General features: G+C 44.8%; 2 protein-coding genes across 2 annotated transcripts; both read left to right on the forward strand.

Moving 5' to 3' along the window:
* Positions 1-20,503: 20,503 nt before the first annotated feature.
* LOC128310502 (uncharacterized) lies at positions 20,504-43,490 on the forward strand. Its single transcript, XM_053047154.1, has 7 exons — positions 20,504-21,000; positions 32,371-32,530; positions 38,192-38,253; positions 38,352-39,319; positions 39,405-39,837; positions 39,916-40,073; positions 40,368-43,490. The coding sequence occupies exons 1-7, from the start codon at positions 20,956-20,958 to the stop codon at positions 42,160-42,162; spliced, it is 3,621 nt and encodes a 1,206-aa protein (XP_052903114.1). The 5' UTR covers positions 20,504-20,955; the 3' UTR covers positions 42,163-43,490.
* Positions 43,491-61,890: 18,400 nt separating this feature from the next.
* Positions 61,891-121,688, forward strand: LOC128304218 (mucin-1). Its single transcript, XM_053041383.1, has 4 exons — positions 61,891-63,184; positions 116,240-116,525; positions 116,602-116,929; positions 121,085-121,688. Exons 1-4 carry the CDS (start codon positions 62,692-62,694, stop codon positions 121,169-121,171), a joined length of 1,194 nt encoding a protein of 397 aa, XP_052897343.1. The 5' UTR covers positions 61,891-62,691; the 3' UTR covers positions 121,172-121,688.
* Positions 121,689-121,896: the final 208 nt, after the last annotated feature.

Genomic DNA, 121,896 nt, shown 5'->3' on the forward strand with positions numbered 1-121,896 from the left:
TTGTGGTAAATTGAGTGCTGGATGGTGCTGCCGGGTAGTAAATATTTTAGTTTTGCCAACATCGGTTGAGTGTCGGTTGGGACACAGAAGTTAAGTGAATTTCGGTGCAAGCACTACCCGGTCCATTTCGAGAAGGGCAAAGAAGACGTGCAATCGCAAGCAGTGGGCAAGTAAGCGAACGGCATTAAATGTGTCTCAGGAGATGGTTTTTATATTTTTCTTGGCCATGTTTGACTAATATAACCCGTTCAACAATTCATAAGCTCGAAAGAACTGCACCAACTTATTGCTCTAAATCATTCACTGGTTTTTGATGCATGGTCCAAGCGATAAGAATAGCCAATGCTTTCGACTTCTGCCAGTACGATGACCCAACATCGGGAGGGGTTTAGCAAACATCGGTCTAGAAACTATTAATCAAACTTTAAAATCTCATTCACCAACCGACGGGTCCGCCACACTCATTAAACTTTGTGTGTTTGTGCATCCGTGTCGGCACAGGGCAACGCCATGGAACGGGCCATTCGATGTAATGAGAAAATTAGAATTTGTTTTACAAGCTCAACTTTCAGCGCGATAACATTCACGCTGGTTAGTGGTTGTGGGGGGTTTTTCGCTTCGAACAATCGGCTATTCTTGGTCGAGTGTGCACTGGGAACGTAGGGAATGGAAGAGTTTTCATGTCATACGTCCCATACGCTTACGATAAGCGGCCCTGCTGACCCTTCGCTTCCAACGACCCCTCGGGGTCGATAGTTGAGAAGGTGGACCGATAGCTGTTAAGAAGAGCGTTAGTATGATCGGAGATCGAATTAACAAACTTTCACTTCGTTCGGTTGCCGGTCCCGTTGCCATTTTCTTTTGAGCTATGCTGTGTTCATATTTCCCTGTGTTTTCTTCCCAAAATGTCGAGTATGAGTCCACTCGAAAACGCATACCCCGGCCGTTGAGTATCGGCCACACGCTGGTTTAGTGGGGGGGTGTGTGGGTGGTCTATTGTTCAACCAGCTGCAACATAAAGGTGCGACACATAAAACAGCTAGTACACAATGAAGCTTTTGTTCTATGAACCACCAGCTTCTATGATGAGTTAATGGTACTCAATTGGGATAACGCTCCATAGGGACCCTAGGGTGGCATGGCAGTCTGCTGTGTGCCGTTGCGATTATTTTCCCCCCACATGTTTTTTGCGCATTTTCATTTCATTTCCACTGCCCTAACGCCGTATTACTTTCTACTTTCAGATTGATTATCGCCAGCAAAACAGGGTTGGCGAAGCTGGATTGGATTGGGGGGGGCGATGTGTGTGGGGTGAGTGTCTAATATATCTAATATCTTTTAAGGGTGAAAGGGAAATGGCTCACGTTAGCGTTATCTGATGCTGGGAAGTGGACAGTTTTCTTACCATTCTCCTTGGAGCGTTTTTTTCTTCTTCTGTCTCACACATGCTCACACAATTTGTCAAGCATTCGTTTCGATGGGTTCGATGGCTAAGGATCTCATTGTAACAAGCAGCACGTCTTTTGAATGGCTGATGGCCTTATGGTTGGAGGTTAATGGGATGGGGCTTTGATCGGGTTTGTGTCATCTTCATTGGAGAGTGGCAAACAGTGATTGCCTTCATAGTAGGTGTGATAGCTTTATACAGCATGCTCACAACAAGAGAACAGACTTTAAAGTATTTTGAGATAAAATCTGTGGAATTTATCCTTCGTCTATTTTGATCTTAGCGTTGCTTTGGAACTTATAGAAGCACGTTAGTAGTTTGCCTCGAGTATTTTGAGTAAGAAATCGTCTACGAAGCTTGCAATATTGTCCAGCTCAATGACGCATTATCGTAAACTGTGAACGGATTTCGAATAGAGCCTCCAAAAATGGTAAAATTATTTCATCGACGCTTTTTTTTAGTTCTTCTGTTGTCCCTTTAGTTCTGCAATTAATTATACCTGTCTTACGGTTGTCAGTGAATGGTCGCACTGTCAAAATGGTTTCGTCATTTCCCACCACCAAGGATGTATGGCTGGAGCGCTCGGTTTGGTAGCATGTGTCAATTTTTTTGTTGTTGCTTCGCAATGCGCCAAGAATTCCAACCTCCCGTGTCCACGTTTTGAGCGCATTGGGCGTCGCTTGGCTTTTGGCTTGGCCAATGTCTGGTTCTTTACAAACAACCCCCTTACGAAGCCGCCCGTTGGCGAACGGGTAGACGAAACACCGCACACCGTAACCCCGGTCTTACCATAACCGTACGGGCGCACCCAAGAAATCGTGTGTAGTTCCGCGCCCAGTTCCTCGATGACATTGAGCAACCGTCACCACCGGTGTGTGGCATGAAAGTAAACCTGATCGACCCGACGCAATGCAGCCACCGAGAGCCATCTGTTGGAAGGGGTGGGAGAGGTTAGATGCCCGGACCAGATACCGTGGCCGCTGACGTACGTACTGGCCCATCATGCGGATGGCCCTGTAGGGTATCTTCCCCGTTGCAACGCAAAGTAATTTTTATTGTCCCAAGCATTCGCCGAGGGACAGGCCACACCGGTATTGATTATCGCCGACCTATCACACGATCTATATGACGCGGTGGGTTAGCTTGACCCAGATATTGGACGGGGTGGCATCGCAGGGAATCGGTGGTCACACAGAATGTCTCACGAATTCCTCACGGTGAGCAATGGTTATTAAAACCTCAATCTAACTCCATCGCCAGCCCTTTGAGTCTTCTGCTTCTCATGCGATGACATCCAATTTTCCAAACCAAGCACCTGCATAATGACCCCGTGTCTACTGTGTGGCGGTGCCGATGGGTTTGGTGGTAGGGAAGGCACCGGTCACGACGCAACCTTGACTCGCGTCTAACAGATGATTGAAGTGAAACAGTAAGCAGCGAAGGTGTTTTCTTAAGCCGTTAAGAGTTCCTAAGTGTCAGATCAAACGCCAAGTATTGTGACTGGTGTTGTGACTTGGCTTCAATGATTGCGGCCAGTGTGTCCATGCGGTCTGCTGTTGAGTCTTATGTCACCTTCGATGCAAAAAGATGTCTAACATTAATTTCCTGTTGATGTGATCGAATATTGAGTTACTTTTGGTACTGTTTAGAGTCTTTCTGTTTGTCATGAAACAATATTTTTATATAAAAAAAAAAACCAGTATTCAATCATTAGATGGGATCAATCAAGCGCTAGTTCATGTTGCGTAAGTCGTAGGCATCCACTTTTAATTCGAATTCTCACGTAATTTTAGCTCCATCTGTGAGCGATTCTTTCAAGCTAGTTCACACTCCATTAATCTGCTTGCTATCTGATGAATTGTGGATGTGGATTGTTTAGCAGTTTCCAAGAAGAAATCCACTTACCACGTTGGCTTTATTTATTGTTTTACTTTCAGCGTTGGCTACCGTCAAGGTTTTTGATGTTTGTGATGACGCACACATAATGCAGCATTAATGGTTTACCTATTAAGTTGAGGTGATCAATTGGAAGTTGGATTAACGATGGTAAACTTTGTTCGCTGTGTCTCATCGTATAAAGCTGCCTGTCATGCAAAATGAATCAAATATGGAATGAAAATAATCTACTGAAAAATGTCTCTTAGACAGAATAATCTGTCGCCCTCAATATTCGTCTAATATCGTGCTAATTACTGTTAATCTTCGCTCCCGATCTTCCGACCGCGGATAACGTTTCGCAAATCGTGTTAATTAAGTTATCATTTGCCGTTTTTGGGGTGCATGAACTTATCGATAATTTGTGCATCAATATGCTGTGAGTCACGAGCTTGTAGAAGGGAGTCTCACCATATCGTAAACAGTAAAACTGTTCGTGTTTAGTGGTCATAATTTTCGCTATTCGAAATTGCCGCTTCAGCGTTAATTGCTGAGTCGACAGCACACATGCGTATGGAATCGTTTTTATTGTCATTTAAATTTTAGTACAACTCTTGGACATCTCTCTTGAACATTTGTTGAAAGTTTTTAAAATCATTAATTCCGCTCTGCGGCCTGCCGCTTTCCATCAGAAGTTGATATTCGAATTCGATTAATAGGAACGATAAGCATTCCGTGGTGAGTCGAAAAAGTTAGCCACGGTTGCCCACCTGTGTCGTTTGCAATTACAGCCTCTTGCACCGCACCGACCGCATGCGAAACAGGTTATGATGGATCGCAATCGGCGACAGAAAGCGAGCATAAATGCGTTGACCGCATTCTTGTGAAGGCAACCTCCGCAAAACGATCAAGCCATTAACCCTTCGCGGTCGCGGACTGTAAAGTTTCAACGGATTGCATAATTGGCCGACGTTTTCAATTCGACTCTGCGCGATGTTTTTTCGCTCCAGTGCCCACCTTCTGGCAGGCAGTTTGTAGCTTAATTTAACCGTGATTCTTTTTCGTTACCAGAGTCTCCTTCGGGTCATCTGTATTCTGATCTCCAAGTAGAGCTATCTTGTGCTTTTTTTAATCAAACGAAAGCGTATCCGTTAAAATTGTAGAAGTAAATCTTACCTGGTCCGGAGTGGGTGACAGCGGACGTGCTTTACAAAATCCTCGGTCACGGTAGAAGAGCAAGCAAATGATGCGAAATAAAATCACAATTCTTCCAAAACCTCTCCACCGTGCCTGTTGTAACATCTCCATTGCGAGGGACAAAATTAGAAGCAAGAGATCTAATTTTCAGCAGACCTCGTAGGACCGGCAGTCCCGAATTTGCGGAGGTCCTTTTCACGAACGGATTTTAATGAACCATTACACCGGGGGATTTATGGCTACCGGCAAATGTCAACCTCTTTATTAATAACATCTGCATTTTTGCGGTCGTTGTAGAGCTGTTTCCACTGTTTCGGCGGATACTACCCGATTTTGCGTTGAAACATTAATGAAGGTGTGCTTGGCTCATGGAAGCACGCTACACCCCCCACCACCTTCCTGTCCCATGGGGTAGGTGAAAATCTGTCGGAAAATTGACACAGACACGTGCTTTTTAATTGCCAGCCGGTACAACAGCTACCATTACGGTTCCCTGTTTAGGGTTTGGGGAGCATCCATCCAGTTTAGCGAAGGTTGAAACCCTTTTTACGCTTCCTCGATGGGCTATGTTAACGGTGCCCGTAATCAAAGACCAAGCAAGGGATTGGCTTCCGGTTAATGGCTGACGGGACGTATCAAAAGCCGTGGTAAATGACGATTTATGTTCGGGTGATGGTGTAACCTCAGGCAGGTAAGCTATCGCCGAAGCATATCTTTTATACATAGCCAAAGAAGCTTCTTGGCGGGTGGTTCAAAGTTTGCACAAGCCGCGTCACTTGCCGGTAGGGTATACATTTACCGATCTGTTGACGCTTGTCTACGTGATTCGGAGTTCGTACCACCACTTGCCACTAGGCAAGCAAGATGGCGACGGATGAAAAATCCTAAACTCTACACCATGGTTAAAAAGGGCGGAAAGCAAGCAAGTGCTCCCGTCGGGTGGTTTAAAAGAGGGATTGATTGGCACTAGTTGGAATGGGGACCCAGTTTTACACGGGAGGATAAAATTATTGATATTGAGAAGGGTGACCGCAATCTGAGTTTTGTCGGGCAAAACATACTGCGGTTGTATGCTGATATTTGCCTTTTCCTTATCCTTTCTCTGTCCCGTGCCATCATACATTCACCGCCAGGACATGCCAGAACGAAGCTGACCGCCCAGACATCACCCAGGATGTGAAGCGAATTCTAATACATGTTTAATGGACACCGTTGTTCCGCGTCTCTGCTGGAGAGCAGGTTTGGTGTTGGGTTGGATTGCAATCGTAAACATAAAGCAAACAGATGTTACATCAAACGAACGTTCAATCCACTTAAGAGGCAAATCGTTCAGACACGTTTAAGGACACGCTTCGATGGTGGAAAGAAATGAGATGGAGTGTGAGTTCTGCTCTAGATGGTTTGCGATCTGTTTGAGAATTGAAATGTGTATGATTTGTAGCTATTTTATAATTTTTACTTAGCATTTTTGTTGATTTGCTTCGAATTATTTTTTACATGCAAGTGTTGTTACGAAATTTGTATAATTATTCTTTAATATTTTCCTAATCGTTAATCACTCAAACACATATTTTCCTAATTTTAATTGCACCATTCACGAATAATCTTCACTTTCATTCAGTCCCTTTCTTCAACAATCAATTAAACGTCGTGTCGTTTATGCTTGAACAATTAATTTTCCTCCCAACGTAGCTTATTAGCTAAGCTGCAATTAAAGCGCATTGAAACGATTTCACGGCTAATTAAACGATGAATGGCGGTGTGTTTTATTTTACTATTCCCCATCGCCACATTAAACTGGCCGAACATTATCATTTCGGTCGGTGACGCTTGTGACGTGCACCGTACACACGCAAAGATGATTGTTTTGCTGTGCGCTTTTAAATCACAATCACAAATCTGGCCGGTGTAACTTCTTAGCAAAAGTGTTTTTTCGTTTCTCCCGCCGTTAAAGTATGGCCGGAAAAAATAATCCCTTGGTGTAAAATTTATGTTTTCCGTTTGTTCGTTTGTTCGCCCCGAAGAGAGAGGCCTACCCGACGGTGGGCAGCAAGTACTTTCTGAAGTATCCACGCCAGGACATAAATTTGTTTGCGTTTTCTTCCCTTTTTTTGCCACTGCGCGGTAGTAACTTTTGTACCGCGTGTTATGCTTCTCCTCCCGAGGGTAAATAGGCTTGCTTGGATGTTTTTTGCAATTTTCATCATTTCTCAACACTCCCTTTTCAATGTGGTGGTATGGGTGGTGGCAAAAGTTAGGGCCGGCATAAAGTACGGATAGGATAACCTGTGTGGTGTATTAAAATCTCTACCATCGGTTGCCCATCCATCGAAGGAGGCGGAAGGTGTTAAACCCGTGTTATCTCGACGGTGGAAAAGCTGCTGAAATGCATTCGCGGGAAATTTAAGAGCCAGCTTGTGCGCCATCGGGATTAAATAGCAGCAGCAGCAGCAGCAGAACCACGAATCCAACGAAATTCGCCGATTTGAAGGGTGTTTGTTACGATTAGTGCGAAATTTATGGGTTCCTGTACATACGTGGCTCAGCAAAACCTCATAATCCTTGAAATAGTACATTTAAAGCAACTTTAAGAGGCATCCAGGCGCGGTCGCAGAATATCGTTTGGGATGCGAAAAGCATACACCCAACCACGTATGGCGCGATTTTGTGGCGAAGAGCTCCTTAAATTCTTGTTATGGTAGGATTAGTGGAAAATTTATTGTAGCAATTTAAAGTGGCTTCCTATTCGCTTTGCTTGCTGTTTGATAATTTAAACAGGACGTTAAAGTAATTCAATTATTGCTAGGTCCTCCGGGTTTAATATACTGTTATTTCCAAAAACAAAATTAAGAGCCCAAGCTATTTTGTAAAAGAAAAACTTAAGGTCTTAAGTTTGATCGGTTTGATCATCACTTGAGTGATCAGGGAATGAAAAGCTTGAATTGATGCTTTGGAAGGAGCGCTGTTTGATAGGCCTATGAAACTCTTACAACTGGTGGCTTTAGTATTTGATCTCCTCTGACATCTCAGAAGATCTTGCGTTCTTTCGAATGATGCCTAGACTTAGGGCTATCCATTTTGCGCTTCAGGTTGACTTCCAAAATGTTGAAGAATTTAATTCCGCGATTTAAACATTCTACTACGGTTTTCCATGGAGTGTAAATCAAGAAGACCCTCACAATATCCCGATCAGATGGGTTCAGATTTAACCTAGCTCAGGATGATTGTTGCGTCTTACAGAGTGAATGGTTGTCAGGAACGGCCCCCTTTTCCCCCTCAATTCAATTTGTGCCGTAAGTTGCAGTACGACCAGTGCTGCAGGAAATTAAAAACAAAAGTTTTAACAACCGTTTAATTTTGACGCAAAGCAAAAAACGTCCATCAAATTATCCATTAGCAATGTACAATATCCATCCACGACACATTTAACGCACTTTCGTTATCGTGAAGGGTGCAAAATGGCTTTTGTTTTTTGTTGTTGTTGTTGTTGTTGCTGCATTGTCCAATTTTCCAATTTAGCTCAGTATTAGCGCCACTCGTATCCCCCATTCGTACGCAGAAGAAAGGCAGTAAAAATCGCAACCGTTGCAGGACAACAACGGCAAAAACCCATCATCGATCCATTAGATCGAAAAGAAAAGTGGCATAAAAAAGTGAAAATCAAATCAGAGTAAAACCAATCGAAGTCGACGTCCACACACCCCTCGCGATCAGACGATCTTGTTGCTCGTGTGTTTTTTTTTCTCCCACCCTCTCGCGGTTACCAGCACTACAATCTGTAGGAAAGCTTCTCCACGACGTAACGCAAGAAACCTTCTTCGGTGAAATCGAAACCCCCATGCGTCCTGGGTCGCTAGCGATGGTCGTAAAATAATTGAGCATGTAATTTCATTAGCGAAAAAATGGTGTTTCCCTTTTTCTTTCGCCGCGTACCGGTGGCGTTCGTTTGTGCGGCGGTAGTCCCTTTTTCCGTGCATGATGCCGGTGGTTTTCTGTGTGGGTTTACGATCGCTTGGCTTTTTGGGTGGAGGCTGCTACCGAGCGTTAGCTTTCGTTTTCGTACGATTGGTTTTCAAGCTGTTTGGTTTTCTGGTCGCGCACTGTATTTGTTCGATTTGCGTTGAAGGTGTCTTGCATCTTAAAATCCAGCTGCTGCACCATGATGATGTTCATGTAGCGCACTAGCCCACAATACATTATAGGCAATCGACATCGTTCTTTCGGTTTCCTTTGGGGCACAATAGTTATTTTTCTTTTCGTTTGCAGCAGCAAGGAAGCTCAACCCATTTTCTGCCGTGCAAACCAGCAAGGTTCGTGACAACAATTCCGATCGGGTTTTTGCACATACCCAGGACACACCCTAATTAATTTTAACCGCTACAAATTGGTGGTACAGCAATTGGTACCACCCGACTGCACGGACGGCATAAGGCGCATGGAAATTAGACCAAATTTGGGCTCGTTACCGACACTGTGGCGGTGATGTTTCGTGACCGTCGTGAATGTGTTGTTTGCGATTTGGCGATGGAAACGGAAAGAGTTACGCAAAAAGTGATAGTAGAGGACTCAATTACGGCTGGTATTGTGGGTTCGATCGGATTGAAGCTACCCAGTAAGAGAGGCTGATGAGATGTTTATGGCAGTCACCATATTTTGCTAATGCTTCATGATGATTTGCTGAAAACGTTTTGTGTTAAAAACAATGATGATGATTGTGCTTATTGTTGTGTGTATAAATGAGTGTCACAACTGTGATGTTTTTTCATAAAAAAATACACGAGAAAATTGGTAAACTTTTTGATGAAAGATCATGAACTGAATTCTCTATTTCATATAGTTCAATAAAGTTGTGTCGACCGTACCTGACTGCGATTAAAAACGTTGGTAAACTGGTAGATCGTTGTACTTAAGCATTCTGGAAGATATGTATGTTCCTACTTTGTGAAATTACCTGTTGCTCAGATGTTCAACTGAAACTTTTAAATAGCAAGGTCTATCGCATCCAGGAAATTCTTCAATATTTGACCGCTTACTCCGAATGACCGGAGGAGCATTGAAGTGTTCTTAGTTGAAAGGGCTCTCTCTTTACAGTTGGTAAAATATGGAGCAGGGTGACCGAAATTAGACTTCCGTACAACGCTTTAACTTTTCGTCAGTTTAAGGATATAATAAATGAAGTTCTGGCTTTATCCAACGATCACGAAATATCACAATGTAAAACTTCGACGCACTCGTGTAATACCTGCAGACCGAAGAAAATTTCCAAAAATAATGCCTGGTTGTTTTCCTAAATGTCGGTTTGCTATCAACATGCAACAAACGAAGAAACTGTGCTGAAATCATGGCAAGGCAGTGAGGAATTCTTACGATTGATCTCTATATTGAATCTATTTTCGAATGCATTTGTTACCGCGGCATCACCGTCTAGAAATGATTTGATTTCAAGATGAGTTTATCATGTGCCATCGATCGGACTGTATGACTAGCTGGCATAAACTCCTATAATTTGTTTATTCAAACTTAATGGCACAATGTATGCCACCATGAGTTGTTCTTTAGGAAAACAGGATACGAAGAAGTAATCCTTCCGCGTACATGCCAACCATGTGTGGCTTCGGAAGTCATTAATTTTCTATCCGCAAGGCATTCATAGAAGATGACAAAACTTTCCCGCCGATCCGATTTGCGATTTCTTCGCAACATCCCTGTGAATCGTGCTCGTACTTTCGTATTTCCATTCGTTGTAGTGCATTTCATCATCATAACTACACTATTTGCCCGAGATGCAATCCATCCCCGAGATCCCCTCAACAAGTGGCTCTCACCGGTTGTTTGGAAAAGGTGATGCGCGAGGGTTATATGCACATCTGCCAGCGTTCATGGCGAATGGGTAAATATTTTCTTAAATATATCCACTCCGCTCTACTATTTCCACCGACTTAATGCACCGACAAAAAAAAAACACATCATCAGGGAATAAACTTTGCATCCAACATCCGCGTGTTATCTCACGGTTGCGCTGGAAAGGAACCGTTCTGACACCTGCGGTTCACACACGGTAAAGCGGAGCAGCTGTACCTTCTTGGAACCAGGGAAAAGTTTTCCAACTTGCTGCTCGTCACCGTCTAGCATGGTGCTTAAGGTATTGTGAGTGCATTTGGCTGACAGCTACACACTATACAGGATATTGTACACTTGTGCATTCGCACAGTGAATGTGAAATCAACAAAAAATGCTTCGAAGAGGAAAATGTTGGTAAACTTGTCTGATTAAATTTTGCAAACACTTGAAATGGATAATGTAGCCCATTGTTTGCGGTATTTAAAATAGAGAGGTGTTAAACAATTGAAAATAAGCTCACGTATTAACCATTTTCAATTTCTTATTTTAACAATGAGATTTTTAGATTTTATCTATAAAGTCAGCCTGTTCATGAAAACAAAGAAAAAACAAAACAAATGTAATTAATAACGTTGATGCTGCTCACGCTTGAAAAGCAAGGACAAGCTCAACCCCTACTGCATGATTGTACACAGCAAAATTAACATCCTTCATCGGCGCTACTTGTGAATGGAGTCATCCATCTGGCCAGCATAATTCGTACGGCGCATGCCGCAAGTACATCTCAAAACATTCGGCTCCGGCACGTCGTCCGAACGACGTTGCGGTGATGAAAGATCCGGCACGACCATCCAGGGACACACACACACGAAAGGTCCTAACACATAACCCTCACTCGGTGGTTCACGGACCACGGAGACGTACGACTGCGTAGAAGCCAACGAGAATGTGTGCCACACGATGAACATAAAGCATGTTGCACGTGCTACGTTCACAGCCGGTGCTGATTGCGCAACGACAAGTGCATATCGCGTGCAGCAAAAGCTCCGAAAGGTTTCCCGTTGAGCCGTCTTAAACTTAAGAAGACGGCATTGCCGGCGTGTACATCTTCCCATTGTCGAGGTGAAGGTGGAGTAGTTGCCGGGCGAAAGTTTAGATCCGTGGCCCATGGTTGGTGTCTATGTTTGCTTTAATTAAGCACCACCAGCTAGATGATGTTGTGACAGATTTAATTAGTTCCTACAGGGGAAACTTTCGCAACCCATAGGCAGATAGAAGACGGAATTTTGCTTATCGTGCACTTGATCCGAAACACCGGTTGGTTCCAATGGTGCCATTGCTACGACGATGTACCACTGTGACGCGACGTCTATTAATTATTGTAGTAAACAATCTAATCCAAAATTGCATAATAGAGTTGTTAATTAGTTTGAACTGATAACCATTTCCAGTAGTAATGTTAATAGGATGAGATATTTATGATATCATCGAGAATGTTGATGGCATTACTACTTTTTTATGTTTTGAACTTAAAGTGATGAGCTTTGTTATGCTTTTCTCTTTCAGTGCAATTTTTAAGGTGCATCCTTTTTTTCGTTACCTCCGTGTCCAAATGGATGCATTTCATATTCCTTCTTCAATGGTTCAATCAATGTGAGATCGCTTCCGACGTCGAACTACATGAAGCGCCCCCTAGTGGTGACCGATCTTCCAATTAGTGCATTAGTTGGGTAACTCTCGTACTATTACCAATGATGTTCCAGTCTCACCAATAGGCCGTACACATCCTTACAGCAATACTCAGCCTAGCATTCCGGTGGAGAAATCGATAATAATTGGATTTATGTCGTTTGATCTACGCAAAGGGAAGGCAGCTTCCTATCAGATATTGAAGGAGTTGGGAAACTTACGGTGTATGCCTCGTACATGGCAGGAAGTACATTTTGCCATTAACGAAACCTACCCGGGCAAACCAATACAGCCAGCCAGGTTTAGAGACCAGGGCGCAGGAGGGATACATTTGGAGAAGATTTAATTTTCTCGTATCAATATTTGCTGCCGATGGCTCGTTCCGTGATTTAATGAAGTGGTTAAGCGGAAGGCTCGATTGATGAGATTGATTTCGGCACGAATCTTCCTCGGCGAAAAGTGAAAATTAAAAATTTCATCTCTGATCACGGTTTGGTCCGCGGGTGGCAACCGCCGGTGTCGTAATGAAGTTGGTATTAATCGATCAAACAGTCAATTTCCGGCTCAAGTGGATGAATGGCGGTGCCAAAATGATGATTTAATTTCTGGCCGCCCATGTTGGTCCACACGGACGTGTGCTCACTTGGACATTTGTCACCCCCCTTTAGGAACGGTTCTAAAGCACCCCTTAAATATCCTTCGGCCGGGTAGCATTAAGAGCTTACCAAGCTTATCACGGTGGCCACCTTTGACCCGGGTCCGTTACGCAATGGAAAGTAAAGCTGTGCGTCACCATATTTATTACCTCCTGGAGAAAGTACTCGGGGTATCACCGGAACACCTTTGTGAGAGGCCATAAAAATATGTGTGAGTGTTATTTTTTTGTATCATTACTCTTGGATGGTCGAGCAATGGTGTGTGGTGCATGTACGCCTGTTTCGTAACCGGTTCAATGCGCAGTCCTCATAAATCGTCAGGTAAAACAGGATTAAAATCATACCACGACTAATTTATTGTGTGTGGTTGTAAAGATCTTCTTCCTTTGCTCGTCTGCAAACGACGGTTCCAGCACTGTCTCGACGATTGTAAACTCGATTGAATTTGCACTTGAACTCGAACAAGCCGCCACAGTGGAGACATTGTTACCGACACAAACCGACGCAATGATGCACCGCTTTAGAGCATGACAATTTGCATGATAAAAAATGACACTTTTACACTGCGCAGATCATCATCCACGGCCAATTCCGGTAGCGCTGGAAGTGTGTGGCACAAAATTTATGATCCCATTGTTGGCAACATGAGCGTTCGCTTCTTTCGCGCGCGGATCGTCTTCGGCCGGCGCGGTATGCATTCAGCACGCGTGCAATTTGTGCAACTTGGCGAGGTAAAAAAATAAGCAATAAAATGATACCAACAGACAACAGGGTCTGGTAGCTAGTGTTGCCTTTTTGAGGCAAACGATCATCCCGTAGGGCCATTTCCATGAGAAGTTGTATATGTGTTGAGTGTGTGTGGTTTTTTTTTATCACGATTACAATTCAGATAAAGCCACAGCTTTTGTAGGTACACAGTTGGCTGTGTGGCTGTTGTTTCTGCACATCGTAATCGGCAAACATACGGCCGCGCAAACGAAACCTCGCAAGAAAGCAAACAAATGTGGAGACAAAACGTAGAAAAAGGTTGATACAAACAGCTTCCCAGTGGGCAAAGACAAATGAAAACGGCAAGGAAGTGAAGAGCAAAATGCACACAACACAAAACTACGATACACCGTCCAAATTGTGTGCGGTGAGACGAATGATGTGATATGTACAATGAGTGGAATAAAAATTATCATGAGCCAAATTAGTGTCCGCTTCCCAAGGATTGTCTGGGGGTTTGGCAGGCAAAACAACAAAACATCCACTTGTGTGCCACTTGATGTGGGGAAACTGTGCAGCCGTCGAAATAAAACCAAATTTATGGCACGAACCAGGTGGCCAGCGAGTGACGAATGGGCCCGCGAGAGAAAGCCGTGCCGTTTGGCGCGAAATCTACCGGAAATAGGAGTAATCAAAATTAAAGACGTGATAAAACACGGGTGCAACAGTAAGTTCTTTTGCATTTTCTAGCTAGTAAGTGGAGGGGAAAAACAAACTCCCGTATGGAAGCTACATTGGAAGTTAAATAACACTAGCAGAAGTTTGGCTGCACCGGTTTGTGGTAGTACCAAACCCCGCGATGATGCTTACCGGATTATTATTTTTTATTACACTTTTGTCATTTCAAACGAGTGTGTGCTGTTTTCCCTACTGCACGATCTTAAGCGAACGCACTTTATCGCACAGTGCCAAGGCTAAAAATCTGGCAACAGCCGCAAGGGTCTGTGCGCCCACATCCGGTGGCACTTCAAATGGGAGAAACTGTTTCTTCCTTTCTTACAAATAATTTTGCAAAATATGCGTATTTTTTTAAGCCCGTGGGGATAAAATGGGGATGAAAACAGGGAAAACAAAACCGTTTACCCAGGCTGGTGTGTTTATCACCGCTTTATCTGATTATACACGCAGCAGAAAAGGTAAGACAAGCAAAGATTTACCTTTCTATTGCTACTGTGTCGCACGGTTGTGCAGAAAAATATCTCTGCCAAGAAGTGAGTTAGGAGCCTTTATGGCTTCCCATTAAATGAAAACGAATGCCAAGGATGTTTTACCACTTTATGCTCTTGCTTTCTTGTGGCATTTTTCTTATTCCTTGTAGCCATGAAAGAGACATCATAAAGAAGGGGAAAATAATGGAAACATAAACATTATTAGCTTGCTTCATTGACAATTGGTAGAAGTTGTTGCTCTAGCTTTTAATATGTTTGTGTTTGTTTCATTTTATTAACTATTTTTTATGAAAATAGTTAATGCTTTTATATTTATATTTTATGTTTTGTTTAGTTTTGTTTATTTTTCATATAGTGTTATGTTATTGTTCATTACTAAACTTATAACTCTTGTTATCCAACACACTCGCTATAACTTTAATGTTTTCTATTTCCTTTTTAACTTTAAATAGCTACTTTTTCCGAAAATTAGGGCTAATAGAATCATCTTCCAAATAGATCCAATAAAAAGAGCTTGGCTACGCAGCATGTAACGAATTGGAAGGAAAATGCATTACGTACACTACACTTACCTTCCGTGCTGCTAATACGCGCTGCTTAATGCAATCGTCCCGTTTATACGTCTTGTAATTTTCCCATTCAGATAAAAGCTCGAGCAAGAAAAGAAGCTGATTGAAGCCACTTTGCGTCCTTTTTTTTCATTCCGAAAAAAAAAAACGTACACCACGCGAAAAAATTATCATTCTGTTAGGAGGTGGAAAAACATGGCAAAACAAGCGAGGGAAAAAAAACAGAAATGCACGATTTTCCCTACCACTTTATCCAGAACGCGCCCATCAATCCGCGATAGCGTTTTGGCAGGGAAAAACAAGAAATCTCTGCCACTAAATTTAGCCCATTTGTATTCGAAGCACATCGACGTACAACCTCCGAACCGTTGGCGCGTTTCCCTGTCCGCTGTCTGTTCCCCCACCCGTCCCGCTCTCACCGTCACTGTCCGTGTTTTCCTACCTCTCGGTGGTAGAAATGGATGCTGCAATATGCCGCTTTATGTGGCCGCATAATACGCCGTATCTGGTTCTGGATGGCGCCTCACTGCGAGACGATATGAATCGAAACGAATCAACGCAATTTGTGCTGGCGCATCATCATCATCATCATCATCATTGCCGAGCTCGTCGTCAGTTGCAGTGCAGAAACCAACAGCATTGAAACAGTTTGGTGCGTTTCTAGGGAGGTTTGGGTGCATAAGGAAAAACTACAATATTGTGGGCAATATTCCCCACGGGAACGGTTGATAAAAACTGAAAGTAAAACATTTTCCCTGTTTTTCCGTTCTGCGTTGGAATGGGGCATTTTCTTGTTTTGGGTATAGTAGGTTTTATCACAGATATACTTCGCTCCCAAAACGAGCATCCATAAACATTTCCTGCGCTTTAAATTGAAGTTTTGTACGCTGAAATAGTCTTCCAGACAGTGGAACACCTTGGGACAGAGCTGGGGTATTTTGGGAAAAATGGAAGGCTTTTTATTGTAAAGTATGATATATTAGATGAAAGTCGATTACTTCGAATCGAGTCGAATAATTCATCCCATTTGATTGAAAATTAAATTATTGCTACTAGATGTTCCAGTTGCAGAGCTCAAAAAGTTGTTTATTTTTATTTTCTTGTCATGCTTTGCAGAGTAATTTCCTTCAACACACGGAATGAATCAAATTTCATTACATGGCGAGAACATGATTTTAATTATCGTCATATTTTATTTGGTTTTAAATTCTTCCTTGAATTCCAAACGGTGCAAGTAATTGAAATATGCTACAGTGGCGCCATCTAGACGTCCATGGGTCAAGGATTAGACATTTGAAAATATTTCACCGAAATCGCAGTAGCCGTTTATTTGTTCTGCGCTATCCCACCGTGTATGCGAATGGAAGCATGGTTGGAAGTTTAAAGTGGCATAAAAGTTTGTCTGCTTTTAAAAGGTAAATTATCTCTTTACTTTTATTCTTATTCCACACGGTATGAAGTTGGCCCGTGCTGGTGTGGTTTATGTAATAAAGCTAAATAAGAAAGTCTTACGCCACAATGCTGGCTCCATCTTTTTAAGCGTTTGATTAAGGGTGCACTCTCAAAATCATCTAAGATGAAAACTTGTTCCACCAGTTGATGAACTTTTAGCTAGTTTAAGTGGCTTGGTTGATAATAATCACTTACCGTTACGATGCAACTTATTTGAAAGAATATAAGGATCACGGACGATCTGAGCAAATTTACTACCACAAGAGTTAATCAAATATGTTTTACCTTCGTTCGTCAAATAATTTACTTTCAACCATTTTATTTCAATTATACCAAGTGTTACATCTAGCGCCAACTAGTGTTAAATTACGAATAACATTTTTGCAACACTGTGGACAAAATCCTTCTTAAGTCATTTGATAGCTTGGTCATGCTGGAATGGAATCTAACGCGCGCCCCCTCCCATAGGAAGCCATCGAGTGTCATTCGAAAAGGCAAGTCCACTGGTTCGTATCAAATCCCACCTCCCCAATGCTCGATAAGCTAGATGTATACGGTCGTCATCCATCCAGACGGATCGCTCTATTCTACACTGCCGTCTCGCACTCTCGTTTGGGGTTTGCGCATGGAGTTGACATCCCCGACATCCGGACGTGCAACGCTCGAACGATGCGTCTGTGGATGCTCCATTATGCTGCTCCAAAAACAAAATCGACACGCTACGACACCAGCACTTCAAATCCGATTAAAAGTAACGCTTCGATTGATTTAATTAAAGTATTACACCAGTGAATAAATCTTCGCACCGCTTCGTTTGACTGGGGCGGGCGATGATGGCGGGCGGTGGGGTTAATTAATTTCGCCTACCGGTATAAGCCTCATAATAATAGGATGGCACACGGCGCATCCGGAGCAAGCGATGGGAGGATCGGGGGAGGTTTATTTTCAGCTGCGGGTGTCGAAAAGGCGGTACGATCGGTCTGAAACGATACCCACCATAATGTCTCTGTTGAATGTCTTCTGGATGTTGACGGAGTGGGTAGTCAACACGGCTACAATGAAGTGCTACAAAGTATTTCTGGGACGCGTGCTAGTTACATCTCAATAAATGCATAAATAGAAAAATTCTTTCCTCTATTATGCAGCCTACCGCCGCATGATACAAAGCTTGGGCGCGATTCTTTTCATTCTTCAGCACGCTTTGTTGGGTGCTCCTTGAAGCGAACGTAATTTCAGCGCTACCGACCGACTGATTCATTCTGGCTAACTTCATCCGTCGTTCGTGGTGGCTTGGTGGGAAAATATCTCATTAGACTGAAAGCAGGAGACTGGTTTTTTTTCTGATGGCGAGCTATTTTTCGCGGAGTAACAGCTCATCCATAAGCACACCCGTCCTTCAAGCGATATTATTTGCGTCAGGAGGGGGTGGAAAAAGCTGTGGACACGGACACGGACATTAGTCAACGGTTGACAGTGCCCATCATTGCACATCGTCACCACTATTCATCACTTTAATCATAGAGGAGATTGGAGTGGAGAAAACTTATCATTCAACATGGAGTGAGGAATCTCACACCTTCGCGTAGCGGAGGACCTATCGAGTCAGGATGGTTGTTTTTTTTTTCAAACTTCCAGGGTGGTTTGACATATCGAAGGCTATTTTACTAACCAGGAAATCATTGTATAAGGTGGTAGACAATATTGAACATCTGATACTGATTTTGATGATACATAGATTCTCATATAAGCGAAATATAGCGCCGATAATATTATCAAACCTTTAAATAAATCTGCAAATCAATCCACTCATTTGATGCTTTTCGTTCTACAAAAAAAAAACAAGCGATCACCGAACTGGATCGATTTATTGAGCTTCGATTGCAAGTCCTTGAGTTTGAAGGTTTTGTTTTGCATCCAAATTAGTGGGTCAGTTGCTTTGAAGTTCAACCTCCCTTTTCACAAAACCGGTAGACGGAAAGGTTCTCGCCGCAGGTTCCCGGGGTATGCAAATGGGAACGACAGTAAGAGCAACAACAAAAAAAACGCATTAAAACCATTTCAACCACAATTCTATGGTACTCGAACCAGCAGAACTCGCAGCGTTGAGACTCAATAAAGTATCGGAACCGCAAGCATAATCCGTCTCGTTTTACCCTTTTTTCGATTCAACCCATTTGAAAGGATTTCCGTCTGTTTCTATCTCATTGCCCCACACACACACACACAGTCGATTGATTCGTCCATTCGCTTGGATGTGGTTAATTGCAAAATATTTGCATTTTAAATTGCACCCAGGGTGTCGCACGTCGGGAGAAGAGTGGGGTGTCGGAACCGGCGTGGTGTGTAGATTAAAAAAAAGGGAACGGGTTTACACCGATCGCCCCCTTGATCGGCGGGGTTCGGTACGGTTGGGTGGAGAAGAAGAATCGGTGCGCACAATATTAGCGACGATTGGGCTTGCACGAATGGGTCGCAATCGCGCATGAAGGCTCATCGATGGACCAACAGTAAATCAACATGGCGTGCAATAAAATCACCATCACTCGGTTAAGGAGAGGGAGGGTTGGATGGTTCATAAATTTAATTAAATCTAAATTCCACTTTTTGGTGTTTGTCAAACGGGCAACAATTTCGAATATCAATTTGAAGCCTGTTTGATTGAGCTTTTAAGTGTAGCTGCTAATGGGGGAAAAAAAACATTGCAAATTGGGAATAAAAATAATAATTGTTGATTTTGTGGCTTAATAAAGAGATGTATGAGGATTTGGCAATATTTTCTAATAAAATAGGTTGACATTTTTGTACAATAGACCTGTAATAAAAATTAAATAACAATCCATCTATAATTTCCTTTCCGAAACGTTGATAGATTTAGGAATATCATTAGAAAAGTACGATGTTGCATAATAAATTATAATTTATTATTTTGTTTTCATTGCTTCCAAATTTCCCCACGTTTAAGACCACTCTGAGTAACATATTTGAATTTTCTTTTCTCTTTACAGTCTTGGTGACATCGCTTGTTGAGCTTTTTTCTCCTAAACGACCCTATCCTTAAGAGGAACCGTCAACAACGCAAAGGACATCGGCAATTTCATCTCCGGATAGCTCCACAACCCGAAATCCGAAAGTTGCCCTCTCATAAAGATAAATTATTGGCTACGCATTCCCGGCATGTGGATTCCGTGTGTGCAAGAGAAGAAAAAAAACAACAACAGTCGAACGCTGAGGGACCATAAATACATGCCGGAACGTGTGCCATGATTTATGACCGGTTGTGCCCCATCGACGTTTGTGGCCGGCCGTCATCTTGAAGGAACGCGTGAAGGAAGAATTTGTTACGGCTGGCAAATTCTTCCCTTGGACGGTTGGGGAGGGAGTGGGGGGAGGAACCAAGACGCTTCCGGGTTTTTGTGCCGATGCGTGACGGTGAAGGGAAAGTCAGTCCGTTCTACTTTTATCGGCTGACGAATCCATTACTGGTGGTCGAGTGGTGTACGCGCAGGACCATTGTGCATTGTATTAGAATTGTGCAACAATTTATTACTTTTAATGTGAAAGTATTTTGCGTCGTTTTGGGTCAGTGGAAAATAAGTTTAAAGGTGAATCATGTTCTAATGAATTGCTTTTTAGCGTTCATTTATTTATGAGATTGGAATTGGATTCAGTGGTTACTGAATGGGGGTTTTGTTTATTAAATATCATCTAGGATCATCCCAATAGATTAAATGTTCGTTCAGTTTTATTTAAAAAAAATATTTCCTTTGTGTATTAAGTTTTCATTATCTATCCCTTACCTTTCTCCAAAAGTAAACCAAGGTTCTGCTGGGTTCGCCGGCATAAGCAGTGAATGTAGTTGTGTGTGTGTGTGAGTATGTGCGTGTGTGTATGAAAAAAGTGCAATTCTGTGCAACAACGTAACGAAAAGAAGAGCGAAAATCTGCATCGAAAGTGAAATCAATCGGTTACACCGGTCAAGCGGTCGGGCCGCATGTTCGAAACGTACCGGAAGTGAATCGAACGTTGGCGCTAGTGCAGGAAACGGGCGCTTCACCCCACAGGGGCTGTGTGGGAAAAAGTTAATTAATCCAACTATTGGTTCGCTGGTTCGTCCCGCATTCCCGAACCGGAGCAGCACTGGCGGTGCAGTGGTCGAAGATTTGGCACGTACGAAATCGATCCGTCCGAGTTCCGGCAAGGGTTTCGTAACGGAGGACGATCAAAGTTTGACCGATCGGTCAGTCGGCATCTCAACGGCTCAGCAGCAGCAGCAGCAGCACACCGGCAGCAAAATGGAAACGGAGGAAATTATCAAACTGGTTGACGGGATCTACAAGGTAAGGTTTGGGATGTTGAAGGAAAAACCAACCCCAGCGTGGGATGGAAAATGCAAAATTTGCCTTTTAAAATGTCTCCTTTTTGCTGTTTTGAACACTTTTTTGAAAACTTTCGTCAAAAAATTCACCCAACAGTGAACCAATTTTTGTGGTTTTTTATTTTATTCAGGGGATACGGGTTAAACCACAGAGCTTGTATGAAACCTTTTGTGATGAGTTAGTAAAAAAAACGACGACATACAATGTTTCTACATGAAGTCCTTCCTCTGCGGTTTGTAATTACTGAGCAACTCATATCGATGCGAATAGAATGAAAATTATTTTCTTCATAGAGTAATTGCAAACATGCGAATGACGTCACGTTTGCGAGACGATTGTGTTTCACAGGTTGTTTCATTCTTCCTGCATTCCTGGTGAAACGTTATGGGCTTGGTCGGTAAACGTTTTGGAATCCACGTGGAGAAGACTATTCCCGTCTAACTCGTCCACCCAACTGGGTGGCACATACGAGCGAGAGAGAACAAAACCAGTTAACCGGTTATGCTCCACGCTGCTCCACGTACCAGAACGCCAAGCGCCGAGACGAACGTACGGAATGTGGGTTAAAGTGGATCAAAACCCCCGTCCCGTTTGCCCCGATCCGACACGCCAAGATAGCGTGTCGAGGGCAATTGTATCGCTGCTGCCCGGTTTCTGTGCCCTACCAAAAGGGTGAAGGGTAGAGATCAGCCACGTCAGCGAACCTGACCTGCAGGATTACAGGTGTGGCTCGGTCACTATTTACGGTGCACCAGTCTCGTGAACCGAGGTTCCAGGGATTGATGAAAGACTGGACACGACTGGGGTGATGCTGTGGCGAGCGTAGCGTCGTACATGCCTCTGCTGAAGACTTATCAAACAAATCCCGTAGTAGGTAATGGTTCCGAGTTTTTGACGTACAATCAGCACCAACCAGTGCAACCTGCTGGAAAGCTCTCAAGTACCTGGAACAGACCTGCGGACAATCTAAACATTCTGATTTCACCTAGCACGGGCTGTTGCAGATGAGTAAGCCAGCACTGGGATGGCAACCACGGACGACTGTTTGGAGCTTTGAAGCTTTTGCATGGTTCCGTGCACCTTACTGGTACACCCCATTGGGATAGGAGTGCACGGGGGGACTTTTGGGACTGATGAATTGTGTCCGATTTGTTGTAACCGGCGTTACACTCTGTGGGCAGTTTGTTCTGCTCACACCAACCGTTGCCCCGCGTTCTGTGCGAACGAATGCGGTCAGCTTTTAGGGTACCCAGACCAGTTGCCCCTGGGAGAGACAATGTTGGGCAACATTTTCTACATGCAGCGTACACGCAGGATAACGCACACGGGACAGGTGCATGTTTGCGTGGTGATTGCAGTTTTACGGGCAGCTTATGCAAACGGTCCGGACCCATGCCGATCGAGATAAAACGGCATGTCTGATGAGAGGCATAAACAAAAAACGCTTGGGAGGAATTTATGTTGTACGATGCAGCTTACGCTTAAAGGCAGACGTTCTGGCGAAACATAGCCGTTTTGTTGGGCACAATGGAATTTACGGACTGTGGCGGCTTTGTGCGTGGATTTGGCTATAGATTGATCAGTTTTGTAGCAGAAATAATCTAGCTGTGATTTCGTTCGCTTATTACTTTTATTAGAGAATTATTAATGAGTAGAAAACTTAGAGGAATTTACCTTTCTTCCTTCTTTGAAAAGATTCTTCTGCATTCTGTGTTGCTATTCTTCGGAAGAAAAGTGACATAGTTGTCTTCAGCAAACACATTTCTTAAAAAAAAGAAATGTCTACTTTCTTATCAGACTGCAGGTTCTCTGTCAAGTGCTTTCTTCTACCAAAATAATAATCTCTTCCTTTCAGATGAATGCCTCTACGTACTCTTCAAGATTCGTCTAAAAAGACTAGAGCCTTTCTATTGACGTGTCCCATCATCTTAAGTTTAGCTAGTTCATTTCTTTCGTAGCCAAAAACCTTGAATCTTCGGCCCAGTCACGCTCCAATCAAGGTGAGTGTGTGTATCTTCGCAGAACGTAAACTGACATGATGCGATTTGTGCACATTAAGGGTGCTTTTTTGCTTCCACTTTCTTTGCACATTCCAAACGAGACAAACGAAGTGTAAAAAACAACAGCTTACACTTTGCAAACTCCGAAACAATCGTTTAGCATGATTGCTGTTTAACTTTCGCTTGAAAAGTGATGAAGAAAGTTGATGTTTTTTTTTCGTCTTCCAACAACTCCTTGGTTGATTTTGTATTACCTTTTCCTGTTCTGTGGGTGCGTTATGTCACGAGCGCTATTTGGACAGCATCAGTTGGATATAGCGCAATGGATGGAAAAAGAGCAGAAATCACAGTCGTCATTTTGGGTGACGATAGGAAGAAAGTCTTATCTTTCCATTTGTTGTTTCACTCGCAGGAACTCGCGCAAAAGCTTAGGTATGTTCCCAAAAAATCCCACTCTCCAGTTTTTGTTCTTTCCAACATCGGGATTTAGTCTAACGCGAACGGTGGTTAACATTTTGGACCGGAGTTTCGACAGAGCAGATGATTTTTTTTCTATCCTCCGAGATGCTTTATTATCATCTGTTGGGAGTGCAAAAAAAAAGAATCCGCAATATAAAACAGTGAAACTTAAAAAAAAAAACGATTCAGTTGTCCTTGCACAAAACTACGAGCTGCTTGATTGGGTAGATTATGCAACACGGCGAGTTGGGAATTATGTCGTTGCTATCTTCATAAAACCGTTTTCTACTTGACCCAGATTTGGTAAGAAAATGGATTAGAAAGGACAATAAAGTATGCGTCCCGGCGCTATGTCTTTGCCCGTAACCTTACCAAGACTGATTCACTTTTGCGTTAATTTAAGTTTGTTTTAAAGGTGAAAGTGAGTTTGATACTGTTGGAATTTCAAGGTTAAAGTTCATAATCCGCTGTAGAATTATGTTTAAACTGTGTGAATTCCACGACCTTCGGTGTACTAGCTAATGGAACTATGAATAATGGGATTAATTTTATTTTATAAAACAACTGTGGTGTATGGTATGTCAAAACAATCTATTACCGTTTGACTCAATCCATTTCCCATACGGCCAAATTGAGCCCAATAAGCGCTCCCTGAACATCTTCGTACCATCAGCGCTTTATCGTGCCTCTCCATCATCACATCACTTACACACTGCTCCTGCTAGTGCGAATGAATGATGATGACTGCATCTGGCAGTATCGATTCACACATTCCTCCAAACTGTCTGACCTGCCTGCCTGCGTTGCCTCGTTGCGTGAAATTTTCCCAGCTCCCCCCGGTGCCGGAGAGTGCACATGTCACCTGCACAGCACCCAGGCTCTCGTTCATTTACTCTTGCGCTGATGGTTCTGATGGTGTGAACTTATTCACATCACACTGCGCCAGCATGACACCACCGCACCGTCGTGGCGCCAGACGCGAATGGGAAAGTTTTCCGAGTTCTTCATCGCGGATGCGAGATGCGTGTAACGTTGGCCTACTCATACATTTACTGTTTGAATGTTTTTTTCTTCGTTCCTCGATGTGACTGAACGGAACGCTGAAGAAGCTGACACACCAAGTCACAGCTAGACAGCTGCAAATTATGAAGGCTGCGAACCCGATCGGGATGGCGGTGAGGTTGAAAGATAAACTAGCATACTTCAGACATCAGGACGCGGCCATTTTGCAAAGTTTGTCGTTCGCTGTGTCGTGTGATTTACCGTGAAGCGTTACTGTAAGGCTGCCAAGATGCCAGCGCGCCGGGGTCGCATATTTGCGATAAATATCTTTCCGTAGGAAATTAGCATATTCTTCATAAGAATGTTTGGCAAGTTGGAACGTGCCTACGGGGGTGGCCGGTGTCGGGGGTGGAATTTGTTGATGCACGAAGCCGCATGCATGGTGCACCGTAAAGTTTCAGAAGACATCTTTGTTTCTGCAAAATAAATCAGGTGTAAAATGTTCATGTCATGCTCACCGTTCCGGAACTCCTTTTCCCGCGGAATCCAGTTACGTTTTTCTTCCCTTGCGCCGTAATGTGATTATAGTAGTTCCAGTCCTTAGAATCGCCAGAAGAGAACCGTCTTGCTGAATCGATTCTATTTTCGCTTACTTCCGGTGGAGGCTATCGATTTGACACGGAACTGAAGCAAATGGAAACAGCAAACATGCTGTTTGCCAAATCGTATTGTCACAATTTTCCTCCCGTCCCGTGGATCGGTAGCGCCTGAAGGGAAGCTTAGGAAACAACAAGACACAACCGTAAATTCAACATGACCGAAATGGGACGTTAGCGTGTCGTCGGATGTTGGAAGCGCAAGTGTACGTATGTGCGATGTTATGCGACATGACAGAGGTCCGGAAGGAAAGATCCTATTTACTACACACTCGGAGTGAGCTACCCCACGAGACGTTGGGCTCACGTTTGACACTGCCGGAAAAGCGGGCCGGGAACCGTCGACGGGTCACAGAAGCCAGACGTACGAGAAACGGCTTCCTGGTTGGTTTCATTCGTTTCCTGCTGGGTTTTCGTTTCGGCATTAGAATGTTTGCTACAGGATATACGCGGCCGGCACGTAACAGTCAATTGGAAGAATGTAGATAAAATTGTCAATAAAATTGACAAGCATACACACTCCTTCTTGTTGGCAGTTTACTCCATCCTGTTGTCACCTTTCGGTTGACAATAATCAGCACTCGGTGATATCGTTCAAGCAGTTCCCGGTGGAAACTCTTCCCGGGTGTAGAAAGGACATCTTAACGCAGAAGTTGTAAATTCGGCATGTTTCGGTCCGGTAGGTTTAAGGATTGCATGAAAGGATTGATGACGATCTAGAAGTACGTATCTTTTAGCAGTTTGTTCTATAGTGGTAGCTTGTCCAAAATGAAGTTGATGGAAATACTTGAAAGTGTTAATGCTCTTGGATGTTAATTTTGAGGCTCTTTTTTACTCGCTATTTTTATTATACTTCTTTAACAAAAGTATTTCAGGTTTTTTGCTTTAAATGAATAAAAAAAATACAGTAAAATACAGAATTGTAATCAATTAAAGCATTTCCATCAGCACCCATCCACTAGACTTGTGAGAATGAATTTTCCCGACAAACACACGCTCACCGCCATGAAATCCCTGCGCAATGCGATAATGCCCAATCACAATGGGGCAGGGAAAAAAAGCAGGAACTAATCCTCGAGTTATCGAGAGCAACAGCAAAAAATAAAACAAACGGAAAGCCTTTCCACCGATGGTCAACCGGTCGCGTAATCCGCTTTCGATCCCCGGCGATGTCCAAAGCGTTCTCACAGGGGGGGCACAGCTGGAAAATCCCAACCAATGTCGCCGGCGTGCAGGATTGAGGAGAGCATATTATGGTCGGTCGGTTGAACCGATTCGAAATGGTTTTATTTGCACCCCGGGCGCTGAAGCTGTGCGATAGTCCTTTTGGCCAAATCGGTCACACAAACAGCCTCCACTGGCTGGCTGGCTGGCTGGGGGCCTCTTCTCGTTTCTTTTGGCGTGAAAAGGAATGACCGCCTTTACGCCCCATCGCACCGTTTCGGTCTAGTTCCGGGTGTAACATAAAAAAAATCCGACCATTGTCGTCCGGCATGTGTTTCCTTTTGGTTTTGAGATTTATAGTTCTTGCGTGAGTTCGTATGTGTGTGTGTGGGCTGTTTGGGCTTGCGGCATGCTTGATAGGGCCGACACCTGACACTGTTTCCGCTCGACAACCCGCAGCGACATAGCAGTAATCCTGGCCTTCTTTTCCGTTGGCCCCTCTCGTACGTAGGATGGGGATTAAACGCTCTTCATCTTACGTTGTCCCCCTTTTCGTGTAACGTTGGTCGGTCATTCACGTTTTGGCATGGGTACGGACGTATGATATGGCCGGTGCACCACAACACCATCGTACTGGCAAGCCTGGCAGGATACACAGCTTTTCAAACCATTCCTATAACCACCATTCGTGGCATTTTTGTACAGTTTTTTGTTTACGTCACCTTACACCAAGTTAAGCGCCTAGATGCTGGTTGCCAGTCAATGACTGCATCTGGTTGTAGAAGGTAAGTTTCCGACACCGAGTGTGAAGTTGCAACTTTATCCGACACCTGCTGGTTGAACACGGAACACGTATATCCCGGTGACGTACGTACGACGTTCAAGCTCAGCCATGTGCCATACATGTGTGACTGAGGGGGGTTGGGGGGTCTCTACACAGTTTCGGACGATCTGGACGTTAGAATTACATGTACGGCAGGCAAGTACAACCGGCGATGATTTAATGCTCAATGTGTTACGGTCACAGCGCTGGAGAGTTGCTGTGGGATTATGTGTGAAAAATGAATAGAGCTTAGCTAAAATTAATGAAGTTTGCCCTTTTTTTGTGTGGCAGAAAAGTTTAAAGGCATTTTGAAAAGGTTTATGAAGTTGTTGTTCCAACTTGCTGTTTATTGTTACGATCGCACATACCCAGCTCGTTTCGTTCACTGTGTTGTTATTTGAAAGGAACGGGTTATTTTCCGGTTGCTCATTAATTTTTACATCATTTTAAAGATAATGCGACAGATTCAGATTATTTTCATAGAAACGTCCTTAAATATTAGCTTCTAATTACTATTTTCTCCCCAAAATAAAATGATATTCCTGAGGTGATATTCTAATGGATGAAAGATATGATATTTCCTTTATATGTTATATGATAACATATTTCCACTGATTAATGGCTAACCTTCGCCTTCGCGGAATGACGATGTTCAACCACGTTCATTATAACTTAAATCATTATAATTATTTTTGTTTAATACATGATGTGTATTAATTACAGCAAGAAATACAGCTTTCTTGACCTCGGTCTGTTGTTAAGCTTGAAAAAGCTTGAATCAATTCCATCCAACGTCATCTCTTGTTTTTTTTTATTTATGTCTACCACGCCTACTCTGTCTATGTGGAAAATCTGGAAAAAAAATATGCTTGCTAGATCGTCCGGAGTCATTTTGATGACATGATGAATCCATTGGAAAGTTTAATTTGATTCATTTTTAGCACATCATACAGCTCTTGGAGCTCGGAAATCTGACGACTTCGTCAATGCTATTCCGTGTGTTATTGCGTGTATTTCAACCTCAAATTTACTGTCATTGTAGATTGTTACATCAAGCCACTTGGTCGTGAAAACGTCTCCAAGGGCTCCAAGGCTTCCAACATTTAAACACCGTGGCAATTGTTATAACATCGAAAAGCCGTTTAAACGTTATTTAATTAAAGTGTCACAAGCAGTGTCAAAACAAATGGTTTGTGAAGCTTTCGAATCATAATAAGCTTTCCACAACAGTTCTGAACGATTCCACAAGTGTGGTACGGGATTATTCTATTTCGGGTTTTAAACCCAGGTTACAGAAAAAAGTGACAACTTTATTTATATACTACCGTCATATTCACGCGGCAGTTGCTAAAAAGGGGCTTCCCTCCAGGAATTGAACCGAATGGGAAAGTTGATGTAACTTTTGTTTCATTCTGCGATGCGCACAACAAGAATCACCAACCATGGTCATAACTCTTAATGCTATTAGAAGGTAGCGATTGCTCACGGACTTTACTGCCATCGGATTCTAGCTACCGGTCAGTTTGTAATCCGTACAACTGAACTAAGAAAGGTGTATGTTTGCTGTCGTACTCACCACATCGTAAAGTACTATTCGCGCACGTTTGCCTATAACCGTGGTCAGCTCAATTTCTCAGAAAAGCGCACGTTTTGGATGTTTCCCTTCAATGGCTTCTGATTTGCTTTTTTTCTACACATGATGGACACCTTATACCGGGCTCCGGGAGAGGGTTTATTCGATACACCCGGCCGGTAGTTTGACCGTGTCCCCCAGGGATAGCACGTGTGTCAAGTTTGACACTGTCCGCCTAGCCTCCTGTAACCCTTCAGAAAAAAAGTAACTCGTTTTGGGGGTGGATGAGATTTTCCTGCATTTGTCGCTGTCACAATGTCATGGCAAGGCCCTGGATACTTTCTACTTCCACAATTTACATTGTATGGTTGAGCGGGAATGATAATTGCGTGCGGGTTGTGTGGAAAAAAACGAATCTTTTTGTGTTAACTGTTCAGTCGTGTTTTCCACGCTTTTTTTTTTTTGCGATGTCCACCACATTTTCCGCCCACATGCTGCAGGTTTGGATGATTTGCACTGGGAATACGCAACGGCTCAAAAGCAATTTCTGATGACGAATTTAAATATTGTTTGCATAAAGAGTTACACGCTCCGAATGGGACAAATGCAGTGGGATGGTTTTTTTTTCTCATGACATCGCACATAATCTAATGCATTGGATTTGCAAGGAAAGGAAACCCCTTTTTTATATTCTTTTTATCAATTATTTTTTACGAAAACACAATACATTAAACACCTCAAGGGCGTAAACCTAGTTTTAGCAAACGGAAAACATATTCATTGGATTTGTTTGCAAAACTATGTTTTCCCATTTTTTTGTTGTTGTCCTCAATCCCTTCTCGACCCTATTAGCATAACAGGCTCACCCTCTTATCTTTGACACCCACCCACCCCTTCGGCCATTCGATGTTGCCTTTTTATGGGAATTTTTATCATAACGATCATTACTACCGTCCCATTCCCCAAATGGAGGCCGGCAACCCAAGGGTAGGAAAAAGTTTTGTCCTAACGCTAATTACAATAATTTAGACAACTTGTAGCTCACGTTCCGCATCATCCAAAGCCCGAAACCGAACCCATCATCCGCTTATCATCTCTTCGATAAATAAGCATTATCAGCCCTAACGACGGTGGGGGGTATTGATGGCTTTTCCCGTTTCCACGATTGGGAGAGCGGGCGGGAGGACCGATTTTTGTGAGGCTTCTTGAAAGGTTTCCGCGTCTCTGCCGCTTCCCTTTGCTCACTTTGATGGCCTCCCCAAAAGGGGGATATTTTGTGTTCCCTTCTATCCACACGCGTCTCCTTCTGTCGTCGACTGGGGTCGGGTTAAGTTTTAACATTCGGCGGCAGTTCCGGTCGTCGTCGCTTTTCCTCACAAAACTCTATATGGATGTTGTCTTTTCTTTCCCAATTTTTCTTTCGGCAATCGATTGCAACCATTCGTTCCGCTTCCATTCCATTCGGTGGGGCAAACGATGGCCAAAAGTGGTTAAAAAAATATGGCAACAAAATAAGTAAACACAAACACATCCCCCCCCGGGGTGGCCTGCAGGCTACTTTTTCTACAGTCGAAAGGGAGGGCACAATCGGATTACTTTTGAGCTCAGCCGTCTTGCGCTTGCCGGTAGTATCCTCCCGAGGGTGGCATAAAGCAAGGGGTTGCGTTGGTTGGTTTTTTTCCCCACCGGCTGGGACATCATTGCCGGTGCGGTTGTGGATGCGTCGCTGGATGAGCCTTTTTCTTGGTGGAAATTCTCGCCAACACTTTTCACCGTGCGCTGGTATGCAGGGTGCTGTGTGTGGCGTTGAAATAGAAATATAGCACCTAAGGGGGATCTAGATTTTTTTTTCTTGTTCGACTTTTTTGTGTGTGTCTCTCCTCATTCTCAGTATTGTTTCGTACTGTGGCAAGAGCGAACGGTTCGACAGGTTTAAAATTACATTACAAAAGTTATCCCATTAAAAGTTGTTTGCAGTGTGCTGGAATGAGTGTTTCTAGCAGCAGATGAGCTTTCTATGAGATTTCAATGTATGGAAATCAAGGAACAAAAAAATTTATTTCGAGAGGCTCATTGTGGAAGGAAAAAGTCAACATAATAATCCAAAAGATCTCAGTATTAAAACACCTATTATAAAGTGTATCTGCTAATGTCCGACTGAAAAGACAGGTTACTATTGAAAAGTGTTTTATCGAATAGGTGCAGCATATCAATTAATTTTTGAACAAAATAATATAAAGAATACCAAATGTTCTTCCTGGTATCTATTAAGAGAGTAGAAATTTGTTATTCTTTTTTAGGCAATTTAAGATTTCGAGATACATTTATGAATACATATTTAACATTTAAAATAATTATACAATATTGATTTTTTTTTCTGGTCTTCTAAAAATTTTTGGATAGCTTTCAACAATTTTATAAAAAAAGCCAACAGAAGAACCACAACTCAAATGCACGTTGTTGCATACGACAATGCTTTATGTTAAATATATTCTTGCTCCATTCCACACGATATTGTCCTGTGGAATATTTATTCCCTAACCGATAAGAGCAAACACAACTTGATTCCCCTTCAACAGCATTGCATTCCCCCAAACACGCTCTAGCCATTCGAGCTACTTTGCATCTCGACCAAATGCTAGGCAAAATGTCGTGAATGCCGGAAGAAGGACGACCATAAACGCTTGACACGAACGGTGAGACCGGTGAGATGCTTGTTGTCGTCGACGTTGGTGGCGTTTGATTGATCGCGAAATCGTGCATTATGACAATTTCCATAAATTGCTCATGCCCACAGTACCGCGACCAAAAGCGCAGATCCCATGAAGCCAACGATGTGCAGTGACGCACGTGACTGATAGCATCGCATCTCAGTATGGTAAAGTAGCTAACGTTGATAAAATAAAAACCCTTTGCAGTCGACTACAGTTTTGGAGTTTGGAATTGGCTTATTTTGAATATAAAATTGAATAAAACGCGACACTGCCCTTAAGGTGCTGCTTCATAGAAAACGATCACGACTCTTACAATCTGTTTACGTATAAAGTTATCAAGCTTATCGAAATGACTACTTAGCAAAAGTTTATTGCGCCTCCGACACAGAGCCCGCTTGTTTCGAGTCACGATTCCGATCTGAAGATTACTTCACACGACCTCTAAGCTTCGATCTTCGAAGATCCGGCAGCCGTGCTGTGAGTCATCGAGCCATAGATGATCTCCTCAGGCGCAAAGATGCCGCCCATTAGTATCGATATGAATGTCAGCGGTAATTGCAACTGACATCGGCACTGTACACCGTTCGATTCGGTAACTTTGGCAAACTTTCCTATCGACTTGTGGGAGTTTGTGGGCACCCGGGGACTTCAGGGTGCACACAATCATTAGTGGATGTTCATTACCGCGATTGGAAGTTTTGTGCTGTACGACGAGGCATGATTTTCGACGAACGATTCAACTGAGACGAAGTGGAGACTCTTCACGAAGAGTTTTGTTTGTAATGCTTGCTCAACAAACCTCCCGAGCCACATGCATTTCGCAAAACCCGTCGTCGTAATAGCAACATAATCATATTTATTTACGATACATACTAAACTGCCTTTCATCGATGATGATGATGCGTTTAACGTTTGCTAATTCTTGTCCGTTTCTTTACAGAACATACTGGAAAAGTTCAATCCCGGAGCACGACAGTTGATCAGCGCTGGCAAGGCGTACCTGAAGGCACTGCATGGAGCGTCCACCGCGTCGAACGTGTTCAACGAAGCGCTCGCCAAGATCGCCGTCAATGCACAACAGGGAGGAACCATCGACATTGGTAAGTGCACACGGCAGCATCTTACCATCGTCACCCATTCAAATGTCCTGGTTGTGATTTGTTCACGCAATAAGATTTTATTGTACCGGCGCTGATCCTCCACCAACAGACTTATTTGCCGATCATTAACGCATTGGTAACACTTTGATTCGTAGTTGCCGGAACATGCAACGCAACTGCCCGGTTCGTATCGTTCCGACAAGAGTCACATCATCCGGTTCCATTGAGTGAGGCTAAACTTGTGCCAATAGTGCCAGACTCAACCTTTGATATTACCCCTTACTGCTTAATGTGCTCGCTAATGTGTAGATCTCGTTTGTGTGTCCTTGTCCACACGGAGGACCCGTTTATGCAAACATGTTCTCGCATCCCCGATTACCGCGAGCTTCGAACAAGTTGTGGGAAGGTTAGTTTTACACGTTCTCTCTTACTTTGCTCATAAAACCAACCTGAACGACACATGGAAGTGGAAACAGATTATGCACCACTGATGACACGTTTCCGGTAATACATTTTGGTTGATCGAAAAGCCTTTTGGCTTCTTTAGTTCTTGCATAAGATACAAATTAAATTTCAAATCTGCAAAGTGGTTAAAACCATTTAAGATAATTCGAGGAATTCAAGAAGCTCGAATTCTGCATACGAACGATCAGAAGTACTCAGAATTTGAGAATCATAGCGATTTATATTCAAAAGAAAAATAAATTCCTAGCAAACTTTTTAAAATTGGCCCACTTATAGATCAAACAAATTAACGTTATTAGCAATTCATTAAAGAGATACATGCATTTGCATATTTGCATTCCAATCATGCAGCTTTCAAAGATCACCTTGAGAGAGCATCTGGCAATTGAATTCTAAGAAATGAATTCCATTTCAACACTGCAAATGGGATCGCAGCCCGACTGGCAGCTTCCAATTCAGTACGGTAGAAATTAAATTCATTTTGAATTGAAAAAAAGCAACATAAACCATCTTCCAACATCCCGTTTGACGTCTAATCTCATTTCAACCAATATCACGAATGTTGAGACGTTCCCCATCCTTATCTTCCTGTGTGTCCAGCCGTCGATGGAAAAGAAATCCACTTTCCACGTTATCGCGCTATCCTCGGTAGCAAATGAAAAGTCACCTGGCAAGATGATAAGAATGGCAAGCAAAAAAAAAAAAAAAACTCACACACATGTCTGTTCTAAGAGGACTGCAAATCCCGGTCTCTTAGGCTTCACCGATTCAGGCGCCTTAAATTGAAAATGAAAAATCAACAATACTCCTTCCATCGTTATGCACTCAGCATCCTGGCGATACCTGTAGAACTGAACTGTGTTTGGGGTAGCTTCTTTGGCTTCGAACCGAGAACGTACCGAAACATCGTACGAGCGCTGGTACGATTTGCCGTCGATTTCTTTCCTACTCCGATCTATGTTTTCCTTCCATTTCGAGCTACGTATCCCTTCAGCCACCGGTTATACAGCCGTACTGACTTCTTTTCCCATTCAATTTCCCATCAGTATATCAGATTGTGTGGTGCTGATGAGGTGGAAAATTCAATGAATCCTCACCTCACATATGGCTGCCAGCTTGCTCCTCGACCTCGAACCGAGAGGAAAAACGAAATAGGCAAAGAAAAAAGCACACCCAGGAGCACAAAAAAAAAAACACAAACGTACGATAACCAAATATCACCTCGTACGATCTCGAGTCGATTCGGTAAGGTGTGTGTGCTTGCTTTGGCGATTTCGGTACACGATAGCGAGCGAGGGAAGAAAAATGGAGTGCAAATGAATGTTCGCTAGCGTTGGATGGGTTGCAAAATAGGAATCGTTCCGTGTTTTTTTTTGTGTTTTTGGTGAATGAACGATTTAAGCATTATGCAGCTCGATTTGCTTTACGGTGCATTTGGTACGAGATTTTATCGTCGATAGCCGTGGTGTGGTGTTGCGCTGACTATGCTACCATGCTGAGATGCAGTGAGTGGTTAAATTTATGCTTATGCAGTAGTCTGAAGTCAATGATGCAAAGAAGGAAAGAGTTTTTAGCATGGAAAATGGATTAAAGGGGTTTCCTTTTTTCAAATCTTATTCCTTAGGTGTAAGGATACGTGAGGCAAATTAGAATATTTGCCAGGAAGTTAATTAAAATTGTTAACGGAAGCGGGAATAGATTACATGTATTAGTGTAATTAATATAATTTTCTTTCCGTTCATCGACATTATCAGCTCTCTTAGACCCATCACGGAAGAGCCTCATCCCATCTGTTTAATTGCCATGCCATTGCCAACAAATAATCCACAAGTCCTCTCCGCTCCACAAACCCGCCCGGTTATGATTTCATCAATTAGCTGCATCTGCTGCAATCGCTTGCATTGATATCATTTGCGCGCATATTATCGGACATCATACACCGATTATCTCACCACCATCTTTATTTATTTACCCGCTTATCACATTGTGCCCGGAGTTGGTGCATCAAAAAGCTGCTCCCAAGTGGACTGGCGATAATTTGTAGCCTGTCATTAATGGGACAGCCTTGTACGGTGAGGTGTGGCTGTTTTTCTTCAGGAAGCGCACGCTGGCTGGTGTTTGATAACCATCGCTCAACTGGACTGGTGTTTGCCTTGCGAGAAGTTATCCGCGATCGGTGCAAAGTTTTCCCTTTTCACTTCGCTCGCGCAGTGGGCAACATTCCCGCCGACCACCACCTGATCCGATGCTAATCCAACCGAACGACGGTTCCGCGTACCGATGTGCGTGACAGCATCTGCTGGCCGGATTCTACAACCGGACGAACGCACGTGGCTAATGGTGGCAAGCCTCCTTCAATCAGTGTCCAATTACTGTCAACGGCCTAACAAACCCTTAGCAGTAAATACCGAACGAGCGAAAGTGCAGCGTGATGTAGTGTTGCAGAAGAAGAATGCATCAAACCACTCTCACTTGGACTGCTGATAGCCTCCTGATAGCGTGATTCCTGCCGGGGTTAACGCTTTTCGCTCCTTCGCCCTGAATCATCCCAGCAGCGTGCGCTTCGAGCTGCGAGCTTTATTTGTGCTGACAGTGTTTGCAAACCGATTCACGTACCATCTACGATCGGTGGATTTTGATTGATTGGCCAGTAAGCGTCTCGGCAGGCAACGGAACCAATCGGTAGGATTCAGCTCTCAACCGAATCGAATGCAAATCGACGGTGGTATGCAGGGATGGAATCGGAATTTTAGATTTGTTGTGTGTGCGAGCGCGCGATGCGGTGAAGATCGCTGTATTTTTTATTACTATTATGTGTGCACTTGCACATTTGCATTCGCGAGGGATAAAAATGCACACCGCAAGCTCTTCCGATGGCGACAGTGTCACGGCAAGCGCTAGGCGACGGTTTTGCATCCAATTGCATAGAGGAAAGTGATGGTGTCTTTTTTTTCTGTCCTATCCGTTTGCGATCCCGTCGCTACGTGCGCCCTGGTGGTGTTCGATGAATCGAACCACACCGTCACAAACGGCGGGTAAAAGGATGCAAAAATTTCACATTCATTTCCCGTACGTGCTCGATTGGTAACCCTTTGCCACAGAGAGAGAGAAGGAGAAAGAGTGGGAAAAAAAGGAGACTGTAAAGCAAAAATAACACCCGGTGCTGCTTCGTCAGCTGTGCTTTTATAACGCGAAAATAAAGAACAGTATTTACGGTGGCATAACCTCACCGGGGGGCTAGCGAAATATAGTGAGCTTATTTTTCAACCTGCTTCATTATTAAAAACCACACTTTTTATCATTGAATAAACACACAGAGCCCGTTGGTGATGGGGGAAGTTTGTCCCAAAAAAAAAATAGGGGATGCTTGCTCATCGATTGTGTTTCGTACCGGTTGGTAGTATTTTTTGTTTGTTTGTTGATTTATTTATACACCTTTTCGGTACTTTGTTAACAAGTGCAGTGTTTTGTGTTATTAAACGCAGGTGGTTCTTCGTTGATTGAATTTTTGCACAAGGTGTGAAACGTACTCCTCTCGAATGTTAAGCTACTCTACTACTCTACTCTATTGTTAGCTACGTAAGCTGAGAATATGTAAAATATAATGCATCGGACTGATGTTATATAAGCTTTAACAATATCCTAATATATTTGATTGATTTTGATATCTTCCGAACATTTCTTCTTATTCGCTATTGTCCTTACTAGCTGAGATATTGACTAATAGTTTAATAATTCTATTAAAGTAATACAAATTGATTTAACTTTGTGTCCATAATGTGAGTAATTTTTTTTATGGATAGTTTTTTCCCGAAGATACTCCAACTTTCATAACATCTTTTTCTATGGAATTTTCCCCGAAGATACTCCAACTTGCATGGCATATCAACGTTGTACCTCAATGCACTTAAAAATTAAAATTAAATAATGTTTTTTTTTGATGAATTTTTTTACGAACCACCCACCAGTATCGTGCACTTTGATGTCCCGTACATGTGTTATTTCACTTGCGAGATAAAATGAAATGTGATAATTTCGAAAAACTGTCTTTCAAAGCATGGACAACTCCTTCACATGACTGTCCCTGTGACGGTTCGATCGAAAAGCAATGTCTGCTATTGACAGCAACCTCCGACAGCAATGAAAAAAAAAATAGATGTCCCAAAAAATACATTCCGGTAATAATGTTAATGATGATGCAAATTGGTGCATATTTGCATGTTGCTGTTTTATTTTCCATCCTCCATCACATGGGACAAACAAACAAAAAAGCACACACGGCAAGCGAATGTACCGAACACATCATCAATCAATTTTGGAGTTTTCCTTCCCTCTCTCAGAAAATGGGAACTCAGCCGACCTGAGTCATTAATTTTATTTATCCCGATTCCCAAATGCGTGTGTGTCATCGGTTCTGTATAATGGTGAGTTGGGTTGAAAAAATAATCAACCAGCCTCCCGCACACACAACCCAACCCAGCCAGGATGGAACGCGTGTGGATGGAATATTTAAAATTTCTCCAACCAATATTTATCCGAGCAGGCTGTCTGGCAGGGCGACAACTGCGATGAATGGCGGGAGTAAATTGAAAATCCAAATAAATAATCAATTGTTGCACGTGGTTACATTTTACGATAAGTGGAGCGGACGATACAAGTTGGTTACAAAGTAAATGTAAAGTGTTGTGTGTTTTGTTTTGCTCATTAATGTGGGGGTATAATATGTTACACATTTCAACAATGCACCTCTAAGGCAACTTTGGCAAAATGTATGCTACTGTAATCGAGTTGCACTACATGTGATTACAAAATAGGTGGAGTGTAATAGAAAGGAAAGCTTTTTTACCTTTCTACTACCATTATCCTTGAGGCTTTTCCTATATCTCCAACCGATTTAAGTAAAAGCAAACCCGGAAGCTATGGCCAGCGAACCATACTTACACTCAGAATAGATTCACGAGAATCAACCATTTCGCCCGCTAGTCCAAAAGACCAACTCACGGAACACACGAACGTAACCTTCCATTTTCATAAATCAACATTCCGCCCGGCACGGCACTACGATTAATGAGCAAACGGCAAACTGTGTCGGTGCCAGTGGCAGTTGTTGTTAACCTTCCATTTAATTTCCCACCCTACACCGACCGCGGTTGTGTGTTTCAGGATACTAAGCCCTTTCCTTTACGCTGATTACAGGTTCCGCCTTGATGAACATTGTCGGTGTGTACAAAGAGATCCAGGATCAGCACATGAACATCGTAAGTTTCGCAACCGATGTAGATTAGAAATGTCACGTGTGTTAACACCTTCGGTTGTTGTTTTTCCTTTTATTTTTTTTGTTCCTTCCCGCGCCCAGCTGAAAGCATTCTACGTCGATCTGCTGGTGCCGCTGGAAACGAATCTCGAGAAAGACACGAAGGTGGTACAGTTCGAGCAAAAGAAGTTTCTCCAGCAGCACAAGATGCGCTCGGACAGCTACAGCAAGGCGGCCGCTACGATGAAGAAGTACCGTAAGAAGAACTCGAAAAACACCCCCAAGGAGGCGGAGAAGGAAATCAAGAGCATCCAGGCGTTCGAGGAGGAAAAGCATAAGCTGGACCAGTTCTGCGAGCAGAGCCTGAAGAACGCAATGACACAGGAACGGCGCCGGTACGGGTTCGTGCTCGAGCGCCAGTGCTCGCTGGCGAAGCACTGGATGGCGTACCATCACTCCGGCCACATGATCATCGAGAAGTCGCTGGACAACTGGAACGATGTGGCGGCGACACGCGAATTTTTGCCCCCGAACGTGGAAAACATGTTCACCGCGAAGCAGGCGTTGCGCGACGTCGAGGATGACGATGACGATGATCGGGAATCGATCGCGTCCCAGCTGCGCAAGACACGTTCGATCGATGCCTCCTGTCTCGATATGCGCTCGCTGGCGGACGTCGCCAACAGCACGCTCCAGATGCCGCGGGCCAAGTCGGAGTTTAATCTGAACAACAACACCGGCACACTGCTGGGTGGTCACCATCACCATCACCACCATCACGGGATGATGATGATGGGCGGTGGTGGTGGTGGTGGTGCTGCTGCGGGTAGTATGGTGGGGGGTGGCAGTAACGGCAAACCGGACATTTCGCACTGGGAGCGGCCCACGGTGAAGGCACTGTATGCGTACCTGTCGTCGGGCGAGAACCAGCTGAGCTTTCTCGAGGGTGACCGTATCGCGCTGGTGGGCGATCGGGCCAAGGGCTGGCAGTTTGGGGAAAACCTACGCACGCAAAAGTTTGGCTGGTTCCCGATAGCCTACACTGAGACCGAGCGGGACGATAAGGAAAGGTAAGGGGTGTCAGGGAGTGCTACCCACCCAAGAAACGGTTCGAACTTGTCAAATAATGCGCGTGTATTCTTGTTCACGTTTTAGCATCAGCGAGTGGGTTAAGGCTCCACCGAGTGACATTGAGCTGGACCATACGCCGGACACTTCGCTCGAGAGTACGCTGGTCGATGACAGTCTGACGAAGATGTCGGGATCGTACCACGGTGGGGAGGATGCATCTCCAACACGCATGTTCGGTGACACGATCCAGTACCGGCAGTCGAAGCAATTCCGGCGTCTGTCCCGCGGTGAGAAGCCACCGAAGCCAGGACCACCGCCACAGTTGCCGGCACCCGTACCGACACCGGTCGTACCGAACAGCTACAACGGTGGCAAACAGCAGCGTCACGATGGAGCTTCCGGATCCGGCGGATCAGGTGGAATTCCACAGTCGAACAGCTTCTCGTCGGCAGGTGTACCACCGATGACGTCGGATAAACGCAAATCAGGCTCGGCCACGATGAACTTCAGCAAGCCGGTAAGACTTTTTCTACGGAAAGTACCCGAACAGAGTGTGGATGTGCTAATCTTTTCACTTTTGCTTGCTTGTGTGTAGCCATCGAGCAGCAATCCGAAGCAAAAGCGGCAGAGTAACGGAATGGCCAGTGCCTCGCTGCATAGCAGCAACGACAGTGGATTCTCCAACGAGCCACAACCGCAACCGGAAGCCGATCTGTATTCGGACGAGGAACCAGTGAATCGAGTGCCAATAAGGTAGGCGTAGACAACTTTTTACTTTGATGGTTTCGGTGAAGGTGATCACTATTGTTTGTATTCACAGTGCTATTACTAATCACTTTACTAGCCATTTGGTGTTTGAATGAGTTGGTTGTGTGAAGCGTGCGTGGGGATTTAAAGGTGACTGTTACTAACTTTAATCCTGAAACATTCTGGTGCTGAAATGTTGAACTTCTAATAAACTAGCAAACCTCAATAACCTCGGTGGTGTTACACAACGCATGTTGTACGTTCGGAACCCTCTGGCTCACTCGAAACTATGCTCCCCAGATCTGCCCGCTCGGAGAAGAACCTGCTGAACGACCAGTCGACCATGACTCGCCAAGGTGGTCGCGATAGCAGCGTACCTTCACCACGCTACCACGATGAGGATGATATCTACGGCACGATTGTGCCACCCCGGCCACGGCACCAGAGCCAGATGATGATGCGGCAGGCCAACAGCTACGGCAACATTGCGGAAAGCAACTCGGGAACGCTCGAGTACGGGTATCGCTCGCGCAATCGGATGTCCTCGGAAAACCATCCCAACCAGAGCGACTCGCAGAAGATAAAGCGCACGAAATCGTTCTGGAAGTTCTCCAAGTCCGAGGACCACATCCTGGAAGGGATGGCCATGTGGAAGCACAACGACATCATACCGACGGGGCGTGAAAAGCGCGAGATGGAGAAGAAGGAGGCCACGCTGAAGCGTAACATGCGCAAGAAGGAGCAGATCGAGAAGCAGAAGCAGAAGGAAATGATTGCGGCCAAGGCAGAAGAGGAACAGCAGCAACAGCAACAGCAGCAGCAGCGTCGTAAAGATAACTCCCGAGGTAACGCCAACGGCATGCTGGACACCGAAAGTAACACAAGCACGCTCGTTCGGAGCAATAATCGGGAGTCGCGTGAACGCGATCGAGATCTTCGTGAACCGGCACGCGAACGGCCGCACAGTATCGCACTGATGCCGGAGCAGGAAAAGTTCCCGATCACCAAATCGGACATCGACAAGCGCATCTCGAAGATTGACCAGGAGTTCCACCAGCAGCAGAAGAAGGCGAGCCGCGGTGGACAGGACGAGGAGCGTGGCGGAGGCCGTACGGGTCGTGATCGGAGTGGTGGAGATCGTAAGCAGTCGAAGGGTGGTGGTAAAAATGACACCAACAACAATAACCGCCATAGTTACGCCGGGGAACATCTGCACCGACAGCACCAGGAGCAGGAACTGTACGGCGAGGCACCGATGGGTGGGAAGCAGGGCAAGCAGGACAAGTATCGCACGACGGAGCGTGAGACGAACAAGAACCGGAACAATGATGCACTGAACAAGTACTACCAGGATCAGACGTTCGATGACTTCTCGATTATTCCGGCTGACTCGATCATGATGCAGGACACCAGCTTCTACGATGATGATGGCATGATGGATGACATGATGCTGATGAAGACGGTGCGGCGCAAGGAGATCTTGAAGCAGTACTACTCGAGTGGCACCGATACGGAGCGCAACTCGTCCAGCTCCGATCCGTACGATTGTATCGTTGTGGATGACCATCTGGTGGCAAAGTCGGGCCGGAAAGCGAACGGTGCCGATGGTTCCATGATGCGCATGATGACTGACAGGCGTGGCGACAAGAAGGATCGCGGCATGTCCGATGACAAGATGGCATTCTCCACATTCCGCGGCGGTGTCTCGGGTGGTAATGGAGGCCGGGGTCAGCTGGACGATGATGACGATGATACGATGATGGCCTCGATGACACTGGATGACGAGTTGATGGAGGAGGAACAGCAGCAGCAGCAACAGCAGCAGCAACAATCTCGCCAGCAGCAGACCCGCGATCGTCGTACGAAGAGCTCCAAGGGTAATCTGGCCGAGTCGAAGTATGAGTCGGAGCAGGAGTCTCGCATCAGTGCCAAGATGCAAAACAACGGTCAGCAGCAGCACCAACAGCAGCAGCATCAGCAGCAGCACCAGCAGAAGCGCAAGTCCACCAAATCGATCGCCTCGGACGGTAAGGCGTACGGGCCATGGTATGACCTCTGGGGTGCGGATAGCTCAGTCCACAACCAGAAGCTGTAAAACCCGCGCACCATCATCTTTTCCCCCGTATGGTGAATCGATCTTTATCGCCGGTGTAAAGATCGCATTTCAGCCGAATAGCACAGCAAACACACGCACCCAATCAGAACGGCACTATAAACACTACCAAATCACCTGCAATCACCCTCATGCAACATTCTAGTGCTTGCAATTTGCAGCAACACCACAACACGAAGACAACGGACACAGGACATTGGTTAAAGTTAACGGCAAAAACGACACACAGTTTCAATGGACACACTATTTCGGCAAAAAGAACGCATGACCACCGAGTTGTGACACCGGTACGTCGTTGATCGATTTGGATGGACGGGACACGGATGGACACGGATATCGAGACATGATTACCACCATGCAACCATTCCCAAATGCATGCAGCGAGCTGCGGTAGCAGTGGCGGTGCGATTATTTTAGTCTTACTTAGTCGATATTTAAATCGTTTCGTTTTACCTTCACCTCAGCAGACGATCACGATCTAGCCTCTTGGTAGATATGTTTAAGGTAATGCTAGTTGTAAGCGATCAGTACCCGTTCAGTACCCGATCAGTACGTTGTATATCGCGGGACCAGGCGAAAGGTTTCAGTAAGGAATATAGGATTTAGACGGCTTTACACCCGTTAATGTTACTGTGGCTTTAGGCTCGTTTCGTTTTGTTTTACACTTTTCTCTTCTTGTTTTGCATGTATTATCAAATTTTATTACTGGTTGCGGGATGTACTCCAATGTTATTGCTGTATTAGTTTTGTTTTTTTTTTAATAGTGTACCGTATTATTTCGTGACATTCTTCGTTTGTCCCAAAATAGTCAGTATTGAATTTTTACGTATTATTCATTTCCCGCACATAAAACTCGTTGTGTACACAACCCCGTTCGCCTTTGCTGCAGAGCAGGGTGGATAAGGATTTCTGCTCAAATAATCGATGTTATTAAATAATGTGAACTGCTGTATCGCATTATGCTAGGGTAAGCTTTGTACTTTTACCGCAAAACGAAGAAGTTAATGTGCCAATAGTGAGAGTGATGGAAAAGCGAGAGTTAAAGCTTGAAGCGGAGTGTGGGTGTGAACGAATGGGGGAAGCAGTTTAATATTCGTCCATTAACATTAGAGCTAGCGTAGCACGATAGTCAACTATTTCGTAACCTAATGAATGTGTAATTTAAAACCAGAAGCAGAAATGTTTGAAATTGTTCAAAGGAATCGGCCAACATCCGATCGTTTGCCGGCATGGAAAAATCCTGGAAAGGAGAAGGAGAAATGTTTTGTGTTTATGATTGTATTATCCATTACCGTCAATAAAGTTATGTTAGTTAAGCAGGTGTGTTCTTGTTTTAATTGGTTGAATCGACGAATAAACAACGGGAAATCAATATTGTTGATAAAGCACTCAAAGCGCCTGCAGAGTATGCAATCAGCGTAACATACGCGTGCATTCATATTGCATAACGAAAGGCGTTGAAATGTTGATCCATATATATACATAATGCCAAGATCCATATTCATATAAATATAATATAAAATGTGTGTAGTAGTTGTATACATAGGCCCAATCTCCTATGCTAGAGGGGGCCCCGAAGGGTACCACAAGAGGCCCCTGGCGAAATTTGAAGTTGGGACAAAATGCCCCGGAATCGACCAATTTTGTAACTTGTGATACCAAGCGGATTGATCAAGCGGATAGTTTTGTCTTATATAGCCATGATTTTCGACCCTCACGGCTTGCTGGGTCCATGAAAGCATGAAAGGAGTCACGGTTCACTTGCTTACAGCAATTGCAAGCGCGAGCCAAGTATTGCAATGGTCGATCAGTATCCCTAAAAGAAAACCAACTGGTGATCGTCAAAGAAGACAACATGCATCCTTCCTTGTGGGCAATGGGGCGTATTAATTCGGTTCATCCTGGCAAGGACGGAACAGTTCGCGTAGTGACACTGCGCACAGCATCCGGTAACCACGTCGTACCGATTGGCAATGTTACCCAATCCAAATGTGCTCAGCAATTTGGATAGGAAGATTGGCACTGGCACAGAATAGCATGCAGCAACAAACCATGTTTTCGTTTATTTATTTTCATAGTTAGTTATCAGTGATAACAAGGCAAGGCACATACCCATATATACCCATAAATTCAATTTCTTTGGTGGCCGGAATGTGAGAATTAAGGTTTATAAAAGAACATTCCTTTTACATTCCTGTCAAACGCATTAGAGTGAAGGGGGAAAAGGCAAAACGGATCCTGCATCTCTTTCCTATTTTGCGCCGTTCCGTCCGTCGAAAATGCTTCAGAAACGATGGAATTTTTGGTTTCCGACACCAAGAGAGCATGATCAACGAAGAGATAGCACAAATTTTCATACCACGTGGTATCATTTCATATAGCTGTACCCTTCCCTCTAGTGATCATAGCGCTTGATCCGTCAACTGATCTTTCATCTCTTTCCGTTCGTCCAATCAGTACAGCGCGTACCATAACTGTACACAAGTTTATTTTTATGGAAATAACTATGTGGAATATTGATGGAAAATATTGATGTATGGCATCCTTCTAAACCCATGACGACAAGAGATATGAATGTTGGAAAATAACCGAACAATAAACAATGAATAATGTCTTCGGAAATAGTGGCACTGCACATTTCCTACTGCTAATAATTAAAAAACTGAACTTCTGTACAGTTATGACACCCACTGTAGGAACTGGATGGATGAAACGAGACGCAGGATTCTCCCCACAGTAGCTGAGCTATTTACTCTATCGATCGCTCTCTCGAGAGGGCCCTTGTTTGATAGTATGTGTAACTAATAGCCAATCGTAGAAGATCTCTAATTGATCAATAGCATCACAGTGACTGATATCGGGAGCAAGCGTCATTTACAAACATGGCTGATCCTTGTGCGAATCAGATTGATGTTATCTCCTTTCGTGGATGCTCTCTTGGTGTCAGAAATCACAAAACCGGTCGCTTTTTGGTGGCTCCGATCGCATGCGCGGAGAGACTTCGACGAAAGGAAAAGCGCTTCAAAATAATATGTAATGACGGCTGAGGAGACCGTGTGCTCCTCTAGCTTTTGTGAGCTGGACACTAAACACTTACGGTGATTAATTCTTTCCATTTAGCTCTCTGTTGTCCCCCCACAAAGATTGTTATCAAGAAGAAGAATAACCATGTGGGAATGTGGGAGACAAACGGTACCGCGAGTCAATCTGCTGATATATGTGATATGTGACATATTAACATCTATTGTACTGCTCTTTATCCGTATCGTCGTATGCTGAGCGGTGTTCACGTCCTTCGGGAACCGGCACAGCTCAGCTCGTCGGTATATTCCTGCAAACTATATACTCAGTACATAACCGCATGCAATTATGAGGCGCGATCAGCATCTGCTGGTGGCGACGCTTTCTTCTAAACGCTTTTACGTACATACGTGTTTATATGAAGTATTTTGTGGACAGTGTTTTTGTGTGTTTATTAAAAGTTTATTTAATAGTTCGATCTTCGGATTCGTGGTTGAGTTGAGAGAAGGGATCAACGGCGGATCAAACGGTAGACGGAGTAGATGGTCACCTAGGGCCACGCCGTGTTGGAGGCCCCAACAAATGTGTGTAGTAGTAAAAGGTGTATACATAGTCCCCCTCTTCTTATGCTAAAGGGGGCCCCGAAGGGTGCCACAAGAGGCCCTTGGCGAAATTCGACCGCGAACTACCCGTGGGATGATTCAAAGTGAGTTCAGGAGCCCGTTCTTACTGCGCCTTTAGCTTTGCCACATTTCAAGGGCCTCAATGCCCCCCAAATTCATCGTTTTTTAAATTAGAGGCCCCATTTATAATTCCGCCCTGGGCCTCCAAGCGGATTGATCCTCCACTGGCAGATGGTGATGATAACCTATGATGATTTTGCCATACATTCAAACACGTACCGAGCCCGAGCGTTCGTGCATTTGCTGATAACGCGCAAACGAATCCTTAATAGCATAACAAAAGCTAAAAAGGATCTGCGCGGGAGTTAAGCGCTATCTCCGGCAAAACAAATCTCGAATTTGTTGAACCAAATCATTACGGGAGCTCAAACAGCAAATAAAAACCGTATCAATATTGACGTCGCTTCTGCAATCATGGTTAAATAAAGGGCTCGTTCTATCAGAGGGGTAAGCTGTCGACGTCTGGCCGTGGAAATTTTAAAGTAAACATCTTTTTACAAACGGCAATACGAACCTTTTTTTTCTCTTTAGCTTCGACGTGAGTACGTAAATAAACATTCGAATAAAACCTTCACCGGAAACGCATCAATTCCTCATACCTCAAAGTATCCTTATGGTAGCTAACTATTTTTATCTTATCTTTCGCAATGACTTCTGTTTGTGTTCGTAATGTCACCGGATGTCCTTCGGCGTGTGCCTTTCACCCATCACACCCATCACCACCGCCGGCTGCAGGGCTTCCCAGTTTGCGACGGTTAAACTGCGCACGACCAAGACGAACGACCGCTCGGCACCGATTATAAGATAATTAAAAGCCATCGGAGAGCTACCCTCTCCGGAGCCCATCGTCATCATCCGCCCATCCAGCCGGGGTTCGTCGGAATCGGCCGGGACCGGAATCCCATCCACCCTGCCCATCCCCGGTCAGTCCGCCCCATCGCCCTGCCATCATCCCTTGGACCATCAACCGTCGCTTCCCGTCGGGGTGAAGTGGCTGCATCAGGACGCGGCCGGTACATTCATTGTTCCACTGCAAACGCCCGATGGAAATGAAGTTGATCCTGTGACGCTTGGTGGTAAGCAAACGGTAGGACACGAACCACCACCAACACCACCGCTACCGGCTGTTGGACCTTGCACCGATTAAGGGATGCAGCATTAAATGCATCGATGCACATCGAATGTCGGAAGTCGTGCGTTACTACGAACCATTGAGCACCGATTGGTGTCTCGACCCATTGCCCCGACCAGTGATGTCCTTTTTGGTGGCCCGTGCAAGCGAAAGACAGTGAAAGGGTCCTTTTATTTCCAAACGCTCCATCTCTCTTCCTTCTCCTCATTCACTTTGATCTCGAACTCCGTCCATTCCCTGGCGAGTCCTTCGCATACCAACGAAACGCAACGAAAGGCAAGGAAAATTGCAGGAATGTTCACGGTGACTTGAACCCGACACTGTCCAGAAGATATGGCGAAATATGGACGGGCTGCTGAAACGGTAAAGAATTTAATTGGAATGTTGTACCACTTTCAATGGTCCGTAGGAACACTTCTCCTGCGGCAAAAGACGACTCACACACGGACACACACACACAGCAAACAGCATCAGATGATGATTGACTTTCGGGGCAATTAAGTGTTTCGGGGGTTGGGGCAATATAATTAAATCGAACCACTGCTGCTCGTTCGACCGTTTCGGGAACGATTAATCTGCTCTACTTCGTCCTGTGCACCGCTACCGGTCGATCAGACGGATCAGACGTTCGAACACACACACACACACCCACACATCGAGACATCAATGAAACAACGATGCGTAGTAATTGTTCGATCGAGACACGGGTATTCAGAAAGGATAGTTTTATGTAAACATGAAACGGAAATCGAGGCCGGGAAAGGCGAGGAACGCGGAGAATACAATTATTCGGCGACGAAGCACGATTATTATGTCACGCTCGTCAGAACAGGGTGGTTTGAGCGAATGGGCGGCGTATGATTTAAAAAAAAAAACTCGATTCCCTTATCTTCCCGTACCGTCCGCCTTTCCAACGCATTTGGTCAGTTGTTATGTAGAGACTGGATTTTAATTCTTTCACCAAATACAACAAGAATGAAGCAGATCGATTGTGACAATGGGGGTCTAGCTAGAGTCCGATTAGTCATAGTTTTACATCAATGTGGATTGTGCAAGTGGAATCAAATAATCAAACTGATTGCAAACATATGTTAACAAATAAAGATAAAGTATGGAAAAATTGCTGTGTTTGGTGTCAAAGCATTTCATAATTTGATTTAGTTGCATGTTTTAAAAAATCAGCTATTCAATGCAAGGTAAGGTTTTCTTGTATAATTCAACATTCGATGACTGTATCGTGTTTCGGCGATCGCAAATATATTTGATCAAACGTGAGAAGGAGATCGGATCACAATGATTTTCTTTTTTGTTTCGATTTAAACAGATTATTACCATAGCCAACACAGTCCTCCTCCACATCCGATGACTTGCATTAAGATGGGGCGAAAGGTTTCAACAATCAAAACACCAATCGGATACTTTTAATTTATACGGCTTCTCACCGGTATTCCGGATTCCAAGAGAACCATACTGTTGGTGAGGTTATGTCCCTTCGGTTCACAACCCGTTGCGGCAATTAGCTTGCATGATAATTAGTGATGAGCGGGACGACCCGATTCTACCCGGTCGGAGCTATCTGTAAGGGACCCGAGTAGGATCGGATCGTCTCGTGGGTTCAAGTAGGTGCAACGATTCCGGTAGGTGCAAGCTACTATAAGCTCCACCGACCCGTGGATGCAGCGAGTTCTGGTCAAAGTCGGGTCGGAATAGGTTCAATAGGTCCTGTAGATACAAGCTACCACGAGTGACTCCGTCCTGTGAATGAGTGCCACCCTTATGTTTTGCAGTTTTCCACGGTTTGTCGGCAGCAATTCTAGCAAGGTTCTTTGAAGTTTGCACAAACTTTTTTCCAGGAGCCTTAAATGTGCAGTCTTTTTCTTTGTTTCTCGTAGCTGTCATTGGACATTTGACTGTTTTACCTGTTGTTTGACCACAATCCCCTCTCTACTTCCTCACGCCCTACCATTCGCTTAAAAGCTTTAGAGTTTGCCATGCTCCCACGAGCCCCAATCGATTCCGATAAGTTCGCACCCGAATCGGGGTCAGATCGTCAGACCCAAATGAATCGTATGGCACATCACTAATTATAATAATACCCCCTTGAGGTCACTCGCCCGGAAGTTTACGGGTCATAATTAGCATCCCGGGCTGAACTTCTGAACTGTGTTCCAGATCCTAATCCTGAGCACGATCGGACGTTTCGGTAATTCACCGCTGAAACGGGCGTCCCATCGAATCGTTTCCTTCAAAACGAAGTTCTCGACATTCGTCGTTTCTATATGTTCCATCTTGTTGGGGTGCTTTTTTTTCGTGTCGTTCTGCACCGCTTGTTGCAGGTTGTTGCACTAAAAACATCGAGACTCCAACAACATGCCCAGAACTGGTTTTGTGTGGTTCGTAACCGTCTAGCTGTCTCGTTCGTTCTTTATTGTGTTCTTGGTGTTTGCTCGCGGGTCGTAGCAGTAGCCGCGATGGCTTGAACGTTAATCCGCGCCTGTATCAAACACCACTCACCACTCGCAACTTCAACGAGCGAGAAAGCCCAGAAAGGAGGTTGTTGTGTTACTGACTGAAGATGATAGGTTATTGAAAAGAGATCCTCCCTTCCTGCCTTTCACCTTCGCGACTGTCTCGACAGTAAGCGTCCGTCTGAGTGCACTGATCCCGGGACCAGAAACTTCAACCCTCCTGGTTTCCAGGTTCCCGGTGCGGGCACTTACGTTCTAGCGTTGTCTGGGCAGCGTCTGGTACGACGCAACCAAACAGCCATGTAGTGTGTGTGTGTACGAGCTGTTTCTTCAGTATTATTTGTCATCAAATGTGAAGCCCCCGAGTTAAAAATGGATCCAGAACGGAGCGTCGAGCTGTGGATGGTTTTGCCTCCGAGTTTGATCCTTCGAGCCAGCGTATCGGTGAGGTAATAGCCGTCGTGGTTGTCGGGTTCGAGGGACTATGGTGGCACGGAGCGCTCCGGCATGGACAATTAGGTCGGATCGGAGGCTTCGATCAAGTTGCCCCTGGAATCGGGACGAGGTGGATGATATGGAAGGCAATGATTTGTTTGCGTTACGATCGGCCCGTCCTACTCATCCGTTCGCGTGTCTTGATTTATGCAGCCTTACAGCTCTTACCGAGGTCCAATTTTACAAAACCGTCTCCATGATGGGTCCGGGACTGATATCTTGCTCCGTGTCTGCGTTCGGTTCGTTACGGTGGCCCTTCCCCGGGCACGCCTGTGTGTGAGATTGTTTTCGTGCCATCTCGCTTTGGGCCACCGGTTGATCGTTGCGCACGGCATTCGATGTTCCCTTTTGCGTGTCATCATACCTACGAGTGAAGCGAGCGTACCTTGATAAATCCATTTGTCCAGACCCATTTGTACTGGTTCGTTTCTTCACTTTGCTGCCCTTCGCGTTGGGTTCGATTTTCCTTTTGGTTAGTTTTAGTCACATTATCATCATAATTGCACAGTAGGTATCGACGAGAGTCCCTGCTAGACCTCGCACAGTATGACTTCCTCTTCCTGACGCGCATACGAAACGGGAGGTAATCCCAACCGAACGTGCACCAAGATCATTATGCAACGCTTCAATCCGAGCAGCATTAAGCCCATATTGTCTAAAAGTGTTTGTGTTCCTCTGTTTTCCACACCAACACATCCTTTTTCGGCTCAGGCAAGATTTCGTTGCGTTGGTGTCACTGAAAACAAATAATCGCCTCGTACTGCAACTGCATTTTGTTTTGCTCCATTTCGCACCCTTACTGCACCCGGTTACCATTGTTTTAAGCTTTCGGTCCACATTCTGGTCCGTGCCGTATCAATTGAGAACATACACGTTGTGACCGGGCAGATAAGAAAACGAGAAAAGAAGGAGAAAGTAGTTCAGCTGGACGGTGAAATAACGACGAAACCACAAAACCATGTCACGCGAGGGATGAATCACTTTGTTTTAGATTTTTTGTTTGCTTCATTTTTTTCTCCACAGGAGTTCATTGTTGTAAAGTGAGAATTGGGTTTAAATAAACAATTTTTTCAGTTTCTTCCTCGATTTCATCACACTAACTTTATGAACAATGTTTATAAACAGGAAAACCATTACTTCATAAACATTTGTGTTTTTTTTGCATTTACTTTTAAACTTTTAATTACTTTTAAAGTCATGATTCTCCGTGTTGATAATGCCGTTATACATAAATCAATAAATGATTCAACAAGGTATTTAATTTTATTTTAATGTTGAAACAAAACACACCGACAAGTTGGTAAAGTATGAATTCATAATCTAATCTATAATCTGTTTGTTTATTGTTTTATGTAGTAGGTACTATTATAATTATCATAATTATTTAGCTACATATAATTATTTAAATAAATATTCGTATGTGTATTCTTCTTCGTAGCAAGATTAACTAGACAACTTTGACAACAAATATGTTATTTTTGGATGATGTCGATGTTTAGTCTATCGATGGTTCAAGATTAGCATTGTTTAAACGCTTTATCGCAAATCTAATGTGACCAAAACCTGCCTTACAGCAGCCCTAAAACGCTTCCACCTTTGGCACTCTATGGCAGTCTCCATTCTTCCCATGCTTCATGCAATCGAATCCCAATAAGAGTTCATCACAATGCAATCGAAAATCATTTAAAAAACTGCGCAAATTGTAGAGTCCGTGAACCGACGGAGGTACTGATAAGGATGACACACGAATCGGAATCTACCGGCGTGGGAAAGTAATGTACGTGCTGTAAATTGTGACTACTGTTTACTACACATGGGAGTGGATTTCGTTATATGTAGAGCGAAATAGTTGTAACGCAAGTACCTACGGCGCAAGTTTAAAGGGGAAAAAGTTCAGTGGACTCTGTTGGCTTAAGGACACATCCCCAAACCCGTACCGGAAGAGGAGTTTTGCTTCCGCTCACGCGAACATTCATTACTACGCCGCTATTTATCACTAGCGAAGAAGGAAGGAATCGCTTGTTGAGCACCTCCTCCACGCTCTCGCACCCTGTCCAACCCTTCCAAAGAAACGGATTCCAAACGCTGATAAGGGCGCGTTGATGGCACGTTTGGCTGGTCGTGCTAACCGCAACTGTTTTGCTTTATTTCACACTGGCAGTAATTGGCCGGTGAATCAAACTCCTACAAGTGTGCAATGTGTGGCGAGTATGGATGTTTTGCGAAAACAAAGATTTGTTTATTATTTGTTTGTGCAGTCTCTCGAAGTGAGCATAACATTCTACCACAACTGACGAATTGATTAGACCTGGAGGATACAATATGAGGAATTAATTGCGAAAAAGGTCTACACTGCATATTGATGGAAATTGTTTTGCTATTTAAACAAACACAAGAATACGGTGACGTGAGACACACAAATGGTACGATATCAATTATGACCTTGAACCCGCGGCATGACAACATGGTTACATCATGCAGTGTAACACTTTTTAATGGCAATGTCGCCGTCATTTCTCTATGGCCGGATTTTCTCACAACCGCAGTTCAATTACGCGCGCGACAGACTGACCTCGAAACTATGTTTTGATCTCTGGCGGTAAGCGAAACACAGTTGTAATACCATAACCTCCTGGAAGATGGCATCAGATTTCCTTGTCCTTATCAGATATTTTGCTGATGGAAGACCTCCATGTTTACGACGTGCGTGATTTGGACCGGTTGTGGTTTTGGGAGAATTTACATACAATTACGCAGTAAATGGTGGGTATTTTAAAAATGTGCTAAATAGTAATACTTCGTTGAAGATGTGTATGAGTTGGGCGTATATCTGAAGATTCGGAAAACCTTGAAGTCTTATGAACTTCAGATTATGCATGATTTCAAACATTTTGTTACTGTCCCGCTACTGCTGTATTGCACCAAAAATCATCCACGTTGTACGGATTTGCGAATTTCGGATTATTTTCTTTTGTAATGTTTACCGGACTTAATGTAGCGTAGAAAAAAAGAGGAAGTTTTATTTCGTTGTACCCGTCTTTGTAATAATTGTTTTTGAATGTCTCTGGCACTCACCTTCTAACAGTTGACGAAACTTAACGAAACCGATCATCAACTGTCAACTTCCTGCCTGCGGTCTCCATGACAGAATGTCATAACAAAACAAACTAAAGTTGTTAGCACGTGTTTAGTAATTAGCTAATTTTAGTGATCGGGCGCGTGATGATCCCCTTGGCAGTGTTTAGTTTCACTACTCGTGTGAGTTGGTCCTTGTCCGATTGCATGTCGATGATGCGTGCGAGGGGCCATCGGGTTGTTGGTAAGGATTCATCCATCAGGATGAATAATCGGTCATGTTGTCTTTCTGCAATTCCTGCAGATACTCCGTTGTTCAATGCTTCCAGAAACGTTGGACCATCAGTTGCCACCTTTGGAGTTCATCGAAAGTGTACGTCTTCAATCCTGTGTTATCGGGAGTAGGAACCGCATGCATGGATGCACCGATGAGGAAATGCGCTGGGGTAAGTGCTACCAAATCGTTCGGGGTGTCTGACGTAGGCAACAAGGGTCGTGAGTTCATTGCTGATTCTATTTGCTGAAGGATGGTGCTATATCCTTCGTAGGACAGCCTGGTGCTGCCTAGAGGTCGCTTGGCCGTGGAAGTGTGGCGCATTTTTTTTAACGGGGAGCAAGCCTGGTGCAAGCCTAATAGTAAGTCTGGTGCTCATCAAGTCAGGCTGAGAGGCACTGTCCAATAGTGCTCGTGCTGGGTGCACAATACCATGTGCATCAACATTGTGCACTATGGCTGTTTGCAGAAAGACATGATCATATGGCCTGCGTGTGCTGCCACGTGGTGTCTTTGGGTGTTTGCGCTATGATCGTCTGTGCTTTTGGACCATTTCAGCAGCAGTGATATTCCATCATATGATAGGCTGCATGCTCTGTATTGCAGAACCTTCCCTGAAGATTGAAAGATTGATTAATCTTATGGATAAGCAGCAAATCACATGTGTACCAATGCTTCCAACTTGGTGAAATTGTTAGTTGCTTGTTAGTATTACGGGTGTACAAACCTAAAACAAAGGTCCAACAAAGGGGTAATTAAAACCAGCTTAATAATCCCTGTCTAAGTCATCTTCAGGTTGAAGAGTTAAACAGGATAAGAATAATCTGCACCACTTGCCAACCATTTACTCTGTAATGGATTATTTTTGTAAAGAGTTTATATGATTGATTTTTTTTAAAGCTGCCTTATATTATGGAAAAGGATCGCTTTGTCAAAAAAAGCAGAAACATTCGAGGGAAGGTGAAAAATATATCATAGAAATCACACAAGTTGTCATATTATTAGACCTGTAATCCAAGCACTGTAATATTTGCCCTGATTTGCCCTAATAATAATTTATAAATAAGTTATTTTTAGCTTGACGCAAGTGTCCATATATTCAACACCGTAATTTTGAGCAAAATTGGCCTAGAAAGGTACAAGATTAGTCATCAATGACCTTGGCAAATATGAGCTCACTTTGAAGATTTCATCATCGAAAAACCCAACAACAGAAGGTGAGTGGCGATAATGGAAGTGTATTATCAAAGTAGTCGCATGATCGTTCTGTCGGCCACGAACAAAACAATCAACTATAAGGCATATGTATACCTCCCAAGAGTTCAGATAAGCAACGTTAGATTTGCGTCGCAAAATTATATATCCTCTTGCGTATCAATAATTTGCTGACACATCTCTAATCTATACTCGGTATCACAACGGTGAACAAAATAGATTGTTCTGTAAAGATGCCGCCACGGCATGGTCGCAGAGAACTTTGACGCCCATACGTTACCCCAGTGCGCTGTAATTCGATCCGCAAAGGTTCACCAACCTTCCTCGGTACGCACTTGCATAAAAGCGCATACAAGCAAGTTGCCGGCCACCTGCAGCCATGCATCGCCGTATGCGTCTGCAACATATAAAATTAACCCGCCCGTTCATCCGACCGACGCATCGAAACGACAAAAAGAAAAGGGGTTTTCGCAGCTAGCGAACGGTGCGATCCCTTACGGGGGTGATTTCGTCAAAAACTCTGGGCTGTTTTTCGGGGATTTTGCGTTCCAGCGGACTAAGTTTCGATCCACTCGATGTGCACAATTCATCACCGTAAACTATTAACCTAATTTTTGAAGAACCCTTCTTTATGGAACAGTTTTCTTTTATCCGTTCGGTAAATACGTGCGTTTGTCGCTATGGGAACTGGTTTTTTTCAATTGGAGAATTGCATTCTTACAATAAATGTTCGCCAAAAGAAATTTTTATTAATAACATGTCGAAATTATGTATTAACACTTACAACATGTTATTAACACTTATTTTAATAAGGACTTATTGACAAAGGGTTTATTATTTTACTTTACTGTCCACTTTCCTCTATATCTCTTCAATCAAATTAATTCATTGTTTTTATGAATGCAACTTTATGAAACTCCTCGGTTGGAAATAAATGGTTTCTGTCAACACTGGGTCCACCGTTCCACTCGTCACAGTACGAACTACATCTGCTAATATTGAAATCGAACCGTTCGGCAAGTGCTACCGAACCGTGCGCTCCACTGCGGCCAATGATGCGATGATTTGTTTAATGTTGTCGGCACCTCCCAAGAAGCGAAACAGCCCTCCCGCCTTGGTGGTTTGAGATTTTCGGCTGAATTATTGCTTCCTACCGTCGAAAACGCACAGATGAAAAAAAAAAAATAATAAAACGTCTCACACAAATGCCGACCAACCTCAAGCGAATTGTAACGCACCGTCGAAACATTCAACCAGCATCATCATAACGATAGCTCAATGGGGCAATGAATGCCTCCCCAAAAACGGGGGTCTGAGGAGGACTGGCCTGATGCTGCCGTTGAAAGTGATCCTCAGTAGCAGCCAAACCTCGTACATATTGAAACGCGCACAGCAGGCTGGAATGGAAAATGCTGCTCGTGCTCGATCGCGAATCCGATCCTTCACTCATGCGAACGGCATGGCGCTAATACGTCACTTTCATTGCGGTTATGCTGCATTTTTTGTGTGTGAATTTTCTGTTGGTTTCGGCCCTGCGCTGCCATCCGGTGCCGCTTGATGCTGCCGGATCACTTCATCATCTGGACAGAGATTCGGGCGAGCATCCAAGCACACACACATATGGTTACCATTTGACGGGACTGTCATTTAAATTATCATAAATCGGATCGAATTTCTCGCATGCCCAATTCTGCGCAGAGGCAGGGAAGTAAAAAAAACTCGGGCGAACCGAAACTGATGCATATGATGCTACGAGTGTGTGTGTTTTCTTTTTGTGTTGCTTCACTTGTGCCGTTTTATTATGCATGCCTTAAACTCTACTCCACTGAAATAAAAAAAGGAACTACCGATTATTTTTTTGCCCATTTCAATTGCATGAAAAGTAGCAAACATTTGGTGTTTCGGTGTTTGCTTTCCTGTCCTGGCTAGGCTGCTGGGTTTTTTTTGGGTGTGCTTTTGCCCTTTTTCCCTTTCCACACAAGTGCACTTCAGTTTTGCAAATAAAGCTTCACGATCGACGGCAATCGATCCTCAATAGACTGGTGTGCACGGAAGTAGCATAGCATGGCGAAGACAGCAAAGATAGAAACCGATGTGGAAGAACCAACAAAGCCCGAAAGTAAGGGTAGTAAGAACAAGAAGAAACGAAAAATACACACACACGCACAGCAAATAAAATCAAAATTACTTTGCCGTCCTGCGGACTGGAAGGATCGTTCGGGAAGAAGGAAAGATGCCAGCGAAGGAAGAAAACAAAGCAAAACAGTGCTGAAACGGACTATATAACCCACATGAAACGTGGTGGTGGTTGCTTGCCAGTGCGAAAGCGTATGTGTACACGCTTTGCATTGGCAGAAAGATGTACGGAAATGAGGAAATAAAAATTAATATAAAGAAAAGTGAACGAAAAGATGAGCAGAAGAACCTTAAAACCGTCGAGAAGAAAAAGGAAAGAATAAAATAAAACATACGAAATTGGCACAAAAAAAGCCAAAACCATTAAAAAAATTAAAATCGAACGAAAAGAACAAAGGAAAAGAGAGGGAATGAGAAAGATGAAGCTTGAAGTGGAAAAGATAGAAATGAAACATCTTACAGCAGTGGTCGTCAAAGTTCGATTTGCGTACCGCGTGCTGCTCTTTGCTTCTTTCATTGTAGTTTTTGATCGAAAGCGTACTCGTGCCAATCGTGCCGGATTTTTTATCACAAATTGAAGCTACAATTGAACTACATTGCTGATTCGTGAGACTAGGGATCTTTGTGCATAAATTGCGTTCGACCATTTCGGTTACGTTAGGGTTGTGCAATACTATAAGTTTGATAACATTCTGCATGGACTAAAATTATGAAACCCTTAAAAAATAAAATTGGTAGCATTACGCTACAAACAATCCAAGAGCTCATTACTCTTGTTACCTATCTAGGAGTTACGGACAGGAGATCTGTCGATCTCAGCCTGCTGTCAATTCGTCAATATTCGTCAATCTATTACTTGTCGTACCGTATTTAAACATTTTAAATTTACGACGATCATTTGTTTACGAATGTTACGAACATTTAACGCTCAATAGGCCTCTTTTGGTTGTAAGTTTGACATTATTTTACCTAAATGGCTAATAATTTTATTTTAAAATATTAAAACCATCGACTTGTGTTAGTAAATTGTATGAAGAAAATAAATCAAAGACAACCGGATCACTGCTGTGATCAAAATTGATTTACCAGCTATTTATGAAGCCTCTTTGAGGAAAAACAATGAAAAATCAATCGATGTTTTCGAACATTATCACCTTTACTACTAGATATTTGCACTCTTTGCACCGAGAAGTTTGCTCACCACTGCCTTAAGAGGAAGTTTTTGGTCAAATTGCTCCCACCTTATCCTCGCTGCAGTGAATTCACGCTGCAAAGTGCAATCGAATGCAAAACCCGATCCACACATCCACACAATGCGGCTCTCTTTCTTGGTGGCTGGCATTGTACCATGGTTACCCCCAAAAGCGAAAGCCAAAGGGAAAAGGACACGCTGGAAGACAATCTGACTGTGGTGGTAAGAAGGAGGGAAAGCAGGAAAGATGCGGGAGGGTGATTTGATGAGCTGGGCTGGGCTGGGTACCCAAAAAACGTTCCTTCCTATGGACGATTCTTGTTTCCACACAACCTTACCAGAGATCGGAACAAAAAACGCACGCATACAAACGCGATCTATCGAGCGAGGGTTTTTTTTTTCAAAGTAAAACGATCGAATTCATCAAACTCGGATGGAAAACTCAGAATCGTTACAGGTTTTGGGTTTGTGTGTTTGTGATTTTTTTTTCTCCTGCTAAAGATCTTCTCTTTCATCCACAATCAAGGCCAATTTTCGTTGTGCCTTCACGAGCCTGCCAACGATGGCTCCCTTCACGCGAGGGGATGAACCCCCGTCACCATGTGCCTGTGTCACCCGGCCCATGCTTCAGTTTGCTTCCCTTTTATCCATTTATCTTCGTCTCATCCCGTCCCGTTTGAGTCTTCCGTTTCGTTGTGGGAGAAGGTTTGTTTTGTTCCCTTTTTTTTGTACTAGTGCGTTTTGCTCTTGCACCTTCTTGCACTGGCGTACTTCCACCGTACGGAAGAAGAACGCACTGCACGTGTGTGTGTGTATGCATTTCATAGGCACACACATATGATGCCACATGATGTGTGCCCAGTTCGCAAGGGTTCCCGGTGCATCATCATCCCGCCAAGGAAACGACCCATCGGATCCCGTTCTGGATGTGAAATAAATGAACGATCGAAAGAGGAAAAATAACAGCAAAACCCAACCCATTCGGCGTGCTAAGGAAGCGAACCAGCGAACCAAGGGAAATGAATCTGTCTTTTCTCGAAACGATTCCTTTTTTTTCTGTTTCGTTTTGTTTATGTATGTTTTATCCACTGCTTTGGTGTCTCCCTAACAGCAAGCTGTGTTTCGCACTGTTCCTGGTTTATTTTTATCCCTTTCCTAAAAAAAAAACAAAACAAAACGCAACACTTCATTCTGCATGCGAAAAGCGCTTCCCGCATTCGCCCGTGTTTGTAAATATTATGATACGCTCGCGTTTGGAGCATCGTCATGTTGCGCGGATTCCGTTTCGGAACCTCGCTGCTGACCTGGAATTATGGCACATTGCGCGTAAATATAAATATCCTTCCATCGGACGCATCGCGTCTTCCGTGTGCAGCAGGTTTATCCCTCTCTCTCTCTCTGTGTCTAGTTTCTTTTATTGTTACGCATGCGAAAGATGAACATGATGCACCGAACCGCGCTGGGAGCTAATTGTCATCGGGGATATTAGGGATGTACAGCAAGATCACTCGCACTCGCCTTTCAAAGCCGATGCCGTTGGAATTATTTTCTGCACATCGTTGCAAGAATGTACCAAATCCACGCGGGGTGAAGATGCTTCCGCTTTGTATACCCTTGCGTGGCGGTATAGAACATGGCATAAGTTATGGGACGCTATCGTTCGTGTTTGTGTGATGTAATGGGCATAAATTTAGCACCGGGGGCACACAACACTGTCCGCACAGCTTCTTTTGTAACATTGCAGAGCAGTTGTGCTCCTTTTTCTTTTCTGCGGGGATGTTTTGTTCACTCGGTAGCATGTTTATAGATACATTAATTTAAATATTGCCTGACATTAATTGACGGATCGGGATCAGCGAATGGGACATCGCTCATTGAGCGTATTCCCTTATTCCAATCTTTTTTATTGTTTAACCTTTCCGTGTTTACTTGCTTCATAAAACATTTCCCATTTTTAAAATACGTTTCTAAATGACACCTTAGCATAAATCATACTTTCGGATATCGAATGCCATCATCTTCCAACGGATCGGCTTCAGTAACGAGTTCCCACTTCTGGAAGCATTTTACGATCGCGACATTAGAAATATTATTTTTCAATCGTTAATGCGCGGCTAATAGGATTATGTTTCCTCTCATAAACGGGGGCATTATGTTTATGGAGGTTGCGCCTGTCTTGTTACTTGAGCCACCGTTCTGACCGATCTTTACCAACCCTTAACAACTACTCACTTCTCCATTAAAGTTTTATTGGCCGGTGTGCTAGGGACGAACCAAACCAAAGGGTCCACCGTTATCGATGCCGGATCATCTAGTACGTTTAACCTTCGAACTGGCGCATGAAAACTGTGCGCAAGAGACTTATTTTTTTTTTATAAAACCCTATCTTTCCCAATGGTGCGTGGGGAAGCTCTACACACCCTTCGAGGGAATAAGTTCTTGAAGTTCTTATCTTACAGCGTACGCAAACAGTGGCCGCGCAGAAGACAAACCTGATGATCCTGACCAGGCTCGCGTAATCGTGTATCGACAGGAACGGACCGTATTGCATCATCTCGCGGGCTCCGTCTGTGGGGTTTGTTTGTGTGGGCTCTTGCACACAGAGTGATATACGCGCACATAGAAGCATATTCGCGATTTTAGCTGCTCCCTGCTCTGAATATGCTGCGAACGGGGTGGATAAAACATCACGACGGAGAGCAGTACACGAAAGGGGTTGCATCTCACTATAGCGAGCTGAGCGTGATGAGAAGGCACGGTTCACTTGCGAGGGAAATGATCAAGCGCGATCTCTCTCGCTCGCTCGCCGCTCAGCACCGTACGTCACCGTTTCTTTGTTATCCGCGATCGGGGCATTAAAATGTGATGCGTTTTATTCTCACACATACTGATGAAAAAACCCGCTCTATGCATACAGCGCGGTATCGATGAAATCAGATAAACTGTACGCGATCGCGCGGTAGTGTGTGCGCGCGTACAGTGATGTACATGCAAGTAGATTTTAAAATTATCTTAAAACTTGTGTGAACAAATTATGTTTTATGAAAAGCAAGAAGTGAAACGACTTCCGCATGAAGACTAAATTATTTTCAGTATTGGTGTTATTTTTTTATTGTATGGCTCCAACAATCAATGTTTTTTTTTTTAATTTATCGGTAGAACGGCCGAGACGCATCACTGTATAACAAAAACTATATTACAGAACCGTCTATTGCCAATACAATTGATTGTTTATTTTTTGATAACAACATTAATTTTTACTAAAAACATTTCATTAATATGTAATAATATTTTTTTTATTCAAAAGAAACGGTCAAGAAATGTATTACTTTATTGCATTATAAAATTTTATAGAACAAAACCTTCAGTTTATATGTTTAATGTATTTTATAATACAAGCACGCAGCATATGTTACGAGAGCTGCTGTACGCACGTCGACGATCAGGTTTAGTTTGGTAAAGTGCGCTACCGTGAGATGAAGGGCAATCATGCAAGCGAGAGCGAATAAAAGGCCACCGCACTCACTCACACTCGCACTCGCTTACGATTTGTTGTTGTGCGCTCTCCCTTGCACACGGTCGATCATGCGAGCATCTTATCTCGCCGCGGTGTTTCTTGTATGTGTGTGTGCGTGTGTGTGTGTGTGTAGCAGCAGAACGCGCTGGAGCAAGCGAAGTGCGACGTTTGCCCGTTCTATCGTTGTGTTGCTTTTTTATCTCTCTGTCTCCCACACACTCGGTCGACGTACAGGCTCCCGTGTGTGTTTTTTTGTTCTTGCTTGCGTGTGAGTGGCTTTTTTCTCATTCCTCGCTTCTTGCTGTGTGCGATCGCTATGAGCAGCGTAACTGAATGCAGCAAGCAAAGCAGTGCCGCATTTGTATAGGAGTTGCACAGCGCGTCGGACGCACAACCGGAGAGACAGCGCACCACATACCTGGCTGCCTAAGAAGGGACTCAACACAACACAGCTCGCATTTGGACGCCGCATCACCAACGTTACTGCGTGTTCCGTGGGCACAGTGCCAAACAGTGTTTGTGTGTGTGTTGCGTAGCCTGTAGAGCCTAGCCTAGTGTTTTGTGGCAGTACCGTCTTCGAAACGTCTTCCAGAAGATTGTGCGAAACGAACCAAACGAAGAACGATCGAAAATCGAACGAAAAGCTATGTTTTGTGTGCGTACTAAATCGTGTGTCGTTACGAAACTTAACTACCGGTGTGGCAGGTGCCAAATGTGCGCCGAAACCAAAAGCAAGTGAGACGAAAATCTGACCCTTTGACACCTTTCCTCCACGAGACACAGGGCGTTAATCGTGCATTGCGTCAGTGTGAAATTGTTACAAGTGTGATAAGAGCCCTAGTGCCGTGCCCGCGACCCACTAATAAACATCAATTGAGGGGTGCAACAGCCGTTTTGTTGCAAGTGCAATCAACAATTGACAGCAATTGAAAGTGGCTTGCAGGGTGCATCCAGTGCGGATAAGCTAACGCGGCACCGTACGGAACGACGCGATACCGATGAAGATGCCATTTTTGACGATCTTTCTCGAGAGTCCCGATTGATATGCGTTCTGTGTGTGCGTGAGAATTAGATTGAGAGCGAGTTGATACTGAACAACACAACCGCACCGGTAGAAGGTGAATATTGTTTTTAAACCTCAGCTATACCCACTGCCAACCACCGTGGCCAAAGTGTTACAAGTGTTCAACGTAACGATACAGTGATTTGAGGGAGACCAAAGACAACGAAAGCGACCCGAAACAAAGCAACCACCCTCGAGGCTGCACTCGTATCCAGTGCCGGTGTGCGTGTAGTTCGTAATATGGCCAAACCGTTTTTGCTGCCTGAATCCGGCCCAGGCGGAGGATCATCTTCGTCTGGCGCGGGTCCGCCCACGAATGCACCGTCCAACGCCAACACGGTTGCTGGCAACACTGCGCCCAGTACTCCCGCTCCGGTTGGCACGGCCAGTGCGGCCACTGTGAATGGTTCGGGAGCACCGGGCCATATCCCGTCGGCTCCAATCCCGGTGGTCGGTGCTAACTCGTCCCAGCAGTATCATCTGCAGCAGCTGCACCATCATCACCAGCAGCTGCAGCAGCACTACCAATCCTACCAAGGATCGCACGGGCCGCTGATGACCGTGCCGGGATCATCTATCGGTGGTAGCCTGCCGGTCGAATCGCATCTGATGCTGCCAATGACACCACCGGCCAGTGGTTTTGCGACAGCCGTCCAAACACCGCAGATGGCACCCGTCAACGAGCAGCTAGTGCAGGCCCTGTACGAGGCCATCTATCGCTGTTCTCTGGGAGGTAAGTGGCCGATCTTGATCCGACACTGCATGTCCTTTAGACGGTATCCTGCCGTATTTCGCCTCTGCTCGTGACTCAACTGCTAGCGTTCGTTCGCGTGTGCGAATTCGAAACGAATCGTTCATGTCGTATTCGAACGAAAGTGAAAAAAGGCTGTTTGATTCGCGGCGTGACGAAGCCGTGGGTCGTTGTGCCTGTTGTCTGTGGTCGCTGCGGTGAGACTCAATGTCGACTGATGGATGATTTTTCGATGACGTAGTAGCATTGCGCATTCTGTGGTAATGGCCTGCTAGATTAGCTCCCGATAATCCTCGGATTGTTTTATGATGCCACCGATAAGCTTCCGATTAGGATTGTGTCAAGTGTTTTTTTTATTCTGATCTAAAACGTTCGTTAAAAGTCCAATGGGAGCACTAAGCGTTAAGTTAATTGGCACAGATAAACCGCAAGTAATGATAAGAAATGTGTGCTGTTCTACATGTGATGTCTCACTTAGCTCTAAAAGCAGTTATTAAATAATAAGATAAGGAGTTAAGAAAAATGTGGAAATATTCTTCAGAAATAGACATCAGGACATAAGGAACATGAGGTTATTTGTTGAGGCGCTTAAACGTTCCTTCCGTATAAAGATTTTCTAGCTTAATATTTACCACCCAGTCTAATAGATAGTCCTTCCTAAAGATCTAAAAATGAGTCAGATAAGGATGAGAATTGACTCAAAACTTTCAGTTTACTAGATCTAGATCTACTAGAATCCAAGGAAGACCAATGGATTCTAGCCTCTCCAGCTTTTTAGACCGATTTAACATCCATGATAAGGTTTTTTCCCTATCTCCGCCATCAACATTGTCGTCTCCTGGTCTAATTAACGCGTAATGCGTGTACATGGAAATTCAATTTCGTCACAAAAACTCCCATTCGGTTTCGTAATGCAAAGTAATCGAAAAGTGATTACAATTCTCTCCCCGCTTACAAGCAACATCTAATCGCTTCCATGCTTCAAATGACTCTCATTACACAACCGACGGTACTTCCTTGCTTCTTCTACAAACATTTTATAAAAGGTCCCAATCCCAATTACACACACTTGCACGGTGCATCGGGTCCGAAGAACGAATGCATTTTCCAATGCCTTCCCTCCTGCGGCTGGTGGAATTAATCATATTTTGCGTTCTTCTAAATATGTCACCCAAACACGCAAACGGAAGCGCATGCAGTTCTCCGGTATCTGGGTCGCTTTGTGACTGATTGGTTACCGACGTTCGACGGTTCGATGGTATTGATAAATTAATCATCGAAATGTGAAAGGCCTAGGGCGCGAGCGACTCGATTGACCGATGGTAATTTTGGGTGACAGTTTTATTTCGCCTCCGTGTTGCTGCCATCTCTGCCCTCCCCTATGGAGGCGTAATCGGATTTTTACGAGTCCGTCCGACTGCTGCTTTAAGTGATTAGAGTTGCAGTAATGGTACCGTTGCCCAGCGCAAACACACCGTGCCGCTGTCTGGCCGTGTAAGATGCATTTCAATCAGACGACAAATCCGTCCGCTAAACGAAAGGGCAACCGGGCGTGTGCGTGTGTGGGTGGAGGGTTGTAACGAATGAGTTTGCGAGATTCAAGCTCCATTCAACCAGTTCAACCACTGGCCGGTGATGCGTGACACGGGGCCTGCTAATGGGAGCGGGTGTACTAGTACCACACTCACACATCAAGCTCATAATATGCTAATTTATTCGCCTTTGTCCTGCCCGCGTACAGGATCAATTTCGTTCTGGCGTGCCGGGTCTGGTCGTGTGATGTTTTACGACTAATTTAACGTTGCGCTTGCGTGCCAGCGTTGACGCGCACGCTGTGGGGAACGGTTGGTGCGAAAGCCCGGGGAAGCAAAAAGGCATCACAACATCATCATACCCGTTACATAAATATTTATATTAGCCTATCAATCTTCTATTAACTAATTGAACACTTGACGACTTTGGTGCTCGATGTGACGTCGCGCAGGCGACTCGTCTAGAGGGCAGTTTTGAGACGGGCTCATTGCTTGCTCCTGCGGTAATCAGAATTTTGTTCCCCGGTCTGGCCAACGAAGTGTTTTGTTTCAATTTTACGATCGTTCCCGAAGGCTTCCTGCACGGTTTGTGCTCCCCGTTTCCTTAAGGGAACGATTTTTATGGAGCTCTTTTATCGCCCCTTGAAGGGTTTGGTGCGTCTTGTATTTCTGAGGTTCACGAGAGTGTGTCATTAAGACACCCGTTACAGTGTCTTTCTTCCGTTATGATCTCGTACGCGTTAGCTCAAATGCTTACAAGCACCAAAAACACGGTGTACCGCGGTAGGGTTATCGCCACTAACAGCGATAGATCGGATTACGCTTCTAGCGCACCAACAGCGCGCAACCTGCCGTCGAGCTGTCTGTCTTTCGATTGTAACGCATGCGGTAACGCTGGCGCGCAAAAAAAGGGGGTTTGTGGTGCGGGCACATTTTCAAGGCTACCAACAAGCATCGATCAGGTTTTTGCAAACATATACATTTTATACCTGTGCACACCACAAGAGCGCGCACCTTACGCACTGGATGCAATTTGCTTTCCTTCCTTCCGGAGTGCGGTTTACTGTTGCATTTGCATTTCCCGTGCTGTAATCACCAGCCAGCCGGTTCAAGCAGCAGAATTTATTTTTCGATAACCATACGGGTCGAGATGACGTAAAATGGATGAATTGTGCAAAATGCATACGCGGCTCTCTTTGTTGCACGTCCGGTGCACTACCGCACCTCAACCTCTCAACCACGTGTGCCCGGTTTTGGTGACGTCGGGGTTGCTTTGTTTGCGCTCGGTGCATGTTGCGAAATCCGAATCGCAGACGCGAAGTGTCGACGCGTAACGCCTTCGGTGGACGGTTGATGACGCTCAAGCGATCTCAAGTGGGATGTCGTAGGGTTACTGTTACTCCCGGTTGAAAGTGAAGAGTCGCATGATTTGATGGCTGCAACGGAAGCGCGTTCTGTTTGCTTCCGTGCGGAATGAGTGCTGGGCGGAGTGTTTTTGTTTGTGGTTTGACTCTTAAAGTGCTAGCGCTGTTGTGGAATTTTGGGTTGTGAAGATTCTTGAAGGTCAGCAAAGTGATCCAATATCATTAGGGTTTTAATTAATGATGGACCTTGACCTGCAGCAGGAAGGGAAGAATTTGTGGACAAACTTCAAGTGCTTAATATAACCTGTAAGATCGTCGGAACGCAATCTCACTGCAAGACTCATAATTTGGCTCCATTCCGTTCTTTATTCTACGCCCAATAAATGACTCAAAATCGTACAGCAAATTCCTGACCCATTGGGCCAGCATCCTACCAAAGAGGTTGAGGTTGGTTGGTTCGGGAAGAAAATATACATATTCATGTCCAACGGAGTTCGTTCGGTAAACAAACCGATGCAAAAAGAAAAACCACACTCTGCACACAGAATCAATCATCCACCATCGAACGGAGTCAGTCGGTCAGAGTGTTGCAAGACAAATTTGCCCAAAGTCTTCCCGGCCCGGGGCAACGTTTAGTCACCGTGTTCCGTGTTGGCACACGCGCCCCGTCAAGGTTCCGGTGCAAACAATTCCGCTGCGAGTTCACTACTCGCTACTTGGCTAAACATTGGCGTGCGGTGAAAGGAGAAAATATTTATTTATGTTTGTTCCATCCATCCATCCATCGATCCATCTACGATCAAGGTATCGTGAGGTTGTGATGAAAAATGTGCTGCTGGTGCAACGGTTTGGTCTGTGTTCCTTTGTGAATTGTATCTGAACGAATCCCCAGCGACAAGTGTCATGTGCCGGGAGAAAAACGGATGATGCTTCGGTGTTGAAGATTAATGATTCAATCCAGACACAGCATGATCGGTAAAAAAAAGAGCAAAGATGCCAGCGTAAGATGGTTTCTTCTAATATTTGCTTTGGGATCTTCGGGTTTTTTTTTTTGCATTGAATATTCTATTCTCTCACACAGACAGATCTGTGGCGGAGTAAGCGAGAGGATGGAACCAAACAAAAAAGGGAAAGGAATTACATCCACCGTTAACGAAAATCCTTGGGTCAAGATAATGTATTGGAATATGCCAAAATTGTTACACCCAACCATCAGAACGCATCGATCCGCAACATCTGCACCGCCAAACGCAAAGCATGATTGAAGGGATTTTACCCGGAAATGCCATCGTCCCGTGTCTTGCTGTCACTCAACGGCTGTTGGACGTATGGCTATTTGTTTTTGTTTTGCATGTTCAACGTTCTAACACCCGCCGTACGGGGGGTGTGAAATGTGAGCCATTAGTTTAGATTTGTTTCTGGTCGTGCACCGGCTGGCTGGCTGGCGGTGGCCTGCAGAAGAGCCGCGAGGCCAAACCTGCTGCACTCTCCCCGACAGGCAATGGCTTTCGTGCGTGACGGCGAGAAAGGAAAACAAATCAATAACTAGATGCTGTATGTAGCGACACACCACACACTACACTGTGTGAGGGGTTCTCCACACCGAGCGAAAGTTAAATTTTAATGATTTTCATTCATTACCAAAGCTTCGTCATCTAACGACGGCGACGCGTTGCTTAGCGTTGATGTTGAGGTGCGGGAAATGGGATTTAGAAGACACGCTCGTGATCAATTGTTGTTTCTTCACGGTGACATTGGAGGTTTGCGGGTAAACTAGAACTCTAGCAGGCGTTGTTTTTCGCCTTCGCACATTACGATAATAATTAACGCATAAATTATCGAAGAAAGCAACAAATTGATCTGTTTTATAACGAGCGTGTGCCGGTGAGCGCAACAAATGGGTCCTCCCGTCCTTACAAACCCTTTTTCTCAAACGACCCCTCGTGTGTGTGTGTGTGTGTTGAGGAGGGGGAAAATCAATTCGTGCAACGGTCAATTTAAATTAACAACAAGCACACCCGAGTCCCCACGAATGCTACCGAGGCGTGGCGATCTAATGCATCGACGTTGTAGCTGTAAATGAATTCGTTAATTTCCCTCACATCACCGTGCACAAAGACATCTCTCATCGCATCTTCGCGCACTAATCGACCCCGTGTGAAGGCACGTACTCCGCATCAGAGAACGCTAATCGATTTCTCACAAACACTCACACACACACACACTTCGACCCCAGAAGGAAACGGGAAAAGTCTCACCAGAAAATGGTTCTGAAAAATTCAATTTCCAGCTCGATTGAGTGTCGAAACTGTAAGCGTTTCCCTGTTTTTTGCCATGCACCGGAGTTTTGAAGCTTTTGAGAAGCCGGCGAGAGTAGTGTCTCCGTTTTCCACTCGTGAATCGTGAGGAGGTTCGAGAGGAAACCAAAAACTTACACCGTCACCGTGTCAAAATGTTTCGTCTACGAAATCAAGCAATCATGGTGCTGTTGGTTCTGTGTGGATGCTGCGTCATTTCGATGCCGAGGAAAAGCGTCTACTAAGAACCGGTGTAGCGCAAACCGGGCCCCAAAACCACACCTGTACCCCTTCGGGTTTTTCGTGGCAGTTCGTGGCCATGCTCAAACTTACAAGCTCACTGGTTCCATTTAAAGAGCTTAGTTCGATTCTTTTTCGAACGACTTGCTATTCTGCTCACGCTTTCAGCTCGAAAAAACTCATTTACAGGTCCGTGGTCACCTGGCGCAGAGAGCGTGCGTGAAAAACATGCCTACGTCATGCTATAATTTTCCTTTAAATTATCTTCCAAATATACGCCAGCGAGGTTTGGTTAATATTTCCAATTTTTGAGCACCTCTGCACTAGTTTGATGCAGCGTCGCAGTTGCAGAAGGAAGTTGAAACGAACGGCACGTGTCACGGCGAGTCAGAAAGCTGTGTGGTGCAAGCTCATCTCTCACGCCTCACGGAAAAATCAGCTCACTGGTGAGCGCGCTGCCTCTCGCACTACCAGCGCACTTTCATCGAGCAAACACAAGGGACTTGCAGCGTGCAACAAGCGACAAGACTGGCTGTTGTTCTTGGACAAACACCTTCTGGACCTACCGTTTCTTCTACCCCTGCTTTGCTTCTCCCCCCCCCCCCCCCCCCCCCTCTCACGAATCAAAATGATCTCCCATCGCCCGATGTGACTCATCTCTTGTCGATTGACGCGCGCGTGTTTCATTGCTACGTTCCCGATCCCAAGCCCGTGTTCCGCGATCAGCGCTAAAGATCGTTCGATTTTGTTTCCTGGCGCACTGGTGCAGGCCGCCCGATGAACTTTATTTTTTTTTCCCACCGATATTCGCACCCCCGCCCCTCCCCCGCCCCGGCGGACCCCGGGGGTTCATGCGCTATATTGCAGCACCTTATTGTACTGCACTGTGGTTATTGCGTTGTTCTGCGGTAATGGCGATCTAGTGAGGTGGTTATTTTTTTTTTATTACTCATCGCTCCACCGCTCCACAGCTTCCCATCCAGGCGTCCAGGCGAAAATGGGAAAAAGGAATGCCATTTTTTTTTGTCCGAGCCACCATTTTATCTCTCTTCAGCGTTATGATGGTGCAGGATGGCAGGAATGCAAAAGCGTACACATTTATGGGCTCTGGAATAAATTAAACACTCCAATCTGGCCGGCATGTGTGCCGGGGCTGCCCTTTCACCGTGGCGAATTGACAACAACAGCAACACCGAAGAACAACCAGCGCGCACCGCTCGTCGGTTCGGATTATCAAGTCGTTTGCGGGCAAGCAGTGACGGCAATCAATACATCAGTGCCGATTTGATCCACACATCCGTGCCTTTTTTTTTTGTTGCTACCCTTTACCGGCCATTAAGATGCACCGAAACACGCAAAACTAGCCGCGTTCCGCGTGCAATAACACCAACAAAAGACACTTTTATTGCACACGGGCGGGATGGTGCCAGCCAGCCATCCAGCAGCCCGGGAAAGATGCGGCAATGAAGCGTAAAATGAACCGGCCCCCCTGGATGGGTTGCAGACGTATGCAGGGCGGCAGCTTTGAGGTGAGAGGGCTTGCGGCTTGGGCTTAGGCACCCTTTTGGCAATAAAGCGCAAAGCGCATGCGCAGATGATACGCTCATTTCCCACGAGTTCGATTAGCATTTACCGAAAAAGGGGGAAAATATTTTTAGTGTAATAAATTAAATTTACAGCACCATAATAAATACCGCGCGAAAGCTGCTTAACGCTCTCACGTTCTAATTGCTAAACGAGAAGAACACGGTAAGAACACGGCACGGTCGGATCGCATCATTACACCGGGACAGACATCAACCCACCCCAACGTTAAGCGTTCAACAAACATCTTCACCGTAGGCGTTCGAATGGTAACCTTCACGCATCCGTGCACTTGCACTTGCACTTGAAATGTGCAACCGCCAGCGGTGAAATGCTGTACAGTATGGCCGTGTTACCCACACGGCAGGCCCGTGGGGTGTCGTGACGAAGAAGCCAATGTCAATGCAATTGCGCTTATCTTCCCCTGTGGCCGCGCCAGCACCTTTGCCGTGTTTGCACAGCTAATTAAAACGCACCCGCGGCCGCAACCGTTGCAATAGAAATGCATTTTGCGAGCGGCGATGCCGCGTGGGTTACGGTTATCTTAATAAATTTCTATGCCGTCCGAAAGGATGTGTTAATGACCGACCGGCCATAAAAGGAATTCTTTTGTTCACGGATCGGCGGGAAAGTGGTTTTATGTGTCCGGTTTTGTTACGGTGCGAGAATTCTTCCAGCGGACGATATTTGTGAAGTGGCAGAAATCAACAAAAGCAGTTCAAGAATGGTCATTTCTTGCAGAGGAAAAAATTGTCAAGTCGTCCATATTTTTTTGTGAAGAATTTATGTAAATTTATTAATTGATGAGTGGAGCAAATACTTGCATGAATTATTACCAAATGCTCACCGCAAATTAGCATCGAATATAGCTCCACACCGAGCCGAACTTCGTTCCTTATGCGTGCGGCCTGGTGAGAACGGACAAAGGATCAATCAGTCACTTGCTAAAGCTTCCGACGGTGGCCACATTTGCCTTTTCCATCGAGTGTCCACTGCTACAGCCAGCCCTAATCTACTGCGGACTACCCGATTTTGACGAGTGATTAGTGCGCGGATTTCCTTCCCCGTAGTGTGGCCACAGTCAGTCGAAAACCCCTTCTCACACGTGTTCAAACGTTCCCATGTTGAGCTTACGATGTCTGACTGGAATGTTTTCATGCCGGACCCGAACTTCCGCATTTCCATGGCCATTCGGGGCTAATCCTTCGGTAGTCCATGCCCAAAAACGATGATGGGCCCGGTTTGATGCCATTCTAACGCCACCGGCTGGTACCGGTGGCCGATTCCCTTACGCGGCCAAACATGCCAAACACCATAAACAACCGAACATAACGCGTGCTTTGATCGAACTTGACATTGACAACTCTTTCTATGCTGTGGCCGTCCGGTGCGCCATAGTACTATCGTGGATGCGAGACATCATGAGGGGGTTTTTATGTGTGCGAAGCGCAATATCTCCACCTTGAAGATCAATCAGTCGGGTGCATCCTTACATGGTATCGAGTGCATGTGTGGTATCGGGTTTTTTTGTTGCTTGTTTTGCCGATCATTGCAATCGGATCACACGCTTATCGGATCGATTTGGCTTCGTTAATGGCGGTGTAAAAACCGTTTTAATTAACCAACCACATGGTGCGATCGGCTGCGGTGAGTGTCGGTACACCGAAAAAGGGTTCGTGCGGACGTCCGTTTTCAGATCCGTTTCGACCTCAGACACTTGACCCGCGGTGACCCTGTTGCCTCAACCGTGTGCGACAATCCTTCCGTGACAGATTTAAAGGGTTCATTAGTGGAGCGTTGTGTACAGTTAGAAATGCGCCGGCAGCAAAAAGGTTAGTGATCTTCTCGGTTAGGTTAGGTTAGTGATTCACGGTATGAAGCGTGAATCATAAGTTACGTGGGTTCGGAGTTTATTGTGTGGGCATTTTTTTCATATTTCCATTCCATGTTAAGGATCTTCCTTTGATGGGAGTGCTTTTTTAAGGCAGCTTAGGCTTGTTTGATTAACGGACAACAAGAAACAATTAGAGAATAATTCTTAATATTTTTATATCACTTTTTTATATCATTTATATCATCAACATTTTTATATCATTTAATTTTAACGAAAGTTGTCAATGAAACCTCCATACTTATTTGTTTCCTGGAACATTTGAATTTGTTTTTCCTAAAGACTTTAATGCATATTTGTTTCTTCAATTGCATATAAGTCTAATGGCAATAAAACAACTTTAAAGATCCTATCGACAGTCGGAAGCGCATGCTGCATTAACGCCAGTTGCATCAGTGCACCAAGTTCAGTACACTTTAAGCTGGACGCAATCAAACAGAAAGGACCGTCCCGGCTCGGGGTGGTAAATATGATTCACCCCGATGGATGCGCTTCGGACGGTGGTTGCATCAATTATTTACAGTTGCCAGCACGTACCAACAACCGCACGGTACATCAACCCCTTAACACCCACCTACCACTCCATCAGCATCGCAATAGGCGCAAGAAAACACATGCATCCATCGGAAGGGAATCCAATCTTCTAATGCTTCCGGTACGCTTGTCCGGCGTCAGCCCGTCTGATCGTGTCGTTGGGCAACCATTTCGACCGTACAGGCTCTTCGAACCAGGCGTAAATGATGTGCTGATGCTGTGCGGCTTGCATTCAGCGACATGTTAATTACCTAATTAATTGCCACCCCACCGAATGCAGTCGGACAAATCTACGGACAGAGGTGATAAGCGGAGTGCTCGTGCGTAGAGGAATCCTTGGGGAAATTCACCCAGTAACACGGCATCAGTAGCCAGTTTTGGGTGTTAAATCATATTTAACGAGCGTCCATCGAGTTCGGCCCAACAAACTTCCACCCGATTTGGCCACAACCGTCGTGTACCGATGGTGCATCCTCGTTAATCGAACGGGTTAGGTGAATTATGACACCGTGGGCATCGGTTCGATTAGCAAAATGAAGTCCGCCCGGTTCGGGCACACTTTGAAACAGTAAACAAAGCTCACACACGGCGGGCGGCAACATAGCGGAAGAGGCTGCCCAGTGGAAGGGGTGGTCAGGAAATGACAATTTAAACGGTGCATGATCTATGACCGAAGCGCGACTCGGCCGAATCGAACCGAGAATTAAACCAACACTTGCAGGTCTGCGTTTGTGTGTGGAAATATGAGTCACAGTGACTCCGTTCGCGGTTTGCCAGTACACGCTGCGCCACCCGGACCACATCTCCCTTCCTGCTCCCCTCGAATAACCCTCGATCCACCTCGATGGAAGTAACACTTGCACCGTTGCGTTTGGTTCCGGCACTAACGTTTCTTTGTTGCAGCACCGGTTTGTCGGTTTTGGTGAGGAATTTGTTCATTTTTCTTCTTCCCTCCGTCTCTCTGTTGTGCCCCGCGACTTTATCGCCAGTTGGCCGTATTGGGTGGCGTACCGGTGCTGCGGTGGAACTATTTTTCCGCACAAGTAGGCTCGGAACACCCGGTTAAACACTCGGCCCAAAGCTAATTGTGGAGCTCACCACAAAGCAATCGTTTTCGATTTCCCCCCTCTTTTTTAACACTCCGTTTATGATAGCCGTACCGCGGAGGGGTTGGCTGCTAATCGTGCAGGGATTCGTGTAAATGCTGTGCCAAACCAACACAACCCTGTCGTGATGGATAAACTGCACCGTATGCAGTTTAGAATGGACGGTTAGGCTGTGATAGAACTTCCAAAAAACAATGTTTAATGTGAGTGGTCTAACCACTGCTGAATTATTACCGCAGTGTAACGCCTAGTTTGTTTACTGGACTTCATTGGAGTTGAGATATTTACTCGGTTGTATAACGAGGTTTTGTTTTGTGCTTTATTGTTTTTTATTTAATTTTACACTTTTTGCTCAAATAAACCTTTTTTTTGTTATAATAATTTTATTATAACTACTGATAATGAGTTGCTGATCGGACACACCAAATAAAGATCGAAGATCGGCTTATGCAGTCCATTTTCCAACAGTTCTCACAGGGCGGCAACTTGAATTATTGACTGTTTCTGTTTTAGATAAATGGTTTGCTTAACATGCTCTTTAACAATTACTAACTATGCCAGTAAAGAAAATTGTAGAATTACCACATGCTTCATTGAGTTTGAACAATTTATACTTTTTCGAACTCGTAAACTTTCTTTGGGAATTTTGAAAGGACAAGTGTCTACTTGAACTGACCAAATATCATACGGCCGGACCTGGCAGAAGTAATTAGTCATGGGAACAGAACACTTGGTTTAATATTTAAGATGATCAAAGACTTTGAAGATCTTTTCGTCTTCTTCCGCTTCTTCTTCTCTAAACGACCTAGTAGGTCATGTCTGCTTTATAGGCTACTAGATTTATTTTGACACATAGCCGAATAATCAATCGTGGCTACGGGAGATTGATCCAGATGGGATTTTAACCCGGTCATCGTGACTGTGAATGTCACATATGGTTAATATGCTAAACTATAGTGTACGTATGTTCTATTTAAGAGTATTTTCTTTTAGTTTAGTGTCTAGTCGAGCCGAGCCGAGAAAAAATATATTTAGCGAGATATAAAAACTTGGCCAGACCCAAACTATGTACCCCAGAACAACTACCTACAAGGTGCTTATAAAATTGTAATGAAAAATTACGTAGATCACATTTAACATGTCGAAAATACAGAATATTTGAAGAGTTAAATGAGTTAAATGTCATGTTATCACTAAAATATTATTTTAGCCGCTTTGACTTTATTCTACGTACCAGGGACTTTAAGGAATATGTTGATGGAGATCTTGTTATCGGAAAATTATGTAACATTGCAATATGTAACATTGAGCTCTCGATAAGTCTGCGGGAAAAAGTTGTTTCATCAAATTATTTCAATAATGAAATCATCTAACCGCACTTGTAATCAATCGCATCACTAGAAATAACCCATAACATTAATCGAACGTTATTATCATACTGCAATCCACACATGATTGATGAGCATATGGTGTTCAAATTGGAAAACATCCGTGGAGATAATATATTACGATTAAAAAGCTTTGCAAAACAAAACAAAATAAGGAACGGAGGTTTGATAAATACGCATCCAATCGATGCCTCCACTACTAACCACCATCGCTGCAATGCATCGGTCCATCTAAAAGCAGCACTCTAACCGAGTCCGAGAAGTAATAAAGCTCTGCCTGATATCATTTTGTACTACTTCATCGCAGCAATGATAAGCAATAACCATTTCGCATCCGAATCCGCCGGACGGATCAGAATTCGATGGAATCGATCAATTTCGTACGGTTAATCGTTTGCTTTTACCCACAACAGGGTGCGGAAATGTATTATTTGTGCTGGTTGCGTTCGTTCTCTCGAAGTAGGTGAAAAGTCCCGTACCATTCATTCGCCTTTCGCTAATCGGTTTCGGGCTTCACAGCGGTCAGCAACTAGTCTGGGGGAATGATTGGTTATGGTTAAAGCGTAGTCCTGCCATGGGTGTACTAGTCGGAGCGGGCAGAATTGGATCTTATTGATGCTTTGTACCACGGGGTTAGGTTAAGGATGTGCAGAATCGTCGATTTTATCGCACCAAAGAACAGAACGGCCAGAAGCGAAACGAAGAAGCGGTCTGGCACGAGCCATGAAATAAAAGATGTTATCGTTTGTTGCGTGAAAGGTGCCTTTGCAGCTAACGGGTAGAATTAACGTGCTTAACGCGAGAGCGCGGAGCTATGATTTATTTATTTCTATTTCACCGTGGAAGTTGGTCACGTACCTGTCGAAAAGACGACATCGAATCGGATTGATTGTTACTGCTACTCGCTGCTTTAGGATAGAAAGGTATTTACAGAAGCCAAGCCAAGCGACCAACCTCTTCCTTTTAACCGCAACACCGGTAGCTCAATTTATGTTAAAACATGTTTATTCCGCTTGCCTTTTTATGCTTTTACCACCTCCTTCTCGCGCGCGTGCTCAACGAGTTGATGAAGGTTCAGCCGTGTGCGTGTGTTGTTAGTTTCGTCTTCTTGCTTATCTTTTTGGATGCTTTTATTTTGCCCTTTTTCATTCGGTCCGAATGTTGCTTTCGGTCGGACGATTTATCTTGTTCATTGCTTATTTTGCTACGGTTTGCCACCCAGGTCCGCCGGCCCACTGCCGGGAGGCTCTTTCACCTGAAGCAGCGCACGAAAACTCACGGATCGAATCATCTTCGGCCGATTTATTCTTGGTTCCTTCACTTCGGTACCGTCCAGGCTACGCAAATCTTACGGCCATGGGTTTTATTTTTTCTCCCGCTGCTGCTGCTGCTGGTGGTGGTGGTGGTTCGCTTACTCGAAGCGCAAAACGGTAGCCGATATCATGATCGGTAAGCTACCCAATAGGCCAACCCCCCTGGGACGGCCTACCGCGTGTGGGGAAGATAATGGAGCGGCCACGCTTCCAGCCGCTGTCCACCGGGGTGTATAAACGACGCCATACAGACGCTCGACGATTATCAACCGTCGTCGTCGTGGATGGATAATCATCGCAAAAGCTTCGGCAGTAGCGGTACGCGGCAAGAAACAACGTGTATAGGAACGAATTGTGGAGATGGATTGGATACGGCCAGTGGAGAGAGCAAAAAAAAAAATCGGACAGCAAAGATCCAGATGCTGCCGGACACAAAAGATTCGCTGTTGAATGCTGAAGAACCGAATGCAGAAGCTGCTACCATCGAAAAGGGATTTTCTGTACATATTTTACCCCTTACAATTCTGCTCACCTTTCGCCACCCCCCCTCCCCCCCCCCCCCACTCGTTCCGACGCATAATGATTCATGCTGCGAACATGACGCTCGTTGGCAGGTTCGTACCCATGAAGCCTGCCGAACGAAACGTCATTAGTGGGAAGCGAGCATGAAATTGAATTCTGCGAACTATGCGAGATTGGGAGCGTTTTTTGTTTTGTTTTTTTTTTCGGATCAGAGAAAACCATATCGACAGCGCCTAAAGAGATAGATTCCACGAGAGTGAGAAGGCTTGAAAGTAGTAGACCGGTTTCCAGGGTGGATGGATAGAGAACATCGTAGGAAGAAAGCAAAATCAAACCATATCTGCTTTCATCACGCACATCTTGGCTTCAATCACGGCCAGATGAATTCAATAATAACCAAGAACAGATGTTACAGACATGCTGACATTCGCGAGGGCAGGCAGATAGGAGGGGGTGGATGGCCAAACTTTGAAACAGCAAAATACGGTTCTGTAGCTTTTGCTCGTTAAACCGAAGAAGATCTCGCGTACCTTTAACTCTCAGTGAAGATATGAATTATCCGACTGAGGGGCATGATGAAGAAGCACGTGCCAATTGTACCAAGCAGCAAGGAATGATCTGGTATATGATCTGGCATATCAGAAACTGGTTTGAATTGCAACTGAATTGAGCTGATGTAAATGCTTTTGCCAGATCAATTACTTCCCCTGCTTTGCCTTCCATTTCATCTTGATGCAAAGAGCTCGATTTTATCAGACTAAATCACCTGCATGTGCAGCATTAGTCACGCATCGCGTACTGTACCGCGTTCTTAGCCTAATCATCCAAAGGACCACCACAACCCAAACAGCGGTACCGGTGGAATGTGTCATCCGACAAACAGGTTCTCTGTGGCCGGTGCTTTGGACGCTTTAAAAAGTCGGAAAAGGTGTGTGACTCACCGCACCGAGTGCAAACGGACGCATCCAGATAGAAAGCAAAACAGGCGAACGGAACGAAATGTTAATCCCACCCCATCCCCCCCCTGGAACCGTGGGGTAGGTTAGTGACCATGTACACAAACACCTTCTAGAGTGGGACCTAGTGTATGATGGATGGATCACCCTATCTGGTGATTGTGATGGGTACGCGGCTAATGTTTCGCATCGCTTACTTTTCACACTGTCAATTTGCGGTACGATGGCTTATTTGTGCGCATGTTGAGTAGGATCAGTTATTTTAGGTAAATAAACGCGCACACACACAATGGCGGCGAGCATTAACATTAATCCCCGCGTGCCAATGGATGAGCACCTCATCCGTATCATTGTCGTGCCGTTATAAATGACTTTAATGGGATTGCGTTTTTTTTTGCTGCTGCTTTAATGTGTAATGTGTAATGACTTTAGGTCCTTTGATGGGGGAATGATCGTGAGTAATATGGTTTAAGTAATATACGGCAAGCGCCCCCAGTACTGTCAATTGATCTATCGCACAAGGCACAAATCCTTGGTGTAATGTTTCCGGTGTTGAACATTCACGCCGCTTCACCAAAAACGGTCACTTCTCGAGGTCTCGGGGACAATCCTTTAAAAGGATCATTAAAAATTATGCCCATTCTTGGCCGCCGGAGTGACTGGGTGGAAGCTACTAATTAAAGCGATAGTATCACCCGCTTCGCAGCACGCGGTCATGCACCTGGGGACGAGGGTTTTTCCTTCCACTGGAAGTCCATCTGGTGTGCGAAGAATTTTCCAAGAATCAACCTCCCACCATCCCCCATTCGGACCGACCGCCACACTTTCGATTATTTAATTACACACCCCCACACACCCAAAACGATGGTGAAACGGTTTCTGTTGTCCAACGTTTTCCACCGCGGCATCGGGTCATTAAATTAGCTAAGAAAATGTTTCTTTTTCTGCGTCTTGTCTCTTCTTTTGACGTTCCTTTTCCCGTGGTCATAATTGTGCGGTAAATCCGCTTCTTTTATCTTTTGCTTCGTTTCGCTGTGCGCTGGATGCACCGAATTAAATGTCCGTTTCGCGTGCGTTTGACGATCCGTTCGTGTCGCCAAGTGCAGCGACCGTGCGTTTGAGTGGTCTAAGTTGTTGCGCGTTTTTCTCTTTCGGCTTCGCAGTTGGATTGGCGGAAGTAAGCTGTGTGCTATAATATAATTTGTGCCCGTTGGTCTCGTGGGGCCGATGGAAGGTGAGGTTATTTAATTTTGTAACGCAGCGCGCCTGTAAACTGTTGAATAATTGTTGATTCTGTCGGGCGTCGGTTGAAGAAATCCTTCTTGAGATGATGATTTATTATGCATGGCTTGATGGAAATAAACGCTTGAAGCGTATTTTTTTTTTCGTAAAGCATTTCATTTCCATTTCGATTCTATTCCGACCATTGTTACAACAACGGTTTGCGGTGCGTTGTCTGAAAATTGATACGGCCAGTTTCACTGACACCGGTTCTAGCTGGTGAGTGATGGTATCGATAGCACCTTGATTTGCCTTGCACAGTGCCCTGGAGGCATCAGGCATTCTCTCTGGTGACAGATTCAACCGAAATTGAACGATATGATGACACGTTTACATCACCTTTAACCCGATCTCCGAACCCCCAAAACCGTTTCCCATAGAAAAGCGAAGAAGTATGAAGTATTGAGTTGCTTGTTCTTTTCATTCCGAGCTTTATTTCACACAAGTAGAGTAATGCCTTCCTTCGCGTGTTTTGCTTTGTAAGCACCCACAGGCAGAAGGGAAAAGTATCATTATTACGGACCCGTAGGGCAAGGAAACATGGCTATCGATAGTCAGCACCCGTCAGTGACGCGCACACTGGCAGGAATCCTTCCGCCGACGGTGTAATATGGTAGAAAGGAACTACGGACCAGGACAGACAAAACGCGTTCGGGCGAAGAAAGCTCATCAAATGTAATCAAGTCTAATGTAATTGAACACCGATTCCATGGCGATGTGAATCCTGAGAATGGCCGCGTGCAGTGGTCTGCTTGTGAAAACAGGGAAAAAATAACATAAAACAAGCGTTATCCTCCTCATTTCCATACGGTTCGGTTCGTGTTCCGGGCCTATGCGGGCTGGCGAATCGATACCTTCTGTCGAGGGATCGTATGGCTTCCGTTAGTGATAGGGTTATGTACCTTCGGGTGCCAGTTTATCGTAAAGATTTGACGTTAAAAATCACTTGCGGCTATTTGGGTAAGACATTGTCTAAGATATATGGTCTAAGGTCCAGTGGAAAGAATATTTGAGGATTTATGGCATGAACTTCAGCATATAAATTCAACCTATTCAACTTTAGATCATTTACTTAAATTTGATGTGAACTTAATTGTTATTTTTGTGGAATACTTTGAATCTTCTTTGCATCTTAGAATTTTGCGCTTGGTTTTAGTACAATTACAGTGGAGCGCCGTTTATCCGGGTACCTTTTATCCGGCTGTCCCATTATCCGTGCTTCTCAAAAATGACATTTTCATATCGTATCCTGCCATGTTTATATACATTCAAATGTGCTTTATTGTGCGTTTATACCCATGCGTACTAATGAACTCTATAGATTTCAACACTGCAAAATCGTATACTGATGGGTTGTTAGAATTCATGGACAGCAAGGGTTTTTGTTATAGTGATAAATTAGCTGTTCGAATAATAAGCGCAAGTATTATCAGCATGATGCAAAATCAAGTCCAAACGAAAATCACAGACTTCTTTACGAATACCTAATAATTGTATGTACAAATCTTGAATAAAATTATCTTTGTTTTGATACATACTCCCACACCATTGAATTGTGTTGTATAAACGCATATCTGTCAACCAAACTATATGAAACTTTATCCGTGTTATTCCATTATCCGGCCACCATTGAGTCCCGACATGCCCGGATAATCGGCGCTCCACTGTATTCACTAAATTATTGAAGCTCCCCATGTACAGGTAGTCTCCGAGGTACGCGGTTTTTGGAAATTTGACAGATGAGCTAGTTAATAGCACACAATATAATCAAAAAAGTATGATTTTAATTTATTTTAATGCAATCTTTCTAAAAATCGTCTGATTCGCTAAATAAATCAAGTGCAGAAAAGGTAGTCGACTCGAAATTCGAGTTACGCGGATTTTTCAGGGGTTATAGCGATCCGCTGCTATAATAGCGTATCTCGGGGACTGTCTGCCCCATACTTAGTCATATGCATACTTTTCATAATTTCCCTTCGCATTTACCACCTCCTGAACTCCACTGGAGTTCAATATCGTGAAACATGAAACCACCCTTCGCTATCAAATTCTCCGTGATACGACAAACAGAACAGCGCACACACAAACCGTCCACGGTGCAGCCCAACAGGTACGAACCTGCTGAAACTTGTTCGCCTCGGGCCGCCGTACCCCGAGGGTGGAGCCGTAAAGCGAAGGTACGATTAAACATACAAGCATAATCATCCAAAACCCCCCATCCCTCATCAGTCTTCACATCACCTCCAAAGGCACCTCCAAAGCAAAAGGGAAGAAAACGGATCAGAAATCATAACCTCGAAAACCTCTTTGCGTGATCACTACCCAACCACTGTGCACTGTGGTTTTTTTTTGTCTCTCCTCCTGGCTGACAGCAACGTTCTGCTGGTGAAAGATCCTTATCGATGCTTCTGTGGTGCATCTCGTGTCGTGATGCCGTACATGTTAAATCGGTATACTTCTACGAATGCATTAACGCTTGAACTTGTTATCATTGCTACTGTGCTGCGCGGTACAGAGGTTTATGCGAAAGCACTTTCTTCGACAGCGGTGCGAGAAGCTACCCTTCACTCATAAACCTTCTCATAAACTATCGGTACGAAACATGATTTTTTTCTTTCTCTCTCCCTTGTTCGCATTTATTCTTTATTTTTTCGCTCACTATCATACGCCAGGGTTGGTCGTAAAATAAACAGAAAATAAAAGGAGAAGAACACCAAAAGGCAAGCTGAGCGGACATGAAAATGGAGCCAAACCGCGCAACCCGCGCAAATGGTTGTAAAGTGAACGATAGTAACATTTTAATTCGTCATTTGAATAAATAAAGACGTGCCTCTGCTTTCGGTTCGCCATATCGCGGGCTCGCTGCGCTGGGCGCTACCGCCAGAATCGCCGATGAAGCGCGAACATAACGCATATGCGATAGCGAGCATACAGAACATCCACACAAGAACGATTAACTATCAAGCGTTCAAGCGAGCAGAACAAGGGACGCCTTTGACGTGGTGGCGATGGCGGATGCAAACGGTCATCAAATCACGGTGCCCATTTGGCGCTGGTTTTAGTGCCCAACGTTTTTAGTGGAAGACATTGCCCTTATTCTTCCTTTCCCAATACTTCGCCTCTCTGCCTGCATTCAAGTTGCCAGACCCTAAGAACAACGGCAACCGCGCGTCCAGTCGAACCGTGTTGGGCTTGGCCCGGTTGGGTGACGGGGCCCCAGTACCGTTAGACTATGAAATCAATTAAGCTTTTAAGCTGCACAGTCTAGAGGTGTCTACGCATGAACAGTGTGGCGGTGCATTAGCGTACACGTGCTGCTTTCGGTGAAGTTTTCCCCGTACCACCGAGAGATGCTTTATCTTGACGAATCCATCGGGGTCCGTTTCGTCGTCGATCGGCTGGGAACGGTGAGTGTACTGCTAGAAGGCAGGGGACGCAAAGCTACCAAACACGTGTTACGCATTTAAGTGAATTTCTGTAACCTTTTCGGTTGCTTGCACGAGGTGGGTGAGAGAGAATGGAGCGGGGATGATTTTTCATGCGTTTCACCAAAGGTTTGCCAATTCTGGCAAGCACAAGGTTTAATGAACTGTTCATATAAGGAATCACGGGTGAGATGATATGCGGATTACCTGTTGCACAACTTATTCCCTTTTTATTTCTACCTACTTCCTGTCGCTTTGTTTATCGTGATTTAATAACGATATTATTTGCTTTAAGACCTCTACAGTGCGCAACAAAATTATAGCAGCATGGGTCTATTTACTTGCAAACAAAATGTGGAATTATTAGGTGTATAATATTAATTATTTGAACACATCGCATTTTACAACTAAAAATCAAATTTTAGAGTTTGGTCACGGAGCTGGAGATGGTTACATTCACAAATACACGTGTTCGTACAATTATGTATCACATTGTACATCGTGAAAAGGATAAAAAATAGCAAATTTATGCATTTCAGTTGAAATATTTTGTATTTATAGCAAAATTTGTATTTATTCTTAGAGAATGATCTTAATTCGATAACAAAACCATTAACTTACATCTTCCTACTACAGGAGCAACATTTATCCTCACCACGCAGCGTATTCGATCCTTTGTTTTCAATTATGATATTTACTGCTGGCAATGTACACACAGCATCACTACAATTTACCTCACAATAAACGTCCTATTATTAATCTCCACAAAACGACAATCTTGCATCGAGTCAAGCATCTCGGGACGGACTTTCTTCTGCCGCAATTAAGTAACACATATTATCCAACGTAAGCCCCCCAAACGGCCCCATCTTCTGCCAGCGCTGCAAGATAATCTGCTTTCGCCTTAAGACGAGAGCCAGCCGAAAGGGGCCCCGGCGAAGATGGCCCCAACCGACCATTATCATTAAACGAGACGGACAAATTGCATCCCAAGAACACACCATTTCGTCTGCTCGCATGACTTCGCCTCACTATTCGCATTGTGGCAGCAGTGTTTAGGGCTTGGCCGTGCGAGCTACCCACCCTCGCCGATAACTATGTTTTAATAAGCGATATAACAATCAAGTGAAAACGTTATAAACGATTTATGTTTCGCAAGCGGCTACGGAAGGGTCGGCTCGGGCGGATGGATCGCTTCTCTGCAGGCTCTCGCGCGAAGGCTGGTGCCGAAGGAGAGGCCAGTGTAATCGTCACTATTTGGTTGTCGTTTTGCATGATGTTACGAACACGACACCACCAGATCAAAGACCGGTATGTAAACACGGGATGTTTAAGCTCCACTCGCAGCACCGGGCACACACGTCACCATCCCCGTTCGGATGTCAGTTACAAGTGTATACACAACACCAACGGAAAAAAAACAAGAGCAAAGGCTTGGGTTTGCCGATTTTCAGTGGGCTCGTGGCCCGTGGGATCGTGGTGCAGCGTTTCCGCTCGTGCAGCCAATTCGAAATCTCATCGTTGACTTCGGTAACGGCAGTGTGCCCTTCGAGAATTGTGCCACGTTTGTGCGCCCGCGAACAAATTATTATTATATCTGTGTCAAACACACGTATTACAATTATAATAAAAACCGGTCCCACCCTACCCCACCGTAAGAGGGGGATATATGTTCCACCCAACCGGGGAAACGGAACTACAGTGACTGTGCAGTGTTTGGTACAGTGATTTTGTTCTTTTCCCGTTCTTGTTGCACACGGTAATATAGTGTTTGCGGGTAGCGCTAGTGAGCGCTACACCAACACCCGAGGTGCATATTGTGTTTTGTGGTGACTGTGCAGTGCTGTTTTTATTAATGCTTCTATGCCGCAATCATTTATTTATAATCTTTTGCCCGTTTCAAGCCGGTGCAGATCGTTTTGCTATGCGCACATTCATGTGCAGCAGAAGAATTGATTTGCGTTTTTTATGCCGTTTAAAGTTTTCGAATGTCTGAGTTGTTATTTAATTTTTTGGTCATTGTTTAAATGAAGTAGAATCTCGTTTTCCTGCTTAATGTTTAGAATAATGTGATTACTTTCAAAATCTTCACTTCCCTATAAAGCAAAAGACGAAAATTCCGCGCTTTATATACGAAGTAAATTCATATTATAAGATATTAATTTACATGTCCCGAGGTTCTCATCCAGTCTCTACACAACGCAATCCATCTATCTTTAAAAAATAATAACGTTTCGCCATTTTGATCCTATGGTTTGACGTTTGATATTTTGACGTTTTAAATGTACCTTCAACCACTTGACAAACGAATAATTTACTCACTAAAAATACTTTTCTATAACTGCTTTGGGTAGAGATCACTTGATAGCACAATTGCGTCAGATGATATTACAAAACCAGTAAGGAGACGATACTTGTTTTAAGAAAAGGAAATTGTTTCTGTTATTATTTAATTAAACATAATTTATTTTGTGTAAAAATATAACACATGTGTCTTCAATTCAAAACGTTACCAGTCTCATTGTCAAAATGCTCTGTAAAAACAAATGATTCCTTCATTGACACCAGCTTACTGGCATCATGCTATCATGTGCTGGGAACGTGTTATGCCCCCCGATGCACTTTCCATGTCATCCGGTGCCATTAAACTGTCATCTGCTGCTGCCATTGTTTGCACAGTCGCTTGCTTTGTTCTAACATTTGCAAAACTCCTGTAATAATTCCACGCCCTTCAGGACGCCGGATCGAATCGCTCATCCGGGCTGATCTGTATCATTTGGCACAAAGCCGGTATGAAAGCAAATGGTGGAACATGAAACAGGAACGAATGCAAACGAACATACGGGACGGAAAATCAAGGGGCCGATCTTTTAGCACGTTGTTTCGGGATGATGCAATTAGATTCGAACGGCAATGTGCCGTTTTGTTTTGTTTTTCTTCGTCCCGGCTGCCAGAAAACGCAGTGTCAGTGAACTTTGGCACGTTCCAAAGCACCTCGCATTTCGTGAGGTTTTCAGCAGAACGGATGAATGTTAGGGGCGTGAAATGATATGCTTAATTTCCCCATTTCCTGCCCTTAGCAGCTAATAATCAATTCTGATCGGATTTGTGTTGTTTCGGAATTGGGTTGTTGGCTTGTCGTTATCCCGAACGTGGAATGGATTTACACGCATGGCTCCCCCTCTGGAGGAGGAGTTGAGAAACAACACCATCAAAGCTAAGTTTGTATAATCCAACCTCAACCCTTACACCTTGTGCAAACCACAAAAGAAACGTCACAAAAATCTACCAACATGGGCCAACGGAGCATCATCATCGGTGGCATCAACTGCTCGAATGGAGAGGAGACATGTCCGTGACATTTGAAATCATGCTGCACGAGTGCTAAAATGCAACAAGCGGACTATCGCAACAAAAAATAGTACCAACCGCACAACGACAAACAGTGCCGCTCGGTATCGGAATCGTGATGCAGTTCGAAGGATGCTTCCTGCACGTGTTGCATCCACCGTTTAACACTTGCATACTGCGGTGTGCAGCTCACTTTCTTTCCCAACGAGATCCATCTTCCATCTGTTTCGGATCGCGAGGAAAAAAGGAAGATCAGTAAAACAAGGAAAACGTCACATGCCTTGCACGATCAATTTAAGCCCCATCCTCACTGTGTGGGGCACCTGGTGCCAGAGGAACTCCAAATTCACCGGATTCATTCAGTGTGTGCCGATAGAGGGCCAAAGAGTTTGTAAAGCAGTGATCTGGCAGTACACTCACCCCCAGGAGAAGGAAAAAAGGAAACGAACTGCAACGGAACGGGCGGAGTTTTATTTCTATCGCGAAAATTCCGCCGTAATAGGATGTAGTTTCTATTTTGGATGTTGTTTCGGTGCGTAACATTTCCGAGGGCCCCCCCGTCAAGTTTATTCTGAGCTTCCTGGTGTGGTTGCGGTCGTTGCACGGCATGTCCCCCGATTGCCGGAGCGCTGGAAACGTTTCGCAACGTCACTCTGGAATGAAGATGCTCCTCCTATCTTTCGCTTTCCGATGCTATTTCTGGTGCTAACCGCCAATCTACCGGATACGATCTGCGTATCATGCGAAGTGAGTGCATCTTGAAGCATTCGCACTATACATTAGCCTCCATGCGGTCCACATCCGAACACCACGGCCGTTGTGATGTGTTGTTTTTCTTTGGGTTGAATTTAATTTACTGTGACAAAATTGCAAATAGCACACTAGAGGTTGCTGGCGGACGGGAGAGCGGCAGTCGGCAGTGTCGTGCGGCTGGGGCTGGGTTTGATTTACGATCGTGGAAGAGTGGGGGTCGGCGGGTGAGCTGCTAGTGACTTCATTGGAGTACCGTCAAGAACCGTTCCAGCAGCAAGGCATTAAACAAGTTCGTACAGCGTTCGGCCCCTGGGCCGCGGGGTTAGCTACAGTTAACCCTTGCCACCTTTTGGGGTGTGCGAGGGTTAATTAAACCGTAACCATAGCCAGGGAATGGAAGGGGAACAGCACTTGGAAGCTTGGAACCGTGCAAAGGACTAGGATGGGGTGGCTTTGTTTTTCTTTTCCTTTTGCGAAATAATGTTTCACTTTCTTGAAGGCTGTTGATATGCCGGCGAGTGCATAGTTTTTTTTCCTTTTTTTTTTGGGTGACATAAAACGCACTGCGTGCTACACAGCAAATAGTGCAGAAACGGGGCGAGAACGTGGCAAGTGGAATGTGTAAAAGCCACAGATAATAAATCACCCATAGTCAAAGACAGCGATGAGAGACGGTAACGATACGGTTTTTCAATGCAAACGCAGCTATTATCCAACGCTGCACAGTGCTTGCGATCTTGGGCGTAAAGTCTGTTCTGCCCTGCAATGCACACCAACCGGGTGTGCAGATTAGTGCGGGATGGGGGACTTCTATTTTTCACATCCTCAAACGTAACTTTTATCGAACAAGCAGACCCATCACGCTTGCTGCTAAAATAATACAATAAAACATCACCCTCCCCCGGGTTTCCATCTTTCCGGGTGTCACACGTGCCTTCCAGCCTGCATTTGACCGGATCGCAACCGATCTGCAACGCACACGCTACTGAAGTGCTGCAAACGATTCCAGTCCGCGCACCCTGCAACACATGAATGGGTACTCACGGTTGCGATGCGAATGCGATGGTGGGTTGGTGGGTTGGTGGGTGATTAAAAATAAATGTGTGTTTTATGCGTTTTTCGTCGTTCTTTGTTTGCGGGTAGGCACGGAAGACGATGCACACTGCTCTAGGATTGCTCGGATTGCACTTGCAATAGCGTGCAGCATACGGGTACTGGTGGCAACCCGCACGGAAGATGTGGCGGATATATTGATTGCGCACCGAGATAGTGTTGTTTGTTTATTTATATTTTTTCAATATTTGCAACAGCTCTTGTTGATGCACTGCTTTTCACAAGGGGATGAGAAGTAACACTTCAAAGCGAATTTAGAACTGTTGTGAGGTAGTTTTATTTGAAGATTTGAAAAATTTTATTTCAAAATTAGAAGCATGATCACTGGTTTGTTATAAGTTACCATGCGTCTCCATAAACGGACCAAAAATCTTATGATCTTGTGAGTGATTTTTAAAAGTGGATACAATATCCGCTAGCTCATTTAATAGAGCTGTTGACAACCTTTATTTACAAAATAAAGTAAACGAACTCGCATATATTCCACAATAACCACAACTTCATATAATGGTAGACTAATTTAAACGATTAAATTGTTCTATAAAATGTAGGGAAATAATTAATTCTGAATTATTTTTGTCTATCCTAGATTATAGGTTTGTTAATACAAAATTCAATTTTATAAAAATAATTGTTTAGATTAAACAACTCCACCGTATTTAATGAATGTATTTTAAATATCCCTTATATAGTATGAACTTCACGAAATATTAAAACATGCTCCAGGTCTTCAAAATTGTTTATTACATCTTCGCTACTTAATTGTTTAGCGTTAAAATTGTCAATGAGCTTCAAACCCTCGTAACGGTTTAAAGCAAAAGAACAAATCACCCAATCGCACTCGGTCGGATATCGTGTCTATCGCTGAAAAGTTGTTCTCCAAAACTCGCTTCCAACGACTCCCTGCTTGCCTACACTGACATCCACCACCTGAAATGATCCAGCACAGGGGGACGAATATCTAGCCCCCCGTTTTCCACCCCCCTCTTTTCTCAATTACTTCACACCGTCCGTTGGCACCGATCGACGTTAAGCAACGCGCAACAGATTAAACCGAACGCAAGTGTGCAAGTGTGGCCCGTGTTTGCAAGCGTTTCCCCGTTTAACAAACCGACCGAAAAACGCTCGTACCGCACGATCCGTGCACGGTTTTCGATGGCGCGTTGCAATGAAGAAAGAAACACTCGCAACTTGTCACTTGCCGTCATTAATCACTTCGCTTAAGATTGGCTGCAAACACTCACACACAGTCCAGGGAGGACGGTTTCTGCATCGCGTCCACGAAACACACTTCGCTCTTCGTACATATGTGTGATTGGCTATGATGAGGTTATTTTTCTGCAGTTTATAGCGCCCGTCCCCCCCCCCCTCCTCGGGAAACCTCCCCGTTCCCTCCCCTCGCATCCTTGCCAGCATCTTCCGAACGGACATTGTCCCGCGTGGATGCGGGGACGTAGATAATGGTGGCGGGTGTCACCGCGGGGGGGTGGTCGTTAGCGTCGGGTGTGTCCGCGATTCCGAACGCGCGTGGTACGATTTAATCGTCGGTTCATCGTCGTTGGAAAACGGGCGTTAGGATGCACGGTGTCCAGGATGCTAATAACCGTCCGTGCGCGGTGGACCAGTTTTCCGTGTGCCGTTTTGTTTAGCCGTCCCGAGATTGGAAACATTGTGCGCGAGACCGATCGGGGATGTAGAAAATCCCTGTCCGCTCTTTGTCTAGCGTGCGTGGTTGGGAAGTAGTTTTACCAAGAGACGGCAAGACGAATGCAAGACGACTGCAGCGTGGCGTGCCTAACGCTGTACCCACATCCCCGCCCATCGAAAGCCCGAAGCCTAGAAGTTTGAATTCTACGACGCAGTTTCTTGACTGCCCCCAAGAATACCCCCCGATCCAGCTCCCCTACCCCTTCCATTTCCAAAGGGGTTCTTCGAGTCCGCGTGTCGCGAATATTCCAACCGTCTTACACCCGCGTTTGCGTCCCACACGGAACAGCGGAACAGTGCGAACGTGCAATTCTGGTTTTCTGGTGCTTAGTGTACACCACACAACAAACACACACGCGCGCCTAACCAACCACCCCCCCAATGTATCAGTGTATGTGTGTCTGGGTGGTTGTATGCATTTCATAAATTATTCCCGCTGTAAACATATGCTTATTATAGGCCTTTTTTGCTTACTCTCTCTCTCTCTTTCGCTCGCTTGGAGGACTCGAGGGCTTCGAGGCATCATCGTTCCAAACCCTGGCCACACGGTTCCCGGTTTCTATTCCCCCCACCCCACCCCGCTGTCCGTCGTTGTTGGTGGGGTGCAGTTTGCAAGCCACAGTTGCAGCGACCCGATCACTCGCTTTTTTTGCCATCTGATTCGCGTTTCTTGGATAGCGTATGGTGTATGGTTGGACCATCGTCAAGGCCTGTTTAGCGTCGCGTTCGCGTTATTGTGTTCGCTGATTGCACCCTGCTCGCTCCCCAGTGTGTTCCTGGCCGTTCTGTGTTGTTCAAACCGTACGAATTGATGTATTAATCGGACGAGATGGGTCGCCTACCATCGCATGTGTGTTTAGGGTCGAGGACTTTTTTTTCCCCTCCAAGCCGATCCTCTCCCAATGATCACGAAATCGATCGAAACGATGGTGGTTAAGAAACCTCCCGTACGGGGGATTTTGTTTTGCTTCCTCATCGCCAATCGATCAATCGCCTCATGGTGGTTGTTTCCTTTTCCTGCAGAATCCCACAATCAAGCTTCAATTCACCTCATCAGGGCGCCCTTCGGTCTATCGCCCTGTCTGTCGGCGGCTTAAGAGCAGCAAATTTCCACCAATTTGCCACCTGATTTGTAGGCCAACGCTACCCATACCCATACCACCACGCTGCGCCCTGTTTAACCAGGTGTAGTATAAACGTGTGCGTCGGGCACAGGCGGGATGCTGGGATAGATCATATTGATCACCCGCACTTACGCGGATGGCTTCGGGTGGGAAGCTAAATTAATGGCCATTTGCGTTGTGTTGTGCGAGCCCCGTGCAGATTGTTTTACAGCGCCAAGCGCCACATCAGGTTTCGTAATGTGGGCAATAAATGCCAGCCAACAACCTAAACAAAAAGGTGTCGGTGGCTAAGAAATGGATCGTATAATTTGTAACACTGACCGCCAGGGTTTTTATGGGTGTTTATGAGTGTGTATGTTTCGGTGTTTAGGGGCACCAAGATTGATGGGTGCCTGTTGCAGATTGGGCTTTCTTTTGCGTAAAGGTGAATAGAAAACAGAGAGAGAGAGAGAAAAATCAACCCTCCCCCAGTGGAATAAACAGTTTATTCTGCACAAACAAATAGCACGCCACCGCTGGTCGATTGATTTTCTAACGAGCGCACGTCGATACGGCGTACACCAGGCTGATAGTTCAGCTTCACGGTGCAACCGTGTCCTATTCTTATTGCATAAGTACGCGCTGCAAGAGTTCTGCGAATAGTAGCAGCGCCCAACCACGGTGGCGAAACGACGTTGGTTGAGATGAAATTAGTTTAATTTTTCTCGCCCTCCGCACCCGGCTGCTTACCGGAGGACCTCCGTGTGCGCTCCACCAACGCGGAAGAACGCCATGTGAAAGTGGTGTGTGTGGTGTACGCGTCGGTGGACATCCCGGTGGTTGTGGAGATTGGCAAAATCACTAGCATTAACAGCCGCGACCGACCGACCGCACGGTGCAGCAGCAGGGAAGTCCGATCGGCTCATTATGCTGGCACTCGTTTGCTTCGCACTGCACCCTTTGGCTGTGTTTTGCGTCGAACGATCGGTGCGTCGAACGTCCGTGTGCTAGGTTTCATAATTTCGTCTAATAATATTAATTACCCGTCGATTTTCGCCACCGCAAAACCGGGTCGACCGAGCTATCCGGCACGCTGCGCTGCGGTACGCGATTCGAGCGGAAGAATCTCGGAACAGTGAAAACAAACTTTCGCGAAAATTAGCCCAGAACCGTAATTTGTCTGTATTTGATATTAGAAACGCAAGATGGTGAAGTCCAAAAAAAAAAAAAAACAAGAAAGAAAACCGGTAGCGAAACACTGCTAGCCCCATCTTGTCAACGCTGGGTCGATTAATTAATCAGTTTCGGCTCCCGGTTCGCTTCATACAGCGTGAATAAATTGTTCGCCATCGGTGCGCTAATCTGTATGCATTATTCATTGCATTTTATTCCATTTTGTGTGTTTGATGGGTGACTTGGGGCAGGGCAATGAAGAGAGAGAGAGCGAGAGATGTTTTGTTAAATCCTTACATCGAGTTTACATCGTTGTTGTGCCTTTCTTGGAGTATTTGCTTTATTGCTAACTATTGTTGTCACGTTTTGTTCACGCCGGTATGTAAAGTATTAGCTGCTGCAAGCGATTTGCTTTCCGTTGTTCTATTTTTATTAGATGCAATAACTGATTTTAGAGATGACATAACACTGTCGGGGGATTAAAGTTTTTTATTTATATTAGTTATGGATTTTTAAGTCATTTTGTGATAAATGTATCGTGTTCTTTATTACGATTTATTGCCTGGCATCGATACAATTAGATTTATAAAACACGACGTACGAACAGAGAGAGAGAGTGAGAGCGCGCCCACTAATTGCCACTTATTTTATACCTAAACTGAGTATCTCGCTTAGGCACTCACTACCTCAGTATTTGATATAAACTTAAGCATGCGTTACACTACTGAAATCTACATCCATAACAATTTAATTATCACAAATAGAAGACATTTTTATTAGTCCTGTTTTTGATGATGTACTTCCAGTATTCGATATGATAAATAGAAGAATTATTTAAATTTAATTAGAAAATACTACTTCTCAAAATGCATCATTGTGCAAACAACAAATTTTCTTACATTTAAAACAATCGCGCCATAATCATTAGGGACCCGTTCGCTCAGGGAAAAATCCAACCGGACCAGCATCCAGCCTACCGACTGGTTACAGAACTCCGGTTTGATCTGCGTTGGTTGATTAGAATGAAAAATTAACGCGCGGGGCCAGTATCGTTGATGTCCTCGTAAGGAGAACCTACTTACAAGCCCGGAGCTCATGTTTCACTGCACACACACCATAATCCGTTTCTTCTGCGCTTCAGCGGTTACAAGTTTCGCTGCTGTCGCTGCACTTGCCCCTCAGCTTCACCTCCCTCTCCGGCAAACCATTTCACACCCGTCCCGTCGGTGCGTCAAACCGTGTCAAACTGTAACCTCCCACCGGTAGCAGCAGCAAGTTCTCAAGCCAATAAAACCCAACCCACCAACTAGCTATACGGCACGGAACAGAAGCCCATATGGTCGGGAGCTCGTCGGGACGGTCTAGTTCGGTTACCATTTTTTTCTCGCTTCAAACATTTAATTGTGCTGCCAAAAAACCAAAAAAAAAAAGAAAAGTCCCAAACAAATCCTGTAACTGTACGCCCGTGTGTCGTCTGTGCGGATAGATGTAAAGTATGAGAAATTACACGCGCGTGCATCGTAAAAACCAAAGTTGCTCCGGGAACTAATCGAACCGAGGAAAGGATCGTACCGCACTAAGGTCACGCGTGTTTTGGATGCGTGGAGAGTTTCACTACGAACACCACCACCACCACCAACAACAACAAAAGTGGTCCTCAATCATCTCCAGTCACGTTCGGCAATCGGCAGTCGAAGCTTCCGTACGTACACGGGGACGTATGATGGGTTTTTTGTTTCATGCTCATCCTTTTTTTTTTCATCATCTTCTTCTTTTTGGTTGGCTTTTATGGTAAAAGTGTTCCAAAAAAAAAAAAAAACGGATGATGAGCATAGATAAGAAAGGGCTCCCAAAGGCGAGATTCTTCGATTCAGGTCGCTGTAATATGAGAGTGCCCTCGGCGGGCATGCCTGGAGCGCTTGAGCTGTTGCATCCAGCGCTTGTACCACACGGAGCACAAGGATTCTTTCGGGCCTTTCGGGGGTTGTACCACAGGCCAACAGGCAGGACCTGCCACACCAAGTGAAGTGCGCTTTCCAAGTAGGCAGTAAATTAGGGGTTCAATGCTCAACGCTGGGTACGGATTGGTACGGAACATCTGGTTCCGTTGCTGGAAGCCTCGTTTCGCTCGTTTGCTCGCGCTGATGGTTCCTTTAACGCGTTTATCAAGTGTGTTTCGTTTGTTTCGCCTCTTCGCTGCTTTCTATCGGTTTCTGTACGGTTTTCCAAATGGATGGCTTCGGGGACCTAGTTCACACATGGGTGGACCGTGCACTGCGTTTGCGTGTACGCTTCGATAAAGGAAGTGAAGGTTTCGGGAGGATTAAAACCGTACAACCTCATGTGTGTGTTCACCTGATGCTTCTCGTCGCCTGTATTGTGTAGACTTTTGGGTTTCGTCCATTTGTTTCGTTCAGACTTTCCATGGGGCATTCAGACAAAAAGGCTGCTTGGATAGATTTGATACTAATCAATTTATGTTTGCTCTTTCTTTCGTTACAGGTACGTACCATTTGGTGGAAGAAAACACGATTGAGTTTTAGGTGATCTCGTTGGGAACGAGAAATTCGGAAATTCTAGAATGTAACGAATTGTTTCTTGAAGGCTTGAAGGTTTGAAGGTAAATAGTCGGTTATGTGAGTTTTTTTAATTTGATTTTTTTTTAGTAAAGTGGACAATCCTTGCGACGGTAGTAATAAAATTACAAGACATCACATGTATGCGAATTCGCAGATATGCGAAATATGCGAATTTTGATAGTGTTAATTTCAAATGAAGACGATGTCGACGACGAATGGCTTTGAGGTCGATCCAGTAAATTAGTTACAACTAGCACATAGCTAGCTAGAGCTGAGTGATTATGATTCAGATTCATGAATCTTAATGCATTTTTGAACTGATTGAATGAATATTTATCTTAGAGGAATCCAAGATTTATCGTTTCTTATTAACTCATCACTACCCTTTGCCATGGGTCTAGCTAGAAATCCGCTTCAAGTCTCTAAGGAGCAAGATTAGCCTCTGTCTTGGAGATTCATTAATACTTTGAGAGTTGATTCCTTATTTACATCAACTCCTGACTCCTTATTAAAGATTCATATGAATGACTTTTCTGTAAAAAAACCATTGAGCACAACACTGAAGCTAACAAATGAAATTGACTCCATAAATGGCTCTCTAATTCTACTCTTGATCTTTGATTTACGCGCAAACAAATGAAATTGATTCTATATTTGCAAATATCGCTGATTACCGAGTGCATCTCGAGGTCTACCAGAAGTTTAATCATTATTTTACAGCATAGAAAAGAGGCAAACGCTTTATCAAACAATATTTACATCGCAGACCGACTTAATCACGCAGCAAGTGGTGTGAATAATAGTGCTTGACTAACAAACTGTTTCTAAGTTGCAATTTGAATGGGCCCGAATGGTAATAAATTAAATCCGCACAGTTCAAACAACAAGGCAGCGCCGCTCGTGCCACGGACACTGTGGGGGCGCTACCGTTTCCGCGGGCCATTTAGCCAAAGTACACCCTTGTTGGTTGAATTTCGTTTCGTTTTTCTGGACGCCTCCCAACGATGGATGCGGAACTGCAAGTAGAGGGACACCAGACAACCCACCGCCAGTCGCGCTGAGGTGAGGTCAAATATTCAATTAGATCAAATTCGTTACCTTCCGCTGAAGTTTCGGTTGGTACGTTCTAAACCGGACGCCGCTGTTACGGGCGGGAGAATCGACTGTAAGAATCTGTCGAAAACGGCGCAGGAAAAAAAAACCCTCACCTTGAAGCAAAAATTGTTCCTCGCCGTGCTTTGGGACACACCCACGATGTCATGCGGCACGGGTCCGGCACAGGTCATAACGAATTTTAATGCACGAACCGATCGCACCGAGACCGACGTTCGGTGGGTTCGGTTGCGAAAAGATTGGCCTCCAATTCCAGGCAGCCCGCACACACCGCCTGCTCACGTACCGCAGGCGGGTCTGGTGTTATTGTGGCTAAGAAATTGGTTGGTTGTGGTTACGGGCACTTAGGGAATTGGTCAATAATCGATTATGTCTTTTCGTCCACGCGATGCGAACGATTTTTGCGTGATTTGAACGCGGCTTCAGCGTTGACCTTAGCGGATGCAGGATGCAGGAAAAGCTCGGTTCGCGTTTGTTTGTGCTGGTACGGAACTCTTGTGGTCTATTATGGTGCAAGAGAGTAATGGACTTTCTATTATTTTCATCAACTTCAACAAATAATGAATAATGTTTCAAAAATTCTAAACCCATCGAATAAATTGATTTAGTTTGGTGTTTTATTCTACAATTGTCGACCCGAATGAAAACAAAACCTTGAAAGATGAAGTTTCTTTATCGAGGCCAATGTATCGTTTTATCGCACGCGTCTGCTACCGCTTTGTTGACGGAAGCCAGCACTGTTCGCTTTGGTTGCTGACCCGTACCGTTTACGATACGGGTTACAAAATGTGGCCGAAGGGCTTAGCGTGCTCCTGCTGCGTACACGAACCAAACCAGCATTGATTATTTCTTTGTGCAATTTTATGCAAAACCGGCTACTACCCCAAAACCGCACCGTCTGTGGCCCTTTGGTCCGGCAGCGATTAGGGCGCGCGCGGGATGTGGGAGGGGTAGGGGAATGGGGAGGCTTCCTCCATCCCACCAAATCGTAAACAACAAAAACCTCGCCGCTTGCCAACAGCTGGCAACCCTGGACACTGGTCACGAACGCTCGAACGCGCGGTGGTGGGTTGCATTTGCGCGCCAAATGTACGATGCCCCCCGTAACGCCTCGAGATGGAGGGCTTTTGAAAGAAGTAAACAGCAAAACGAAAAAATAAAACGAGCAAACGGCAACGCCACAGCTTAAAGACCCACGCCACACGTCACACGCTACGCGAGTAATCGCAGCTTTGAGATGCTACTACGCAAGCCACCATTTCGCAGAGCCTTCCCGCCCGCCGTGGCTGTGTGCAGCGTATGTCCAAGCACTATGCAGGAGCCGGTTTTTCCTTCCTCTTGTTGTTGTTTTTTTTTTGCATCACAACTCCCGCTGTTTGCTGCCGTTTTGATGCAAGGGACTTGTGTGTGGAGCGCGCGCGCAAAAAAACCAGTTTCCGATCGTCACCACCGATCGTCGTTAGAATATCGCGCGCGGTTAGAATATCACGATTTCCTTACCTTGCCTCACCATCACCATGACTTGGATCGCTCGGAAGCAACCAAGAAACCAAACGAGAAGTATACAACTTCCCGTTGCACCATCTTCAAGGATCATCACGGTGTGAGAGGTGAGGGGCTAGCCGAACGGTTTAAGACGACGGGATATAACGGCTGGGCAAAAGCAAGATTACGTACGCTTTAAGACAAACAAACTGTAGGGGATCCCGTTCTACGGCAGGAAGTTCTGAACGAGAATGTCGCCCAAGGGACACCACGGTAGGGTGCGATCGTGCAACACAGTGCCTTGCTGCTGGAGCCCGCCGATCACCACATTGTAACAAACAACGAGGTTCGCAAACATTCGCGGAACACTAAATGTTGGGAAGGTCTAGAAGAACCGGGAGATCTCTCGCGAATGATGTCAAACGGCATACAGTCAATCGCCATTGCGGCTAAATAGCACACGACCTGGACCGCCTTCCATTGCGACCAGCGTCGATATATAGGACAGACAGGAGAAATCTCATCAATAGGGATGTAATTACGCTTTATCGTAAGTATCCCTTCATTCAACGCGACAGCAAACAGCAAGATCGCGTGTCGGAAAGCCAAGCCAAATCCATCCCCCTTGCCATGAGTGATACGGGATTAATGGTAACCCACCCAGCGCAGGTTGCAGATGCATCGCATTGATGATTGGCTAGCAAATTATCAGCTACTCGATGAGTTAATACCGTCCCTTGCTGACCCTGTTGCTGCATCCCCGGTTGCAATAAAATCATCCGCGTCGGGTTACGATGTTTGCATAATTATTGGCCAAGCCCTACGGGGCCAATGTGTTGGGTGCGTGCGGTAAAGTAGCTGGGCTCATAAAAGTCTGTGAATCGACTTATCGACATTACATAGACGAGAGTTCTTGGTGAGGTTGTTTATTGCATGATAAAAAGGGATGTTTTATGATGAGAGCGTATGATGCGATCTTATTACGTATGATTTATGACGAAGACAGAAGCGTATCACCAACAAGTTGATGATGTTCTGGCCGTCTTTTCGTAGGTAATGATCATTTATACAATTTACTATTTGTTACTGAATTATTGTTCCACAATTTGAATCACCTTTGTCGAAAAGAAGGACTACACCACACGACTTGTAAACACAGAGCTATCTCTCCTATGCATGCAAAACAATTCTCGTCCATTTCACATATCGGTCATAGTGGGCCTTCTTCTGTGACGAGTTCTGCCATGTTCTCTCTCACACAGTAAAACAACCTCGCCTGTGCAGTTTGCTTCCATCGCCCGTACAGTTCTTCTGCGACCTTTTTGCCGCAGCCGAGAACCGTTCCCCGGGGGCAAGTGTTTGTGATTATAATAATAAAATATTTACACTTGTACCAGTGCCGCGGCCGATTGCATAACATCAGCACTTGCACAAGCCACACACATGCACATCGGCGTCGGCGTCCAAACGATAATGGAGACTGCAACGATGGCTTGAGCGCGAACCATAAATTAACCATCCGTTTCAATTGGGGACCCCATGGGTCAGCGGCACGGGACCGGGTGGGATGGTTTGGCGGTATCCGGGGAGGAAAGAGGGACCTGCACATTAGAACGAGTTGGACTGCAGGAGGTGTCGTTCGATGCGGTCCCGCACATGCTGCTGCACATGCACGTACACAGTCCCGCAAGATCGACCCCGTCCCCAATCCTTTCGCTGCTCTTTAGCTCTCCTCATTGCACGTAGTGTACACTTGGGGTGTAGTTTCTTGTTTTTTCTTACTGCTTTCAGGCTAGAAAACTGCTCTTAGATCTCCTTCTCGCTCGCCACTCATCTCTCTACTCTCGGCAAATGCGATCGCGAGTGCAACGGGCAATGGTTTCCGTAAACAAATCGTATCCCCCTTCCCACGATGCCACGTCGCGCGACACGCGATACGATCGAACGGCCCGTACTGACCCCGACTTGCATACGCAATGCATCCGATAGGCACAGGGCGTATCGTGCGTACCAACCGGAGTCGGAGCTATTTTCGGAGCACGCTTGAACTTCAAACTCAAACACGCTTTGTGCGTTCCGCGAAGGCGCAAACGGCGGGCGATGGCGCTTATCATGTTTCACGATAGCTTTCGAGAATTTGAACGCACCAGTTTCGTTTGCTTGGGTGCCGCTTATCGGGTGGGCCACACCTAACCCGTTTCGAGGCGGTAAAAGATATCGTTGCATCGGTTCAAGTGCGGTGCTGATGGTTCATTTGGATCGATCGCGTCGGGTACGTGCGGTATGATTTTACTCTTTCGATCGATGATTTTATGATTCTGAAGAAATGCTTTTTACGATCATACAAATGATCGCAGGGGGAGAGTTCTGGTAAAAGGAGGATCTTGTTGAAACGAAATTAGTCACACTATCAATATTCCTGCAGGTACTTGACGTTTCGACTGATAAAAATATTTACTTAGAAAAATAGACAATTTTTAACATTAACCATAAAAAAACATAAACAGAAACATAAAAAACATATTAATATGAATAGCAGAAGGTAATTCAGTCACATCAAGTACTTATTTAAAGATTTGCAAAAAAAGCAATTAAAAACGATAAAACAAATTAAATGGGTATATTATCGTATAAATATTGATTAAAGATTGATTACGCTAATCAGATAAACAAGTAGGAAAAAATACATAAAATCATACCAATACCCACTGCTAACATGAATTATGCGCATGTTTAGCACACAATCGATATGTGCGGTCGTAGCACTGATTCACTCTGTTGCTTCTCGGAGGCAAACTTTAACCTTTTATTTATGACTGATTATTCCACACTCATCATGATCCACTTTATCCCCGCGTGCGCTGTATGTTTTTCCTTCCAACCTGTTACCTGGTTACTACTACCCCTCAGCTAACCGGGGCACTATAATTTTTCCGATCATTAGACCAACCTTGACAATAGCAAACAGCTCCAGTACGTGTATGTCTTGTAGGTTTTTTTTTATTCATCGTTGTTTAATTTTCCTATGCTTTTATGCGATCGCCTCGCGCCTGCGCTGCGGTACCAATAATGCTCGCGCTGCAGTGTAATCATTCCGGTCTCCAGATCACTCACGTATCGATCGATTCGTCTCCGGTCACGGCACCGCCACCGAGCACCGAATGGACGGCGACAAACCGTGCACATATTAATAAAAATTTTATGCTGCAATATTGCGCGCCCCGGCCACATGTGTCACGGTCGGCGTCCACTGCTGGGAGTGGAGTAATTTCGCGACAGTTTCAGGCGTGAGCTTATTGCTGAGCCTTATGCTCACGGTTCGCGCCAAGTGGACGTGACGTTCCGTTCGGGTTTGTATTTGAAGACGAAACGGAATTAAACAACAAAATACAAAAAACAAACCTGCTCCTTCGGTACAGGTAACGGGCAGCATCCTGCAAAGCGCCGTGTAACCGCGATGGTTGTGCATCGCGAAAGATCGCACGATCGTTCACGGGGGCTGCTGGGGAGCATGGTACGAACAAAATGGCTTTAAATAAACATGATATTGCGAACCACTTTGCGAGCTACCGGGCAAAAGATGATTATCGTTTTGCAAAGGCGTGTGGGGAAGCCGAAGCACGGCAGACGAAAAATGACACTAGATAAATAACAATGAATGCACATATCATTTAATGATCGTTCAAATTGCCTCCCCACGGACCGATCGGAACACCCGAAGGATACGCGTTTGATGGTGAGCGATGAGTTGCAGATTAATGCAAGAACCTCCTCGGTGTATGGTGGCATGTAAGTGCAGCAAGAAGCCGCTTAAGATGGGAAGCGTGAGCGTGGTTATTGTAACAAAAAAAAAAAGACCCCCTTGACCACGGGGGCACACACGTTCGTAGTTCTGTTTGAAAAGCATGAAAATTACACTACAACCCCCAGACCACGTGTGGATGTTTTATTCTATTTCTTTTCTTTTTTTCCCCCCGTTGCTTCTGTGTCAAAGCAACGACCGTCTGTGATCGGTTTTTTTTTTTTGCATTGCATCGCCGCATTGGCTCTTAAGAAATGGTTCGCAATGCACCGACTCTTTTGACACTTTGACGAATTAAATAAGGAACAGTGGATTCCCCCTCTCTCTCCCTCTCTCTCTCTAAACGATCGGTTTTAATGGAAGCTTTTTGTTGGCTAGTTGGACCATCTTAAGCTGCGCCACACATTAATGGTAACTGTATTGCAGGCCAGTGAGCAGCAACAGCAAAAAAAAAAGTTCGCTCATACCAGCCAACTAAAATGGGGTTGACATGTTGTTGGGGTGCCCGGCATACTCGGCACAAACGATTTGCAGCTCGTTTGCAGTGCTGACGGTGCTGAGCTTTAATGATAATGTGTCAACAGCACGGAACAAGACGTTCACGTGCAGTGAAACAATTAACTGCATCTGTGACCGTCAAGAGGGACACGGGCTCGCCGGTCGTGTGACATTGGTCCAAATGCAGAGTTGTATTGCACCAGCAGTAACGTTAGCAGTGATGGGAGAATGAATAGAACATCATTTTAAACCCGTTTGTTAATCGAAATATTTAAAAATGCTTTCACACATATGATTTAGCTGAATATCCTGTTGACGCTAACAATTTTATTTTAACACTTATTAAAGTTTCTCATTTCTGCATAGAAAACATGCAACAACATAATAAATTTATTATGTTGTTCATGATTATTTCTCTATTACGCGTGTCAATCTGCCTTGGACTTAGATACATACATTTCCTCTTAAATACTTTTATGATGTATTTTACCAGGTCCAGTACCTGTTTGATGTAACTGAACGTTGAAGCTTGCATTTTTCCTTCCTTTGAAAGAAAGAAAAGTTCCTTTTTAGAGTCATGTTTCTAGGACATTTTTAAAGTGGTACCTAATATAACCATATTTAAATAAAAGTTTTGAACCTGATCATGGTTGTTATTTTTATGTACTGGTTCTGCTACACCAAGTCCAGTGGTACTTACCCAACACTAATGTGTTGTACACTTTGGGAAGATGCATTTTAAGAAATAATCTAATTTTAGAGATTATACGATTGTTTCGCTCCACAGACCTGGGGTTCTACAGATTTATTCAGATATGTTCCTAGACTTGAGTTGTGAATCCAAATTTGCTCAATTTCAACGATTCAGAATGCCAAAGAAGCTTCTTATACCAGCACTACCAGGAGGCAACTCTTCGGTCTTCCCTCTATTTAAAAAGTAAAACAAATAACGTAATATAAAATTATTGAAGAAATTTTATATGCATTGCCTACTAAGATTCCCAGTTCAGTATGTTATCGTTACAGACGTTCTTGCTGCCCTTATCGATACCAACAAAAGGATAGGGACTCTTTACCGTTTAATTATGTTATTTTTTATTGAATTGATAAATGCATTAAAGGTTCATGAAAAATTAAAAATTAACAATTAAACAATCACATATTGCCATTTAAAAAGCTGCATAACCGACCATAACCTAACTTAATGCAACTTAATGTATAAAATCCGCTCACAGCGTTCTTGACGTTTTGCTGTATTCATCACATGCATAAAAGCAACAATTAAACGTGAACCTGTCATGTTCATGCGGTGAGACAAACCAAGTGTGTGGTACACATTAGCACATCTGCAAACATCACGGAGCGTAGCGTACGGCAGGGCAATGTCATAAAAAATACCACAAATAACCCCGACGACGTTTAGCGATTGTAATCACAGATGATGAAGCGATGCACCCAAGGGTAGCAGGTGATCGAAGGGACGTGCTATTGCAAGATGCACAGCGGTGCGACGCAAAGCAGCATAAACGGCCGGCCACAGTAGCGGTAGCATAAAACCCAAGACTATCCGTCAACCTTCGCGGTCGAGTTTTGATGCACGTAATAGCATCTCGCTGCCCGCTAGAAGATGCAATGATCGACTCACACGGGGCACGGTGGGTACATGTGGGCAGTAAAGAAGAAAAAAAAACGAATCATTTGAAACCCAACGCACATTACTAACCGATCACAAATTACCGACAAATACGTGCACTATTTGTGGCCACCGGTGGTGGTACCCTTAGACACTTCGGCACAAAGCGTTCGACTCGCGAAATGTAGCCCAGGAAATACCCGCTCCGCGTATCGTATCATACGTAGTTGCCGGCGCACGCTGCTAACCTTGAAGCTGTTGCCTGATTGCATAAGCCTGATCGCACAACGATCGCGAATCGCGCGACAGCACAGGACGGTGTTCCGTATGCCACCGCTCTCGGTGCAGTCGCATCGGGTGCAGTCAGCTTCATTAGACGCGCAGGCTCTCCAGCGTGTCCGTCCGCCGTCCGTCGAATGCAACTTTATTTGCACCACCCCGCACGGCTTTCCTTCCTTCGGCATCCTTACGGTTCGCTTGATCTAACCTTTGCTCTCTATCGCCGTCTTGTTCATCCCCATACGATGCCTCCCTCGCTTTCATGGGTCGCTCGCGGGGTGGGAGATTTGCAGTAAATGAATTATTCTAAGTGCACATGTGCAATTATTCACTGCTCGACGTTCTATTCACCGATCAATTGTTGCCCATCACAGTTGTCTTCAGCTACACTTCACACACACACACACAAACACCCGAAGCCACCCCGTCCTCCGGCCGTTCGATTAGGGCCGAAGAGGGAGTCTGGCGATTTCGAACTTAAGGCGCCTGATGCAACGACTTCGGTTGCTAATAATAATAACGTCGACAATGGCGTCAAAAAGCCACGACATAAAAGCGGTCTAATATGCAAATGGAGGTACGAGCACGGGATGCACTTTGCTTGCTTGCATCTAGATAGCAACCGACACAAATGCTTTTTTCCATTACGAATTTCAAATTCAATTCTTTCATTTCGACTGAAAGAAGGTAAAAAATAGACGATAATTTTGTTGATAAGCAGGGGTATTTTAGTATCTTACTTCTTGTTTGTCTTTTTTAATGGTTTGTATCAAGAGTTATTCGTCTTTATAGTGTATATTCACAAAAGTTTTCCATAAACTCAAGGCTTCCAGTTCATTGCAGCAGGAAACGCTAACATTGAAAATGCATCTCGAAATGCAAGATTAATAAACAATTGATTCAATCACCATTCAAATTGAAGATGCTTTTGATGATTTTATTGCGAAAATCAATGTCACGCTAGAACGATGCAGAAAGATTGCTCCATCCCGGAAAGCGGAAAAGCAGAGTCTTCGCACCGAGATGCGATAATCAAAAACAACAATTAAAAGACAGGAAATGTTCTTCCATATGTGCGATTGTTTAAAAATGCATTTTTCCAACCGATTTGCTTATTTTAAGCGTGTTTAGTATTTGCATTCGCTGCTTAATGTATGCACCATCCGCACGAGGGCTGTGTATCGAGAAAAGGGTGTAAAAAAAAACTCCTCCCTTAGATGAGGTTCTTTCTTTGCAATTCATTACAATCTCGCGTCCCTGATGGCTGGATGGATGGAGGGTTGTTCTACTGCAAAGCTGCTACTACTAGAGTATGATTTAATCATTCTAGGTCCCCTTTCTGTGCTGCTCGGTGCAGCACGGTAGCCATCCATGGCGTAATTGGCCCTAATTCGACCGTCAGTGTCCAGCAGCCCCCGAGCGTGCTGAAGCCATTCGAAGTGGAAAAGGGTTTCACACTCCACGCAAAAGGATGCTGCCGGCAAGATGGGCAGCGTGTGACGTAGTACTGCAGAGAGTACACAATCTTCTCTGTCTGTAGCCCCATCCCTGCCCAGATGATTGCAAATCGTTTGCAAACGTTAATCCAATCAACGTTCATTTAGCCGATCTGTGATGGTGTATGACCGCGTACCACCCTCCTGTCTGCATTCCCACTGTTACAGGGGGCACACTTTCGGGAAACGTGGCCTATTTTTCATTCCCAATGTAGATGGAAAAATTGGTTCCCTTTCCTTTACGGTCTGCGCTGTTTTTCACCAGCAGTGGGAGGGGGGAGCAAGATCGCAATTAGTCAATTAAGCTTCGCACTAAAACCCCCTACAGGCTCTCGAGGGCGTAAAATCAACAAATGCTCCAACACTCTCAAGTGCAAATGCCGAAGTTCACAGCAATTTTATCCATGCGTTTGGGAGCGTATACACACTTCCGGGAAGGGAACCGGGTGTGACGGTGGTGATATTAATGAATGAGTGCGCATGCAATATATTGCACTGTACTGTGCTTCGGAATGGTCAGTAAGCGTTGTTGGCCGCTGTTTCGGACGTGTGCGGATGGTATCCTGCGTCAATTAGTGTCTTCCATCCAAGGACATCGGTTGACGAGTCTCGCGGTTGCAAACGCGTGTGTTTGTGTGTACATGTATACTTTTCCTAATGACGACACCTAACGTGTTTACTAATGATTCGTGCGCAAATGAAGTAGTCTTGCCCTGTTCGATGTGCCATGCCGATGGGGTAGGATGATGATTGACACAGCCGTGCGAGATCCGGTGTGATTGATCGAGCCTGAGATGTACAGCGATCGATCATCACAGTGCTGTGATGCTTTCTGCGATTATTTGCATGAGTTGAGTTAATAAACTAAATGATTAAATGTGAAATGAAAAAAGGCAATCTGCATTGTAATGTACTTTTTTTTTTATTAAGCAACTTAAGGTTTATTTTTTGATAAATGATTAGCATTATTTGTATAGTATCACCTGCCCCGCGTCCAGTATGGATCGTTAGATGAGTCACACAATAAATTGCCAACTGGAACAAAGCAGTCAAACGCCAAAAGATTAGTCACCTTTAAATATGTTGGCTGTTGGCGTTCCTGGAATTTTATCCGCCATTGGACGGCATTCGGTATGATTCCTTTGCCGTACTATTATCTGGCATTCCGTTTGCCCTTTTTGGCACATGCAGGTGGCTGGAAGCGAACCCGTACCGAACGGTTCGTCGCTCATCGCTTTCGTCTAACTTGGGCAGCATAAAACAAAGGTTACGCTTTACGCAGCGAAATCAACCCTCGGGGAATGTTACGATTTTTGTACGGAACGTTTTGCGCTTTAGTTTTGAAGTTTGAACGTCTTCCACCAAACGTTTTCATCGTTTTCCCTGGAACATAATCTTGCTTGATGTCTGTGCGCTGGTACGTTGGTACGCCTCCCAAAATACCATCTCGTAATAGCTGACGGAACCCTTTTTTCCCAACGGAGGGCCGACAGATAAAAGGCGCGTCTAGAATTAAAAACCTGATCGCGATTGTTACCGAACAATCGGTAAGTGTGGTCCTTCCTGGAAAACGGCCCTAAATCGATCTTCTAGATGGTTTTGTTTTAAAAAAGTCATAACTTTTAAATCTGACGCTGTTCGACGTCTTTGCAATTTCTGGCTGAGTTGAGATGAGAAAAACGAAACGAAAAAATAACCTTCCACGACTTTTAACTCGATATATTGATTTTTAATTTACTCTGCTTGAACTTTTGCCATTTTTTGTTCGAAATCGGAACGAGAGATCATATATGGGAACATAAATCATACTTACTCTTGGCTAAGTAAATTATAATCCCGTAAACAACACTCTAACGTAAATGGGAACATTCGTTCTGTTTGAAAAATCAATCCCATTTGACCTCCAGCAAGGTTCAGTATGGTGATCAGAAATTTGCCAAAAATAATAAAACTTCACCAGGATTTTGAAGCGTTGTTAGCTCATTAGGAGTTGTTACTGCACGAGGGATGCGAGACGGGACTGCGCTTTTTTCCAATTATTATTATAATTTTGTTCCCTAAAGCACAACGAACCAAGCACAGAGCCCTGGTAAGCATATCGGGCACCAGACCACGTGAAGACACGAATTTGATTTTGATGGTCAGTAATAACAAAGATTATTGCACCGGTCATTACCATCCCAGCGTATTCTGCCTTTACCATTCGTGATGAATCTCTAAAGCCATGTACGCCAGCGCACAGGTTGACCGGACCAGCGCTCGGTGTGCTGATCGTTGCTCCACAGGTTTTGGGAGGGGTGTGTGTTGTTTTACGGCACCATCCGAAGAACGATAGGGCTCTCCGTCCGTCTCCACTGGTCAGGCCCCCAGTCTACAGCCTTGTTTACACCCTTTTCGTATATTTACGATCATGGATTAATAACAATAAATAAGCACGACCGAAGGGAAACAAAGCAACGGACAGAAATAAAAATAAAACCAAATACACATCTCACACGCATCGTTCGCAACCGCAAAACAGGCGAACCCCCCCTCTTGGCATTATTCGCCACCAACACCAGCACACACCCCGAAACAAAGCAAAAATCCCCATTTAGCTACCGGTTTGGGGGATACTTTTCGTTTGCCCTGCAGCGCAGCCACCAGCAGCAACAACAACAACAACAAATAAGTGGAAAGACAAATTTAACGACGAAAGATTTCGATGCGCATCAGCACGGGAACCCATTGCGCGCGCTCGGTTAGCGGATAAGGTGCCAAATAAATCTTCACCTTCAAACGCTAACCCTCCCCCCTGTAGCGGAGTTTTGGTGCATCGCACCGATTCGTTGCGGTTTTACCTGTGGTTTGCTTTAGTTTTCGGCTGCAAACGGTGGCCGTTTTGCTGGAAGGGCCAACAGAACAGAGGTTGTGCATTTGTTATGCTTCATTTAGAGTAGCCTTATTTTTTGGTTGTTGCGGGTAAAAATTCGTGAAAATAGTTTATGACTCTGTCTTCGTATTATTGTGAAACGAGCACATTATTCTTTCGGGGTACAACAATCTGTGTTTTGTGTTGGCTTCCGTAAATCGTTGAGGTGAGCATCACAAGGGAATTTAAATGCACCGGTTGCGCATCATTAGTGAATCTCTGTTCAGTACGATACACGTCTCATTATCATTCTTTTTTTTTTGTTGTTGTTGTCGTGATTAAACCACAGACCCAAACAGACAGACAAGTTTGCATCAAATAACCTCCATCAATCCGTTTTAATAATTTCTGTATCTTCGTGTCGATAATGACACCCCCGGAAGGTGCATCAATATCCGCCACGCACACACAAAAGGGACTTCGCTTTTTTTCTGTTTCCGTCAAACAATGTTGCACATTTGGATATGACAATGGTGTGCTGGAAGAAAAAAAACCGAAAGATCTTGTTAAAAAAAGACACTCATCCGATCATCAGTCAGCAGCAATACGGTAGCTTCGTAAAACTGCGTAAAACAACCCAGAAAACGTGTGTGTCCCCCTACCCCGAAACGAAAACAGATGGGCCAGAACTTAACCTCATGCTGCTGGTACTGCATCATGCCTGCCGTGTGGCCGTGGCCAGAAACGTGACGGTGCACCACGCAGCAGGATGAATATTGGCCCGCGTGTGCTGTGGCAGATTAGCTGCACCAGTTCGGTAGCCCATGGGTAGCCCCGGTCAGCGCAATGCGCCGAAGATCGCGCTTCTTCTACCAACCACATTACCCTTTTGGGTTCGATGACTCTCGCCGCTGAACGGTAGTAGTTCAGTGTGTGGTAGCTGTGGAGGCTTTTCTCTCCTTTAAATGGGATTTAAATCTTCTTCCCGGGGTCGCCTTTTCTCTTCTCCCGGTTTGCCCTTCACTCGGTTTGAGACGTAAATTGGGGAAGTAAGAATTGAGCAACCGATTACGCTTACCGGTAGCCAAACCACATGCACGTACCCGACCCCATACACACTCTCCCAAGCGCGTGAGGGACAACGCCAAGCTGCGTGACGCTCGTCAGGTTTTTCGTTTGTGCGGATAAGACGTGGTGCGTGGTGCGTGGATATTGCGGGGTAAGACGAAACAGGCCAAGAACAATAAATCCATTTTGGATGCTGCAATAAAACCCTTCGATGGAAAGAAAGTCCATCGCAAGACGGTTTCAGATTGACGTGCCAACCACCGCGTTCACCACCATGCCCCAGCATCCGTACCGAGCCGATAACACATTGGGGATGAACCGCGCAAGCACGCTATACACGGCTAACGTGCGCTAGAGGTTCGTCGCTTGTCCGCTCGTTGAAAATCCGCGCTCGCGAGCATCGCGGACCGGTGGAGCGGGGTGTGTGTGTGTCTGTGTAACGGGTAAGCGGGTTGCGTGGCAAAACAAATGATCGCTCGCAGAACGCGGGAACCGAGCAGAACACCTGGGCCACTGGCTTGGTAAACGCTCGGTTTCAACGACCCCAAAAGCTGGTGGACAAACAAAGAAGAACGAAGAACGGGTTGGAAAGGAATTGGACGGGAAATGGGGTGGGGGGCGGGGAGAAGATGGGGTTCTTTCCACACCCTTGGGGTTGGGCGGGTCATTTATCCGTCCATTTCATCCCAACCGTGAGCATATTGCAGCGAAACACGATGCAGCATCTCATCTCACGCCCTGACTACTCGCGTCTCCCATCTCACTGCACGGTTACCACCCGTCAAACGGAAGGCTGCCCACGAGGAGTTGTTTCGTTGTGGAGGTAGATTTTAAGCGGGAAACATACAATCGTCCTTTCGATTCGGCGCGCTGAGCTGGTCTGTTGTCCGTTGCATTGCTGATGAAATTGAGCGAAATCAAATGTACGGGCGCACTGAATCTCATCCTAACGCTAGCACCCGGTGTTATAAACGAATGTATCTTGTCGAATGAACTGTTCCCTTTATTCACCCCTCGTTCGCATTTAGTTTTTTGGCGCAATCGTAAAGGCTTTTCGATCGGGTGCGTCATGATCATCGTTGATGTTGATCTTTCTTTATTATCTCGTTCGTTTCCCATCTCGTTCGTCACAGAACTTTGCTCGGTGCAGGTTTGTGTTGGATCTCGTTTTGTTTTCATCCAGCTTGCCGCGATTCCTCCGGGTGCTTCACCACACCTGCTCCTAGTGATGTTCTGATTAAAAATGCACGCAGACACACACACGCATGATGCGATTAATGCATCCACGATCGGGGAAAAAAAACTCACTACCATCAATTTTTGAGAGATTGTCTGAAAATCTCTCGCCCAGAAGAATTATTCTGCCCGCGTTACAGAACGTTTCCCTTCTGCGCATCCTGTTCCCCTTTTGCGCTACCACCATATCAAAATCCCGACCCATAATTACAATCGTACTTTCTTTTTTATCCTTTCTTTTCACCTCCATTCCTTCTGCCTTTGCTGGGCCCTTGCCTTGGCCTTCCGAGCTGTGATCGAGCTCAGTTTTACGTTAGCGTTTTTACGTTTTTGTTTTGTTCCGCAGCTTCGCCCCGTGCTACAGTGCGTCCTCTTTTTGGTTTCGGGCACGTCTTCTTAGCGCTTGCTGGCGGCCGTGCATCGTACGGTACACGATGGCGCACACGCAAGTGCATGCACACAGCGCGTCTTTATCTGTTCCCACTTTTTTTTTTTTTCCTCCCATTTATTTTCAATAGCCGATCTTCTGCTTGTTCTTCCCACTGCGACGATTAAGAACCCACGGCACAGACGACGCACAGGTCAACCAGCACACACACACACACACACATAACAAAAAAAAAAATCAGGTTCTCTCTTTTGCATCCCTCGCACACCTCGCCCGCCCGTCCCTCCAGCCACCTGTCCCTTGTCGCAGCCCTTAGCAGGCTTTTTATTTATTTATCGCTTTTATTTATTTATTATTCACGCTTTTCTTCATTTCTGGACGCCCGTGGACGACAGTGTGTGCGTGTGTGTGTGTCACATTTTCAGGATCACCATCGCGTGTGATGATGATGATGATGGTGGTGTGCGCTGGTCAAAAACCAAGGAAGACTATCGCCCAACTGCAACTGGCTGGATGCACTTTGGGTGCGAACTGCAACACGGACGGCGGGGATACGGACGGCAGTGAACGGATTTCTGTTTTTGTTTACAATCGAGCCCTGTTCTCTTGTGCTCGATTTTCTTCATCCGTTCTATGCTGCACTTTGCTTCACTCCGTCGCTCGCGCGGTTTTCTTGTCCGTTTTCATCATCGTCTTCTTCTTGTTCTTCCCAGCCGGTACGCTTCATCGGTTACGATTTTTCCTTAATGTTGTTTTTTTTCTTCTTTCAGTTTAACCTTTTTTTTCCCCCTATCCTCTCTCTCCTATCCTCCTGCTGTTGTTTCGTTGTTGGGCTGCTGCCACACTCTTCTGTTGCGTTTGATGTTACGTTTGTGCCTTGGTTCGTTTTTTACGGCACTGTACCTTTACTGTTCCTGGTTCTCGGTCGCGCGAGTGTCCGAAAAGGGGCCCGTCATTCGATCGTACCGAAAGACGCGATCACTTTGTGGGTCTCGCATGCTTGTTTGCTCTCTGACGCATCGTCCATTTCCAACGTTGTCATTCTGCGCTACTCTTTCTACTCCACTTTCTTTAGACGCTTTGGTAGTTTATGTTTTCCTAAGCGAATCTCGTCGCAAGCACGGATGCGGATGGATATGCCTCCTTGTTTTTTCGTTCAGTTCCTTCTAAACCGTCTTCAACTATTTGTAATTTGTCTTAATGGTTGAGGTAAATTAATTTTGAAGCTGTGTTGCTATCTAGACCAGTGTTCTGCTTAATGACCCATATGAAAAGAGTCATTAATATTGAACTTTAGTGAAGAGCCAGTGGTATCTTTAGTGGACTTCCAAAAGATTCATGGATCTCTAAAGGTACTGAAGAAGATCATTGAAGATGCCTGAATTTCTGAAGACTTGTGACTTCATGGATATTATGGAATATCCCAAGTAATGCTAGTAATAGTGATGTCTTCGATTTGATAGGTCGATTCAGATCATTATTTGCTTTGCAATTATTCTAGCTCATAATTCGCTTAAGAAGGTGAACCCCCAGCAGTGTTGGTATATGCAGTCGTAGGCTAGCAAGGATTGGGAATGTTGCTTTTTTTAATTTTTTTTTATCTGACTCTAAGGTAAAACAAATTTTAACTCAAGATTTTTAAGAGACCCTTACACTCTACTAAAGCATTATAAAATAACTTAATTAAAAGATGGTATAATCTAATTATGAGATGGTATAGTAATTCAGGGCACTGCAAATATCGTCAACTTTAATATTTCACTCTTCTACTATCATTTTAAATTTGGCTTATTATCTATTTATTATTATTTATTTAATTTTAATTTATCGTGGTCTATTTCGTCTATCATGTTTGTGTTAAATGATGTGTTGTTAGATGTAATAATAAATTTATCAAATTTCAAATTGTTTAGAAGCTGTATTTTACTGCTCCTCAACGATGCATCTTCCGTAACGATTCTCCCGAGCATCAAATTAAATTGCCCAATTCTATGACGTACGTGCATACTAATATCGGTTTATACTGCTACTCATCTAACGCAGTAGATGCATCTGCACAACATTTGTGTTTCTTCGCGCGCGACTTGCTCACACGCAGCCACGCGCAGTTTGTTTGTGTACGTATTGGGAGCGTCTTTTCTTGTTTTCTCCACGTGCACTTAATGCAATCAACCTTCTAACAACCATTTGCCAGCGAACCAACGTGAGAGTACAACGACTTTTCATCTTCCCTTTACTCCTTTTGCCCCATCCGATCGGTGTGATGTTGATGATTTTTCGTTTGTTTTCTTTCGGGCATTGAAAGTTTTGGCGCGCTTTTCGTCTCGCGGGAAGCAATTAGGATTTTACTTGCTTTTTGGCTAACTTTAGGGTGGAGTTTTAGGGAAATTCGGTTTTATATTATCTAATGTATCTTGTTCTATTCAGCTCCTTCCGATCCTGTGCACGTTTAAAGCACCAGAACCGATGCAACGATCCACGAATGTCCACAATGTTCGTAGTGCGCAAGCGAGCGTTATCGAAACGGGTTTAACCCACCTTCTCTTCATCGCATTACATTTTTTGATATCGAATCCGCTCCGTTGCCCACTCGGAAATTGTCCTTCTTCTGGTGTCGCCGCACAAAACCCACCACCTCGCCCGAGATGTGGTGCGAAGGCGTCACATGAGATAAGTAGGCCACGCCACGGAACTGGTTTTTCTTTTCACTTCTTCGCCCCACAGCGTGTACCTTCAACCCTTACAACTTCCAGAACGCGTGAGGGGCCTTCGCCGTGTTCTTGCGTTCTGCGGTGGCTCCAAATGGCTCCCGGGGCACAACCGGGAGTGCATTGACACGGGAGTGAACGAGTTCTTGATTGCAGCTACCGTATGCATCGGCTGCAGCAGCAGGAACGTACAGGATGAATCTCGGGCTATCGCGTGTTATTTTTTCATATTCAAATGAGGCGAACCATATCAGCCGCCCCGTGTCGAGTTTCGGTATACCGGTGCTGACCTCTGGCGTGGCCCTGTTTTTTTTTTTGTATGTTATCCCTTAGCCGTTGTTTGTTGTGGTGCTGTTCGTTCGTTCATTCGCGCGCGAAGCCTTTCGGGAAGGATTGGAATTGGATAGGGCCCGTTTTCCGGGGAGCTCTGGTTGACGTTTGTTGTCCGTTGCATTGGCCGGCCCTGCGGACAGTGAGAGGCAAGAGCGCATAATCCGTGCAACGGCGGGGAGCGTGAGTAGCTCGTATAATAAATGTTTTATTTTCATTCCTGCTGCCCATGGTGGTTTAATCCATTATGCTTTTGTTCGTCTTTGCTGGCAGGATTTGGTAAACCGTTGCGATAAATCATTCCGTGCTGGTGTGGCTCGAAAATGAACCTGTACCCTTTATTCGCAGCGTAGTTCCGTTGGGGTCGTAATAAAACAGGGACAATACCCATAGACTTCATAAGCGTTGTGCGTAGATGATGGCTTAACATAAATTTAATCCATTTATTTGAAGATTTATCCAAAGTCAATATGGATAATTTATTTCCCATTTTAGACAACCATTGAGATGTATATAATTTTTCAAAAAAAAAATGTGTTCTGCTGCTGTCGGAATTGATCGCGTAATAAACACCTTGGCCAGGCTTTGCTAACCATGCAAAACATAAAGGCTACTCCATTTATCCGCCCACCGATCCGATTCCGTTCCGGATCGGCACACTCTCCCAGAGCACGCAAAGCTTACAAAATCACGCTGCATATGATGAGCGCCACAAAAAATAAAAACACTCCACTACAAACCGGTGGCACGCGTTTTGTTGAACCGACAATTTAGCGTTCGCGATCGCTATCGCAGCGGGCGATAATGCAAACGATCCTTCACACGGTGGAAAAAAATAAAACTGAAACAAATCTTCGTGCTCATCAGGAAAAAAATAACCTTAGGATCGGAGCACGATCATCCGCTACGATAAGAAAGTGTAACTAAGTAGCTTCCACCTTGTCTGTGTTTTCCCATCCCATTCTCATCTAACGGGTGATTATGTGAGTGATAAATAAAGTCACCACAATTTGTGGGGAATTCATCGACAACGAATCAAAAAAAAAACCGAAAAACAATGCAACAAAAAGGTCTGGTCCCTTTGAGCGGGGAAATTGAGACACGTGGGCGGAAAAGTTTCAAGTAACACACTAACCAAAAAAACGAAAGAGAAACATGCCGTTGCATTTCCGGAAGCGGAGCGGCCATGTAATGAAACACCGTGCAAAGAAGGGTAACGGCGGAAGCTTACGGTGAGCTCGCCGCCAGACAGTATGGCACCGTCGACGTCGCTGACCGCGGTACAAAACAATGCTCCCCCATTAGCGTGTGAGATCGGCGAGAAAAACCCAACACCGCTGTGGAACTGTGTGGGGTGGAAAAAAAAAACCAGCCTCCCCGCAGGTCCATGCCGCACGTATGGACGCACAAAAAAAGTTCTGTCGCGCCTTTTAGTCAATCCAGCGGTCAATCATGATGTCACACACTGCTTAGGTCTCTCGGTGTATGTGTGTGTGTGTGTGTGTATGTGTGATTCGCAATTGCCTCCCCCATTGCCAAGATGTTTTGCCCTTTTTTGCCGACCATACCGTGCGCTTCGTTTAAATCGTAATCAAGCCGGACTCTTTCTTCTTCGGCAAAACGAGCGGCATGATGTTGTGCCGATCGGTTAGCGGTCATGCGAAACATCATTATGATTATTGCTACCGCGCTGATCGCCCATCCATCGATGATTCCACCGTTGCTGATGAACGGACACACGTGAGAATTTTAATTATTCTCGGGCTATTTGCACAACCAGCGCCTTGTGTGTGTGTGCCTTAAATGGGATAGGGCTTACGCTTGCGGTGGAATGTTCCTTGTTCGATTGCATATCCTGTTTCTGCTTGGTTTATTGCATTACCCCACCGGTAGGGAAGAGTTTCTTCTCTGTTTTGTTTCGTTTTGTTGTTGCTGATTTCATTCAGCTTACTGCGAAACCGATCGAATCGCAGGACGTTGTCTCGTGAGAAAGGCGTAAACGTAATTAAAGACCTTTGCGAATGCGGGTCACTTCACTTTTGAACATCGGGGGGTTCTTATTGCGATTATAATTGCCACTTGATCGATTTATCCTTGGGGTATTTTGTGTTTTATGTGTTGTTTTTTTGTGTGTTGTTTTTGTGAAAGACAAATTAATTGGTAACACGTTAAAGTACCTTCCAATAGCTACTATATGCACCCAATTAATGGAATATAAGTTTCTTATTTAACCTATGAAATAGTTTATTCCAAATAAATATTTATATATTAATATAATTATTGGTGTAAAGAACAACTCAAAGAAAAAGTAAGTCATTAATTCACATCACTTTCGAGTGTCTTTGTTTGAAGGACTTCCCGTGTATGACCAAGCAAATAGCAACAAAACTCTTTCCATATCTAACAGTCTTACAACCCAGCTAACGGGTGTTTTACTGACGACTCCCGATCAGACGGTTCTGCTCCATCATTTCCACCAGAAGTTCCAGCACGGTATCCGGGGGTTGCGCTTGAGTCACTGGGTGAGAATTTTAATTGAACCCAGGAAAAAGGTTCGATACGCGAGATACGCGCGTGGTAGGTGGTTGTACTTTATGTGTAGTACGCAACCCGTATAGTTAGGTCGTGGAAGTGCCGCTATCGGAAGGAGTGTTCGGTACGCAACAAAGGCTTTTGTTACTGGAGCACTTGTGCCCCAAAGAGCTTCCGGGCTTGGATCGGTGTTCTTTATTCGGAAGTAGCGGTATCTTAGAGTGGATTCGCAAAAGGATTATGAGTCAACTTAAGCAATAGGTATCAATAGCGAGTTGCAGATGTATATTAAATATTCAATAAACCCGCCATATTTAGAATTCATTTTCCGCTACAAGTTATTTGCGATATTGAATAAAGTAATACTAATGACTCTCAACGTTTTCGTTATCTTCATCCCACCCAGATGGACCCCCGACGCCACTGTCCCAGTCACCCCCGAGCGCTTCCTGCAGTCCGTTCACCAACGGAGGTTATTACGGTTCGGGGCAGGTGTTCTTCCCACGGACTCCGGCGCCCACCAACGGTGGACGCAATGGTGCACGTGTGTTCTTCCAGCAGACTCCGGGCCATCCGTACACGCAGATGCCCCAGTCCCAGCCTACGCCCGGGTCAGCAACAAGCCATTCCAGTAGCAGCGGAGTTAGCAGCTCCCTGGACACACCGTCGTGTTCATCCGGCACACCGCACTAGTGAGTATTCGGACGTGATATCACTGAGATCTTTCCGCAACTACAATATCTCTCCCGTCTTTACGCCCCTTCACAGTCACCAAGGTCACCAACTTCAGCCAATCCAGTTCAACTGGCAGGACGATGGAGACTCGAGCGAATCGGAAGGATCCTCCTCCCAGACCACCTCCTCGTCCGGCTGCAGCCCGCACTGTTTGGGGATGGATGGTGGGGCCAGCAGTTCGTTCAGCAGCATGCCATCATCGACCACCGTCATCAGTCCGTCCTCGTCCGGTGGTACACTGTACGCTGCCGTGCCGCCCCATCTCGACTATATGGCGGGCCGGGAACAGTTGCAGGAGTTCCCGGGCAAGATACCGCAGCGCAAACGGAAATCGCGCACACCAAAGCCGAAAAAAGCGGGTGTAAGTTTTAATGTACAGATATTGGTTTGGAACTAATTACGGTAAAATGGACGATTAGAGTTCCAGTTCGATGTTGGAATTGACAATATCGTCCAACAAAACCCTGAGACAAGAGATGTGGATTTAGATATATCTAGATATGTCTTTGGATGGCAAGTCATCCATATGACCCGAATATGTCTGACTTATTTGTTGTGGTATGACCCAAGAATGCTCATTGTGGGATTACTTTTAATATCAATAGATCACTTTAATACAGTGTCTCTATACAGTATTTTGCAGAAATAGCTCAGTTGTTCCAAAACGAATCCTCACGATTTAAACAGATAAATTCTGCCCCTATTCTTCCTTTAATACTAAAATATATTGGACATCGAACCGTTCAATGCTAAATAACGGTTTTTGTTTAGCTTTTCACTCATGCCAATACAGTCAGAACGGGCATTAATGAGATTCCGATACACGATGCACTGTTAGGCGCGTAAGAAAACACAAACCGTTCTCTCGGGGGATTTTTTGTTTTTGCTCTCTCTCTCCCTCTCTCCGACTCCATGTTTTGCTGCCCCTCAGGCAAATACTACACTCGTTATGCTGGCACTCATTATGCCATTATGCGCTACCCCACGGACAGTGTCGACCTCAACCCATCAAGAGTGCGCTCCACATTTGCTTCCCGGTTCCCGGTTGGGACCGTTGCTTTCCCCGCAGTTTGCACGGTAGCCGCCCGAACAATTACTTAACATGTCCACGTACTCTGGGCGTCGATGATGGTTTCGTTTATAATTAGCTGGACGCAGTAACAACCCGCGTTCTACCGCTCCCCCTGCCCCAGTCGCGTTCCCGCTCAGATGGGCCGGTAAACAAGCAGCAGCAGCAGCAGCACCGTGGATGATGCACTTTGTGTTTACGTTAACAGTGTACCGTCTGCACGGGCCGGTACGGCCGGACCGATGAACTACTCACGCTGCATCCCGGAGTGGGCCACGGTACGAAGCGTCCTGCAGCGTTATGATCGATGCTGCTCCATTGATGTGTGTACACGCGCGTAAGGGTTTGCGTGTGCATGTGTTTATGTACACGATCACAACGCCCCTGGATTGTTGCGTTTTTTGTATATTTCTATACTCACGCTTTCCTTGTCGAGCCGCACTACCGGTATTGCGGCTTCCACACAATGCGGAATGCTTCATTTTCGTAAATAAACAATTGTCCGCCACGCTACCGATCGATGAAAAGGTGTGTGTGTGTGATGAATCGTTTTTTGTTAACGCTACTGCACATTATGCTGAATGTTGGAGCATGTTGAACAAACAGCGTCGAACCGTCGTATGACGCTATGAAAGCCAATCCCGTAATGACGTTCGCTCTAGTTTGGCAGTTCTTTATGTTCATTCTCAAAAACCATCTTGCAACACAACATCAACAAAAAAGTGATCCAGCCCCAGTACGGGCGTGTGTTTGTGGAAGTGAGAAGGGAATAGGATTTGTGGAGCAATGAGTTTCCCTCACGCGAGAAAACCTTCGCGGTTCGATCCGTACGGAAGGGACGATCACGAGACAGCAGCATGATTTAGTTGCAGGGCCGATCATAACCGGCGTTGAAGGGAATATCACTGTTGACCCAGCTTCGCAGCAGGGGAGCAAAAATCTCTGTTGTTTATTTGATCGATGCAACGAGCATTGGTAGGGGTACGCGCGCGTGTGTTTATTGTTCCGTCTTCTGCCCCTTCTGGAACCGTACCGCGGGGCGCACGTGCGTTGCTCTCGTTGCCCGTAATTCGGGTAGCGCACTTTTCCCTTAATCTTTCACCCCGCCTAGAGGACACGTGTGCGTGTGAATTGACGTGTGTGTGTGTGTGTGTGTGTGGGGGGGGGGGGGGGTGTTATGATATCCCATCGGGCGTTAGCCACACGTAGCCGATCGGGCCTATTGATTACCATCGCGCGATGAGGGATTTACTGTGGGAAATTAAGCCCGCGCATCGATCGACGATAGACGGAAAAAACACTTCTTGAGAAGAGAGGGAAGGCGGGGTGGGAGGCAATGAAATGCTTCTCAATTGAATACTACAAACAAACACGAAAATGATGACGAACCATTGCGATGGGTGCAATTTGATTTGGTTAAAAAAAAATTAACCGTAACGGTGGGGGGGCCTGTTCGTTGACCCATCCATACGATAGCGGAGACCATGCGCCTCCATCCGTATTGTTTAAAACGTGCCGGTGTGTATGTGTCCATCAGTCCGTGGATGGTGGAGATTGTTTGTTTGTGCTGTGCTGGTTGAGAGAACTGCTACCAGATGATCGAAAGTGATCGTAATTTTGATCGTAACACAAACATAGCCTGATAATGTCTGACTGCTGAGATGTTTCCAATAAGGGGTGTCATTTAAAGGATGATTTTATTTGGCCTGTATTTTTTTGTCAAGATATTCTAAAAAAAAACATAATTTTTTTGCTTGTGAATTTACAACCCAATAATTCTTTTTAAACTTTAAAATTAATGTGCCGTATTTTCCGTCTACAGTCCCACCCTTGTACAATTTGTATAACTTGTATAACAATTTGTATAATAATTTGTAAAACCAACCGGGAAATTCTGGTACAAATCCAGTAGAAAATGTTGTTCAAATTCGTTGTAATTCGTTACGATAAGAAATCTCCGCGTTTAATACCCACCACACTTTTTTTCGGCATGGCAGTCATACATACAACTAACTGGTGTTATACACACCGAACTGTGTTGATTTGTCTAAAAAATTTAAAGGATTATTTTAAACAGGGAAATATTCATATCACTTGAGGAATATTGAGGGAATTCATACTTCTAAGCAGTATATTGATGTGTTCCTTTTTTATCACTGCATAAAACTCCACATCAAATGAATCCCGGTCCCGTATTGCGCGGATATGTATCACCTACGTGATCACTCAATGTTCAACGGAGTGCGGCAGTACATTCATCGCACGTATCGGATTACAAAATCGTATTAACGCGTGTACACACCTCGAGCGTAATAAATTTGCTAGAATGGGCTCTATTTTTGAATTCCCACACAGAGTGACCCACTTTTAGTGCCACTCCATCCGTCTCTCCGCGAAATATTACTATCTCTGCGCAATGCAACAAAAAAAAAAAAAAAAGATTCCAGTTTTAGTGCAGGGAAATGATCTGACACTGCGTACCCGTGTGCGGAAGCTCGAACACTGCTGATAATATGCATCGCGCAATCGAACACAATCAAATCACGTCTCGAACCGGCACGTGTCGTGTCGTGAGTGCATTACGGTCTGACGGTGGAGCAGTCGGTGCGTGTGCAAAATAGACCATCGCATCGCAGTGCTGGGAAAACGTCGGGACGTCGAGAGATAAAAGAAAAAGTAGAACCTATGTCGCTCCCTTCACCCTCCCCTCAAGCACGACGACACGATAAGAACGACTAATAATTGCTTGCAAATCGTCATCATCTATCTGCGGTGGTTAGCAGTAGCTGGATATAGGTTACGCGGTGTGCCTATCGTGTTCTGCAGTCGCCCCATTCCTATCTTGCGATGCTGTCGCTTCCTCCCATAGCGGCGGCGAGCTATTAACCGAGAGGGTTAAATTACTGATAATACTTAGCTTGCAGCCACTCAATCCCGATGCACGACCATGCGTGTGTATGATGTTTGTTGGGCCGTATCCTTTCATCCAACCCTGGAATCATGATGTCGTGACCCACATCCCAGTCCGAACAGCAACCGCACCACAATCGTATGCGTCCCCTGAAGGTGTGACGATTGCTTTTATTTCTGAGAAAATTCTCAAGTGCCCACACGATTAAGAGAGGTGTCAGAATAAATTGATGACATCGGGTAATTAAAATTGAGAGTGTTGGGCTCAACATTTCCAGAATATGGGTAGGCTCTAGAAATGGGATAGCAGGTGACCTCATTATGGCATGATTGAGCGATAAATCTGCCACAATCTTGTGCATTTGCTTTAGGCTCACTTTTCTCTTCTAATTCTCGTGGCATCAAAATGTCTCAACTGACATTGGAGTAGAAACAGAAACTCATCTCAAAAATATCTCAGTTATTAATTATCAATACATTTTAGTTCTTAACATGCTTTACTAATCGCAACCCTCCTTTCGTCTTTTTCCCGCACAGCTCTTGGAGCAACCCTTGATGTGGCAAATGGCTGTAACTGCGGCGGCGCTTATTGTGCTCGGATGTGGATATCTTGCCGCAAGGTGAACCCAGATAGAAGGATACAGCTTCGTCGACTTCCGAACCAGTTTGCCAGCGTTTGTCCCATGTTTTGTTCATAGAGCACGGGGACCGAACCCAACCTGGAAGCAGCGTAAAAACATCCGCCACCATCCGTTTGCTGGTGGAAATTTGCGGGAAACAAAACATCGTAAACACAGTTGTTAATGTGTTTAACCAGTTTTTATATGCGTAGTTATAATGAAACATTTCATTTAAATTAGCTAAGACATGCAGAAAGAGATACAGAGAGAGAGAGTTAGAGAGAGAGAGAGAGAGATAGATAGAAAGAAAGAGAGAGAAACAAATGTCAGAAGAGAGGAAAGCGTTCGGTTAGGACCTCTCACAATTAGGAACAACGTGATAAAAAGACATAAAATAATTAACTTTATTCGAACGCCGATTTTAGACGCGGAACTCTTTTAGCGAAAGAAGATTCAAGAGGATGAAGAAGAATACAGTAACAACAAAAAAAAAAACACTCGTATTGGTCTCAACTTGCAGCGTGCAAGTAATTTAACCAAATAGCGTTAGGGAACAGCGTTTCTCTCCGTTCCGAAAGTGTCCACTGGTATGTTTACTCCTTCGCTCGTACCTTCTGGACGATCAGCACTGCTCAGGGTGTCGGAAGTGGAACACCCTAACGGCAAACGGAAGGGTTGGGGGTGATTGATCGTAGTAAACGGTACCATGGTACACAGGGAGAGGGTCTT

The sequence above is a fragment of the Anopheles moucheti genome, chromosome 2 (assembly GCF_943734755.1).
Source record: "Anopheles moucheti chromosome 2, idAnoMoucSN_F20_07, whole genome shotgun sequence".
Lineage (NCBI taxonomy): Eukaryota > Metazoa > Arthropoda > Insecta > Diptera > Culicidae > Anopheles > Anopheles moucheti.

Excerpts from the sequence above, each read along its gene's own strand:
- LOC128310502 (XM_053047154.1), top strand. The coding sequence starts at position 20,956 with ATGGAAACGGAGGAAATTATCAAACTGGTTGACGGGATCTACAAG. Across the intron at positions 32,531-38,191 it reads GGGAGGAACCATCGACATTG|GTTCCGCCTTGATGAACATT; the intron begins GTAAGTGCACAC and ends CGCTGATTACAG. Across the intron at positions 38,254-38,351 it reads AGGATCAGCACATGAACATC|CTGAAAGCATTCTACGTCGA; the intron begins GTAAGTTTCGCA and ends TCCCGCGCCCAG.
- LOC128304218 (XM_053041383.1), top strand. The coding sequence starts at position 62,692 with ATGGCCAAACCGTTTTTGCTGCCTGAATCCGGCCCAGGCGGAGGATCA. Across the intron at positions 63,185-116,239 it reads CTATCGCTGTTCTCTGGGAG|ATGGACCCCCGACGCCACTG; the intron begins GTAAGTGGCCGA and ends CATCCCACCCAG. Across the intron at positions 116,930-121,084 it reads CAAAGCCGAAAAAAGCGGGT|CTCTTGGAGCAACCCTTGAT; the intron begins GTAAGTTTTAAT and ends TTTCCCGCACAG.